Below are 141,678 nucleotides of genomic sequence, written 5' to 3'. Positions count from 1 at the left end.
GAGCCAATATCATATCGATGATCTTTGACAATATCATCCAACATCTCCGATATCTTTTTCATCTCTTGAGACCAAGTGAAAGCAGAACGAAACTGATAAGAGCAGGAAAAGTAAAGGCATACCTCATTACACACCTTGTTGTTATTACAAGGCATGAGCTTGTTGAGATGAGCAAGAGTGGTAATCTCATTGAACAAGTCATCGGCTCGGTAAAGAGCCTCCTTAAGCCTCTGGAGCTTGTTACGCTCGACATAGGTGCGACAAGCTTGGTGCAGCCGCTCTTCAACTTCAGCATCAAGGAGCACAGCCTCAATAGTTGACATGGTTTGTCTGAGTTTGTCAAGCTCAGATTCCAAACCCAACACAGCTTCAATTTGGGTCCAAATGGGAGAACCCAGTTTTTCAATGACGAATTGCACCAAACTAAGACCTCCTGAAACATCCATCTCTGTTTCTCTTGTGGGTTAATGGGTTTTTTTTTGAGGGAATGCAGGGTATTTTTTTTAACACAACCAAGAGAGAATGCAGGGTAAAATAAAAGGGAGTAAGTTTTTTTAGTTTGAAATGTGAAGATTATTCAATAAACAGCTTTATTTTAGAGCATCCCAAAATTTTTGTCTCTTAGCAACCTACCCACGATGGTGGAAAACCCCAAAAAGCGAGAGTTTCATTGGGGAGAATAAACAAAACTTCCACTATTCGTACTCCGTAGGAGTATTGAAATAAATAAATAAATGAAAACAAATTGTGAGGATCATGAGGGTATTGAGACAATCAATTATGAAATTACTTTATGACTATTCTCGTGCTCCTCAATCTTTGCGAGGAATCCTGATTGATTAATTTGATTTTGTGAGGAATCCGAGGATCATGTGCAAGTACTCTGTATTTGATTTAGAAACTTTAGGGGCATATAGTAATTGAACTGCTATTTGACGTCCGCAAATTACTCAAAATGCCCGTAAAATCACAATAAAATTACCACTCTACCCTTGAACCACTCTACCCTAAATCATTCTTTTCAACTCCCTTAAAACCAAAAAAACAAAAAACCACCACCACTTTCACCAACAGCCAACCCCCTTACCACCACCACCACAAGCACCCAAAAACACCACTGGAGAACCGCCAAGATGCCGAGGACGAAGAATGTCGGACGGTGAGGGAGGGAGACGGCGTGCCGGAGGAGTAGGTTCGGTTTTTTTTTTACGCTAGACCGAATCGCCCAACATATCCGGTTTGACCATGGTCAAACCGCCTAGAGAAAACAGTTTGACCATGGCCAAACCGGATTCCCTGGGCGGTTTGACCATGGTCAAACCGGATTCCCTGGGCGTTTTGACCATGGTCAAACCGGATATCTTGGACGGTTTGAGCACTGGAATTTAAATTTTTTTTTTATTTAAATTTATATTAATAATATATTTGTTTATTAATTGTTTAATTGTTTAGATTAATTTTAATATTTGTTTAGTAAAAAAAATATTTATTTGAAGTTCACGTTTTATATATAATTTAAAAAAATATTAATTATATATATTTGTTTAATTTAAGTTCACGTTTTATGTATAAGAAATTAAATAATATCTTCGTATATGTTTAGCTTTATTCATTATATGTTTAGGAAAAAAATGATATTGTATATGTTTGTTTTTTTTATATGTGTAGCTTTATTAAATTTATGTTTAGAAATAAAATAATGTATTTGTGTATTTTGAATTTTAAAATAATTAGGTGTATGTTTAGATAATCAACTAATATAGTTTTGTAACAGCCCAATACTTCTCCCTTTTCCAAACCACTTAATTTAAATAAAATAGTGGAGAACCATTAGCATGTTACCGCCACGTGTTAAAACGTTAAGGCTATATCAAAGTATCGCAGCGGAAAATCAAACTTAAGTCTTTAAAATAACATAGTTTAGAAAACAAACAAGTTAAAGTTTACAAACTGGAACCATAAAGGCCCTTATTTAAAACCAAACCAATAATCAAAAACCCAAACATAATTGAAATAGTAAAACATAAATAAGTTCAACACAAAGAACGAATACTCTCAATCACACCAATCCCTTGACAATGCGTATGTCAAATCCCGAACTTCACATCATCAAGCTAACCTGTGCAATACTGCTCCCCAATAATACAAGTGTAATAATTGGATCATCACAGGGTCATTGAAAGGCGAAGGCCATGACCAAAAGAAACACACACAAAAGCACGCAATCAGCAAAGCTGAGTACATACAAGCTACAACACACAAAACCTAGCATGTTCAATAAATTAAAATAAATAAACATACAACACGAATTCATTGATCAGGACTCCACACTTAAACAATTCAATTGACTCGACATACTTACTAATAAATTCCAAACACTTGACTCTTTATATTTAATTTAATTAATTTAATTTGGAGTAAGCAATAGACGAGGTTGTCCAACCCACCAAATCATTTTGGTCCCAAATGACCATTTAAAATAAAAGTTTAGCGCGATGCAAGAATGGGCGCGACTCCATTCTCACAAAGTTAGTCTAGGATCCCATCTAACTTTCATTATAAAATAAAAATGTAAATACCAAAAGAGAAGAGGACATGTTGATCAAACAAGCCTCAAAAAGCCACGGGCTACCACCGTGTACCCCAACCCATAATTGTCAATACTCTAGAAGTGCACACTTTCTAGAGTTTTATTGCTCATCCATGTTTCACTTTACGTGATTACAAATTTAATTAATAGCCGACTCATTCAAGTAGACCATACATAACAATCATACATCAATGCACTTTTAATCTTATTTAAGACAACGGTGATCACATCACAAATTGACCTTTAATTCCTTTAAACTTCCAAATTAACCAAAATTGTTGAACATAGTCAACCCACCTAGCCATTTCGGCTTAATCCACTTTTACTCAACATACTAACAAGTCATGCTTGAGTAATAAATAAAATAATAATAACCTTGTGGAATAATTAATAAATTCATTCCACTTCAACCATTCAATTCCAATCCTTCAATAATCCAAATGTGGTTATCAAACCAAACCAATAAAAGTATGCTTGTATCAACATTCCATACAAACAATTAATCCAATATAATTTAACATGCTTGCATCCATAATTCCATACAAACATAATTAATTCACCAAAACATGTCTCATAAACATAAGCACATGAATTAATTAAATGTATAACCAAACAATTTCCATCCAAGTGTTCTCTAATCATGAAACTAAGTTCTTTTCTTTTGGTACCTAAACATGATACTACTTACAACGAAGTAGACATGTACGTACCTCGTGTAAACAATCCTTTGTGCCACTTTTAATCAATTAAAAGTCTCCTAGGGAATAATCACTTCCTAGAAAACAACCAACAACAATAAATTAACACTTAACCAAATTTCCAGCAATATAAATTTGATTAAAACTCCTTAAAACTTCCTTTAAAACATGTTTATACTTAAATTATCCATAGAAACATTAAATTATCTCTTACCCTTTAAATTCAAGGATAAATTTAAAAAAAAAACTTCGTTAAAAATCAAAAACTGCCCGAAAATCATATTTAGAAGCTGAATTTGGCCACGAGAGGGTGGTGTTCACTACCTTTGGTAATGAGTCTTTCTTAAAACGCTGTTTCCACATGGAAAACACTACTTTTTTTATCAAAATCGGATGAGTTCAGAACCTGGTCGGGATTAAAACGGGATTAATATTAACGAACGGAAATCTAAAAATTAAAACACGAATTTACGTGTTCAAAGTAATCTGGAATTAAGTTAAACTAATCAGTAGTTATAATCACCAAAATTTCAAGACATCATTACTATAAAAGCCCTAAATCAATTGTTCATAAAACCCTAAAATCATGATTTTCAATAATTAAAAACCCTAGGTTATAAAATTATAAAATCTGAAAATTTATAACATAATTATAATCTGAAATTATTAATTTAAAACATCAAAAACATGATTTTGATACTAAATAAACTAATTTCAAACAATAAAATCAAACCCAAAACAATTTAATAAAACAAGATAGTAGAACAAAAATAAAAGGAGGAGGAAAGTAAGACTAACCTTTTGTGTGGGGAAAATTTTGGGGATGTATGGGGTATTTATAGGAGAGAGTGTTGTAGGGTAAGTAGGAATATTGGGCCTCATAAAATTAATGGGTCAATTAAGTAAGTAAAGTGAGTTAGACTTTATTTGTTTGGGCATGAATTATAGAATTAAGGTTCATAAAAAGTTCTTTGTAATAAAATCGTTTATCAGCCAAAATAATTTGAAACTTTTGAAATTAAATCCCGAAAAAATAAAAATAAATATTATAAATAAAATATAATTTCATTTATAATATATTTAAAAATACGGGGGATTACAAGTTTAATATTTTAAGTTGAGTTTAATTAATATATTTGGTAAATTTTAGTTTATATATTAATAGCATTATATTTAGGAAATTAGATAAAAAAAAGTAATTGCATTTATATTTCTATATATATTAAATTTATTGAATCTTATACCAACTACATTTATTAACTAAATAACAGCCACGAAACATGAGGAGGTTAAACATCGAGTTCACACATGTTGAAGGATCAGGTCCTCGACATACACGATCTCGAGGTGTTGATGCTTCTGTTAGGAGGGAGAGGGCAGCTTCTCGAGGCGGGCGGATGATGTCATGTACGATTATGATCCTGATCATGACGACATGGAGGATGCCTCGACTTCCGCTTTCGTCATGCAAGGTAGAGGAGGGAGGTTTGTGGCTTCTAGTAGTGCGAGTACGAGCACTGGCCGTACTCGTAGGTCTCGTGGTGCTCGAGACGCGGATACGACTTGGCTTGTTCAGGAGGCGATGCCGGGGGGTCCAGTTGATGGGAGTCTTATTCCCAGCTACGCGGCTCATATTGCGTCACGTATTTGGGTCGGACAGGATCGTGAGCCGTTGAGGTGCCACAATAGGATTCAGTGGTGCAGGTCGCTGCAGGAGTGGGAGACAGAGTTGAGTGCTGATTTACGTGAGCGCGTTAGTGTCACTGGACTACGACACTTGTCGTCTATCATGCATTCCCACATTGATTGGCCTCTGATCTCTGCGTTCGTTGAACGGTGGCAGCCGGATACGAACACTTTTCACCTCCCTTTTGGAGAGATGACCATCTTGCTTACACGACGTCGCTTACTGTCTGGAGTCCTCCAAATGATGACGAATTCCAATTAGCAGACCCTCTATGGCGCGGTGCACACGACTGAATATTGAATCCATCAACCCTCTGGAACTACCGAGCCATTGTTTAAGCACAGAATGTTGGCTCTCCACCCTACATGTGTTCACGTTGCCAAAGTGCAACACCTGATTCGTCCATGCTAGGATAAACTTCTCCTTGTGTATAAGCCAAGTTTTTCCCACATAATCCACAACGGTACGCCATGACCTTCCCCAAGTATCCCTCATTTGACGCAACTCAAATTCATACTCAGCCTCAGTTGTTGCATTCATGAGTTTTGACCACCTCCCATTTCTAAATTTCTCAGCTAACACCATATCTTTCTTACACAAATGGTATACCTTGGCCAACACATCTTTGTTGATATGCCATCTACATAACAAGAGAGTTGTGTCTGGGAATACCTCTTTCACCGCCTTCAACAGTCCCAACTCTCGATCAGTTAGAATCGCAGTAGGAGTCACTTCAAAACCCATATACATCTTCAATTTCTCCAACACCCACTTGTAACTCTCATAAGACTCTGTCTTCATTAAAGCATACCCGATCAAAAAGTTTTGGTTTGTCGGTATGACCCCAACAATCTCGAAGAACGCCATGTTGTACCTGTTTGTCTTGTATGTGGAATCCATCCCTATGACATGTGGATAAGTTCGTAACATATTTGCCATCTCTGGATGTGCCATAAAGGCATGGGTGACAACACGTGTGTCGGGGTCAGCAGCTACCCAACTAACGTACTTGCTCGTTGGCCAAGTGAAAGAACTGGTTTACGACATCTCTCCCTTCACTATCATCAACCCTTAAACGACTTCTGAAATTGTAGATGTGCCTCATGTTAGGGTTCTCATTGGGATACGCATCTTTCACAGCTGCCATTATGTTACTAGGTTTTGCACATGCTGAACTCATTTGACGAACCAATTGCTTCGCTGCCGGACTTAAACCACTCACTTGTCGATGACCCTCTCGATAAACCATCATAGGATGGTTGTGCATGCCATGCAAACCAGATACAGGAATTATTTGCCACCCAAGATCATCTACCACACATGTGATCTTGATCCGAAAAGGACATTTGATACCCTTTCTTTTTGTGTTTTTTCGTACAGCATTCTCCATATCCCTGTCTTCGGTTGTATTTCTATGGGCACGATCGCACTTCAGATACTTGACCGGCCGACCATCTCGTTGTGTCTTATACGAAGACTTTGCAAGGAAAAAGCCGCAACCAATAGAGATGTTTTGAGCCCATTCAAAGGCCTCTTCAAAAGTTGGGAACATCGTTGACGTTATAAAGACTGCACTGTAGTCAACTCCATCACCCCCACAATCCGTCAATGACGCCTAAACAAAGAAATAACATGAAATTTAGCATAATAACCATGATAATAATGGAAATAAAAAACATAATAATCACAACAATGATCACAACTTAATTCTACTTATCATAAAAATAACAATAATAGTAGTAGAAATAATAATAATAATAATAATAATAATAATAATAATAATAATAATAATAATAATAATAGTAGTAGTAGTAGTAGAAATAATAATAATAATAACAATAATAATAATAATAACAATAATAATAATAACAATAATAATAACAATAACAATAATAATAATAACAACAATAATAATAATAACAATAATAATAATAATAATAATAATAATAATAATAATAATAGTAGTAGAAATAATAATAATAATAATAACAATAATAATAATAATAATAATAATAATAATAATAATAATAATAACAATAATAATAATAACAATAATAATAATAATAATAATAATAGTAGTAGTAGTAGTAGAAATAATAATAATAATAATAATAATAATAATAATAATAATGATAATAATAATAAAAGCAAAGATTAAAAATAAAAAAAAGTACAAAACCGCTCAAAAAAACCGGGTTAACCATGGTCAAAACGCCCAGAAAAAGCGATTTGACCATGGTCCAAAAGCTCGGGAAAAACGGTTTGACCGTGGTCAAACCGCCTAGAAAAACCGGTTTCACCACGGTCAAACCGCTTTTTCTGGGTGTTTTGACCATGGTCACACCGCTTTTTCTGGGCGGTTTTGTACATTTCCGGCGACAAAAATTAAAAATTTACCTCACGAAGTGGGTCCGGCGGGGTGGACGCCCCTACTTTCCACCTCCAACATGTAACCGGGGTGCCGATAGTGGTGGTGGTGGTGGTGGTGGTGGTAGTGGTGTTGGGTGTTGATGGTGGTAACCGTGGCGGTGTTCGGTGGTGGTAGAGTTTACTTTAGTTCGATTTTGAGAGTTAGAGTTATGAAAGGGATGGAAGATAAGAAATAGAGTTGAAGAGGGTAAGAAATAGAGTCAAGGGTAATATCGTAATTATTTTGTTATTTTGCGGGCGTTTTGAGTAATTTGTGGGCGTTAAATAACAACCCCCTATTGTAGACGTATAAAATGAATTACTCCCTCCATCCTTTATTATAATCCCTTATTATCAATTTTACGTCATAAAATAAAAGTTTTATTTGCTTTTTCCAAGTACCATTAATATCAATTTTTTTACCAAAACTCTCTTCAATTTGCAACAATATTTGTGCAAATTTAACTTTTTCATATTAATTTTATTTTCTATGTACTTTTATTACTTTTTCTCTCTACTTTTTGCATACCTAATGTAAATTTACCTTTTAAATGTATTTTACTACTCTCTCCGTCCCTTAATACAAAACCTCATTTTCTTTTTGGGCAAACCAAAATACAATGCCTCTTTCTATTTAAAGGTTGTATTTTTGACATTATTACCCTTTTTTAATGAGTTGTCATCTTTTTTGTACTTTTAACATCAATTCCCAATACTTTCTTTCTCTATCTCTTTAATTACTCCGTATTTCCGACTACTTTTCTTTCTCTCTATCTCTCTCTAACCCCACATGCACATATGTACTTTTAATCATTAGTTTACAAAATTTACAACTTTCTTAATTCCCGTGCTAAAACCAAAAGCTTTGTATTAAGGGACGGAGGGAGTACTTTTTATTTGTGTTTATTAATTCCCGTGAAAATTGTCCATAAGGGACTATCAATAAGGGATGGAGGGAGTATAATACTAAGGGGTCGTTTGGTTCGCACGGGGTAATCGGAATGGAATGAACAAAGGGAAAGAGAAGAAATGGAATGAAAATACCTAAAAGTTGGGGTGTTGTTTGTTTTAAAAACAAAGGGAATGAGACCCACCAGTCCCACCACCACACCACCACCACATAACCACCTGTAACATTCACTCTCCAACGTTCCCACCACCAAACCACTACCGAACCAGTCGCCGCACCTCCCTCACCCTGCGCCTCCCTTCTCCGGCGGTCCCCGCCCCTCGCAAAACCTTCCTCAACCCCGAAAAAACCCTAGATCGAAATTGAACAAGGGCGGTGATGATGGTTTTCGAGGGATGGGGGAAGTGCGGTAACCCTCGACGAGGGTTGATGGAGGTGTGATTGTAGGCAACGAATTCCGACGAGGGGTTTAGGAAGTGGCGGAGGAGGGACACGGCGGCCAGGAATCATGCTTTTGCGGGGAAGGGGACAGGCGGCGAGGGTCGGGGAAGGGGCGGCGAGGGTGGTGGGAGGGCTGGCGGCGGTTTTACGGAGATAGGGAGGGCTAGGCTGGGTGGTGGGAGGGTTTTGCGGGGGCTGTGGATGTTTTTGCGGGGGAGGGGAGGGCGGCAAGGGTCGGGGGAGGGGCAGCGGTGGTCGGGGGAGGGGCGGCGGTGGTCGGGGTAGGGTCGGCGGTGGTCAGGTGTGTAGGTGGGCTGGTTTCCGGTGGTGTTGGTAGGTGTGAAGGTGGGTAGGGAATGGGAATGGAAATACCTAGGGGGTGGGGTGGGGAATGAAGTTAGAAGGATTTAGAGGAATGAAGAGGGTAAAGGGAATGAAAGAAAGTGCTTAACAAACAACAACAAAAGGAATCGGGATAGTTGATTCCCATTCCCTTTCCTGAATACCCCCAACCAAACGGCCCCTAAGTGTTTTCAAATAAGTGTTTTCACATCAAGTATCCAATTTGTTACCCTTGACAAACTAGCAGAAACAAAATATATCCCTTTCCAAAAAACTTTCAATCTTTTACAATCCCGAATTGAAAGGATTGGGGAGATGATAAGCAGCCAATCCATAATGGTAGTTCTTCCAAATTATCACAACATGAAATGTCAAGTGTTTTGGGTAATTTTACCCTAGCCACGTGGGCCAATCAATGGGCGACACGTGTCATTCCCTTATTGGTCTCAATGGGACCAATCCTCCTTTGGCACGTGTCACCTCGCAACTTAAGGGAAATGGCGGCCTTCAGGCCTAATTCCCGAGGCAGCCGCAATGCGGCGCAGCCCATTAATGATTAGGGCAATGACATAATCATTGGCACGTTTTCCAATGACCCTATAAATAGGGAGATTTACCCCACTTTGGGGGCATTCACAAAATTATCCACAAATTACTGAAAAATCACCCACTTTCTCGAAAACAGAGAAAGCACCTGATCTTCTCGGAATCCGAGGCGATCTCACCTTTATTTCCGCACCTTTTCCTTCTCATTCAAGTACTAACTTGACCGTCGGAGGCGGAGCTCCACCCACCCGGAGTCTCCGTTGTTTTGCAGGTACAGGCGCGCATCCGGATCATAGCTTGTGTTGTAACTCTCCCGAGGGACTAGAAAAACCCCAAAACATTTGGCGCCGTCTGTGGGGAGAGTACCTCAAGTATGGTTCAAGAGTCTGTACCACCTCCTAACCCTAATGACCTCCAACCGGTAATACATCCGGTGAACTCCAATGATCCTCAGACAATGGTCTACACCGACCATGAGGATGACGACCAGGTTGAGACATACGTGGCCAAAGATGGGTCACTCGTCTCACGATACGTCCGTTCTAGGGAACACCTAGAACGCCGCACAGACCAGGCGGGCCCTAGCAGGCCCCCTGAGCAGCCGGAAGGGGAAACCCGGAAGGCGAGAGGATCAGCTCCCGTCACCAGGGACGAACTCATGAAATTCATGACAAGTTTCAAAGGTGAAATCAAGGACCTGATCAACAAGAAGGCTGGCTCAAGCAAGGGTCAGTCGGCAAGAAAGACTCCTCAAGCTGAGAGGAGAAAGCCGGTTAAGGACCGACAGCCGACTCTACATCCTAAGGAGAAGGAAGCCGGTGCCATTGACTGGTCAAAGATCCTTCTCCCAGAGAAGGGCCCCAAGAGAACCATCCGGCAGAATCAGCCGGGTGGTAGTAAAAACTCAATCCCCGACGCTCGGGAAATCATCGAGCGCCGAAGGAGTCAGCAGCTGTCTGAGTCGGCATCCACATCGACCTTCCCAGACAGCTTCAGGAATACATCTGCAAGGAATGCTCAATCCTTGCATGAGAGCTATACAGGCGGTAATATCGTCCTGTCTGGACCTCAAATGATTGGGAATGCCCCGTATGTACCCCCTATGGTATATGGGCAGTATTCTCCTCATTTTATGCAACCTACCCTCTTTGGGGGACAGGCGGCATTCAACGGGGGGCAGGCGGCATATAACGTCCCTCCCCCCGACTGGCAGCTCCGTCTGCTCAAACTTGGCGAACACACTTCTGCGTTCACCAAGGAAATAACCGAAGCGGCACAGCCGTCTAAGGTTAATAATGTTTTGGTTGGTGCTTATGATGGCACCACCAACCCGGAGGATCACCTCATGGCTTACACCAACCTTATGCACATGCAGGGGTTGGAGGACGCCATGTGGTGTCGGTGCTTCCCAGCTACACTGAAGGGCATTGCCCAACAGTGGTTTGGCAACCTGCCGGCTGGGTGCATCGACAGCTTCAGGAAGCTTGCCTTCCTGTTTGCCTCCAACTTCTCTATGAACATCCCTGCCAAAAAGACAAGCTTAAACTTAAGCACCATCCGGCAGGGAGATAGAGAAGGTCTACGTTCCTACGTCAGGCGGTTCAACCTGGTTAGAATTCAAATCCAGGGGCTGTCTGACGAGGTCGCCTATACAGACTTCTTTAAGGGTCTGAAGGACGGGTCAACTTTCAAGTTTGACCTTGTCCGAAAGAGGGTCTTTACCCTTCAAGCGGCGTTGATGGAGGCGGAGAGCTTTATTCAAGCCACCGACCTCTGCTCGTCCAACCATCAGTCGGACTCTAAAAAGTCCGACAAAAAAGAGAGTCGGTCAGCTCAGCCGGCTAAAAAATCTGATGAGAGCAGTAAAAGAAAAGAAGTTTGGGCGGTTGAGGAGTCTGACCAGCCGTCCAAAAAGAAAAAGAAGGAATTCAAACCGTATATCTCACGGTATGAATTCAACAAGGACTGCAGCACCATCTTTAAAGAGGTGAAGGACCGGCTGACCTTTGAGAAGCCGAATCCCATGAAGAGTTCCGTTCAGTCCCGGAACAAAAATAAATTCTGCCACTTCCATGAAGAAGTGGGCCACGACACCAATGATTGCTATAGTCTCAAGCGGTCATTGGACCGTCTGGCTGACAAGAGCTTGCTGAAGTCCTATGTCTCGAAGTCCAAAGGGGCTTCTAAGACAAATCCTGGGCAGTCCTCCAAGATTGTCCAGCCGGCTAGTAGCTCGGATACTGATAAGGATCCGGTGTACACCATAGCCGGTGGATTTGCAAGAGGTGGCCCGACCATTCGGGGCACCAAGGATCATCTGAAAAGGATGATCAACTCAGTGGATGATGGACAGGCATCCTCAGGCGGGAAATTCCCGGATGTCCTCATCTCTGAGAAAGATCGGGGCAAAGTCCGCCGACCGCATGACGACCCAGTCGTCATCGAGAGCAAAGTGGCCAACCAGCTGGTTGGTCGCATTCTGATAGACACCGGTAGCTCTTCTGACCTCATCAGCTACAAGTGTCTATCCAAGCTCAACTACAAGTTGAGTAATCTGCAGGAGGTCTCCCACCCTCTAGTTGGATTTTGAGGGGGAGTCGTCCACCCAGTCGGTCAGATTGATCTACCCATCCGGCTGGGGCAGAAGGGCCAAGGGCGCCATCTGGTCGTCCGGTTCTTGGTGGTTAATGAGCTGACCGCCTATAATATTATTCTTGGCCGACCAACTCTAAACGAGTGCAAGGCCGTCATCATCCCAGCTCTAATGCTGTTAAAATATGAAAGGGATGATGGCTCTGTTGGCTCTCTGTACGGGGATCAGAAGACGGCCCGGGAGTGTTATCTCTCGGACGTCAGACCGACGGCTGCTGCAGCCGGTCCTCCGAAGGAGCCAATCAACCTTGACGATGTCAAGGATCCTGACTCACCCCCACCAGCAGCCGGGAAGAAAAGAAAGGCTGATCACCTGGTGGAGGTGAAGAAGGAGAAGAAATAGCAATCACTGACCGGGGAACGGTCAGATGATCTCCGTCCCCAGCCGGCTGGTGAGCACATTGATATTCCTCTGGATGAAACTCATCCGGAGCGAACTGTTAAGGTGGGGACGGCTGCTCATAAAGAGTTAGGTGCAGATAACCCTATGGAAAAAAGATCAAGAAAAGACGGCCTTCGTCACAGATCAAGGGTTATTCTGTTATACGGTGATGCCGTTTGGGTTGAAGAATGCGCCTGCTACTTTCCAACGAATGATTAATACAGTCTTCATTAATCAACTTGGGAGGAATGTAGAGGCGTACATTGATGACATGATAGTCAAATCCAAGCTCCAGGCGGATCACCTTGCTGATCTCCGAGAAACATTCACCACACTCAGGCGGCATAGGGTCATGTTAAATCCTAAGAAATGCGTCTTTGGTGTTGAGTCTGGGAAGTTTCTCGGATTCCTGATTAATCAAAGGGGGATAGAGGCTAACCCCGAGAAGATACAGGCGGTGATTGACATGAAGTCACCCCGCTCTGTCAAGGAAGCTCAGAGGCTTACCGGTTGCTTGGCTGCGCTTGGGAGATTCCTCAGCCGGTCAGGTGACAAGTGCCTTTACTTTTTCCAGGCAATCAGGAAGAAGACTAGATTTGAATGGGGGTATGATGCTGAGGCGGCCTTTCAGAAATTGAAAGATCATTTACACTCTTTGCCACAGCTGGTCAGTCCTTTGCCGAAAGAGACGCTTTACATGTACTTAGCCGTTTCAGATCATGCTCTCAGTGCCGTTCTCCTTGCAGAGAGAGACGGTATTCAGCTCCCGGTCTATTTCATTAGCCATGTTCTCAGAAATGCAGAGCTCCGGTACCCCATGGTTGAAAAATTTAGCCTTGCTCTTTTCATGGCGGTCAAGAAGTTGAAACCTTACTTCCTGGCACATCCGGTGGTAATCCTTACGGATCAGCCACTCAAGCGGCCAATGACAACTTTGGAGTCATCCGGTAGAATGCTCAAGTGGGCCATTGAAATGCAAAGCCTTGAAATCTCCTTCGAACCAAGAAAGGCAGTGAAGGGTCAGGCGTTCGCCGACTTCATTGTCGAAATGACAAGGCCGGCTGCTCCGGATAACCTTGATCAGGTTTGGAAGGTGCACGTAGACGGGAGCTCTACTATGAACGGCTGTGGTGCAGGGATTATCTGTCAGTCTCCGGAAGGAGATAAATATGAATATGCACTACGGTTCAAGTTCCAGGCCTCAAATAATGAGGCAGAATATGAAGCCCTGCTAGCCGGTATCCGTATGTGTAAGGCGGCAGGGGCAACTAAAATTGACGCCTGCTCTGATTCTCAGTTGGTCGTTAGCCAATACCATGGTGAGTATGAAGCCACCCATCCGGCTATGATTAAATATTTGCAGGCGGTCAAAACCGAGGCTGGGACACTTGAGGAATTTCATTTGAGTCAAGTGCCCAGGTCGGAGAACAATCAGGCGGATGCTCTGTCAAAGTTGGCATCCTCCGCCTCCTGTGATGCGCCTCGGTCAGTTTTTTGGGAAGTTATGGAAAAAAGGAGTATATCTGATGAAGATCCCATTGGAGTACTTGACCGAAGCTCTACCTGGATGGATCCCATCCAGGCTTATTTATCAGACGGTACGCTCCCTGATTCATCACAGGAGGCGGCTGTACTGAAGAAGCGTGCTGCAAGCTTTGAGATGAGAAATGGAGAGCTCTTCAAGGCGGGTTTTCTGAAACCTCTTTTGAAGTGTGTTACCCCTGAAAAAGGGAAAGAAATTCTCGAAGACTTGCATGCGGGATACTGCGCCTCTCACTCAGGCGGCAGATCATTGGCCGTCAGAGCCAGGCGGCATTACTTCTGGCCCACTCTTGAGTCAGATGCCATGGAGTTTGTGAAAAAATGTGACAAGTGCCAAAGGTTCGGCAAGCTAATCCATCGCCCGGCTACTGATCTGACGGCTATCCACAGCCCAGTCCCGTTTGCTAAATGGGGCATGGACATTTTGGGTCCTTACACGCCTGCACCAGGCGGAAAACGCTACATATTAGTGGCTGTGGATTATTTCACCAAGTGGGTAGAAGCTGAGGCGGTAAAAGGCATCAAGACAAAGGATGTCATCTCCTTCATCTGGAAGAACATCATCACCCGGTTTGGGGTACCTATGTCTATGGTGTTTGATAATGGGCCTCAGTTTGAGACGCCTCAGCTCAAGACTTGGTTGGGAGACCAAGGGGTCTCACATTGTTTTGCATCAGTCGGCCGACCCCAAGCAAACGGCCAAGTTGAAGCCTTCAACAAACTCATCTCAGACGGTATAAAAAAGAAAATAGAAAGAGCCGGTGGTTTATGGGCTGAGGAATTAATTCATGTCCTATGGGCCATCCGGACAACTGAAAAAGGGGCAACCGGTGAAACCCCATTTCTCATGGTATACGGTGCTGAAGCCGTCTTGCCCATTGAGCATTATGAGCCAACTTTAAGAGTCATGTTGTATGATGAAGAGGCAAACTGGGAGGCCATGCGGCTTGCATTGGACTCACTCCCGGAGCGCAGGGGCAATGCCGCCTTGCGTCATGAGATTTACCGTCTGAGGATGACTCGAGCTTACAACAGGAGAGTGCACAAACGTCCTCTAAAAGTGGGGGACTTTGTGTTACGAAAAATGGAGGCAACCGGTAGGGCCAATGAGCTTGGAAAACTAACTCCAAATTGGGAAGGCCCCTACCGGATTTATGACGAAGTCAGAAACGGCACCTACCGCCTGGAAACTCCAGACGGCAGGCAGCTGCCTAGAACTTGGAATGTAGACAATCTGAAAAAGTACTACTTCTGAGATTTTGTAAACTTGTAATTGGAAAGTCTATCAATAAAAGTGGCTTTTCATTCAAAGTTGTTATCTATACATACATGCGGTAGTCTATATTTTGCCATCTGTGTAATACACAGACGGAATAACTAAGTCAATGACTTGGTATTTTTTATTTTAATTTTCATTTGACCATCTGTGTAATACACAGACGGTATAGCTAAGTCAATGCTTGGAAATTTTCATCTGACCATCTGTGTAAAACACAGACGGAATAACTAAGTCAAATGACTTGGTATTGTTTATTTTGCCCATCTGTGTAATACACAGACGGGAAAACTACTCCCATCTGTGTAATACACAGACGGGATAACTAAGCCCATCTGTGTAATACACAGACGGGATAACCAAGTCAATGACTTGGTATTGTTTATTTGACCATCTGTGTAATACACAGGCGGGGAAACCAAGTCAATGACTTGGTAATTTTATTTTTTGTATTTGACCATCTGTGTAATACACAGACGGGTAGAAAAGCGAGGCCAATGGCCGGATCAAGATTTATAAATTCGTCTGCTCCACTATGAGTATGGCGTCCGGCGACGCCCCTCCGGGTGTTATCGTCGCAGAGAGTGTTTTTATCAAATGCTCTACCAACATATACAGACGGCAAAAATTGAACGGCCTAATTGGTCAACTCATAGCTATCTGGCCAAAATAGTCTAAGAACCGGGTGCTTCTTAAAGACAGCCGGTGGAGATCCTAAAATCAGAATTGGACTATTCAACGAAATTGCACAAAGTTATCCCAACGGGGCAACTGAACAAGTGCAATGGATTACAGGTATCACAGGCGGCCTAAAAGTTGTCTTGGAACCATTACTTAGGCGGACCTAATGTCTCCTAACTCATTAAAGGCCGGGCGGGTAATGTATCCCCGACTGTGTCACAAGATCATAATTTTAATCAAAAAACCGTCTCAACAGGCGTTTAAATGTTAGCTTCATGACGACTGTGCGTTGGTTTGGGGCAATCACCACCCAGTCGTCAGGGGCAAGATCAGGCGGTGTACTGACCGCCGCATGCTTTAAACAAGTTAGGCAATTTCAGGCACAAGCACATTCAAAAAAGTTAAATAAGCAGATTTCAAAGCAAAAGGGATGGAGGCAAACCGACCCAGTCGGCACGTTCATAAAATACCCCGGCTGAAAAAGACCGGGGGAAGAAAAATAAATGTATAACCGGATTCTCATCCGGGGAAATCAGTTGGTTACAGAAATATACTCGGCACGCAGGCCGGAAGTAATTAAAGAAAGCAAAAATGGCATACTGCCGCTGAAAATTAAGGCTGCCGAGGAGTCTGCTGAGTGCTGGCCTGCTGAGTCTGATCAGGCACAATTTTCTCAGGAGGCTGAGGCTCCGTCTGTGCATCAGCCGCCTGATCATCCTCCCCCTGCTGCTCCTTCAGCCAGGAATCATAAGGCGGCGGCATAGGCTCATTAGCATCCCTTCTGCGGAAACATTCCTCAACGTATTGGATAGCCTGATCCCAACAGCTGTAGTCCACGTCGGGGTGAACAGCCGTCCAAGCTATCTCCATTCAAAGACGGGCGTCGTCCTCTTGTTCAGCGATCACCCGGTCCTCAGCAGCCTGGATGGTTGCCAAGAGATTTTCTTGGACCTTTGCCGCCTCCTCCTTCAGGCGGGCTATCTCAGCCTTCAGCGCAGTGTTCTCCTTGGAGGCGCCTTGGAGGGTTTTGAGTTCCTCCTTGGCTTTTTCAGCTTCCTCCTTGGCCTCTTTGGCTTCCTTCTCGGCTTTGTCGCGTTGCTGATTAGCCGCCTTCAGAGCCTGAGCAGCCTCCCGGAGATTTTCCGCTTGTTCCATCAACTGCTTTTTAGTTTCAAGAATGTTAAGGTAGCATTTATGTTCAGCAACATTTAATGATTCCCTAGCAGATCTTTCGGCTCTTTTTACCTCGTCCCTCTTCTTCTGGTAGGGCCGTTTGAGCCCATCAACTCTCAGCAGCGCCTGAAGAAGGAAGTTTTATTAGACATCCCGGATAAAAAGTTGTATTAAAAATAAAAAGCAAAGTGAGTATACCTCAGACAGCAGGCAGGTAATGCGTTCCAGGTTGAACGTCTCAATGCCTGGAATGGCATCCTTCGCCCGTTTGGGGACAGCTCCCAGCATCGCCCGGGCATGCGCCTGAACATCCGGCCACCTAGGCGTTTGATCTGCACCAGATGTATAACTGGGTAAGTGACCTATATAGGCGGCACCAATTTGATGCCGGCTGTCTGACGAAGAAGTCTGCTGGGAGTGAGATTTCACCCTATAGGGCCATCCCAACTCCATAGGGGCAACAAAGGGATTATTTATACCTTCCGGGGGAGGGGCAGTACTACCTCCAGGCGTAGAAACGGCGCCTCCCGTCAGGTCAATGCCCAGGCTAGCTCCTCCCAGGCTGATGCTTTTTCCAGCAACAGTCAGGCGGGGTTCAGACTTGCCGTCTGGCCCAATTTTAGCTACGCTCGTCCGGGCAGACTTTGCGCTGGTGGGAGTGGAGGCGGAGTCATCTCTCGCCCTCTTCGCAAAATCCCTTACGAAGGATCTTGGAGGCTCTCCCCCCTGCATAAAAGAGTGAGCAAGTTAAAGATGCTACTCAAAAAGGAATTCTTGAAGGAAATTAACTCAGGCGGGATTCTACTTACCGAAGCCTTTTGCTTGGCCGCCTTGGCCTCCGCCAGATCCCTCCTGATCTGGGCAGCAGACCGTCTGGGAGTTTTCTCTTCTCCTACCATCTCCAAAGCTTTTTCTGCAAAAGGGGAAACATCAAAAATGAGTAAAATTGCAAGAAAGCAATACAGACGGTAATTAAACCGGATGTGTAGCATACGTACGCTTTGTGAACATGGTGCTCAGACCACAGGCGGACAAGAACGCCTCGTCCCTAAACCATGCGCACATTGGGATCCAGTTCCTGGGAACTTTTATTGTATCCCCGTTTGACAGGGTCTCAGTTCTAAGTTCAAAAAATTTGGTTTCCAGGATCTGGTCGTAATCATCTGACGGGATCCGGGGCAGCACGGCCTTCTTGGCCAGAAGTTCCGGCTTCTTATTATACTGTCTGAGCTCCCGATTTTCTCTCTTTGTGGGAGCCGACGGAAGATAGAAACGACTCTTCCAGCTGTCGTATTTTGACACTTTGTCCACTGTCATCTGGTATTGAGGAAGAGTCGTGAGGGTGTACCAAGCCCTCCAGCCGCCTGGGTTGCGACTGAGATAATGCATGTGCGAGAACACCTCCCAGTCGGGGTTCAAGCCCTGCATCTCGCAGGCGGCGACGTACCCTAGTATGTTGGCCCACGAGTTGGGGGTCAATTGCCAAACGCCAAGACCATACCCCCTCAGTATGGCCTTCACCGCATGATGAAGCGGGAAACGAACGCCGGCTAAGAATGCCGCTTCGTAGCAGCCGAAGTAAGAATTGGCATTTGGCTGATCGTCCTTCCAAGCTATGGTGCCTAGCTCAGGCGGCACCCGGACAGTGAACCCATCCCCTAGGGGACGTGCTTTGAAGAAGCTGTCTATATTCTGCAACATGTTCCGCCTGTCCTTGGCGGAGATGTGAATGCTGAAGGGGTCATCCTTCTCGTTCCATTTCTTTCTCTCCTCAGCCTCGCTATCTACAAGCGGGAAGAGGGGAGCATCGTCCTCAGAAGAAGACTCTCCGGATGATCCGGAGGTTGAAGCAGCAGCTCCTTGGGCTCTTCTATGGGAAACGGTCTCTTCACCGTCTCCCTCATTTAGGATGGAGTCACTGGGGGTTCTAGGGATCCCAGACGGGGAATATTCCCCCGAATCATGGCTCGCATCCCCCTCCTCAACCGGAGCAGTTTCATTAGACGGCACTTCCATTGCACCGTCTCTTCTGCGCCGCCTGTAGGCGGTCTGCTTAATCCTGGCCATCGTGTCCTGCATAGACACATAGACAGGCGATTGAGGAGGAGTACTAAATTGCTCCATGCACCCAGAGGCGGCACTCCCAGTCCTAGACTCAGCCGTACCTGGAGACCGGCTGACTTCTAACTTAGGTTGTGCCGTGTGTGTTGGTGATGAGTCCATTTATTGAAAAAATGAAAGTTTAAAGAGTTGAAAGGGGTAGAGGCGGTACCTTACAAATAGCTCTGAAAAATTGATTTGCTTGATGCGAAGATTGCTTGCTAGGGTCACAGACGGTGAATTGGCCCTCTGTGTCTAGTTCTTCGAATTGGAGGATTGCTTGCAAAGGTCACAGGCGGTGGATGACCGGCTGTGATGGGACCTTCGAGATTGGGATGGCTTGCTAAGGTGACAGGCGGTTAAAGACCGACTGTATCTGTTTCTTAAAAGCTGAGATTGCTTGCTATGGTGTCAGACGGGAAATTACCGACTGTATCAAGCGGAAGTCAGACGTTCTCTTTCTTAGAATCTGTGAGCTTTATCTCTCTAAGAAAAGTTTATGTAAGTGTCCAAATGAGATAGTTGACCCTCATATTTATAGAGGGGTAAATTCAGGGGCAAAATTGTAATTCTCCTGGAATGTGAAAAGTCATCTCAAAAAAAAAAAAAAAAAAAAAAAAAAAAGACCGGCTGTATATAGCCCGGCTGTGCATCTGGCAAGAGTGACTTATGTCACAGATGCCACGTGGCGCGCCACGTCACACCTGTGAGGGGCAAATGTTTTGGGTAATTTTACCTAGCCACGTGGGCCAATCAATGGGCGACACGTGTCATTCCCTTATTGGTCTCAATGGGACCAATCCTCCTTTGACACGTGTCACCTCGCAACTTAAGGGAAATGGCGGCCTTCAGGCCTAATTCCCGAGGCAGCCGCAATGCGGCGCAGCCCATTAATGATTAGGGCAATGACCTAATCATTAGCACGTTTTCCAATGACCCTATAAATAGGGAGATTTACCCCACTTTGGGGGCATTCACAAAATTATCCACAAATTACTGAAAAATCACCCACTTTCTCGAAAACAGAGAAAGCACCTGATCTTCTCGGAATCCGAGGCGATCTCACCTTTATTTCCGCACCTTTTCCTTCTCATTCAAGTACTAACTTGACCGTCGGATGCGGAGCTCCACCCACCCGGAGTCTCCGTTGTTTTGCAGGTACAGGCGCGCATCCGGATCATAGCTTGTGTTGTAACTCTCCCGAGGGACTAGAAAAACCCCAAAACATCAAGGGATTGAAGGGTACTCAATTGGTGCATCCCCTTAGGCAGCTACACCAACTTTGGGAGATGCCACAGTTCTAGGAAACGACACTGGAACACTTCCCCTGTTGTCAATCTTCCTATATTAAGGTCACACTCTATCACCAGATGAGAAAGGTGCTGGAAAGACTCCATGGGCAGAGAATTAAAATATCCCAATCTTCCTAGCTGTTGCCCTTGTAGCTCATGCCAATCATTTGATGAAGAATTTAAAGCATCAACACTCACACCAATAAATCAATAATCTTCCAGTTTCGGACAGTTGTCAAGTTAGAACACTCATCAGCTGCTAGTCGGTTTGAACCCCCTCACGCGGTAGGAGCTCCACCCGTAGTACTACTACACTCAACATTATCTAGCTTTCTCAATCCAATAAGTTAAAGGACTCCCAATTGTCTCAAATGACGCAATAGGCTCAATGATGGAAGATAATCGAACCTTACACAACCAACAAAGCTTATTTCAACAAGATTTGGGAGACTAATTTAGCCAGGTACCTAGCTCCAGGCAGGACTTCAATAGCTAGCACATTGCAACTTCAGCAGTAATAAAAAGAGAAGTAAACATGAAGCAGGAACAAACAACTCGTCATGTAATTGGCAAATTTTCAACCAAAAAAAACCATCAGCAGTGAATCCTGATTTCCAGCTTTAGACTCTCTTCCAGGATGCACTAAACTACATTGCAGTCCTTCTACACTCATTTGTGTCCCCGAGTCCCCGTCAGCCATACAATAATGATATTCATTAAAAAGGTCAAAGCTACAAGGCCTAATATGTTATATTTATACAACACTCTGATGGAAGAAAGATGACAGAAACTTTTCCAAGGTGACCAGCCAGAGGAACTATAATTCCATTTTTATAAAATTACAGGTTAATAACAATAAATTCACTAGCCAAATATACCTGGTAAAAAAAACACACACACACACACACACACACACAAGCCATATATAAATCAAATTCTTCCAACATTTATTTCCATACTACAAATTAGCTAGCAAAATCATTGGTACATACTTCCATATCATTTATCGGCCTTGTTTAATAATAAGAGGAAATGATCATCCCATAGAAAAAGATGGGTTTGCCAACACATTATACTTGCCAATTTGTCAAAGGTACTAATGACTTTACTTATGAGCTAGCAGTACTAATGTTTCTACTTATGAGCTAGCAATACTAATGATTCTACTTATGAGATAACAATTTGTCAAAGGTACTTACAATAACTAGCAACTTCAACTTGCCATGAATGTGTTAACAATAAGGCTTGTGTTGTCTAGATAATGCAAAGATCCTGCTGAATGCATTGCACATTTGCAGGCAATATCATCAAGCACAATGTATATATTTTCCCCCTTGCTTCATTAATAATCTGAAAAAACCACGAAGTATGCATCAAGCAACGATGGAGATCAAGACGAGTAATTATTATAAATAAACAAAGGAAGGAGGTAGCTAGGATGAAAAAGAATATGACCTGTGTGCCATGTAATCCATATTCTGGCATCTCTCAGTTAAACAGCCAACATAATCTTCAACATATCGGAAGTCACAAAGAGACTGCAAAATGAATCACTCAAATCAATCTTCAGTGAACATTTCTCTTCTTCAAAAATAATAATCCAAAGCTAGCTAAAATATTTAAGATCCTTTTCAAAAAGTTAAGAGCTCAAGGTTCACCTGGTGGTGATCTCAACTCTTCTAGCTAACATTTATAGAAATCCAAAGCTAGAATCATGAAAAAAATGGAAGATACAGCAGTATGATCATATGTACCTGTATCAAAAAAGAAAAGATTGCCGTAACTATTAGGAACCTTAGCTAAACAGTTTAGTTTATGAATTCTCCTAGAAGATTAATGAAAAAAATTATAACAAAAACCTTATAGATTCATGCAATAAACAAAGAAAGAAGCTTTTGGTGTTTGTATGACCAAAAACAAAAAATAATAATCGGAAAATATGCATCATTTGATTATTGGCTAATTTGCTATGTTTAAGCATAAGTTTGAGTTCAAAATTGGGCATTACCTTTGAGTCTTAGACTACTTGAGTTGTATATGGATCATTGACCAAAACAATTCTTTCAGTAGTGCTTTGAAGCTGAATCAAATTCAAATTAGATTGTAATAGAAATATGTTGAATTCTGAAGTAAAAGACAATAATAATTGCTAGTTTTTCTTTCCTACCAAACCTGATTTAAGTAACACTAATGCGAGGGATGGGTGTTGAATATTGGCCCAGTCAGCGCCATTCTGATTCTCACATCTTTTGTTCAATTTCGAAGAACAATTCCTTATATGAAGTTGAGTTAAGGAGGTGAGATGGCGCATCTCTTCTGGCATTGTTTCCAAATTTGGACAAACCCTGATATCAAGGGATTGGAGAGATGATAACCTGCCAATTGATGATGTTAGACTTTCCAAATTGACGCAACCCCAAATACTCAGCGATTGGAGAGATGATAAGCATCCAATCCCCTTTGGAAGCTTCACCACCATAGGAAGTTCTTCTAGTTTCAAGGAACGGAGAGTGGGAGCAAGGTATATCCATGGCATCTCTGCATCACTGTTTTGATTATTATAGGATTCTTCTGCTGTGCTTTTGATGCTGACAGCATCTTCATCCTCCAATTCCAACTTTGGAAGGTCTTGCAATGTTAGAGTCTCCAGGGCAGTGGAATGCTCCCACACTGTTCGCCCTGATATACGCTTCAGGTTATAGCAATTGTAGATGTAAAGGCAGCAAAGAGAGGACAGGCGGCCACTTTGGAATACCTCCCCCACCTGCTCTATTGAAAATCTCTTCAATTTCTGGTCAAATGCAATCTTGAGATTAGAAAGACAGTGGAAAGAGTGGATAGGCAGAGACTTCAAATATCCCACGTTATCTATCTCCGCTTCCCTCAATGTTCCCTGTCCCCATCCTTCCTCTTCTTGCTGCTGCTGTTTTTTATCTGAAATTGAGGAAGAAGACACAGCATGAGTAGTCTCCCATATGATTGGGCCCAGCATTTCATTAAATCTGTACAGCTTTAATTCTTGCAGTTCCGGACAGAAAGGAAAAGTTGTCAATTTTGGACACCCTAGTATTCCCAAACTTTCGGATCATATAGCGTAATCTACATGACTACATGCATGGTGCAGCTGCTCATTTATACTTAACGCACATTAATGAACATGTTCATTTGTACTCAACGCACGCTAATGAACTAAATCAATAGAAGAAATAAACAAAATATTACATATATTAGTAGGAATAATACACATGATCAGCTAGCAAGATCAGTAATATAAATATTATATACCTTTATATTCTGCCCAGTATTTTAGTATCCAGGCAAAATGATTTTGGAGCCCTTCAAGTCCCTTCACTTTCACACTCTGGAGTAAGATTGCACTTCATCCAAAAATCTGCATTGCTTTTTATATGTTTTTGTATAAATTGAGAAAGATATATGATGTTTTTCTAAGTAATATCATGTTATTCTTTTTTTGTTCCCTTTCAAAATGTATAACAAGTTATTGCCTCTACTCATTTGGGTCTTTAAGGGCCTGTTCTCATTGACTGAACTCAGTTGAACTGAACTGAACTGAACTAAACTGAATTGAGTTGAACTGAACTGAGCTGAGCTGAACTGAACTGAACTGAACTAAACTGAACTGAACTGAAATGAGCTGAAATGAATATTTTATTAGAGAGGGAAATTAGGAGCTGAACTGAACTGAACTGAGCTGAACTAAGCTGAGCTGAACTGAACTGAACTGAAAATAAACGTATGATAACAAGCCCTAATTTCCTTCAATCTAATATTTGTTCCTGTCATATCATCTTAAGTCTAGATATAAATTCTCTCTTTGGAATTTGAAACAGTTTGATGTCTTGAAGAGAACATATATCAAAAATAGGTTACTTTGCAAAGAATAGAATAAGAACCATTATATTACCAAATATGAATTAACAACAATAGAACTCAAGGGAGGAAGAGCCACCTACTAGGTACGGTTCTCCTCAAACACCCTTAAGCCAATCCCAGTATATCTATAAACATTAACTCTGTTGGGTTTTTCCCTAAAACATCATTGTCAACTTTTTTCGTCAACTATTTCAAGATTTTTTAGTCAACTTTTTTGAACATTATACATTTGAATTTTACTCTAATACTTCTAGACGTTCTAGTACAATAAAAGTTTTGACAGGAGATAATGTAATTTGTAGCCTTCCAAATATAGCAAGAGCAACAAAGCCTGTAGCTGCCGCAATATATATCACATGATCTGATGGAGCATCTACTCTTGTTAAACCATTTCCCAGGTGTATGTAGCATTGTAGCTATATATGATTTCTGGAACATGCCTAACTTGAAAAGATGTTGATATTCTGACATTGGAAATCTGTCTAACTTCTGATTGGTTATACAGGGAGTTTCCGATAATCAGTTCATCAAAGCAGCATTGAAGTCCTCCTCACATTAACTTTTAATGTTAAATTCACATCCCTTCTGATTGGCAACTGTAAGGAAAAACAAACAAAAAACATCCAGTCAATTTACAACTCCATATTTTGACATTACACCACAGAGAACAATTAGTCCGTAATTACATTGATTTAACCTTAAATATAGTATAATATCTGGAAGATATTTAAATTGCTGAGCACGATGAAAAAGAGAATTGGTATAGCATTCAGAAATGAGTCCTTGCTACCTGTTAATACTTGAACGAAGCTATCTTCTGGAATCTGGAGTATTATGTCGAGTCTCCTTTGATAGATATTATATTTAGGATAATATTTGTCGCAGATTAGGATATATTTAATGTATATTTTGTATGTTTATCGTATCTAGGATTCCTAATGTAATTAGGCCTAGCGTTGTAAACTCTATATATTTGATCAATGGTACACACTCCAGATTAAGGAGTTTTCCCGAAATCTAACATGGTATCACAGCTTAGGTTTTAGATCCCATTTTTTAATTTTTCCAATTAATTTGGTTTTTTTTTTGTTTTATTGGGACCTTGCTTTCACCACTATTTCCGCAATCTTGTTCTCTGTCTTTCTTTCCTCAGATTTCACCTCCTTCCTCTTTTTCCCTTTAACTTTCTGCTTACTGTTCTATTGAACAAACCATGGCCAAGGATGACGAAGTACCCAACTCGACACCATCGCCTCTAACGTCGGAATTTCATCCAGCTCTGGCAGTCAGTAACATCAAGAATGCCATACCTTTGGTTCTTGATTACGAGAAGGTTCAATACTCCAATTGGGTGGAGTTGTTTGAGAATCACGCTTGTGCGTATAATGTGTTAGATCACATTGACACCACCGTTTCCCGACCGACCGATGTTTCGGATGCCTTGTGGAAGCGTCTAGATGCTATTGTTAAACAATGGATATATGGCACAATCTCAACCGAACTTCTCAACACGATTTTGGCCCCAAAATCAACTGCTCAGAACCTTTGGGAGCGAATTAAAGAAATTTTTCAAGATAATAAAAATACTAGGGCCGTGTATCTTGAAAATCAGTTTAATTTGCTTCACATTAGCAATTTTCCTAATGTCACTGCTTATTGTCAACAGCTTAAGAGTATAGCCGATCAATTAGCAAATATTGATCAACCGGTTACGGAACAGAAGATGGTGATTCGACTTGTTTCCGGCCTCACAAAATCTGACTTTGACACAGTGGCGACGATGATACAGTAAACCAAGCCTTTACCCTCCTTCAACACTGCCAGGTCTCGTTTGCTCCTCGAGGAATCTCGTCGTGCCAACGATCAAGGGCAGGCTGCTCAGTCGTTTATGGCGCAAGATTCTGCATCTTCTGGGCAGCAGCAGGGCTCGCAGCAACCACCGACGCAGGGTTGTCTTGGTTCCGGTGGTGGACGCGGCGGCGGACGTGGCTACCGTCCTGGTGGTGCTGCTGCTGGTCGTGGTAAAGGGCGAGGTCGAGGGAAATCTAACACCAAAAGCCAGAACACATCCTCGTCCAGTCAACAACATCAACAGCAACCGAGCCCACCTCAAAATTGGCCCAATAATCAGCCCCCTCAATGGTCTGCTCCACAGTGGCCAGGATATTGGGCCATACCCCCCTGCCCATATCCCTCTACACCAGGCCCAATTGGGCAGCCCATGCAGCACCCTCCATCAAGTCAGTCCGCCCCACGTGGCCCCCCTCACCAAGCTTACTTCTCTAGGCCAGCCCAATATAGTCAACTGTACACTCCAACCAAGCTTGGATCAGCGTTCTCAACCATGAGTTTACAAAACACCGACAACGGATGGTACATGGACTCGGGTGCAACATCTCATATGACACATAACCCAGGTACTCTCATGCCCTTGTTTAATTTGAGCACTAATAATAATATTTTAGTTGGTAATGGTCATCGCATTCCAATAACGGGTTATGGTCACATCTCTCTCCCTAATAATAATAAATTGGCCCTTCGTGACGTTCTCTTAGCCCCTCAAATCATTAAAAACTTAATTTCGGTTCGTAAATTTACTTCTGACAACTCAGTTTCTATTGATTTTGACCCTTATGGCTTTTCTGTGAAGGACCTACAAACGGGGAGGATAATAACGAGATGCAATAGTTCGGGGGATCTTTACCCAGTCACAAACACTACACCATCCTCTTGTCTTGCGTCAACACTCATGGTCACCTCTCCAACCACTTGGCATAGTCGCTTGGGACACCCCGGAGCTAGTTCTTTAAGTTATCTTAGGAGCAATAATTTTATTTCTTACAATAAGGAGTTCAACTCCACCTTTTGTAATTCTTGCCAATTAGGAAAACATGTTAGACAACCTTTTTATGTATCTACTACTTATACTTATTGTGCTTTTGATATTATTCATGCGGATTTATGGACATCTTCTATTCGGAGTTCCTATGGTCACAAATATTATCTAGTTCTTATTGATGATTTTACTCATTTTGTTTGGACCATCCCCCTTGCATACAAATCTCAAGCCTTTTCCACTTTTGTTAATTTTTCTAAATATGTGCAAACTCAATTTGAAAGACCCGTTAAAGCCTTTCAAAGTGATCATGGCCGTGAATTTGATAATGACCCTTTCAAAAAGCAATGCTTAGATATTGGAATGGTTTTTAGGTTCTCTTGCCCGCACACATCCTCACAAAATGGAAAGGCGGAACGCATGATCCGCACCATTAATAATGTCAAACGCACCCTTCTTTTCCATGCATCCCTACCACCAAACTTTTGGCACTTTGCACTTGAGACCGCAACTTATTTACTAAATATTTTGCCAACCAAAGCACTCAAGAACATTACTCCTACCCATGCCTTATTTCGGAAGCAACCATCATATAACCATTTAAGGGTGTTTGGATGTCTATGTTTTCCCAACTTGTCTTCTACCGCTCCACATAAACTAGCTCCTCGTTCTTCTCCTTGTGTCTTCTTGGGTTATCCGCCAAATCACCGTGGGTATAGGTGTCTTGATATTTCCACCAATAAAATAATTTTATGTCGTCATGTAACCTTTGATGAACAAATTTTCCCATATAAAAACTTAGCAAACTTTAAATTAAGGGATTACAATTTTTTGGAGAATGACGAGAATTCACCACTCCTAACCCACTATATTTTGCGCCACAACTAGCCCAAAACACAAGCCCAACCCCACACTCCTTCACAACAAGCCCAAAACACACTCCCAATACACGCACCTCACTCCCCACAATCCCCAATTACGGGTCAGATTACACCGCAACCCAACTGCGGCTCGTCCAGCCCAGTTGCGGCCTGCCCGTAATCTCCTCTGCCACACTCCCCTCCCAGCCCAACCGTGCCCCTATACTCACCGCCACCTATGCGTGGCTTCACTCCCTTGCAGCCCACTCGTCCACCTCCCCCATCTCCTCGTGTCACCCGTAGTCAACGTGGTATTTTTAAGCCAAACCCGAAATATTGTAACCTCACCGTTCAACACTCGGGTCCCCCTCACCAAAAATCACCTCTTCCAAAATCATATAAACAGGCCTTAAATGACCAAAATTGGAATGCGGCGATGAATGATGAGTATAGTGCTTTAATTAAAACAGGGACATGGGAATTGGTGCCTAGGCCTACGGGGGTGAATATTGTTAATTGAATGTGGCTGTTTAAACATAAATACAAGTCTAATGGTGACCTTGAAAGGCACAAAGCTCGTCTTGTATGTGATGGCAGGTCGCAGGAAATTGGTGTGGATTGTGATGAGACCTTCAGTCCGGTAGTTAAACCGGCCACTATTCGCACCGTTCTCAGTTTAGCTTTGGCTAAAAAGTGGTCGATACATCAATTAGATGTCAAAAATGCCTTTTTACATGGTGATTTGCAGGAAACTGTTTATATGAATCAACCTCCGGGTTTTGTTGATCGGAGGGCTCCTACTCATGTTTGTCGGCTCCGCAGGGCTCTCTATGGTTTAAAACAAGCTCCCAGAGCTTGGTACCAACGCTTTGCAAATTTTCTCGTCAAATTGGGTTTTGTCATTTCCAAGAGTGACAACTCACTTTTTATTTTCCGACAGGGTGATGATATGGCATATCTGCTTTTATATATTGATGATATTATTTTAGCTACCTCATCTGACAGGTTGCGTACAGGAATTATTTCTCAGTTGCAAACTGAGTTCCCTATGACTGACTTGGGTCCTTTGAGTTATTTTTTGGGGATTGCGGTGATCCGCAAACCCTCTTACATGCTACTTTCACAGAAAAAGTATGCACGGGAGATTTTAGAGCGTGCAGGTATGGCCTCTTGTAAGCCTGCAGCTACTCCAGTAGACACTAAGTCCAAACTTAGTGCAGATGCAGGACCACCTTTTCGGGATCCTACTTTGTATCGCAGTTTAGCAGGTGCTCTTCAGTATCTCACATTTACCAGGCCAGATATTTCTTATGCGGTACAACAGGTGTGTCTGTTTATGCATGATCCCCGGGAACCTCATTATGAGGCATTGAAACGCATTTTGCGTTATGTTCAGGGTACCATTGATCACGGCTTACATTTATATCCTACTGTTTCTCATCGATTGATTACTTACACTGACGCTGACTGGGGAGGTTGTCCCGATACCCGGCGTTCTACTTCGGGCTATTGTTGTTTCCTTGGGGACAACCTCGTGTCTTGGTCATCTAAGCGTCAGCATACGTTGTCTAAGTCGAGTGCAGAAGCAGAATATCGAGGCGTCGCAAATGTTGTCTCTGAGGCGTGTTGGCTTCGTAATTTATTACTTGAGTTACATTGTCCTCTACGGCAGGCTACTATAGTTTATTGTGATAATGTCAGTGCTATCTACCTTTCTGGTAACCCAGTACAACACCAACGCACCAAACATGTGGAGATGGATATTCATTTTGTTCGAGAAAAGGTTGCTTTGGGGGAAGTACGGGTTCTGCATGTTCCTACTAGATATCAGTTTGCGGACATTTTCACTAAAGGCCTACCACGAGAATTATTTCTGGAATTTAGGTCCAGTCTTAGCGTACGACCTCCTCCCGCTACGACTGCGGGGGTGTGATAGATATTATATTTAGGATAATATTTGTCGCAGATTAGGATATATTTAATGTATATTTTGTATGTTTATCGTATCTAGGATTCCTAATGTAATTAGGCCTAGCGTTGTAAACTCTATATATTTAATCAATGGTACACACTCCAGATTAAGGAATTTTCCCGAAGTCTAACATCCTTCAATTCAAACACTTCAAGAGATAATCTTTCTGCATGACAAGTATATGACAAAAAAAAAATAAAAAAAATAAAAAAGATATAGTACAGGATTTAGAACCATATCATAAACAAGCACTTTGACTAGGTTGTAAAAGCAGTTGGTTTCTCTAGTCCTTTTAATAGCACAATCTGATAGAATGATAAATTGTAAATATGATGCATTTCCTCTTACTCCTAAGAACAGAACTCTCAAGTGGTCGTCATAGAAAATTTGCTTCATTAGTTATTTTCCAAATACAGTGATTTAACTCATTTAAGCTTGCCAGGGTAACGGGTGACCACAGAAAAATAAAAACTTTGCTGCAGCCATGTTTGGTCTAAGACACTATTAAACTACTAAAAATTGCAAAAGACCAAATCAATACAACAGTTACAACTTGCAACAACAGAAATTGAACTAGAGTGTAATAGATAGTCCATATTGTCAGTCTTGTAATTATGAAATTTTAAGTATTTTTGGAATTACAATTGAGTCCATCAACCTTAAGGATCCTTGATTAATGGTGGTTGAAAGGAAATTATATTACCTCATGCTGTGCCCTCTAGTGTTACAAGCAACTCTTCCCCTTTTAAAAGCCAGACTCCCCTGTTTTAAGACAGAGATTAAATCAAAACTGGGAATTATAATGTTTATAAAGGTAACTATGTAAAGAATGATCCACCTAGAAGCATCTTATAGAACAATGAGAACCTGAAGCTTAATTAAGTGGTCATTTCTTCAGGAAATCCTCATCTGCTAACCTAAATTCTCAGATTCACCTATATTAGAGCAAGCTGTATGCAATTGCATAATGCTTACACAATAGGAAGAAACAATAAACATATTACATAATTTACCAGTACATATATATTGACAACTTTTCAACTGGTTCAACATAATTTGAAATGTTTAATTTGAATACCTAGTAAATTGCAACTTCAGAACTAAAAAGGAAAGTACAAATGAAACAGGAACAAACTACTTGTCAAGAAATTATGAACTTTTCAAAATAAATGCATGTCTTCAGTTATGAATCCTGATTTCCAGCTTTAGACCCTCTTTCGGGATGCATTAACCCATTAACACTGGCCTCTAGCCTCAATTGTCTTCCTAACAATTCAATAAATGAGCTATAAAAGAATGACATTCATAGCTAAATGACAAGGCCTAAACAAGTAACTGGTCCAAGATTAGCATCAACTCACACCAAACTCGTTGCATATACCGATAACTGGATGCAGCCCTACCTGAGTCACATTGAAAACACCAAGTCAGTGAACAAGAAATTGGACCATAAAAAACGAGAGACAAAAAGGATGTGGCAAGAATCAATTATAGCAGTGTAGGTGTAGCCAATCAGCAAGTAATTCACATCTATTACTTGATGAAAGGATAATGTTTTACAGGACTAGCACTGCTAGTTCCAGATTATTCAATTTAATTTCTAGATCAGGAGTCCATCCCAACATTATATGCAATGCAAACCTCACCAAATCACAATTCAATCACACACCCAAACGTATGGAATGAAAGAGGGTAACACTAATGAATTTTTATAGAATAGTTTCCATAATAATGAGGTTTAACATTTTTGCTGTTAATACTACATATATCAGGTATATGTTACACGAACAAATATGTATAGACGTATGGTAAGATTTATGAGCGTAGATTCTCTTTTATTTCATATGTTTAGTTGAATTGCTTATACAAAGTTACAAGCAATTTATTGCAAAAGATGAGATCCCCTGATTTTACACAGTCTAGGAAAAATAAATACCAGGTCATAAGGTAATTTTGTAACAGAAGGTATTACTTCTTTTGCTAGCAAACATCAATACAAAAATCTCTACAACTACTACTCTAAAAATACAATTAGAGATGTGGCTTCAATTTTGTCAGTTGAGGCCATTTTTCAGTTCATAATATTACAGCTGATGTAGGTCAGACCATCAGAGACAGTTTATTCCAGTTTCCATACACGGTCACTAGAGACTAACTCTCAGATCTAAACCCCGTCCCACTATGTTTCAAAGATGAAGAATTGAAGATTATTCATATTTATCCAACCTTGATCAACTTTTTCACAGAGAACATCTGCCGGTCTTCTTTGAAGCAAGTTTCCTTTGACCATTAAAACGTTCATAAGCTATCACCTCAGTTGAAGGTAGTCATCCTGGTGACACTCGCATCTGCATGATAATGTTTAAGTCTGCTTAGAGAAGAATTTATCGTCCCAGTTTCTGCAGATTCCTATGCTCGCCTATGAATAATGATCAATACTTAAAATCATTTTTTCCCAACAGACCAAAATAAATAGATCACAAGCGAGAATGATAATTACCTCTTTATTTTCCTTTAGACATCAATGTGAGGTATGTGTTGGATTTTAGGCCAATCAGCACCAGTGGATTCCTGGCATCTTTCTTTTAACACTGGCGAGCATCCCCGTACTGTAGGCTCTCAAGGGTAGTGAGATGCTCCCACACTCCTTGTCCTGATAGCCTCTTCAACTTGGAGCAGTCAGAAATTACAAGGGAGTGTAGAGAGGACAAACGGCCACTTTGGAACACCTCCCCTGCCTCTTCTGTTATACTTTCAATTCCATGTTAGGTTGAATTGCTTATAAGAAGTTACAAGCAATCATTCAACTTCTAAAGATGTGATCCCCTGTTTTTAATTTCATATGCTTGCTTCGAGCTTGAGCCAAAGTCATGATCATCTTTGGTTAAATCATCAAATATTTCCCTATGTTTTTAATCGCGTTTAATGTATAGTAAGTCCGGAACCAAGCGAATACAAATGATACGAGTAGAAGAAAAGGCCTATAATATTGACATTAGCATCACCGGTCATGTTTAAGCATTAATACTTCTCTAATATTGATAACTATGAAAGAAACTTACCCAAAATGAAAATCCTCAAGAAATGCGCTTAATCTTTTACAATCCATGAAGGTAGTTCTTCCAGATTGTCAATGCCTATGAAATGATGAAATTTCCCATCATACAAAAATAAGCTTGATTAAAAGTTGATCGAAATGTAGAAATGTAACAGATAATAATCGAACAAGTATTATAACTTATTAAAGCATCATTTAAGCATTCAGCTTAGTTCAATGTGGATTAAATTAATGCAACTTGTGTTAAATTTTGAATAATAACTCAATTAAATTCGTATAAAATTTCCGAAATTTTGAATGTGGCCACAGTTATGAATCCTGATTTCCGAAATTCTCAGATTCACCAATACAAAATTCACACAATGAATAATGCAGAAACAGTAAAACATAGCTTCAACTCAATTACTTCATAGCAAGTGCAGATAGTTACCTTTTCCTTCCCTGCTCTGAAACCTTTTAGCCCATGTGAAATAGATACTAGATAATTGGATCAATGGTAGAGCTGCAGTGCTAAATCTAGCAGCATCGAATCTCACAAACTGGAGATCCCAGTGACTGGAATCCAAGAATCATCCTTCCCTTGTTATGCTCTCATCTCATTTAAGCTACTCTTTGATTGCCATTTAAGCAACAATCCTGGTTTAGTAGAAATTCGGCAAAACTCCTATTCTACAGTATATATATCCTGTCAGCTAGAAAAATCATGACAGAAGCAGCATCAGAACCTACTTTTGAGGTTGAACAAAACAACTATGTATTAAAGTTCCATGCACATTTAATTTCAATGCACACTAATGAACTAAATCAAACTAGAAAATATGGCAGATATCATCAGTAAGAATATGCATCATCTAGCAAAATAAGTAGTGATATACATATTAATCATCAACCATGTTAATTTACAATGAGATGTGCTCATCTCATTGAAAAAGATGGATTGACCATTATTAAAAACAAAACATGCCAATTTTCCAAAGGTATAGATTTACAGGAATTAAATAGCAATACTATTGATTCTACTTATGAGTTAAATCAGAGTATACTTACAGCAGCATTTAGCAACTTGTACTTTTCATTAAGGAGTTAATATTAAGGTTGTGTATTGTTAAGATAGATAAGGCCAGTATTAACAAGCATGAGGTAATATCCATCCCCCCTCTTCATTAATATTCTGTTTGCACAAAATCATACACATACATACACGAACACCTATGGTGAAATTAAACTAGGCAGCGAAATCCCATATATATAATATAACCCGTATTTTGATAACCAGCCAGCATAAGTTTCATTATATCAAAATCCATAAAAGACTGCTAAATGTCTTAAAAGTGTGTTATCCAAATGTCTGCTTCTCATAATTTTTAATTAATTTATCTGAAACTTCAAATATTTGACCATAAGAAATCTGGTCTATTATAGTCTGAATTTTAAGGTATAACTTAATCATCTACTTAGTTTTATGTAAAAGGGTATACATATATACAATTTATCAATTCTCTCAGAAGATAAATCATGAAAAAATGGTTGTATAATGGGTAGACATTATTACCTTTGACCAGTTGAGTTACATAGTAAACGAACATTGAGTAAACGAATTCTTTCGGGTGCTGATTTTAGTAGTACTCTGAATCTGAAGCAAATATGAAAAAGGTGTTAGAGAGATGATAAGCAAGTAAGCAATCCATTCTTCTTCTTATCTGTCATACCTATGTAACTATGTTGGGGATATGTTGGATATTGGACCAGTTAGCACCATTCTTGTTCTTGCATTCATTCATCAACTCTGGGCTACATTCCCATATTTGAAGTTTGGTTAAGGAGGTGAGGTGGCGCATCTCTTCTGGCATTCTTTTAAATTTTCGACAACACGTAATTTCAAGGGATTGGAGAGATGATAAGCATCCAATCCCCTTTGGCAGCTTCACCACCTTTGGGAGATTATATAATATCAAGGAACGGAGAGTGGGAGCAAGGTATCTCCGTGGCATCTCTGCGTCACTTTCTTCTTCTGTGCTTTTGTTGTTGATGACATCATCTTCATCCTCCAATTCCAACTCAGGAAGATTACCCAATGATAGACTCTCAAGGGCAGTGAAATGGTCCCACACTCCTCGTCCTGATATACTCTTTAGTTTTGAGCATTGGGAAATTACAAGGGAGCGTAGAGAGGACAGGCGACCGCTTCGGAACACCTCACCCACCTCTCCTGTTTTCAATTCCTCCATTTTCTGGTCATTGTCAATACGGAGATCCCTAAGATGGTGGAAAGATCGGATGGGTAGAGAATTAAGATATGCCAAGTTATCTATCCTAACTTCCCTCAATCCCGGACACAAAGGAAAAGTTGTCAATTCTGGACATGTTGTTATCTCAAGATGAGAAAGTTTTGGTGCTTGCGGTGTCTCACTCTCCTCTGATTCTGATTCTGATGATGGCTTCCACCATCCCTTCAACTTTGGCATATTCGTAAGCAACAGCTCTTCAAGGGAAGGAAAGAATACCAACTCATTATCATCTCCACTATTAATACTACTACTCTCCATATACTCCACTTCATTCAAATGTTCTAATTTAAGGACTTTCAAATGACGCAGTTGACTCATCAATGGAAGATGCTCCAACCTTTTGCAATCTTTAATCTTAATTTCAACAAGATTTGGGAGACAACTTTTGAGATTCATTGATGAGCCCAGAAACAATGTTGTCAAATATGGACAATCAGATACATAAAGCTCAGAAAGCAGTGGTGCTTGTGGTATCCGATCACTCTCCCCTGATTCTGATGATGATGGCTTCCACCATCCCTTCAACTTTGCCATCTTTTCAAGCGTCAGCTTTTCAAGAGATGGAAAGAATACCAATTCATCATCATCTCCACTATTAATATTACTACTACTACTCTCCATATACTCCACTTCACTCAAACCTTTCAATTTAAGGACTTTCAAATGACGCAGTCGACTCATCATTGGGAGATGCTCTAATCTTGTACAAATCTTGATTTTAATTTGAACAAGATTTGGGAGACAACAACTGGGAGTCATCATCCAGGCTGGGAGCCTCACTCCTGGATATTTCAACAACTCTAACTTTCTAAGATTATTAGAGTGGGGTTGTAAGCCTTGCAGCAATACTTCTGCATTAGTATTCTCCTCTGTTTCCCACTTGTACATAATTTCCCACAATTTTGGACTTTTTAATAGCATTCCCCCTCCTACTGCATCGTTTCTCACGTCTTTTTTAACTATAATATCCATAGTGCGAGTATAATTGGTGAAACCATCCAAATCTTCAAGCTGACCAACACCACCACTTGACCTCCAACTCCAAGCTGCATTGCTTGTCTCAGTTCCACCCACTACAAACATTGTCAGCTTCTGCAGAGAGGTCATGCTATTCATCCCTGGAGGCATATGTGTTAAACTCGAGCAACCATAAATATCAAGGTGCCTAAGATTAACTAATTTCCTCAACTCCCTTGGCAACCTTTGTAGATTCCGACACCCACGCAACTTTAATGTTTGCAAGTTATAAAGATTGGTAATGGATGAGGGCAACACACGTATAAGCCAGTTATCTGAGAGGTCAAGATACCTTAGATGCACCAATTCACCTATCCCACTCGGCACCGTTCTATAAGTACCAGTCAACCACAATACCCTCAAGTACTTCATTTTTGATACCTTCACAACAAGGCTTTCATCTCTACTATATAGAAATGTACGCATCCTATGCATATCGCTCAACTTACCAACAATATCTTCAGGGGTACTTTCATGAGTTTCATCCATGTATACATGGCGGGTTTTCTTGTTAAAATATCGTGTGCTATAGGTGCACAACAATATGTCTGTCCCTGCTACTTCTTCGGCAAGATCATGAATCAGATCATGCATCTTGCATGATACAATTTCATTAGTAGTACCATTAGCTAGTTCTACATCTTGGAAAAAGCACCTTTGCAGTAACTGCTCAAAATACTTGTCACCCGCATCTTCAAAACTCTCCCCATACAATGGCATAATGAAGCCTTGAGCCATCCAAAGACATATCAAGTCCTCCTTGATAATTTTGTAATCCTTGGGAAATACAGCACAGTAACTAAAGCAACTCTTCAAATGGAATGGAAGATAATTGTAACTGATCTTCAACACAGGTATTATGCCATTGGCCTCATCTTGTATAATGTTTGCCAAGTTATTTTTCAAATTCTGCCACTTACTTTCATCCTGACCTCGAAGAAGGCTTCCAACCACCCTAATGGCAAGTGGAACATTTGCACACTTTCGAACAATCTCTTTTCCTATATCAACCAAGTTTGCCTCTATTTGATGTTGCCCCGGTTCAAGCGTCATTCTCTGAAACAAATTCCAAGATTCTTCATCTGAGAGACCCTTCAATTCATGAGTCCAACAACTTCCCATGACAACAGCTACCTTTTTAGAGCGCGTAGTCACCAAAACTCTGCTACCCTTCCCACCTCCAACCAACAAATTTTTCATTGTCCTCCATTCATCAGAATTCTCATTCCAAACATCATCCAGAACAAGTAGATACTTGCTCCTATTAAGTCTTTCTCTAAGCTTTATCTGAAGCTGGTCCATAGTAAAGCCATCACTTTGATTAGCCTGGTTGGTTGCAGCTGAAAGGATTTGACCAGCAAGTGCTTTGACATTGAAATTATCAGAGACACAAACCCACATCTTCAACGGAAATTCTTTCTGAATCTTGTCATCATTATAGACAAGTTGAGCAAGAGTAGTTTTCCCCAAACCTCCAATCCCAACGATGCTGACAACAGAAACATTCTCCTCAACAGTAGTGTCTAGTAACGTATCTATCAAAACCCTCTTATCATCATCCCTCCCAATAATCACATCATTCTCCAGATTCACATAGGAGTGAGTTTCCCTCGGGTTATTTCTTACCCGGCTGTCCTCGAGAACAACCGAGTGTCTAAACCCATCGACAAGGTGATGATCTTTGACAACATCATCCAACTCCTCCCTGATGCTTTTGATCTCTCGAGACCAATTGAAATCAGAACGAAGCTGATTAAAGCAAGAGCAAAAATGGGATACCTCTCTACTCAATTTGTTGCCAGGCATGAGCTTCTTGCGATGAGCAAGAGTGGTAATCTCGTCTAACAAGTCATCAGCTTGGTAAAGAGCTTCCTTAAGCCTCTCAAGTCTGTCACGTTCACTGTGGTTGGAACGACTGTGGTGCAGCCGCTCTTGTTCTTCGGCATCACGGAGGATGGCGTCGATGGTGGACATAGTCCCCTTGAGTTTATGAAGCTGGGACTTCACACCCAATACAGATTGAATTTCCTTCCAAACAGCAGAGTCCAGCAATTGAAGGATGGTTTGCACAAATGAAAGCCCTCCTGCTACATCCATCTCTCTCTCTTTTTTTTTTTTGTGGGTTACAACAGAATTTTTTTGAGCAAATTCAAAAGAAGTGGAATGTGTTTAGAGTGTTTTTGTGGGTATGTTTGGCAATGTGACAGAGTTATTTTATATTAGCTGAGGAGACTTTTCAAAGTTGCTTCACTTAATTTTTTTTAGAAATTGGTTTGTTTTTTCCAACTAAATACTTGTAAGTCTCATAGACATTCTACAGTAATTTGTACGTACGGAGTTGCTCATAAGTTTTCAGTTTTTCACAATAATTGCTTTTACTCTGTATTGTGTGAGTTAAAGCAATCATAAAGATAAACTGATTGCCGGTTTAGAATTATTCAGTAGACAGCTTTATAGCAAAACAACTTTTAGGCCTTTTATTTTTGAAATAATTGAAAAAAGCTTATACCAATTGTAACCATTTCACTTTTTGAAAGAGTAAAACATGAATAATTGAGAGCACTAATGAATTTGTCTTGTTTCTTAATTTTTTTCTATGAAGTGACCCACTCTATACATCATTTTTGAGATAGACCTATGGAAGGCATTTTACTCCTTTTGTTTGGTTTTTTTTTTTCAACCCTTTATTTGTCCTTTTGAGATAAACTTATGGAGTGCATTTTTAAAAGTTTTGGTTGGAAAAAGTTATGAGAGAAAAAAAAGTTGATGGGAGCAATTGTAGTATGTGCACAAGTATAATTGCAATCCTTATTTAGTTATTTATGATATAGGCAATTTTTTGAAAAAAAAAAATAGGGCAAAGATAAGAGACTACTCCCTTAGTCCCTCTAATTTGTTTGCTCCATTGGACTTTTTATGATCTCCATTTTTATATACATTAAATAAATAAAAACTTGATATAAATAAAGTAGACGATGGGATGAATCCAACAAAAATCCCCATTAACCATATTATCACTAATAAACTAATGAGAATTTATGATCAAAAATTTTAAAGTTTGACCCTAATTTTTCCTATGAGGCAAGCAAATCGGGACGGAATAATAGCAAACAATGGGAGATGTTACTATAAATGTATGTATAATGGCATTGTCCTGTTTGAACGAGAAATACTAAGTGGTTAATTAGTCCTTTCGTGGTTAATGAAATTGTAGTTTTCACTTTACTTTTTTAAGTGGCTGACATAAAAGTAGTCGTAGTGATAAGGCAGGGCCACAGCCAAACTGCATTCGGCCACATTATCTCTGTTTACTTTGCTTGACTTGAGCATCCCACATGATAATTCACAGAGTTGTAGGGTTCTTCCAAAGGTGTGTGTGTATTTCTATCATTGTGTAGATAAAGAAAAAGAATGACAAGTGACAATACACATTACAAATCTGGAAATGTACGTTAGATAGAGTGACTAGAATCTTTCGTGAGAAATTACTATCTTTGAATTAGTCGACTACGGAGTATTTTTTGTTTCGTACAGTACTAAATTATGTTTCGTGCCATGCACTAGAGTTTTAATACATTAAATTTTTTCATAAAATATAAAATTAACATGGACAAAGTATAACTATAAGGTCTATAATACACTACTTTGTATTTATTTTCTTTTTGTTTTGCGTATATACTAAAATTAAACATGAATAAAACAAAAGGGTTAATTAAACCATGAGTATATTAAAATTACACCATGATGGTTTAAAAGTTTAATGATAAATTATAATTTTCCTTTTTATGAACCAAATAAGTATTTTAAAATGACGTAATACGTCCAGTGGGTAGGATTTATAGTCCATTTTCCTGGGTATGAACTCAAATTATAATTCTCATTAGTTAACTCTTTCAATTTGCAATGAACGTGAATGTGATATGAATAATTGCGGAATGCAGCCAAACTGTCTTATTTGTGCAAGTTGTATTTACTAGAGACGAGAACCACAAGTAACTAACCCTTATTTTCTTTCGTTTACTTGACTTGAGAGTTGAGGGTAAGCGACGCTCCAAGTAACTGGTCCAAGATTAGCATCAACTCACACCAAACTCGTTGCATATACCGATAACTGGATGCAGCCCTACCTAAGTCACATTGAAAACACCAGGTCAGTGAACAAGAAATTGGACTATAAGAAAACGAGAGACAAAAAGGATGTGGCAAGAATCAATTGTAGCCAATTAGCAAGTAATATACATCTAGGAAAATCTATTACTTGATGAAAGGATAAAGTTATACAGGACTAGCACTGCTAGTTCCAGATTATTCAATTTAATTTCTAGATCAGGATGTCTATCCCAACATTATATGCAATGCAAACCTCACCAAATCGCAACTCACAATTCAATCACACACACCCAAACGTATGGAATGAAAGAGAGCAACACTAATGAATTTATAGAATAGCTTGCATAATGAGGTTTAACATTTTTGCGGTTAGTACTACGTATATCAGGTATATGTTACACGAACAAATATGCATAGACGTATGATAAGATTTATGAGCGCTGATTCTCTTTTATTTCACATGTTTAGTTGAATTGCTTATAAGAAGTTACAAGCAATTTACTGCAAAAGATGAGATCCCCTGATTTTACACAGTCTAGGAAAATATATACCAGGTCATACGGTAATTTTGTAACAGGAGGTATTACTTCATTTGCTAGCAAACATCAATACAAAAATCTCTACAACTACTAGTCTACTACTCTAAAAATACAATAAGAGAAATGGCTTCAATTCTGTCAGTTGAGGCCATTTTGCAGTTCATAATATTACAGCTGATGTCGGAGGTCAGACCATCAGAGAGTTTATTCCAGTTTTCATACACGGTCACTAGAGACTAACTCTCAGATCTAAACCCCGTCCCACTATGTTTCAAAGATGAAGAATTGAAGATTATTCATATTTATCCAACCTTGACCAACTTTTTCAAGAGAACATCTGCCGGTCTTCTTTGAAGCAAGTTTCCTTTGACCATTAAAACATTCATAAGCTATCACCTCAGTTGAAGGTAGTCATCCTGGTGACACTCGCATCTGCATGATAATGTTTAAGTCCGCTTAGAGAAGAATTTATCATCCCAGTTTCTGCAGATTCCTATGCTCGCCTATCAATAATGATCAATACTTCAAATCATTTTGTCCCCAACAGACCAAAATAAATAAATCACAAGCGAGAATGATAATTACCTCTTTATTTTCCTTTAGACATCAATGCGAGGTATGTGTTGGATTTTAGGCCAATCAGCACCAGTGGATTCCTGGCATCTTTCTTTTAACACCAAGGAATGTAGAGTCTGATAAAGGTATTTTCAGGGAATGTCAGTATCAGTGCCATGATTATCCTCGATTGTGCATTCTCGAGTGTTGAGATCTCCATAATCATCATCCAACTCTAACTCAGAAAGCAACTTCAGATGTAGGCTTTCAAGGGAAGTGAGATGCTCCCACACTCCTTGTCCTGATAGCCTCTTCAACATGGAGCAGTCAGAAATTACAAGGGAGTGTAAAGAGGACAGACGGCCACTTCGGAACACCTCCCCTGCCTCTTCTGTTAAACTTCCCATATCATGGTCACCTCTTACCACCAGATGAGAAAGGCTCTGAAAAGACTCGTGGGGCAAGGATTTCAGATACCCTACTTTATCTATCTTAACTTCCTTCAATCCTCCTAGTATTTGCTGCTGCTGCTGCTCCTGCTGCGTCTGTCGAGTACTTGATGTTGATGGAGAATCATCACCAGGGTACAGCCTATTTGATTCTGTAGTGGAAGACCTTACATCACCAACGCATCTCCTCTCACTTCTTGGTCTAGTTATTGGGCCCAATGCTTTATTGAATCTGCTCAACTCCAATTTTTCCAGTTTTGGACAGAGAGGTATATCTGTCAGGTTCCAGCACAACCATATATGCAGATAAGATAACCAGGGGAAAGATTTTTTGCATGGTTCGGCCTCACTGTCGCCTGAGTCTGTATCGAGATGCAATGATGATCTCCACCATCCCTTCAACTCTTGAAGATTTCCTAGAACAAGCTTTTCAAGGGATGGAAAGAAGACTAAGTCTTCTGCTACTGATACTGCTTTTCTTGACACTACTGATGCAATGGGTGCCTCGTCTCCATAAATACTCTCCACGTATTCCAATTTGATTAATCCAACAAGTTCAAGGGATTTCAAATAACGCAGTTGGCTCAATAATGGCAGATGCTCCAAGCTTTTACATCCATAAAGTTCAATTTCAACAAAATTCGGGAGACAAGCTTCAAGATTATTCATCAATGAGCTCCCCCAGCTCGGAAACCTCACACCTGGATAATCCCACAATCCAAACAACTTTAGATTGGGGTGGGGTTGCAGGCCGTGAAGTAATGCTTCTGCATTAGTACCCTCACTGTCATCTTCAATAAACCTGGAGTTTTCCATTCCACAAAGCTTTTGCGTCCAGCATATGTTTATACCCCGTAAATTTTGCTTGTTTATCAGATGCCCGCCTTTCTTGGCTTCTGCTGTATCATATGTTAAACCTCTGTGGACCTTGATTTCCATACTTCCAGTGAGATTGTTGAGATACTTTAAGTCGCTAAGTCCACCAGCACCTACTGGCCTCAAACAGCAAGCACTGCTTGTACCGCCAACTAAAAACATAGTTAGCTTATTGAGACAGGTCATACTATTCATCCCTGGAAGCATATGTGTCATACTATTGCAATCAAATATATCTAGACACCTAAGATTAACTAATTTTCTGAAGCCCCTCGGCAACTCTTTTAGTGACTCACAACCACGCAATAAGAATGTCTGCAAGTTATAAAGCTCGGTAATGCACAAGGGCAACACAGATAAATTACGATTACAAGACAGGTCAAGATATCTTAAATGCAACAATTCACCTATCATGTTCGGTAGCTTTTCAAATGAAGCCCCATGTAAATCTAATACCCTTAAATATCTCACTTTTGGAAGCAGCACTTCAGGGCTTTCTAAAGGGTTGGGGTACCCTATGTTCAAAATTGTACGCATTCTTTTCATTGTGGTCAAATATCTTCTAAAATCTTTTCGACCAACAGTATTATTGACAAATAGATGACGAGTTTTCTTATCAAAATAGCTTGTATCATAGCTGAATGACAAGATTTCTGCTCCAGCTACTTCTGTAGCGAGATCATGAATCAGATCATGCATTTTGCATGTCAGAATATCACCATTGTCAGCTCGCTCTACATCTTGAAAGAAGCACCTTTGCAGTAAATTCATGAAGTACTCCTCACCAGCATCTTCAAGACTCTCTCCGCCTAATGGAACGATAAAACCTTGTGCCATCCAAAGACTGATCAAATCCTCCTTCTTGATCTTGTAATGCTTGGGGAATACAGCACAATAACTGAAGCAGCTCTTCAAATGGTACGGAAGATAATAATAGCTAATCTTCAATGCACGAACTATGTCATTCTCATCAGGTTCTATGTTTGCCAAGGCAGTGTTTTTCAAAAATCGCCACCTACTTTCTGCCTGGCCTCGAAGTAGACTTCCTACAACCCTTATGGCAAGAGGAACATTAGCACACTTTTGGACAATTTCTTTTCCAGTATTGACCAAATATGGCTCAACTTCATCCTGCCCAGTTTCTAGAGTCATTCTTTCAAATAAGTTCCAGGAGTCTCTCTCTGAGAGACCTTGTAATTCAAACATATAGCGGTTTCCCACCATGTCTGCTACCCTCTTAGAGCGTGTGGTCACAATAACTCGGCTACCTCTACCACCTCCGATCAACAAAATTTTCAACTTGTGCCACTTATTAAAATCCTCATTCCAAACATCATCCAAAACAAGCAGATACTTCTTTCCCTCAAGTTCCTGTCGCAATCTTCTCTGGAGCTGCTCCATTTCTAAGCCAACATAATCTGTTTGGTTTGTTACGGGTGTGAGTATTTTGTGAAGCAATTTGGTATGAAAATCATTAAAGACACAAACCCACATCTTCAATGGAAATTCCCTTTCAATTGTCTCATCATTATACACAAGTTGGGCAAGAGTTGTCTTCCCCAACCCTCCCATCCCAACTATAGTCACAAAAGAAACATCCTCAGCAACAGAACTGTCTAGTAACATATCTATCACTATCCTCTTGTCTTCATCTCTCCCAACAATAACATCTTCCTCGTGTACAAAAAGAGTGAGAGTCCCTTTCGTTTTTCACCTCGCATACCTCATGACCATGCTGTGGTCTCGAACCAAAGCCATGATGATCTCTAGCAACATCAGTCAATATCTCCTTGATCTTTTTAACTTCACGAGACATATTGAAAGTAGAACGGAGCTGATTAAAGCGAGAGAAGAAAAGGCGTACCTCTTTCCTCACACTGCTACCAGACATGAGCTTCTTGCGCTGGGCAAGAGTGGCAACTTCATCAAACAAGTCATCAGCTTTATAAACGGCTTCCTTGAGTCTCCCGAGCTTGTCTTGTAATGTGTGGCTGAGCTCAAGTTGCTGTCTCTCTTGCTTCTCAGTGTCAAGGAACACCGCTCTGATGGTGGACATAGTGGCCTTGAGTTTCTCAAGCTGGGATTTATACCCCATAAGGATTCAATTTCCTCTCCAATGGGAGTGTCCAGCAGTTGGATAAGAGTTTGTACCAGCGTGAGAACTACTGACACATCCATTCCTACTGCACTTTTTCCCTTCCTTATGAGTAATCAATCAGTAATTTTACAAGAAAAGGTGATGAAGGAAATGCAAACAATAATAGAAAATGGTATGTTTTGAATTAATGTGCACGTATAATACAGATTATTTAGACAGCACAATAAAGCCCTATGACTATGAGTCATAAGGAGGAATTACTAGGAAAATGCTCTGTAATCAACTTTCAGGAAAATAACTCTGCTATGAATTTTCCAAATTATTTCCTAGTCCTTACATATATTATACGTGAAACTCTGGCGGAAAAACTGTTATAATTTTTATTATTATCTTTTTGAAGAGGATTGTTAGAGGAATGCAACGAAGATGCAGACAAAGACTAAGACTTAAGAATAAAAGTGGTAAATAATTAATAAGAATTGAAAAAAGCTATTACCTGTGTGGACTGGGGAGGCTAATTCATGGTTAGCAAGCGTAGAGTAGACAAAATCAAAAATTAATAAAATGCTTAGAAATTGAACCCTTTCACATTAGATTTTCCTCCGTTTACTTGACTTGGGCTATTTGCAGGACCACCCAGTAGATATACATCATACATACATTTCCTGATCACTGTATCGGCAGAGAAATGGAGAGGAATTTGACAAAGTCTTAAGAGTGAAAACACGGGAATGGCGCTAAAAGTCCACCCGTGGAGAGGATGACATTGACCGAGAGAGCTGAAAAATGAAGCCATTTTGTAAGAAAAGAGGCTGTATAATCAGATTAATAATAGAATTTTGGTAGAACAAAGAATGGCTGCACCGTGGTGTAAACCACTGTCTTAGAAGCAAAATTCGCCCCGATTACGTGCAATCGGCTACGCGGCGTTTGCCCCCCAAGATTAACACAGCACTCTCCAATTCGTGCACTCGAGAAGGAAAGTTGGAACTAGAATGCGTTGCTCAGATCAGAAAGGGAGGATGAGAAGTGTTTGAGATTTTTCTGTGTTTTTGAACAAGAAGAAGAGAAAGCTATTTAAAGGCAAAAAGAATCCCAGGATAATAATATGTAACGGCTGGGTATTAATATTGGGCGAGAATCAAGGAGGCAGAATAATGGCAACGGTTACAAGGAATTCGAAGAGATCTTGTAACCGTCCAAAAATAAAAGGCTCGGGCCTAAAAATAAAACCACACCACACACGTGTCACGAGCTCGAGCCGGACGGCGGCGCGTGGGGATACCCAATAATACCACCCCTCTCACTAAGCCTTAAACAATACAAAGTGTGCTCTCCTATATAAACAAGAAGACACCTTGGTATTCTTTCCATGTGGGACAAAGAGCAACACCCAAAACTACCTTTTACTCCTTAGCATTCTCACTCACATTTCCAACACATTTCACCAAAAATGTTAACAAAGTTTCGGATGAAACATAAAGTAAAGATTAACCAGAGTTCTCAACTTCAAAACAATATCTGCTGCAAGCCTGCAGCAGTTTCTACTCTAGACAATTGCTTCACAGTAAATTTACTTCCTTAAAAAGACTACACTTCATTAAATCTGCCTATTTAGTTTTTATAATTTTGTGATGATCAAGTGCTATCAGGTCATTTAACCCGGATATGTGTAAGACTAAGACAGCTTTAAGAAAATATCAGGATTCAGGAATGGAAATGCTTCGCTGTATGCATTTTATCTCCTGTATAGCTTAAAATTCACCCGTAATGGATGAAGGTTACGTACATCAGAGTGTTTTTTCAGACAAAGTAGTAAATTAGCTGAGAACATAATTTGTCTACAGGAAGGAGGAGCTATTCAATGAACTGCAAAACACCTCTGACGGAACAGCCTGTGGATTTTATTTAACTGAATCCTTGGTAAACATATTTTCCCTACAGCAGATTATTTCAGTCTTAATCTGTGTTATTTGTCAGTATTTGCTTAGGAAAGTATGATAAAACAAAATTCTCATTTTTTTTTTTTGGCAGTATCAAGAAAGATATTGTTGTGGGGCACCTCCGTCTTTAATACTCCGTAGGTTAGATGATTTTAGACTATTAAGTGCTAGTATGCTACATTGCTACGTAGTATTTGAAACTTCAAATGATATCAGAATTTCATAATTGGACAACTATTGTGTGAGAAAATATAACAGTACTGTATTTACAACAGATTTCCATGACTTTCCAATTCCTCCATTTGATTTATGCTCAACCAAAGAACTAATAGGCTAATAGCTTAGTCCTCTAATATCCCATTAATTGCAGATGTGGCATTGTCCGCATATATTGATAAGAGCGATAGCATTTGAATGTTTTTTTTTTTAATTGGTTACGTCATAGACATGTTCATATGGGTACAGGTCAGGCTGGGCAAGTCTTCAAGTCATCTTACTTTAAAAGGATATAACATATACTTCGTACTCTGTATTACATTAAGTCATCTTACAATTCTCGTGTTCAAATGAGGATTGTCTGAGACGACAAGTCGAGAAAAAGTCATATGGAGCCAACCTTGTATAAATAAAGCCTATACAACCTTGTATAAATAAAGCCTATACAACCTTGTATAAATAGAGCCTATACAACGTTAGAATATTTGGTGTCATGATTGTGATCGTGCCAAATTTTGAAAATGATACTTACACATTGGCATGCTTCACCTGCTAGGTCAACCCATTTTCTTGCTGTGTCTAATCGACCTTTGTGCCAAACTGCCAACAAAGCCCATGCCCAACACTAGTTGGGTACGAAGTAGAATATATGATCCTCGCCACTTTTTAGTAGTCAGGTTTTATTTTTATTTTTTCATTTTGTAGGTAATTACGTAGTATTCGTATGTAGAAAACTTGGAAGGCATCATCATCCATATACGAAAAATTAAAGAAAAAATTAAAAAATAATTGGTGAAAAAATAAACGTTTGAAGGAGAAAAAGTTAAAGAGAATACCATGGCTGAGTTGAAACATCGAAGGCGAATAGCCGAATACAAATCATTTCAGGTGTCCAAAATGAGGCCCGTTTCCTGGGTTCAGGACACCTTAAGAAATAAGGAGCGGTTTGGAAGACATATTCAAGACTAAACAACCTCAACTATGTTATTATCAATTTGAGCAACAATTTTTATGTATAACATTATATGATCTTGCACATAAATAAATTCTAGTCTACAACACAGCTTCCAATTAATGTTACATGAGGCCTCATCACTCGCTAACCTAAGAATTTCCATACGCAAATCTGTACACGAACTACTCAACTAAGAATACAGTTAGATACGGCTTCAACTCAATCGCCCCATAAAGAGGAGAGACACTCGCTCTCTCTACTCTACTCATTGGGTGCAACAATCTGAAACCCGTTCACCGGCGTTAAAGTAATAAAAGGGGAAAAATTACCTGAAGACTAGAGCTGCAATGCCAAATCTGGCTGCACTGAATCAGCCTTCCCAGAAACTGGAGATCCTGGCGACTGAAATCCAACATTCAAGTCAGGCGGTGTGGAACCAACCTTTGGATTGGACCCCACGTTCGGTAAACCTTCAATAGGTTTTATTGTACTAGAGTTTTCCAACAACTTAGCTTCTCCAAAACCATTATTATCAATGGTCTGAGGCCGAGGACTCTGTGTCTCAGTTCTGGACACAGTAACAATTGATGGATTGGACTGAAGATTGAACATTGCAGGCCTGGCTGCCCCAATCATTTTCCCCATCTGGGCTGCAAAATTAAGCCCATAACTACCATTAACCCCGTTAATACGGGATTGCAAAGTTGAAGTTTGATTAATAGGATGTGGATTTCCGGGTTTCCTGGAACCAGTGCCATTATTTAACATGCTGACCATTGTAGTCGATGGTGAACTTGCACTAGCTTCAGGTGCAATCAAGTTGGGCTCAGCACCAGTGCTGGACACTTTGGAAGAAGTAACTGGAGTAGCATCATTACCAACAGCTGGAGGAGAAAGGGCTTTGCTCGACTCCTCGTTTAAGTTTGATTTATTACACACTTTATGCGTCTCAGACAATTGCTCTCCTTGTGGCTTTTGCGCTGATCCATCACCACTTGAATCTGCTACACCTTGAGTAGGAGTAGAAGTTGTATCTGTAGGTGCAGGCAACGAGGATGGTGGGTTTTGTTGACCAGCAGAAGCAGTTGACTGCTGCTGCATCGGCCTTTCTGCAGGAGCTTCATTTTCTCCTACCCATCCTGGGCCAAACTTGACAGCAGCAGGTAAGCATCTCTCAATCTTCTTTGAAGCGACTTTCCACGCAACAGGTCCAATTTTAGCAGCAAACCGTGCCAAACTTCTCGCATAACCATACTCTGTATGAAGCCCCACCTGGGAAACATAGAAAAACAAAGTCAGAGAGCAGAAGAAAGAAACGTCCAAACTTTCAATTTTGGGACTAACAGCAATTAAGGATATTGCATTTCTTTCATGCATATACCATTAATCGGACCACAGAGGATGAAAGACAGAAAAATCTTATATCCTAGTGCGCGTCATCTAGATATATAAGGTGAGATCAACACTCACAGGATACATGAATTTCACAAAGAAGCCTAAAAAACTCACACCCATACCAACCCAAAAAATTCACACCCATACGGCCATACCAACTCAATTACTTTCTAAAAGGATAAAAAAAAAAAAAGAAAAAAAAAAAAGGTAATTATTTGACCATGCCAATATGTAACCATCCACTTCTAAATCTTCTAGATTACGATGTTTTAGCAACAGCCGGATATCATGCTGAGCATTGCCAAGTAAAAAGTAAAACCACACTCAAGCTTTATTATAAGGACCATGCCAATAAGTTGGTATTCAATTCTAACTAAGATACGATGTTTTGGCCGACAGCCTGATATCATTCTGAAGCTTGCCGAGTAAAAACTAAAACCGCAATCAAAGCTTTATTATAATGACCATGCCAATAAGTCAGTGTCCAATTCTAAACCTTCTGGATTACGATGTTTTCGATCACACCCTGATACTGTGCTACCGTGCCAAGTAACAACTCAAACCACACTCAAGCATATTATTAAATGCAAAGAAAATGGCTTCATGTCTAACAAGACATTCAACACTCACAATCCTTATCAGTTCAAGTGATGAATACTTACAGCAATTAGCTGCTTTCTCTCTTTATCGAAGGTTGTCAATACTGATGGTTCCTGTCCGCAAGTTAGGGAGTAGGAATTGTATGTATTGCGTCTAGTTTCATCAAGCACAATATGTTTTTTTCCATGCTTCATTAAAATCCCCTTTGAAGCAGACCCTAGCAAAATTACAGGTAGAACATCAAAATTCCTGAGTAACAAGAAAAGCACAAGATATAGAAACACTGAATGGTTCAGGGGAGCCCATAAGCATGATGAATGCTTACCTAACATGTCATCAGCTCTATCATATCTCTCAGCAGACCAGCCAATGTAAGTCTCACCAACACGAGAACCATACAAGGATCGTGCAAATGTATCAGTTGATCCATACTTATCTGAATGAGATGCCTTCCTCACCTCATTATTGGATCGATTAGAATTTCCCCCAGCAGTAGCAAGAGTTGCCTCGGAGAAGTCAGAGCTAGCCCTCTCTAATGGAGGTCTACCTGGAGGTCTCTTCAAATTCTTTGTTGGCGGTCTTCCCCTTCTTACAACCTTGGGTTCTGGTTCTGGTTCATTATCATCACTATCTGCCCTTAGATTATCAAAATTTTTTACAGCCAACTCTTGTATAGACCGTGCCTGGTAAGAAAAGCAATATTAAAAAGAAAGGCATACATAGCATACAAAGTTTTTTTATAAAAGCAAGTCCTTTTACCTGTCGAAAGTAGATAGTATCCGGAGCATTATACTGCATTGCATTGGAACAAATCAAGAAAACATCTTTCTGCATAACAAGGTCAAAAGGATGTAAATTGGAGGCATGAGATACAGTAATAATTGGTTACATAAATCATTCAAACACATGGCTGTTACATTACACAGAGATCTAGACTACCAAACCAGCCAACACCACCACTCCCCCCCACCCAAAACAAAAGTAAAGAAAAACAAGTTTTCAACACCAATACAGTATCACACATTTTTTGAGGAAATCAGTGTATACAACAGACACCTATAGTAGTCATGTGAGATATTAATACCTAACCATAAAATAACATTTAAGTGCATAATGTTGAACGTGTCATAGTTCCGCAGATCTTGGATTGCATCTTTGTCCCTTAATTTTAAAAATAATATAACAATATTTACTTTTAATAACTCAACTCTATTATAGTCTTCCAGGCTTTTATGCACACACGGTAAAAAATTAAGAAGACGAGAAGAAATCACATAGGTCAGAAGACTCAGAACTTGACGTTCATGTCTCTATTAAGCATCAAGGAAAACTGGGTGAGAAATTTACAAAATACATGCAGCATAACTATAGATGAAACTATGATGGACAGCAATGGACAAATTGCGTCAGAGTCGCATGGTAAGCAAAATTCCCTGCAAAAATCTAAATATCAAACTCCTGAGTTTCAAAGAGAACCTCCAAAACAATTGAAAGTTTGAAACTAAGAATCTAAAAAGATTCTGAGGACCTCCACCGACAAAAAGCAAATCATGTAATTGACACTTAATGCAAAAGAGAGCTTAACACAGCCTCTAAACACAGAAAGGAACTACTGACAAATATGCTCCATTTCCTTCCAAGTTCCAACACTGCATTCACAAGGCAAGCAGAAAGCTGGCGATGAAAATTCTATAGCTACCAGGGGACTTCATTCTCATATATAGACTGCTATACCAAAGGCCCATGGCTCTTCATCCAGTTATAATATAACCATGATCATGGTCACAGGGTCTCAATTACTAATTACAACTCACCATAGATAATCAGTGAAAGCACCAACCAAGAAGATGAAATGGGCTTTTTAAAAAATCCCTACCATGTAGAATTGTACTAGATAGTTGGCAATATTCACACACATAAAGATCAAAAGCTGAGAAGAGTAAGCCCTACAACTACCAACCATAACTCTACCCCAATATGATGCAGTAAGAAATAAAGAAGAAAGCTGAGACAAAAACAAACCTCAAATTGTTCCAGGCTAGCATAAGCACCACTGGCAAGTTTCTTCCTTACAGTACTAAAATCCATTGGGTTCTCAATAACTTCATGGTAGTCTGGAAGCTGCACCCCACAAAAACAGAGAACAGATTTAAACAAGAATCAAACTGGCAACAACTTCCATAAAGATTTTAATATCATCACTACTTTCAATTCACCTCTTCCGGGTCCACGGGATCTGCAAAAACTCCATAAGTATCCTTCCTGATCATAGAAAAATACCCATCCTCTAAGTATATACTCAGTACACAATTCAAAAAGCCAAATCACTAAAAAGAGAGATTAAAACTCCATTTAGCTAAAAAGGTCATACTTTTGAAGTCTATCAAGAATAAAAAGCAACAGACTTTTATCAGGCAAAGGCGTCATCGGTCCATCATCGACCTTAGATTCTGCAAACATCATCGAAATCGACATTCAGCACGAGAGATCAAAACAATCACAATTCTAACAATTCACTTAAGATGATACATAAAATAGATAGAAACCTAGTTGAGTGCTCTCCTGCTTTGTTGTTACAACAGCACTGCTGTGCTTTTCACTCTGCAAAAACAAACCCCATATCAGTCAGCATTATATATTATCCACAATAATAAAGCAAAAATAATCTCAAGCAAAGCGACAGTTATAAAACTTGCATAGTAACATAGTACTCCAACCATTATTTTTATTTTTATTTTTTAAAAAAGGAAATATTTTTAAAGTAAAGACAAAATTGAACTTTTTGTTGAGATGACAGTCTTATCATTTAATGCCCACAATCAACAACAAATAATTTTTCCCTTTAATTTAGCAAAAATTAATTAATTAAAAAAAATACACAATTTACAGAAACCCAAAAAAAAAAAATCAGCAGCCAAAAAGATAACAAATTACACAATTCTTACACCAAGAAAGGAGAGAGACTGAGTCAAAGTGCGTCACCCTCACTTGAAATTAAAATGCGCGAAATTCAAGGAAGAAGTAGTAGTAACGATTTTTCAAAAATTAGCACAAATTAAACCAAAAATCAATGCTTACTTAAAAAAACCCGCGCTTTTATCAACTACAAAAATAAATGTCAGTATTTCAATTTCTCCAACAATAAACCCAAATCAATATAAAAATTTTAAAAATTAAAAAATAAATTATAAACCTTAATCTCCTCAACTCCAGATCCATGAGAAATTGAATCAATTTTGCGCTTCTTAAGATTGGAACCCGAGGAAGCACCATCATCCGGGCAAGATTCCGAACCCGAATTTTCTCTCTCCTCATCAGAGTTACCCTTACCCAGAACCTCCTCATCATCTTCTTCCTCATCATCATCTTCATTCTTCGGTAATTTCAAATTAGCAAGCTTCAATTGCTTCTTAGTAGCAGAAGGAGTATCCTCGTCGGGGTCGGAATTAGGGTTAGGGTTCCGGCGAGTGGATCGGCGAATTCCGGCGGAGGAATTGGAATTAGGGCTAGGGTTTGTGATTTTGGAATTGGGGATTTTATTAATTTTATGATTCCGAATTTTTTGTTGAGATTGTTGTTGTTGTTGTTGCTCTTGTTGTTGTTTTAAGGAACGTTTTTGAAGATCTAACAGAGAAGGTCGACCTTTCTTCTTCTTCTCCACTATCTTACCCATTTTTTTTCTTTTTCTTTTTTTGTTTTTTTTTTTAATTTTTTTGGGGAAAGAAAAGAAGAGTTGGGTTTTCTTCTGCTGCTGTGTTGGGTGTTGGGTGTTGGTTGTGTGTGTGAGACCCCCCTTTCTATTTTTCTCTCTCCTCTTATTTTCTTTTTTTTCTTTTTTTTTTTTGGGAGGAGGAGGGGAGCGGCTAGTCACGTGAAAAACACCTAACTTAGTTCGTGTGGTTCAACTGACACGTGACATACACTGTTTGTGAGTTCAGATATTTATGCGGTTTTTTTAAGAATGAAATCCAAAACATTTTGATGATTTGATCCTAATGAAGATGAGTTTATGATCTTTAGTAGAGGTTAAAAATAAAAAAAATAAAGAAACTCCATTTGTACTTTGGTTTTTATTTTATTTTTCCTAGAGAGATTGTGAAAATGAAAATTTGATTTGATTTGATTTTCATACAACATTATAAAGTTATTATAACTAAATTTTGAATATAATGAAAAAGTCAACCATCTTTCTATGAGTCTTTTTCTTTATGTAAGCAACATCAAGTTATCAATTTATACTAATATTGCATTTTTTTTTTAAGTTGTAAAAATGATTTTTTTTTTTTTTTTATGTCTCGTAAATAATACTTTTTTACCCGAGCTCGCCTAAACCCCAAAACGGAACAAATTTGAGTAACCCTAAAACTAAATTTTAGCTCAAGATCCAAGCTCCGCCAAAAAAGAAGCAGCGGTATCCAAACTCTATTTTGCAAGTTTGAGCACAAACATTTATGCTTCCAACATTTGTCCATCTCTATTTTAATTTTGCTTATATGATCTTAGAAAACCCTTTTTAGTTTATTTGGTGTGAACTACTTCCTTCATTTTTTCTTTCAAGTGTTACTCTTTGACCAATACATAATTTTTATATAAATTAACTGGCTTAAATAATAAGAGGCATGAAGGGTAATTTGTGTATTAAAAAATTATAAATAAGACAATGGAGTTGATATTTTACTCCAATGTATGGGATGTGAGATGAAAAGAAATACCCCCTCCGTCCCTTTTTTTATGTACCTGTATTCTTGTTTGTTGTCCGAAAATGTTGTTCATGTTTGTAAAAGTAGCACATAATTATTACTTATTTTTTATCTTTTTCATACAAAATACAAAAACACCAAAAAAAATCATTACTTACTTTTTAACCTTTCCATCTAGTGTTCTGTACTTTTTAATATCATACAATATTCTCTAATTTTTATCTTAAGCATACAATATCCCTCTACTTCCTGTATTCTCCTTAATTATCGTGTTCTTATTAGAAATAGCACATAAAAAAAAGGGACGAAATGAGTAATAAAAAGTGGTAATGGAATTGAGTGGGGTTTATGAGAGGATAGAATAACAATACTCGTATTAAAAAGTAATTGTTTATCAAAAATGGAAGCGTAACCATCTAAAAAAGGCATTTGTTAAGTATTTTAATGTATAGCACTTTAAAAAATGAAGTAAATTTTTTTCATGATCAAATCTAATTGTCTAATTTAACTAAACTTTGATCTTATAGGTACACTACAAAAAAAAAAAAAAAACATATGAAATTTATATAATTTGTTTTATGTGTATTTTGCAATAATGTAATTTTCATAGATAGAAAAATCACACTATAACTATTTTGATTTGATGATATAATGTTTTCTTTTCTGGTATAAAAAGTTATGAAATAAAGTGGAACTTAATATAGCCTTAACCAATATTTCTTACTAAAACAAATTTTAAATAAATAAAAAATCCCTGTCAAAATATAAAATAAAATAAAATAAAATAAAAAATCAGCCAATCTGCAAGCTCAATAGATCACCGAGATTAACTAGACAAGACATTTTCTGTTGTAGTTTAATATGGTTCCCAAATGTTTCCAAAAAAAAAAAAAAAAAAAATATGGTTCCCAAATTGCCATTTAAACGTGTCGATGCACTCACTCAATGAGTCAATTCTCATCTACTGTAATTAAAACAGCCAAAACTAAAACATCAATCCAAGAAATCCACGAAACAATCAGTCGTAACTCCCTTCACCGATTGATTTGAAGCAACAACATCGAATTACAGATTTAAATCAGGTTGATTAAAAGGCAAACAAAAGGAAGGTGATGTGCATCACAGTATTTCTATGGCAAGCTCATCCACTCTACCCTTTTCTTCTACTCCTCAATCGTGACGAATACCATTCTCGGTAAACTTCTTTCTCTTAATTGATGTGTTGATCAAAATTGTGAATTGGGTTTGTTCAAAGTTTGATTTTCTTTCTTAATTAATTGCTCTCTTGAAAATTTCCTGATTCTGATTATGATCATATAAAATTTATTTTTTTTACCCTTTATCTCTTAAATTTGATGTTTTCAGCAAAATTATGAAATGGGTTTTCTGAAAGTTTGATTTTTTGAACTTCTTTCTCCTAAATTTGATGTTCTAATCAATATTATAAGCTGGTTATGTCTAAAAGTTTGATTTTTTTCTCACTTGCTTTTCTTATATCGAAGATTTGTGCAAAATTATGAAGTGGGTATACTGAAAGTTTGATTTTTAAAAACTTCATACTCCCAATTTGATGTTTTTGAGCCAAATAATGAAGTGGGTATATCTGAATTAATTTAAATTTCTGTGGAAGGCCAACAAAACCAGCAGGATGGTGGGAAGGAGAAGACATAATTGGCGGAAAAGACGAGGTTGGAGGTGGGACATGGTTGGCTTGTTCTAGAAATGGAAGGGTAGCTTTTCTTACTAATTTTAGAGAAACCGAATCTCTTCCTTCTGCTAGGACTAGAGGTGACTTGCCTGTTCGTTTTCTTAAGGTAATCTTCTTTTTATTTGGTGGGTCACTTTTTGCTTCTGCTACTTACTTGAACAAATTACTTATCATTTGATTCCTAGATTATATATTTACATGCTTTTTGGTGGAATTTGATTCTTTGCACTTGAATTTGAGTGATGTTTGATAAAGTTTTGGAAAATGTCATCAACTAACTTGATTGGACTTGCAGAAACGTGTTACATACAAGACTAGGAAATAAGATATACACAGAAGTATTTGATTTGATGTGTATAAAGCAAGGGAATGCAAACTGATTCTAATGGAAGATTAAATCAAAAATGATCTAGGATGGTTTATTTGTATTTTGTGGCTGTCTTTTGTAAAAATTTTGGTGACATTTATAGGTTACCCCAATTGTGTGGGAATGCAAGACATGAGTTTGCGTATAAAGCTAGAAATCGAATTATGTATACTCAAAAGACCTAGAATGTCCCTTGAAGCTACATTATCTTACCTTGCTGATTTGAGGTACATTGGCCTTTCGAATTGCTTGTTGATGATGCAATTGTGGGTACCTGTGAGTGTGCATAAAACATAAATTAAGAAGTGTGTTATCGCAGAATGTAGATGATAACAGATACCTTATACCATTCCATCTTCCCTGACCATAAAATCCTTGGCTCTTTCATGCAGTTCAAATTCATATCTATGTCTAATGAAGAAGTATTGTTATGAGGTAGTGGCTTGTTTCACTGGATCCCATGTCATTCTTAGTAATTTCTCAATCTGAGATGATGGTTTTTACCAGGAATCTCGCCAGTTCACCATCTGTTAATTAGCAACATATCAGCTAGTAAGTAACTTATTTATAGAGTTGTTTGACCCTCTCAATGATTTATGATTAGATGAATTTCAGTCTCTTGCAACTGAAATGGACAAGTATTAACGATTAAGAGTCTTATATTTGGCAATTTTTTTATGAATTGTCATCAGCTTCTGTGACTAATTTTACACTTTGTTCTCAGCTTAAGTTGACACTTTTCAGTTTATTTCTTAACAGTGTAAGAAAGATCCTGCTGAATTTGCTGATGAGATAATACAAGAGTCTGACCAGTATAATGGATTTAACTTGATACTGGCAGATCTTCACTCCAAAACCATGGTGTACGTGACCAACAGGCCAAAAGAAAATAAACCATCTGCCTTGCAAGTTTCACCTGGCATTCATGTTTTAACCAACAGCAGTTTAGATTCACCTTGGCCTAAAGTAAGTATATCTGCCTCTTTTAACTTAATTACCGCTCAAAAACCTTTTTAATACTCCCTTAATTCTTCGTTTCTCTCTGTTTCCTTCCTTTTTCTGTTGTAGATCTTGCAAAACAAGTTGTTTCTTTTCTTGATTCTATCACTTTAATTCTTACTTTCTATTTTGCTGGAATGTGGTAAGGCTCTACGACTTCGCCATAACTTTAAGGAGCTCATGGACACGTACGATGAAGGCGAAGTACCTGTGCATGAAATGGTTGAAAATCTGATGATGGATACAACAAAAGCAGACAAAAGCTTACTTCCAGGAATTTACCCTCCCCATTTTGAGTATCAACTAAGTTCTATTTTCATTGACTTCAACTCTCCGAAGGTGATTCCCATTCTTCGCTCCTCTCCATTCATCAATTTCTGCTTAAATCCTTGAGAAAATGATGTAAACCATCTATATTTATTTTTAGGGAAGGTATGGCACCAGAAGCATTTCTGCTGTGCTTGTGAAGGACAGTGGAGAAGTTTGCTTCCATGAGCGATACCTTGAGGACGACTCCTGGAAGGAGCATGCAATAACATACCAAATAGAGTAAGAAGTTATCAAGTTATATTCTCTTGGATATACGAGAAAGAGTTGGTTGAATTATGATAGATGAACTGTATAATTATTAGTTATGCTTTGTAGTTCAGTTAAATCATCAGAAAAGGAATTAAGCTCTGTAGTTAGTTTATAAGTCCATGGTTCCATACCTCAGCTTGTAATTAGTCAAATGGGTATTGCAATTTACTAATTTGATCATACCAACAATCCAACATACAATTTCTTTTATATATTTCCCTGTAACAGAATGAATAACATATGACAATGTTTGTATCAGTTCTGCTTTATATAGTTTCTGCTCTATTTTATCATACTTTTATATTTATTACTTGTTCTTAATTGTACAATCTGAATAAAACCAGTCATCTAACGAAGCTTTACATATCCATATAAACAGAAGACTGCGATATAAGCTGCAGCCCAAATTAAGGATGCTAGTATTGTTTTGGGATCAAGTCATTGTATATATTCAGAATCGAAGATTTCTTAAATGATGTTATTATGCAATTTTATACAGAATTAATTGATGCTAATCATAATTCTCATGAAAATCACAGCCAGTGAAATAACCTGCCAAATTGAAGTTCTGAACTGTAACTTTTATTATTCAGATACCCAAACAAACTGTCATACACAATACAAGACTGATATAGAAGGTACAATACAAGACTCTAATAAAAGTTGACTGTTGATGAAAATAGTTTGAATAACACAAGTGTTCACTGTTCCATCCTCTCCTCAAGCAGAGCATGTTGAACAAGTGCAGCCGCTCCCACACTTGCAGGAAGCCTTGCCTGTGCTCTTTACCTCCTCTGTCTTGCTACAAGTGCACGGGTTGCACCCACAATGCTCCCCGCATGAACATATCTTGTGATCCATATCTCCTCCTGATGTTGTGCACCTATCCCACCATAAAACCAAATTTAATTTAGTTACTGCCTCGAAGACAAAGATATTATTTAAACACAACGTACTTTTATTTTATGTCAACAAAATAACCACTAAAGGATAATTAAGAAGATGGGTAAGATATAACCTGCAAGTATTATCACCAGGGCATGGTGAAGGACAACCACACTTGTCATTGCAACCAGCAGTTGATGATCCTTTTATATCTGCCATTTCTAATTATTTTTGTCTCTCTTTTCAGTCACAAAATCTATCTTCACTGCCCCCATTTTATACAAGCAGCTACTACACCGCCATAAAAGACCACGTGGCATAAAGTCACTGCTGAAGTAATACGTGGCATAATCTAAACTAGAACCGTACAAGTATCTTCTGCAATCTTCTTGAAAGATAGTAATGTCAGCTAAACTAAAATATTTGTTTTATTTGGTTGAGATCTAGACTTCTCTGGCTCTGTCTTTTGTACTGTGGTCTGTGGATGCTCGTGCGCGCCGACTAGCCCACCCCAGCCAACTGGCCTGTTTTTGCTTACATCTTTGTTAAGGTTGACAGAAACGGCCCAACTTCTTTATTTTAATGAGTTACAAAAGGAGAAATAGCCCAATGTCTTGTTCAATATCTCGACAGTTGCCTTGGTTTATTTTTATACTCTTTTCTTCGTCTATTTTAGTACTCCCTCTCTTTTTATTTGTGTCTCATCATCTCAGTTTTAACAGTATACATGTTAATGTTAATGTATAATTTTGACTAATAAAATCCTATCAATAAGTATAAATTGTAAAATTTTGATATTTAGATACAATGTATAGAAGCAATTTTAACAAGTACCAATGTGATCATGTTTGATCTAACACATAAAATTCAACATTGTCTAAAATAATGCATGTGAATAGTACTAAAGTCAAATCGGGGCACTTAAATAAAAACAACGGGTCAGCAGGGCCTTCAGGCATCCGAAATTCATCACGGTTGAAAAGAGTATTGTCTCTAACATATTGCTTCAAATTCATTTTGGCATCGATGATCCCCGCATATCATATATTCATATCTACTTTTTAATCCCACATATACAACTCTTAATAAAATGTAAATGAAAATGAGACGAACTTGATACTTTAACAAATGTGGAAACTTGGCACTTCATTTTAGACCAACAACATATTTGACATTGTTTAACTAGGCAATGTCTAGCACAAGCATTTGACATTGTTTAACACTAACGAAGTAATAAAAGAAATTGTGTTCAATACAAAAATCATGAAGCTTGCATGACAAAAAAAAATTTAAGCTACTAGATACATTTTATTCACTTGATAAATACTTTGTATATTCCATCTCATTATTTATTTCTCTTTCTTCTCCTCAAGAAAGTAGCAAAAACACATGAAATCAATATCAAAAGGAGAAATTCAATATTAGGATAAAGTATTGATTTTTTTTTTTTTTTTCTATTTAGTAGTCAGACTAAATTGAAATTTTCAAGGGTAACTCTTTGTTTTTTTTGGTTAAAGTATGTAGATAATGTGGCCTTAACCTATGAAATTAAAAGTCGTTTTCATATTAATTAAGATTTTTGTACCCTCCCCCTAAACAACCTTAGAGATCTTAATTCTCGCTATTAAAGTTGAATTAACCCATGTAAGATTTCGATCTAACAAAATAACTTCTTATTACTTATAGAAAAATGAGAAAAAAAAAATTACATATTGACTACTGTGGGTCAATTGCATAGACCGCATGGCCTTACAAGATTAGAAGATGTAAATATCTTGGGGAGGTGCTTCTGTTTCATCTCTTTTGGGTCCCATGAATGAGCTGTAGACCCTTAACAAAAAAATTTGTAAGGGAAAAAAAACAATTATATTAAGGCCACTAAATCACAAAGCATGGAATCAAAGGACAATCAATTTGTCTGCTACCAAGTTCTGTTTCCTCCGTCATTTATGTGCCCTCCCTTTTAGTCGATATGAGAGGTTAAGTCCAATCTTCATAAAGCGATTGAATAAAGTTTGGAAAACTAATCATCACATTTCAACTAATATTATCATTTGTATCCTTTTGTTTGGTAAGTGTAATTTTCACTTTGCTACTATAGTCTTCTCTTTTGCTAAATTCGAGTAGATTTGCTTTACAATAAATTGATAGAATACGATTTACTACAGAGTATACTATTACGTTAAAAGCATTGGAAGGCTAATTAAGCGACAAATTTTTTTAGTGGCAAAGGAGAGTTCTTCTAAGGTTGTAAGACCTGTAAGTTGTAACGCTTTGTTGAGTCGGTTTTATTTGTCTTTTGACAAGTTTTTAAATATTCTTTTCGACTTCAAAAATACTCTTAAGGCCTGTTCAATTCAGCTTAATTTCAGTTTAATTTAGTTCAATTCAGTTTCAATCAGTTCAGTTCAGCTCCTAATTTCCTTCTCTCATAAAATATTCATTTCAACTCTATTTAGTTCAGTTCAACTCCAATAAGTTCAGTTCAGTTCACCTCATTTTAGTAAATGTAAACAGACCCTTACTAGATTTTCTTTCCTTGTCCAAATAGGAGAAAAAAAAAAAAAAAAAAAAAAAACAAACAAAGTTAAATGCATTTAGGCTCTATAACTTGACTAAAAAGTTATACTCTGTAATAATTATGGAGGAAAAATTAGCTTATAGTCGTTATAGAATAAATAAATTGGAAAAACTAATGTGGGGTGGAAAAAATTCTTTCTTTTTTCCAAAGAAGTACTTGTATATATGAATGCTTTGATGTAATTTAAGCCAAATATCCTTGGACCTTAAGTCAATACAATCGCACATATATGCTGACGTAGGGTTGGACTTTGTCTTCAATAATTTGGCATGGACTTTGACTTCTCTGCGTTATGTTGATGGATGAATGAATGAGGATCGTAATAAAGAGCAAAATCAGTTTGCTCAAACTCTAGTCCAAAAAACAAAACGGTGTTTCCTCATCAATCTCAGAACCCAACTTAGCTTCCTTGCTTGCTTTCGATGTCTATGTCCAAATTAATCCTTTTAACAACACACCAACTTCCAGTCTTCCACGCATATAGCCGGGAAACTCATTGTGTATTTGTCTAGTAGATTGTTGATCTATCTAACGAAAAATATTTGGTCAAATTGTGTAATCACATTGTGTAGTCTTTCATTTACAAGTAATTTGGCTAGTTTCGCATCCACAAATGCATTTTAACTACTTTTATTAAATATGGAAAGTGTACTCGATAATTGACTAACTCATAACACTTTTAAGGTTCATAATACGAACTTATAGAGTACATATATTGTGAATATAGTAGCCATTGGAAATGACCTTTAATAGCATGAACATTCAAAGATGATAAGCATAGCAATAAATGCATATATTTGCTTAAATTTCCACCATCCCTTCAATCTTCTACCTGGACATTAGTTGTACAAATTTGATACCTGTGAGTGTGACATGTTTCATAACAATGTATTAGTGTGTGACTATGTGTCTTTGTTACATACCTTTTTCCCATACTTAATTTTCTAAATATAGATTCTAGTGACTCTTTTCTAAAGCATTAACAAAAACTCATAACAAATCCAACAATGTCTCCAAAAATTAAAACACATTCATTATTTACACTAAAATCTTTAAAGAATACATGCAAACACCCGATACCAAAACATTGACAATCGAACCCAATCCTCTCATCTTAAAAATCCCAAGAATTTTTAATCGAATCCAATCCTCCAATGGTCCCGTCTTAAAAGTTATCCCACGAATTAAGTTCAATCTTCGACCAATTGCTCCAATCCAAGACACCTTTCTCCAGTGATAGAATCACTTAGCCCCATAGTATGTATCATGTATAACAACTTGACAACTATGACAAGTGACAATCCTTAAAATTACATGATCTTCATTGTAAAAATACGAGTAATATTTCACCATATAACAACACTAATATACATGGTAAAAATTTAAACCAAAACACCTAACTCAAAACCCAAAAAATATTATACTACAAAACTAATCACCATAATAATATCCTAATCATAATCATAAATTCATAAGATATGAATATATGATTAATCCATGGCATTCGGACCAGCACAAGCTTTCAAAACAGGGCTCCAAATCCACTGAACCAAAAACTTCCTTCCATTCTTCCCATACATATTAAACGTCTTACCACTCCTATCTCTCATTACTTGACCCGTATACCCGCCACCTCCACCGGTACCATACAACCCTTCACAAAGATCACCGATTTCAGTCGGAGCAGTTGGATCTTCACCGGCATACCACGCATTAATCAATGGATTCGATGACAACTCCGCTAATTCATGCCCAATCACACTAATCATCCCATCAATTCCAACGTCATTGTTCGGCGGCTTGAGCGCAGCCAAGCCGCCACCACTCATATACCCGGGCAGAGCAAACGGGTACGCGCAAACCTCCGGGCACTGCTTGCCGGAATTCCCAATCCACGCGTATGGGAGCGTGTACCCGACAAGAGATGGGAATGTGAAATAGTGAAACCCACAAACTGCCCGGCAAAAATCTTGCATAGTAACATCTACTGAAGTTAATATGAGGTAGATCCCGTTCTTGTGGTCTACTGGGAACGGCGCCGTTTTGACGCCGTTCGCTATTACCTGCTGGACGGATAGTCTGGTTAGATGGGTTCCATGAGAATACTTGTGGTCGGAGTATTCTCCGGCGATTAGGAGGTTTCTGGAGACGTTAGCTCCGGTTTGATCGGTGTAAAGCGACACCGTTTTCCACCAATCCGACACCGTTTGCGTCTTGGCGGAGGAAGGAGGAGAAGAAGAGGAGGAAATAGAGTGAAGAAAGTCTTTGATGAGGGATTGTTGAGAAGGGGCCCACTTACCATACCAGATAATGTAGACGTTAATGGGGGAATTGGAGAGGACTGGACCCATGTGGTATTTGAGGTCGACGAGATTGGAAGAACCCTCGAATTTTTTGTTGGAGGAGAGTGATTTTGGGGGTGAAATTCTAGGGTTTATGATTTCTGGGTTTAAGTTTAGGGTTTGAAATGTTTGTTCAGCTGAGGAAGCTGAAATGAAGAGGAGTAGAGTGAGGAGAGAGAAGATTGACATTTTGAATTTTGAGGAGAGAGAAAGAGAAAGGGGGGAAAAGGAAAAGGGTGTGAGAGGAGTGAAGTGAGGGAGGTGGGTTTATAGAAGAAGGTGGAGAGGAGAGAGAGAGATGGGCTGGAGACAGCTGCAGTTGGTGGGCACTTGGCTTCTTTGAATGTTTTGTTGTTTGGGAGATTTGGACATGGAGGAAAATTTTTAAAGGGGTGGTTCTAATTTTGTAGAGTTTGATAATTGCTTTGTTGTTTTATACGAGTAATGTAGCGGGGCGTTCGAGTATACATTTCGTATATTGTAGATGAGCAATTCAGCAGCAGTACGGGTCATTATTAGAGGCACATTCAACCTCGACACTATTAAGGTTTTAATTGCATAAGCTATAGCTCTTCGCCTCTTCATTAAAGTATTTTTCACTAGACTTCGCTTGGTATTTACAAATTTGCTACGAGTATGTATTATTTGATACGTGTTTCTATTGATTAGGAGCTCGTAACTAATGTTATCTTATCACAATTTTTTCTTACATGATTATCGTTTAACTTTGAGTAGCCACTTTCATCATACATTCAAATACAACATACATTCAGTGGTTATATTTTGTTCATCATACATACACTCTAGTGTATATGGATTACTATTTACCTTGTGAATAGACAGTTACATAATATTACAACGACAACAACAACAAAGTCTTAGTCTCAAAATGATTTGGATCAGTTAACATGAATTGTCATAAGGAATCATACAATGTACAGAAATGGACATAACAAAACCATCATTTAAAAGAGTTTGAAAAAGGGTAAATAAAGCGAGTAAACGAATTAAAGGAAAATCAAGAATAAAATTCAAGAAAGTTTAAAACATAACGTTTGAGAAAACTTTAACAAAGGAAAACGATACAATTAATTACATAGTATTATGAAGAAAAAAAATGTCTAGTTTGATAATAGGTTATTTAAGGTGTAATGTACTCAATCAGTGATACATGATAAAATGTAGGATTGTTGATTAACAATAAACTAACACTCTCACTATTAGGTATGAATCGTATGACTATTAATATCAAGGTTTTCCCAAATCTTATAATAGGTGGATCTATATTGACTGTGCTATATTAATACACTCATTTATTCCCTACTATAATGTCACGGTGTACGGGATAGTACCGGTAGTAATACCTAATTAGCCGGTAATATGCAATAATAACACAGAAACAACTGATTAATAAGAAAGCTCAAATGTCCATAACGGCCTTTCTAAACGGCCACGTGGAGAGCTGCTTGAGACCACGTAGGCACCTGCTGTCTATGAGGTCGGTTTGCCACCTATCGTTATAGGTGGCACCAGCTTGGTTATTTCTCTATATATACCCAAGCAAATGTTCACCCAAAGGTACAATCTTTTTCTCTCTCTCTCTCTCTACACATCAAAAACACTTTCTCTCTCTTCATTCTTTCTTCTTATCGGATTGCTGACTTTAGCATCGGAGAGGTTATTCCCGGATAACCCCCGGGTTAGCTTATCTGTGTTGACTGTGCAGGTGCGTAATTGGACGGTAAACCTTTACCAACCCACGAAGATTATCTGTGCCGGAATTACCCGGTACACACGGTACTAAGTCTACTAACATTAGCTATATTGATTACAATTGGTAAGTGTTTTGAACCATTTATCCTGAAGATTATTAATGAATCTCTAGCTAAATGGAGTAAAAAGCTAATGAACGAGTACACTGAGTTTTAATAAAATAGCTGGTAAAACATTTTAATTCGTTTGTGCAGGTGTGCTATCGCAAGTCATTAACAATTCAATAGTATATTGTCTATTACTATATCTGTTTTTTAAAATTCTTCTACTAAATACAGTATGGAATACATATTTTGTTATATAGTCAAAGCCATTTTGTATACACTTTGATTAATTCAAATTATTTATCATGTACAAGTAATACGTTTAATTAGATTCGTTTCAATGCAAAATTAATCGTTAAAACGACTAAAATCATCGGTAATCAAACCCGTGCCTTGAATTACATGTAAAATGGAAATTGAAAATAAAAAATTGCGTGAGGAATCTAGAAGTACTAGAGTATTTTGCAATAGGAAAAAGGAAGGATATTATCCCATTAGGCCATTATATATTCCTCAACTTTATTTTATTGTTTGTAATAATTGAGAATTAAAATGAGTGGAGTGGATTTTATTTTTCTGTTTCTCAACAGAATTTAGGTGCCTTTTATTCTAGGGAAACAGAATGTTATACTCGTATTCTAGTAGGAAATCTTAAGGCCAACAGCTAAGCAGGGCAACTTGAGAGAGTATATGTCGTACCGTCTATTTATTCCCATGCTTCCGTTCCTACTCAATGCATGCCACTGGCACTCACTCACTCACTCACTTAAGTCACTATACCAGTCATTTCATGTTGAAAATTGTCAACAAATCAATAATTTAATTAATTAATTGATTGATTAGTTTTGTATTATTGCACCACATTAGGCACATTTCCTACGAATGCGAAAGCTTGACAAGCTTCTTATTAACACGCGAGGGATGGAAGTAATTAAGGTCAATTGCCATGAAATTATGTAATTTCAAGGACATAATTATTCATACTTCGTATTATTTTTTGTGTGAAATGCTAGGGTTAGTGTGCAAGGACAAATTATTGACAGTTGATTCTTGATTTTTATTAGAGTGGAGCTAATGACTAATAATCGGTTTAGAGTGGAGCTAATGACTAATAATTGGTTGGATAGATTTTGGTATGTTTCTATTCGTTGTTCCTGTCTTCTTTTTCGAAACTATGACAGTTTTAAAACAATACAGATTGATTTTGCTTTGATAATAATAATAATAAAAATAATAATAATAATAAAGCATCTAAAACTACTATAAAATTTTGGCTTAACCTTGATCTTTTCTTCTGTTTTCCTTTTTTACAAATAAAGTTGACATTCTTTTGTTGTTAAGTTGTTCACATTGCGTATTTATGAACTTTGTATTAAAAGTTTTCTTCATAAATCACCAGATGGGTCTCCGGTCTTCTCATTATACATACTACGTTAATGTGGCATATTATTTCTCATTTAATGTATTTATTTTTAGTAATTATTATTTCAACTAATTAATTGTACTCTGTATCAATCATTGGTATAATTTAATCGAAAAATAAATAAAATCATCGGTAACATATTGAGAGGAAAATGGGAAAATTTATACATAAACACATAAATGAGAGAAATAAAGTTTTTAGCATGTGGATAGCACTATTCTAAAATTTTCTATTCACAAATATCTCCAATCGATCTATTTCATGTCCTTTTTTTTCCCTTTTTCCTAATAAAATGTTATTTATTTGTATCTTGCAATTGAATGTCTCAACAAATAGTTAGTTGATCATTTAGTACGATGCAATTGTTTTTGAATTTTTGTCTTTTTATTTTAAGTCTTTTTGCATGTGAGCAAACTTAAAACCTGAAATTAATACACAACATTTACCATACTTTTTGTAATAAAAGATAAAAAAACCATACATTAAAGAGGAAAGTGAAAGTTAATTAAGGCTAAAGGGGTAATTAATTAATTACGCAGATAATGACTTCTTTTTGGTCTTTTCTAAATGATTTTAATTTTCTTTGAGTGAAAATGATAAAGAAAAATTAAAGAGGAGTAATAATTGTTTGAAGTGTGGGATTTTGGAGCCATCCCAATCTCATTCGGTTGATCACATGGTCACTGTTTATTTTTAATTGATAAAGCATTCAAAAAGGCATATCTTTTGGGTTGACACAATTGCAATTTTATAGCAGTATTTCACCTACCAATTAATATTATTATGGCCTTCTATTCATTTTGTTTCAAATTTCAACTGCTGGTGGACTAACATAAAGTGTGAGTGATAATATTATAATATAATGAAATTGTACGTATTCAACAAATCTAGTTTTAAGGTTTAATTGTACTTTGCCATACTTTAGTTTATAACTAGTATTTTAGCCCGTTCGATGCACGGGCTGGTTATTTTTGTTGAAATGTGTTGCATATATATTTGTGTTATATGTGTCGATGTTGTTTTGGATTTTAGTTAGGTATATATATACATAGATATTGCGTGGTATGAAATGACTTATTGATTTAAGTTATATTTTAAGTTTAGGAGATGAAAATTTTATTTTATTGTCTATGTAATTAGTTTAACTTTAGTTTATCATGGTAGAAATGAAACTCTTCATTTTCTTATTACTTAAATTTGCAAGTCTTGGAATGCATAAAGACTTAAAACATTATTTATTTTACTCTATTGAAAGATTAAGGGAGGTGGCATGTGGCATATGAGTGATTGGTGACATGTGGCTTAGTATGAATTTGTGGTTAGAGTTTTTAAATACTAGGTATAGATTAGTCCATAGTGGATTATGAGCTTGTAACGGTATTGTTATTATTGTAAGATGGGGTAATTACTCTCCCTTAATCATAATACAAGGGCGATTAATTTTCTTCTTTTATTCTTGTCGAGAGAAATAGATTTTACATTGTTTATTGTATATATGTATTAATGTGTTTTGAGTATAGCCACAAGAACAATTTTTGGAAATAAAAGTAAAATAAACTAATTATATGTGTTTATAGAAGCAATATGAACTTTGATCGACCTCTTGAGAAAGAATAAGTTAAACACTAGATGATTTGAAACAAATTTTAAGAAGAGTATGCACTTACGATACAAAACTTATACATTTACTTTCTCATTCTTAACAAAAAGAGCGATTTCTTATAATAAAAAATAAAATAAAATAAAAGGTGAAGTTAACGAGCAATCTAACCTTACAATATATATATATATAGAGTATAATAAACTCCGTTCTCATGGTTGGCTAGATTTCACATGTAATTGCCTTGTTAGGATAAACCCCCTCTCCCCAAAGTAATTTAGGTTTTCTCATTTTTCTTGGCTCGTTGCTTGGATATTTTTTACTTTCTCTTTATCTCTCTCAACAATAACAATTTCAATTCTTAATGACTCTCCTAATAAAGTTGGCATAAAATTCAATTATTTCAGAATGATGTATGCCAAGCATTTGCGCAAATGTTTTGGGAAGGGAGCTAATTAATTAAGTAATTATACAATGGCACTAATTAATGGGCCAATTAAAATGTAAATTGCTATCAACTCCCAGGAGAAAGCTCAGCCACTGCTGCTAGTCCACCTAGTAAGCAATGTGTACCACAAAATAAAGATGTTTATTATTTTAATTTAAAGTTAATTTAATTTAATGAAAATGAATGATACCAGCTATATATGGCTCCTATTATTAATTACTTCGTATTTAATTAATAAGATGCTAAAGTGATGTTTTAACAACTTATTTTCATGGCGTATAATTAACGTGTTAAGAAGCTAAGCATGCATACTAGGTTATCATGCTCCGTGATTCAAACATTCATGTTTGTATGAATGATACTATAGTTGACTGTATGTCTGTATTATCCATTTGATACTACTATAAAGTATAATAGTAATTCAAATAATTATTCTATTTAAGGTGACAATGCGACATGTATTGATCAATTGTCAAGATTCAAGATACACTAGTATTACTTTCTTTACTGCACATATGGATAAAGTATATCAAGTAGGATTTTATTCTTAATGTGTAGTATTAACAAAGATTATTATTCTTATAAACATGCAGAAGTGGTAAACACAATAAATATTAAATATGAGCTCAGCTCGTCCAAATATTATAAGTAAGTTCATCGCATTAACAAAAGAACAATTTAGATCCTATTTGTTCACTCTATTTTCACTTTTTTTTAATAAGAAATAAGTTTGTGTCAAAAAAAAAAAAAAAAAAAGTTTAAGACATATAAGTTCATATTAAAATTCGATTACAAGAATTACCTAACTTCAATTTACAACTAAAATTTGTTTAAATAAGATCTAATCAGTTTGATTGAGTTCAAATAAGATCAATAAGACTATATAAATTTTAATAAGTAAATATCATACAGTTAGAAAGAACTTTTGATAAGTCATTTTATAAATCATTTTCTCCAACTTTGCTTTAGTCATCAATTACTACCTCCGTTAAGTATTAATTGCAAGTTTGGGGTAATATTTGTGAGATATTAAATATTTTTAAGTTGCAAGTAATATTTAAAGAAGGTAGTATAATATTCAAGAAAAAAATATTTAAAGAAATATTTTGTGATAAGGAATTGCCGAATTGGAGTGCATTAGTGCAATAGTGTATACTCAATATCCAAGCTTTGTGTTGTAATATAACCCATTCCTTGTAGCTTTGTAGTATCCCTAAGAATTGGGCCCTTATCCAGGTTACTTAATCAAAAGTTTAAAGTGAAAGTCTTCGAACTAGGCCCATATTCAAGTGGAGGCCCATATAATTGTGAATTTGTTATGATTGGGCAAAAGTGCAAAACTATAAAAATTATTCAACTAATCCAAGTACATTATCTTAATAAAATTACTACATCTGGTTCTTATTATTCACAACAAAAGAATATTTTATATCTCACAAATAATACCCCTTTATTGCGAGTAATAAGAACCGGAGGTATTATAAAATTGCTAAATTGCAACACTTGTCCCAGAAAGAGGAAAAAAAGAAAAAAGAACCCTTATTTTAGGCAGGAGAAAAAAAAGGCTATGGGTGGATTGCTAACTCATGTGATTATAAAAAAAAGTAAGACTAAGACTATTATAGATTATCTTAAGAAAGTTTAGAGTTTATAGAGAATACGAGGGAAAGTGATTAATATTAATAAGGTAATTTCCAAAAAAAAGTATAAATAAGGAAATCGGTTTAAGTTGTTAAAAGTTACCTAAATAAAGTGTTGTAATTTTTTAAATAAAGTGTTGTAATTTTTTTAAAAACATGTCAAAGTAACAAATCTTTATTTATTTTTTTAAACATCCCAAAATAGCACTTCTATATTTAATTACTTTATGACTAATGTTATTAGTAACGTAATTATGTAGGAACTTGTGAAATTGGTTTGCTGGTGTCCTTCGTGTGTATATGCATCATACCAACTATCAAGATATGTGTTTGACTTAATTCAAATTTCTTTTGAATGCATCGGGCTACATAGTAGTGGACCTGATCACATTATCAACAAGTGTAAATTTTACACATTTTCTATGCAAAGAGAGTCGTAAAGGGCAAATGATAAGACCATCTCCAAAGGTGAGACTCAAGTTTGAGTATTGAAATACAAAATGAGTTGTTTTTTACCTTCAATGGTGATACCATACCCACTTCTCAATTTAGCAACTCATGTAAAACCTAATTTTTCAATTGTGAGACTCTCTAAAATGTACAAATGTCACTTTCAATCTATGGTTCACCAAATCCATTTATTTTTAAATATGAAATATTGTAAGATTGAAAAAAAGGTAAAACTTAAATAAATTACAAAATATATTAGAATATTGACAAGGACCCACACTTTTTGTCAAATGAGACTCAAAGTTGAGTATCTAAACTTAGCAACTTTCTTTTGGAATTGCTAAGTTTAGATACCAACTTATTGGTATACATTGCAAAAAAATACTCTCTCTCCTAAAAATACTCATTTGAGTCTCACCATTGGAGATGGTCTAATAACGTTGTTTGATCCTATGTCTTAGATACAAAGTATAAAGTCTAAGATGTGATTCCCAAAATTGATATCAACCAAACAATGCAAGTGGTATCCACATTAGCAAGTATAATAGCTCATTTGTTAGTAGTCAACATAAGAAATACTCGTAGCATAGTAACACCTCAATCAGTATTAAATGTATCTGAAATATCAGTGAAAATGCGAAAATAAAAGAGAAATCAATTTCATAGACAAAAAAAAAATGGAGGAATTAAGGAGAAGAAAAGCAAAGACATTATCTTTTACAGAGTTTCTCTCCACCCGTTTCTTTTGCATAGTTTTTCTCTCATGGATTAACTTATGAGAATTATGTAATCTACCTATAATAACACACTATTATTGTGGTGGTACATAAGATCAATCAAAATTACTAAGCATGTAAAAAAAAATTAATCTATACCAAGTACACTAATCCCCACATCTTGAAGTTAGCAATTAGTTGTGTACTTTGGATAAATGAAGGAAGGTGCACAAAACAATTGGACCACGTTTCAAAAGTTCCCAAAATTGTTAAGTTAATCTCATATCACCCCGTTTTAAAAAACATTAAAATAGAAAAAAAAAAAATTAAATAAAATAAAAAAATAAAAAAAAATTGAATGAAAAGAAAAGAAAAACACCAAAAAGAAAGGCACTTACAGTCTGCTAAAATCAAAATCCTTCCCTGTCTTAAATCGGTGACAGGCAGTCGTCGCCGACGCCTATTTTTGGCTCGCCAGAATAATCAAACACTTTCTTTTTCTCTCTCCTCTCTTAACCAAAAAAAAAAAAAAAAAAATCCCCAATTTCAAAACCCTAATTTCACCTGCAAATCTCCTCACTCCTTTGTCATAATCTCTCTCTACTTTGATTACAATCTAATCGCAATTGAAATTGTCTACCTACTCCTTTAATACATTCGTCTTTTCGATCCAGATTTCGTAGTATTATACTTAATTTTAGTGATTGTTGAATTTATGATTGGTTTTTAGTTGTTCTGATTCTCTCGAATCGATGATTTGATCGGCGAATTTTCGAGAATTTGGGGTTTTGGTTTTGTGTAAGGTGATCGAAATGGCGGCACAAAACCCAGGGGATCTGTTTGATACGTATTTTAGGAGAGCTGATTTGGATCGAGATGGTAGAATTAGTGGCGCTGAAGCCGTCGCTTTCTTCCAGGGTTCGAATTTGCCGAAGCAAGTTCTCGCGCAGGTTTTTTTCCTCTTTCTATTGAATTTTCTCTCTCTTGGTTATTTGGTGGTCTGTTTAGCGACTTTGAATTTGATGTTATGGTGAATTCAGATGCAATTGATCCAAATTTATGATTGTCGAAAAGTTGTTTGGCATTTTGTTGGTTAATCATGGCCATTTCTAGGTTGATTTTGTTATTTGATTTGTAAGGGTTGTCGTTGGATCATTAGAACTGTTAGAGTAGTGAGATGGGATTATTGGCTAGAATGGTTTGATGGTGTTTTAGAAAACTCACTCAATTGACATGGTTGTGATTGATTTTAATAGTGGGAGTTTAGTAATTATCTTGATATTGGGGGGGGGGGGGGGAATGTAGCTTTATTTACAAGAATTACAACTAGTACGATTGGATTAGTCAACAGGACGCCTAAGCTGCAGTATCTCTGCACTTTCCATGGATACCTATTATAGCGTATTAGCGTTTAATGGTCCTTCTCATCAATTTGTTGATTCGTCCCAATTGGGACGGATAACCAATTGCTGCCTCAGTTGTGGCATTGAAGTTTAGTTGGCTCTTCTCATCGTTTTGTTGACTCTTGACATTCATCCTAACTGAGGCAGATAACTCATCACTACCTTGGTTCTGCTACTGACGTTTATAAGAATAGGCCAACTAATTTGCTCTTTTTCCCCATTTTCTCAGTGCTTGTTTGTTATAACTGTGGGGTAACTATGAAGTGGAAGGATGTGTAGTTATCTGGTTGGCAAAAATGTGGGAAGTAGCTCACCATGGCCACCCTAGGTAATCGGAATTTCTCATGGGAAGTTTTGCTTTTTATGACTATTACCCGCTTATTAAACTACATGAATAAATCAATACCTGATTATACATTAATAACATTACTAATCATGTTCAACAAAACAATTACTTAAAAGGCTTACATTCCTTGGCAGCAAATTGCATGGTTGGGATTTTTTATTCTTCACTGGGTATTTCAGACTTTCATTCATTGAGCTTGCAAAGTTGCAACTGCTGCCCATTTGATGCTTATCATAGTTATCGAGACTTGATAGTGATGAAAGAATCAGCAGAGGAAAGTAATCCTGTATAGGCAGGGATGTTTCATTCAAATAGTGATACAGTTAGGAAAAAAATAGCCGTGTAGCCTATTAGAATTAGAATGGATCTTTGGGTCATCTGGCATGGTTGATTAAAACGGGGGATGGATGCAAACGAACTTAGTTTTTATATGTTCAAGGTAACTAGTAGCTCAATTCAAAATTACCTTTTTTATTTAATTTAATTTTTTTTTTATTTCTTTTAATTATGTTTTTATTTTTTTATCTACTTCCTATGTTTCTATAGTTGCAACATTTCTTTTTGGCACTATAATTTAGGAGTAAAAGTAGGGGGATGTGAAGGGTATTGTGAGAAAAGAAGATTACATGAATCAAGGCTAGTGGGAATTGGTACCTATATGAAGTACGTTTAGTGAAATGGTGCAATAGAAATAGAGTATCAGTTAAAATATTGGCCTATTTGGTCAAAGTTAGAAAAGTTTAACCATAAATTATCACTATTATATTTATCAAAACATTGGTTACATTCCTCTCAATGTGTATATATATTTTTATAATGAATATCAACTCTTATTCTCCATGATTTTTACTAATACATAACACAAAGTGTATTTTTAAAAACAACGGAGAGAATATGTTGTTCTAAGATGGGAGATGTTACTCTGGTCATTGGACAAGTGCTGACTTAGAACATGCACATTTTGGAAAGTCTTCTTGTTTAACTGTATTATGCTGATTGTATTTCCTTTTCTTTTTTTTTTTTTTTTTTAATTATTATAGATATGGACGTTTGCTGACCATAACCGAACAGGGTTCCTTGGTAGAGCCGAATTCTATAATGCTCTTAAGCTTGTGACTGTTGCACAAAGTAAGCGTGAATTAACTCCTGAGCTTGTCAAGGCAGCTTTATATGGTCCAGCTTCAGCTAAAATACCAGCACCACAGATAAGTTTGCCTCCTACACCTGGTCCCCAGTCAAGTACTGCTGGATCAACCCCTTCTGCACCTCAGACAAGCAATGTTGCTCCTATCTCTTACCATAACCCTGGACCTAGAGGAGTACCAGTATCACCTAATGTTAACATGAATCAGCAATATAACCAACTAGCAGTAAGTGGGACTGTGAGACCTCAAAATACAGTTTCTGGTGTGGCTACACAACCTGTACAAGGGGTTGGGTTTCAAGGATTTCTTGGAGGAGCTCCTCAACCTGGATCAAATCTGCCTAATTCTAGACCTTCAAATGACGTAGGGGTTGTTAACACAGGAAGGTCACCAACAACTGTATACTCAGAGAGAAGTAGCAGTCTTTTGACGAACCAGTCTGGGGTGACATCAACTGCAGGACCAGCAGCTTCTTTACCACCTAAGCCATCTGTAGCAGCAGGAAACTCTGTCACGCAACCTAAACCATCGCAAAATGGGTTCACTCAAGGCTCTTTCTTCGGAGGTGAAGCATTGTCTTCCACTCCGTCTCTTCCGAAAAGAGAGGGTTCTGTTCTTACCTCATCTGCTGGAAGTGTACAAGTTCCTTCACCTTCGGTTCCAGTTGCAGCTGGCAACCAGTCTTTCTCCAAGCAGGGTTCTGTTGCTTCTGTACCGAATTCACTCGCTGCACACTCTTTTGGTGGACAACATCAAAAGCTGCAATCACACGTGAAACAGAATCAACAAATTCCAGTCCAAAATTTTGCTCCACGTGGCCCTCCTGCATCCCCACCTAATAATTCTGCAGGACATCAGCCCCAGCTGAACTGGCCAAGACCAACTCAGACTGATCTACAGAAATACACCAAAGTGTTTACGGAGGTTGATACTGATAAAGATGGGAAAATTACTGGCGAACAAGCACGCAATCTATTTTTGAGTTGGAAGTTACCACGAGGTAGGTGGTTAGATTTTGTCATCTACTTTAATACTTTTTAATTTTCAGTATCTTATGTAGAAGTATGCTTGATTTCTTATTGCTGTATATGGTTTCATCTAACAATTTTATTTTTTTATCACTTTAATTGTTTTTCTCCTCTGTTTTTGTTTCATATCTTTAAATTTGAAGCAAGTCATGTGGCTCTTGTGCATATTTTTTTTTGGCTGTGCTCCGAGTTCCTTTCCCCCCTCAAACTGTAGTTTTTGTTTGAGTTTTCATTTTTTTTTTCCTGTTTTTCTTTTTAATTTTAAATTGTAGTTCTTGTTTGAGTGTTTAACCCCTCCCCCCCTCCCTCTTAAAATCCTGGCACTTTGGAGTATTGATTACGTGAAAGAAAAGTGGTGTGGGTGGATATCTGAAGACTCTGCAAAATTAGGGTGGGTAGATTGCTGAAGTCTCTCTGCAGATTCTGTTCCATTATAAATTTTAGTCAGATTAGAGTGCAATGTGATTGAAATTTAGAAGTAACCAACTTATAATAATTGTATTGTGTGAACTATGTTTTTGTTTGACGAGCACAAATTTCAGTTATTTCCCCTATAATTCTGTACAGTGTAATATTTATTTGTAGTACCCTTTAAAATATTTGGTGCTTGTGTGGTTGACATTGAAATTCATGGAATGTAAATTTTTTATGAAGTGGGAAAGGTGGAGTTGTTTGGTTGAAAAAATGGGAAGCCAGTTTTCCTAGGAATTTTTGCTTCCCACAAAGTGGAGGGAGCTACTTACCTAGGGCCCCTATGTAACTGAAACCTCTCATGGGAAGTAAACTTCATATGCTCAGCCAAACAACAATTAGTCATTCCTAGGAATAAAATTGCATGGGAAAATCATCTTTCTTGGCCTTACTATTTTCCATGTTCAACCAAACAAGCACTTTTCCATGGAGCTGAGAGTTATTTTAGTTCGGTCATGGGTTCTCAATTTTTTATGCCACTTTGCTGTTCTGGCTGGATCAACTATCTCTTTCTGGAATGTTTGGTTCTGTAAACTTTTTACATTTTTGTATTGTAAGGGGATTGCATTCATAAGCATGCTCTTCTATTATGCATCAAAACAATTCTTTAGTGATCTTCAATGAGAATTTTATTTTATACTGTAGAGAATGTAGCAATGGAGGAATTGGTCTCTTGTATGGTGTATACCACCGGATAGTGTATTTCTTTAGGGTGTTGGGGGCACTACATTTTTTGGGTTCTTTGGCCTCCTCTTTGTATAGGGTTTACAGGCCCCTGACTTTTTAAATGTATTCTTTTTTAATGAAATCGAAAAAATATGCAAGAGATTTGGTCTCTTCAAATATTTGGATTGTTTTATGTATGACATGTCAGATTTCTATTTTTGTTTTGATAGGAGCAGGTTTCCTTATTTGATGTGCCACTTATTCAGTATTGTTACATGTTCCAGAGGTCTTAAAGCAGGTGTGGGACTTGTCTGATCAGGATAATGATAGCAATCTTTCTCTCAGGGAATTCTGCATTGCACTTTATCTGATGGAAAGATACAGGGAAGGACGTCCTCTTCCAGCAGTTCTTCCAAGTAGTGTTGTGCTTGATTTCCCTGCAACTACTCAACCACCTGCTGGATATGGTAATGCAGGATGGGGATATTCTGCTGGTAAGCTCAGATGTTGAATTTTTCTGCTCCTTAACTTCGTTTTGAATTCTATCTTGATGAACTTTGGACTGACTGAATACTTAACAGCAAATATTGTTTAATGGGATACTTCCTTACGGAGCTGCCTTTTTTTTTATTTTATTTTTTTTTTTTATTTTTTTTTTTGAACTTTGCATACTTTCTTTGTCTTTTAGGTTTCCAGCAACCACAGGCACCTGGAACTGCTCCAAGACCAAATGCACGTCCGACAGGAAAGCCACCATTGCCTGTTACAGCTCATATGTCATCTGATGATAGAATGCCACCTAAGCCACCAAAAGCCAAAGTGCCAACGTTAGAGAAACACCTAGTAGAACAGCTAAGCGAAGAGGAGCAGAAATCACTCAATTTGAAATTCTTGGAGGCATCAGAGGCGAATAAAAAGGTATGTGCTGTGTACTTGCTCTTATATAAATCCAGTTCAGGTGCTTGGGTGCTTCTATGTTGCAATAGTGCTGTGAAGTTTTGAGTGTCAGCACACACACCGATTCCATATTTTAAACATTAGTTATGGACATGTTGACTGGACTTGACCTCTTGGTAAAGTTGAGACCATTGAAAGGGGATGAAAGGAGCAACTTTTAATGGGCTATTGTGGCAAGTGCTGTACTAGAAACTCATAATTATGAGGAATGTCTCTTCTTTGAACTATCTTTATATGCTTCTTTTTTCTTTATCCAGGGTACTGTGGGTTGTGTGAGAATTGCTAGGGTGGGAAAGGTTCCTTAATTTTAGACTTCTAAATGTCTGTTAATACCAAATTAGCTTTTATCTGTTCTTCTTTCATTGAGGAACAAGATTATTATGTTTGGTTTGTTAGTGAATGGGAATTGATTTTCTTAATGATCTTAATTCTCTCTTCTATTTTTCTTTCAGTAGCTCTGGTATCAAGGAACCCTTAAAAGGAATTGATATTTGAATTTTGATGGAGATGAAATCCTGTTGAAAATTTTTTCTTTTGGTTTGAACTGTCTTTCGATTTTTTCCACCTGAGCTAACAGTATTTGTGATTATTTCCTCTCGAGCTAATTTGTATTATGATTGTTCTCCCTTGATATATCATATCAGTCTCCTCCTCGATTGCTAGCATCTCCTTGATGAGAGAATTGTTTCTTCTATTTTTTCTTCATTATATAGTGCAGGCTTTGTGGTGTTTGAGAAATAGAAATTGTCTTTGCTTTTGTGTTGTCTTTTGTTTTACTAAGAATGTTGTATGGTTGATGCCAGGTTGAAGAATTGGAGAAGGAAATAAAAGAAGCAAGAGAGAAAACAGAGTTCTACCGAGTTAAAATGCAGGAGCTTGTGAGTATTTTTAAGCTTTCTTAATTTAGTAACGTTGTGTAACAATTGTTTCATTATGGCACAATTATGAGAATTTCTGTAGAGTAACATAGTTTTCCATCTATGTGTTATTTTGTATATATGCATTTTGCAAGGTTGTATAGTTGCTATAATGAGGCTCTCGAATGATTTATAATGGCAACAAATTTGCATGTATAGTAGATAACAAGTACTACCCAATCATTTGTTAAGAACCATTGTCTTTTATCTATTACATCCTTTTTTGACAGCTGTTAATATTTACGGAGTACTATTTGCACACAAATTTATGCATTTGAAGAGAGAGTGTTGTGTAGTGTGAGTGGGTGGATAGAGTAAGAGAGAGTAAGTGGAAAGGTAATAATATTGTAGGGTATGAGGGATTTGAAAAAAGAATCTGCCAAAAATGGAATAAAGTGAGTGTTGGGAACTTTCTGGAATGGATGAAAACTGATAATGTTCAGAACTTTCTGAGGTAGTATATAAATAACAGTGAATAGCTCAAAGAAAATATTTAGTTGAGGAAGTTCACTTGTCATACTTCCATTTTATTGCAGTATGTTGTGTGTGTGTGTGCTTATGATGAGAGAAAAAAAAAAACGATGATACATTGATGAATTAAAAATTTAGTTTTGTTAATTTTCTTATCATGTCATTTCCTACTGGTCCTCCCCTGGTTTCAAGAACGATCATTCCTTTTCTTTAACAGATTTTTTTGGCGGTGTTTAGCTTGCTTTGTTTGTGGATGTGATTATTTATAGTTCCTCACTACTTCAATGATACCTTGGAACATTGATCACAGTTTTTTTTTTTTTTTTAAAGGTTCTGTACAAGAGTAGATGTGACAGTCGCTTTAATGAAGTTTCTGAGAGGGCTGCTGCAGATAAGCGTGAGGTGTGGGCTTATTTTATTTTATTTTTTCCTGAGATTTACCTTATCAGATCACAGTGGTCACATTTTCACGAGTGTGACTTTTCAGGTTGAGTCTCTGGCTAAGAAGTATGAGGAGAAGTACAGACAAAATGGCGATGTGGCATCTAGATTGACAATTGAAGAAGCAACATTCCGTGACATACAGGTTTTTGTTGTGATTTATATTAGCTCATCAGGTTGTAGCTGGTAAGAAGCATTTCCTTTAGCTGCTATAGCGTAAAAAAATTATGATTATTTGCAGGAGAAGAAAATGGAGATGTATCAGGCAATTGTGAAGATGGAGCAAGATGGCACTGATGAGAACCTTCAGGTATTAAATACTAGCTATGAAAGAAAACAGAGGATGATCATGAACATCTACCTTGGTTTTGCTTTTCTGATCTCTGGAGTATCTTGTCAGGTTCGTGCTGATCACATCCAGTCTAGTTTGGAGGAATTAATAAGATCTCTCTGTGAACGTTGCAAGAAATATGGATTGCGTGCAAAACCTACCACGCTAGTTGAGCTTCCCTTTGGTAATCTCTTACACTTTTTTTTGATCGCATTTCTTTTGAGTTCAAATCACTGATGAGGCAGGGGAAGGCTTCCCCACCTACATTGTATAATAGTACTTTGACATCTTTGGCCATCTCTTCTTGTTTATTTATTTTTGGTCTAGGAATTGCACCATAGTGTACTTGTTTTTATTCCAAAAAATTTATCCTGTTTCTAAGGGCTAGATATTTTATTTTTTATAAAACAAGGCCTAGCTTTAATAAACTGTTATATATATAGTTAAAGCTGAGCCTCATTAGGTACTGATATGTAAACCCGGACAACCTTTCAAATTGCAATGAGTACCAAGGCTTACAAGATTGTTAACTCTGGCTAAGTCTTCATATCGTCTGAAATGTCAGCTCAATTTGAATTGATTTTGTTCTGAAGCAGTTTTTTTGTTTTAATTTCTTTCTCAGGGTGGCAACCTGGCATTCAGGAGAGTGCTGCTGATTGGGATGAAGACTGGGATAAATTTGAAGATGAAGGTAAGTTGAATCTTTATTGATGGAGGATCAAACTATTTTATTATGTTATGTCAGTGCCCCTTTTTTTTTTTTTTTTTTTTTTTTTTTTTTTTTTTTTTATATATTGTTTTTAAGTCTTATTCTTCATGGTTTGCAGTTCTGTGGATTTTATCCACCTTTGTTTTCCTTTGTCTGAATCAATTAGAATTCTAGCCCATATCAGCTGCCTTTTGACCATATTAGCATTTCTCCTGAATTTGTAATTATTGTGAAATAAACTTGGAAGGCCTGTCTGAACTTATTACCTAAAACTTGTTTTTGGGGTAATCATATGCTCAGTAGTTGTGTGGATTTTTATTTAATTTTTTATTTACTTTTTTTTTTTTTTTTTTTTTTTTTTTTTTTTTTGGCAATGGGCAGTTCTGACCTTAATGATCTAATGTCAACCATGTGATTTGCTGTTAGGATTTAGGAACCTTATTCAGCCATTTAATCATTTTAATGTTTTTTTTCCCCTTCACATTCTTTTTAAGTATTATTTTTTTTAGTTTTAAATTTTCCAACAGTTTCAACAGCTGAAAGTGAATAGGATTGTGCAAGCCTTGATATTTTGTTCATTAAATTTTTAGTCAAGTGTTGTACTGTTATCTTTGTGTCTTGTTTGCATTAGAGAATGCGGGTATGTTTGGTTTTCTCATGTTTGTTTGTGCATTTGGTTTTCTGCTTCAGGTTACACTTTTGTGAAGGATCTGACTCTTGACGTAAATAACATCATTGCACCTCCGAAATCAAAAATTAAAGTTGCAAAGAAAGAAAAGAATATGATTTTTGAAGGTGATGCAGCTGTTCATACGTCAGACTCTGAAACCAAGCCTGTCAAGTCTGCTGCAGAGGATGAACAGGTGGCAGAAAATGGTGTCGTAGGTACCCCTAAGGCAGTTGAAACAGTAAAGAATACAGTTTCTAGTCCTGCTAGAAGTTCGCATGGAAGTCCACGTGATGGATCTAAGGACAATCATTTCCAAAAGCTTGGAAGTTCTGTTGCCTCACCTCGTGCCAAGGAATCTCAGAGGTATGTATTGATGTTATGGATAGTATCTATTTTTTTTTGCTAACTTTTCTTGTAGCTGAAAGTACCATAAACAGGCACTGCAATGCTAATAACCCCCACCAGCTTTGGCCCAATAAAATGTGGCCCTCTTTGACCTTACCCGTATTAACCCACACCAATACTGACGACTTGCCCAATAACCAGGTCTGCTTTCCAATTCTTCATAGTAGCAGAAAACAGGACATGAAATTCTTTGTCAGATTCTACATTGTTTCTATCGATAATTTTTTTAATTATATCTCCTAACATTGCTCTTTTCACTGTTCCTATAGCCCTAGTCAGCCATTTTTTTTAATTTTTTTTTTTTATATGCTGGTAATATGTTTGAAATGGTTGCTGATTATCAGGATAGATCATTCCAATATGACTCATCAACCGCACTTCATTGTGGGATGACAAATATCATTTTCTTGTTAACTACATACAGTATTGTTGTTATTCCTGGGCCTATGCTGATGATTGTTGCTGTTTATCTGATTCAGTGACGTTGGGATTGCTGATTCTTCATTTTCCGGGGAGAAGAGTTTTGATGAGCCGTCTCAGGGCACCTTTGATACTAATGATGATGCCGACTCAATTTGGGGTTTCTCAAAGGTAAACTAAACTATTCTCTTGTAGCACCTGTAACAACTTAAATATTATACTTAGAAAACCATGTACAACTAGGTTTTCTAGGCAAAGTTTTGTCAAACTGACATCAATGAAGTTTAATACTCCCTCCGTATTTTTTACTTGCTCCACTTTCCTTTTGCGGCCGTATTTTATTACTTGCTCCATTTCAATTTTTAGAAACTTTTAACAATATTTTACTATTTTTCTTCCCACTGTTGATCCCCCCTCATATCATATTTTATTATTTTTCATACTCTCCTCCCCACTTTTTCTCACTTTTGCTCTTTTAGATTTTTTTATTTTTCAACTAACCCCACTTCATATTCTATTACTTTCTACTATTCCTCCCAAAAACTCCATGCATGGAGAAATGTAGCAAGTAATAAAATACGGAGGGAGTAGTTTATTGAATTCTAAGGTCTAAAATAGAGAACTCGTTGGATTGTTGCATCATCAGGTTTGTGCTACTGTATTTTAGTTAAAGGTAATTGAGTAGCAGTTTTTCAGTCTCTGCTTGCGGTAGTAAAAAATTCAGGGGAAACACCTCCCCCTCTCCTGGGTTGATGCTAAAAGAAACACTGTGCTCCATGAGCCTATCTATTCCTATTATATTTGAACCAACTTAACCTTAATTTGTTGCTGACTTGTTTTTTAGGAGATGAAACTCGACAAGCATAATGATGACTTGTTTGGGCACGGGCAATGGACTCTGCCTCCTATCAGGACTAGTTCATCACAGGCTGATGACTTTTTGCCCAAAAAAGGCATATTTGCAGACTCTGTACCAGGCACACCAGCAGATGTCTTTGTGCCGAAAAAGAGCATTTTTGCAGATTCTGTTCCTGGTACACCAGCAGATGGCTTTTTGCCCAAACAGAGCATTTTTGCCGATTCTGTTCCAAGCACACCACTTTATGAATCAAGCTATTCTCCACAGAAATTTGGTGAAGGACTAGAGCGCGGTTTAAACTTTTCAAGATTTGATTCCTTCAGGTCATCAGATAGTGGCTTTCAGCCTCAAGAAAAGCTGTCTCGATTTGATTCCATGCGCAGTACTGGAGATTTTGACTCACACGATGATAGGTCATTCCAGCAAAGGGATACTTTTTCACGGTTTGATTCTATGCGAAGTAATAATGATTTTGATTATGGGGATCGATCTTCATCATTTGATGATTCAGACGCTTTTGGCTCTGGGCCTTTTAAGTCTTCATTTGGAAGTGAGACTCCTAGGGGTGACTCTGATGCTTTTGGATCTAGTGCATTTAGGTCTTCTCTGGGAAATGAAACTCCAAGGTCAGAGATAGATGCATTTGGTTCTGTTGGGCCTTTCAGGTCGTCTATGGCCAATGAAACTCCTAGGGCTGATTCAGACCCTTTTGGTGCACCTTTCCGGTCATCACTGGGTGTTGAAACACCGAGAGCAGATGGTGATCCATTTGGTTCTGTTGGGCCTTTCAAGTCATCTTGGGGCAGTGAAACTCCAAGAGCAGATGCTGACCCTTTTGGTGGTCCTTTTAAGTCATCATTTGGCAGTGAAACACCCAGGGGAGAATCGGACTATTTTGGATACTCTGGTTCTTTTAAATCTCCCTTTGGCAGTGAGACGCCTAGGGGTGAGTTTGATTCTTATGAGTTTGGTGGGCCTTTTGGTTCATCACTTGGCAGTGAAACACCTCGGGGTGACATGGACGCATTTGGTTCTTCTGGGCCATTTAAGTCGACTGTGGGTAGTGAAACCCCAAAAGATCGAACAGATAGTTGGAGTGCGTTTTAGAGTATTGTGAGATTTTATTCTAGATCCCTTGTCCAATGCTTTGATGCTAGAGCAATTTTGCCTACAAATGTTAGAGCCTGGGAATGCTTCATCCTGGTGTTTTTACAGGCTCCCTAGCGTGCTGCAGGTTTGCCACCTGCTACCAACCTGCCGAAAATCCCTGTTACGATCTTTGAAGCGGCTAACTCCTGGCTTATCAGCTTCATTTTTTTAAACCTTTGTAAACATTCCTCTATTATATATTTTCTTGGGGCTTTGTTGGGTTTGCGAAATTTTTGCTATTGCCATTTCCTGCTGCGGAGAACCTTTGGGATTCTTGTTTTTGTTTTTCCTCTTTAGCCAATATTGTGGCTTGTAATGAAAAGTATAGTTGGCTGGCTTTGTAGTATCAGCACGAGTGTATGTTATTCTTTACAATTATCTGGTTACACGACTGTTGTGTTACTGTAGTGTAGCTGTGATTTTTTGCATTTTATCTTAAATGTCATTGAATATTGTATCTCAACGAAATTGAATGTTTTTGCAAGTAGCGTGCAGAGGTGAATCCTAATTTTTGTATTGGAGTTCAATTTTCTACAGGAGGGGCTATTTAGATTGATCTGAATAAATTTATTTATGTAATTTTTGCAGTTTGCTTAATACTCACAGGCTGTAATAAAATGCTGATCTACTGTGACTCTAGATAACACAGGTCACTGGCCCCAACGAATAAGAGTATACTCTGTATTTTCTCAATTTTATGTATGATTCAAAATAAAAGTATGTAAGTGAACTTATTGACATGATAAAAAGAACATTAACCGTGAGCATAATGTAAATTTATTAGTCCGAGAGTTGCCAACAAAGGCTTCAAGTAAGGAGAAGATTTTTTGGTTCAGTATTTACGAGTTAGACACTTTGAGAATGAGGGGGGGATTGAACCCCCAACCCCAAGATTGTAATTTACAATCCTTACCACCAGACAAAACTTAGCTTGGTAATTTTAACATTCATAATGTAATTTTGTTTGCGTGCCTATTGACTAATCCGTATTGTATTCCGTAGTCCGTACTTTTGTCCAAATATGTGTATATGAGGGAAAATGTTCTATTAACCCATGGGGTTACCAACCCTATGAGGTGGATGCTGACTTGTATGATGAGGTGGCTATACCTTTTGATTGCTTAAATTATCATTAAATGCATTATTCCATTCATCTTTTCCAATGCTATTGTGGGTTACTAACCCAATGACATGGAGTCTGAGTTGGACCAGGGTGGAAGCTGAGGTGGACAATATGCTAGTTTAAAAAAGAACTGATTCCTAGGTAATTAATTATTTTACTAGATTAATGTAAAAAAGAAGTGATTCTTAGTGGAAATGGGGACATTCTACTCTTGAAATCTACGCAATTAACGTACTACTAGTAATTAATTGATTCTTAGTTTATCTAAAAAAAACTAGACTGATTTAAATTCTGATTACGTTACAAATCTAAAAAAAAAAAAAAAAAAAGCATTCTTCTATTCTCATAATTTGTATGGTTGCATCAATCAAAAGAAGAAAAAACAAATATACAATCGTATCTTACTTTTAAATTGTCAATCGTTATTGTTTGAGATTAATGTGGATGAACCGGTGATTATCACAAGTATGTACTATATACATGTCAATGCATCAAGATTTTATTTTTTATATTTTTTTTGAGGGAAAGATTTTACTCATTATTTTATATAGACAATCCATCAGTTTATATATATGTGGGTGTCTTTTAATAGTATTCCTCCGCTAAACCCCTCGGATGATGTTTCTATCTTTTTTTTTTAAGACGAATGATGATTCTATCTTATATATGCACCTTGTTTTTTTTTTTTTCATTTATTGTTTTTGAAAGAATGAATACTGTTATATTTATAATTTTGTTATTGTTGATTTAGGAGTACCATTCGTAGAATATGACATTGGTTAATTAATATTCACTAATTAATAAAATAAAAGTATCTTACCTTGCTTAATGAGTTCTGGTAAACACTTATATGGGCATGGTATTTTTTTTTTTTTTTTATGTTATTTATTGTATAGAACATGATTTATTAAAACTAATATTTACTAAATAAAACTAATATATATGTATTGTATATAATGTAGATGGACCCTCCACAAGGCTTGATTTAAATATTGAATACTCTATTCCACAAGATAAGAATGAGGTTGTGGTTGATGTGGGAGAAGATTGTGATGAATCTAATGACGAATTTGATCTAAACTTAGACAATTTTGACGACGGAGATAGTGCACATTCTGATTTTGAAGGTGGTCAAATTGGTAATGATGTGGACAATGTGGAACATGAAGGTTTGTGTGATGATGGTGTACAAAATGTCATTACTCCATATGTTGGGATGGTTTTTGGATCGGCCGAAGAGGTGATTAACCATTGTCATGAATATGGGCATTATGTTGGGTTTCAAATCAGAATTAGAAGCTCCGAGAGAATAGAGAAACCGAGTACTATGGCAACGGATGTAGGCATTGAACGAAATCGGCATATAGAAGATTATAGTGATTGTAAGAGATTAAAATTTGTTTGTTCAAAATAGGGTAAGTTTAAATCGAAACCAAATAATCCTCAACAAGCAACTAAATGAAGTGTCATGGGATGTCAATTCAAAATAAATGCATCACTTAGATCTGATGGTTTATGGAAGCTTAATAAAGTTCAATTAGAGCATAACCACCCTTGTGATCCGAAAAATTCTAAATTCATTCGAAATTATAAATTCATTAGTGAATAAAATAAGAGAACAATCTTGGAAAATGACATGGCTGGTGTTCCCATTGCAAAGAATTATAATTCATTTGTAGTCAAGTATGGAGGCCATAATAATGTTCCTTTTGATGAGAGGGATTGTAGTAATTTGATAAGCAAGACTAGAAGACTAAGTTTACAACATGGTGACTTTGTTGCGATGAGGAGGCATTTCTCCGAAATGATATCAAGCAATTCAAATTTCTTTTACATGTATGACACCGAAGAGAGTGGTGCACTAAAGAATGTGTTTTGGGCGGATGGTAGGAGTAGAGCAGCATGCAAAGATTTTGGGGATGTCATTTCATTTGATACGACATATGTCTCAAATAGATATCATTAGATAATACGAAATAGTACTAGTATTTGGGTTATATTGTGTTATTCTCTTGAGCTATAAATCGTGCAAATCAAGTTGTACTTGTGTTGGCATGTATGTTGGATTTGTAATGATTGTTGGATAATAAGGCTTGGATTGGATGGAAGTTGGTCTAGTAATTAAGTTAAAAAAATAATAACTTTGTGGAATACAAATCATACAAAAACGACATAGAATTTTATCATCAGTTTAGTGACTTTTTTAATTTTTTATTCAATATTTATGCCATTATTATTCACATCTCTCATTACAATATTTTTTTTTTTTTGACAATTTAATAAATTTATATGAACTGTTAATTTGTAGGTAATGCAGTGGCTCGGGTATTTCCCAATGCTCGACATAGATGGTGCTTATGGCATATTGTAAGGAATGCAAAGAAATATCTCAATAAGCATCCGAAATGGGATGACGTTCGTAATGGATTAAAAAATGCTCTCCATGATTCACTTACTATTGTGGAGTTTGAAGAAGCGTGACAAGATTGGATCAAAATCTTTAAGCTTGAGAAGTATAATTGGTGTAGGGACATGTATAATGTTAGACATCCATGGGTGTCTATATACTCTAAAGCTACATTTTGGGCCAGCATGTCTAGCACTCAAAGGAGCGAAGGTATCAAAGGATTTCTCAATATCAACACTACTCTTAAGCAATTTGTGGAGCAATTTGGTTTTGCACTAGCTAAAAGAGTAAAAGAAGAGGATAAAGAGACTTTTAATTCGAATGATTCACCATTACATTGTGCAATCGATCATGTGTTTGAACATGTGTTTCAAAAGTTATACACCTCTAAATTTTTTTTTGAATTTCAACAACAAGTGAAAGACATGACGTACAACAATGCTACTAAAATTTATGATGATGAAAAACAATGTGTATATGATGTCATAGTAAGGAGAAAGTGGTATGGCCGAACAAAACGCACTAGTTTTCAAGTAAGTATGGATAAAGGAACCCTAGAAATACGATGTGACTGCAAGAATTTTGAATTTAAAGGGATCATGTGTAGCCACTCATTGCGTGTTTTACATGAAGAGGAATGTGATTATGTACCCGAACGGTATATTTTGGATCGATGGAGAAAGGACTTGCCTAGAAAGCATCTTAAGATCCCACTTCCTTATTATTCTTTACTCAAGAAAAAACCGGAAGAGATGAAGAGGTATGAGAAATTGCAAAATACATTTGGACCTATTTCAACATTGGCAATGATGAATGACAAGTTTTATGATGAGGTATTAAGTTCTCTTTCCGAATTAAGTGTGAAATCACAATCCATCATGGAGGATAAGCATGGACTCATGTCTCAATGTTTGACCAATATTGGCAAAGTATATGGTAGACGAATCCCTAAGCGTGTTGTTGTAACTCAAGGCCAAGATCTTGAAATTGTTCACACCACCAACGATATGGATCCCATGACTGACCCAATAGATAAAAGAGGAAAGGGGAGAGGGCCAACAAAGCGTAAAGGGTACGCCAATGATAAAAGAGCAAAGCAATCCACAAATGCTACCGACGTTCCTCATGGATTTCAAATATATCCCCCAGTATGTAAATTAAATTAGGGAGAATATTCTAAAGTTCTCCTATATATAAGGACAACCATAGTCATATGAGATTAAGTTTTATTCGTCTCGATGAGTACATTATTAATATCTAATTTTTATAATATTTTCTAAGGAAAGATTAAAGATATTTGCGATCAAAGATTTCCATCATATATGTAAAAAAAAAAGAAGATAATTATTAGTTTTATAAATAAGTTAAATTCTAATTATTCACTATTCGTTGTTTTTACCTATGTGGCAAAATTCGTAAATCTCATTCGTAACTTTTGATTTGGTGGCGAGTGAATTTTTTATATCTAAACTAAATTATTAATCTAATTTTTCATTGGTCAAAATAATACCTTTTCTTATGTGGCGCTCCGAATGCTCTCCAAAAATTCCTACTTTAATATATATATATATATATATATATATATATATATATATATATATATATATATATATATATATATATATATATATATATATATATATTGACCCAAACCCAAAACTTTGGATAAGGGTTAAACATTTCTTGACTCGTAACCTGAAGTGATCCAATCCGAGATGACTCATGACCCGACCCTAATTGACAGGTTTACATAGTAATAAAATTCTATTAGATTGTGAAGTATATTATTTTAACCAATTAGTATATATTATAAATGTATATTTTACGCATTGAACTACTTTATTCGCTCCAAAAAAATATTATGATATAAAAAATAAATTTATATGATAATTTTGAAAATAATTATCTAATAATTTTTTGAATAAAAATATAATTCAATTTGTACATCTAAAATATTGGTATTTTATCGAAAATAAAACTCTAAACTAACAATTTTATCCTAAAATTTTATCCAAATAGAATTCTAAACTAACTTTTTTATTCTATTTAAATCTATCCAACGTGGCACGACATTTGGCGAAAAGTTAATTCCGAGAACATGCAATAAAAGATATCAAATAGCAGGAAGATAACCTGTTGTTTCTTTTTCTAATTATCGAATACGAAACATTAATTTATTTCACAGTCTGATAGGGTTTATAGTTTATTTGATTGTTAGTATATTCAATTTAGGGTCCTTCGAAACTCCATTATTCAACTGTTGATTATAATTAGTTAAGTTACGGAAAAGAAAATTACCATCTTAATTTGATAATTGAATCATATTTGGCCTTATGTGACATTGTGACCTATACCAATATACAATTATACACGCACACAACTATCGAATGCTATAATTAATGTGGGATCCTCAACCATGATCACATGACATGTTTAGTACTCAAGTGATAAAACACAAGATGAATAATTGTTTCTATAGGTATAAGGACTTGTTTGGTTGACAAACAAATTTATGAGAAATTTTATTTTCTACCAAATGAATTTATGCATATTTGTTTGGTTGCCAATTATGTAGGAATTGAAACTTTCTAGGAAATTCAAGTTCCCACAAAATGGAGAAATTCACTTACCTAATCCCCTCTAGGTAAGTGGAATTTTCCATGCAAAGTAGAAATTCCTGCATCCAACACGAGTATGTCCTGAAAACATTAAAAAAAAAAAAAAAAAAAAAAAAAAGTATGTCCTCATAACAAATTATTTAAAGAAGAAGGAGGAAAAAAAAAAAAAAAAAAAAAAACTAGTTTAGCGAACCCAACCACAAAAGTGTTGAAGTCTTCCTACTTAAAAATTCAAGTCTACCAAGCTCCCCAGCAGTAGATCACAGTATTCATCTTCCTCCAAAGCATGATGAAGAAGCTTTGATCATTTCATCATAACTCCCATCTACAATCTTCCTTAACAATTCTTTAAAATGCCCAGATTTTCTTGTGATTTCAGATGGCTTCTTCTTGTTGCTGCTGTCGCATTTATCTACATCCAGGTAAATATAAGCAATTTCAGTATTATTTGATTATTAATTTCCTTTAATCTTCACTTCTTGAAAACCCTAATTTCATCTTTTAAGTAATTGATTTATTACATTTTCATCGATTTTAGTGTTCGGTAGTCGTTTGATTAGTGATATTCAGTTTCTTATGAAATTTTATTTTGTGGGATCCCTTTAATTTGCCTATTGTGTTGAGTAGTTAGGATGAATTTAGTTTGACTGTATGTACTGATATGGGATGGAAATAATTAAGGAGAATTAGTTTAGTATGGTGGAGTTTGTTGCTTCAATCTAAGAAGTAGAGTTTCAGGGATTTAATGGTCAGAATTATTGGTTTATGTTTCGATTTTCAGAGAAATTGCATATTAAAATTTGAAAATGCTGATAATTATGGCTCTATGATTAAAGTGTAGTTGGATAAATGCCAGAGTAAGGTGAGGTATACCAGTATAGCCGGCAATGATAAGGGTTTAAGGTTTAAATTTATAGACGCAACTATTGTAAAATTTGTAACACTTTAAATGTGTATGGGATTTACTGCTTTTGTGATGATGATCCCAAATTAGAGATACTTAGTCATTGTCGTCAAGTTCTGGTGTGAAAGTAGGTTTATGTTTGAGTCTGCTGGATGATTTATGTTTCTTCTGCATTCTATGTATTAAACTTAGTAAGAGCATATTGTCACATTCTAAATGTTCTTGCTGTTTATAAGCTACTTTGTATAATAATTGTGGAGTGTTGACATTTTGCTTCTTTGGTGTTATTTCTTTTATATTAGATGCGGCTGTTTGCTACACAATCAAAGTACGCTGATCGCCTGGCTGCTGCGGTATGTGGGCATTGTTTATATTTCATGATGCTCTTGTGTTAGTGATGGAATGCTTATGATATATATAATAATTATCTTGACATGTTGACTTCGTGATACTTGTACCATTTTTTTTTAAGTGTTCCTTCAATTAGTTCTCTCTCTACTTCCTCTTTTATCTTTTGGTGGAAATTTAGCTTCTGTTTGACTAATCAATAACCTCAAGCTTTTAAAGCAATGCTCAGTAGAAAATGAGTATAATGTTGTGTCGGTATTAGTGATCAAAGGCTTTGTTTTTATTCTAGAGGCATAAGGAAATTTAAGTGGTATTACCATTGCTAAATTGTTGGCATCGAGGCTAGAGATATAAGGGCTTCCATTAAGAATAGGGCTTGGGAATTCTGGTTTATGTGTTGATCACATTGTCCATCTCTGAAATAGCATAGCTGATATCTTAGGGTATTAGATTACTGATTAAAAATAGGTTACAAGTCTTACAACTTCATATTAATTATGGCAGTTAGAGCAGTTGACATAGAGATCTTTTAGAAGCTAGAATATTAAAGGAATCCACTTTCAGAAGTTCTCAGTTTTAATTTTTGTCTATAATTGTACATTTTAGCATGTATGGAAATGCATCATGTCACTGCATGAAGACTCTTTAGTTTTTACGGTATGCCGGTGTTGAACTTCTTTATTCTCTGTACATTAATGTTCTTCTTGATTTATATTTTAAATGCAGAATGAACCTACTAGGAAAGATACATTTGGATCACATCAGTGTTATTTGCACGTTTTTACCCTATTTTCCCCTTTGTTTTCAGGTGGAGGCTGAAAATTATTGTACAAGACAGACACGGTTATATATTGATCAAATAAGCATGCAACAAGGACAGATTGTGGCATTAAAAGGCGTGTTATTTTTATAGTGTAGTCTTCTTTAAGTTTCAGTCACCTCCTTTTGACTGCATATTGTCTATGGTATCCTGTATCCTCACCATTCTTAAGTGCTACTAGCCAGGAGTCAATTGATTTTTTGTTCAATGCCATCCTTTTGTCATAAATTTAGATTCTTGTAGGGGAATAAAAAAGTAAGACTAGATCTGTTTCAATTTTTAATAGCCTTAAAGCAGTGATATCAAACTGGATAACAATTTAATTGTTGCTAAGCATATAGAACAGTATGTTTGGAAATCCAAGGACTGCATTGGCAAAGTAAAAACTGTAAAGAAAGAGTTCGATACCGAATTGTTTTCGTAAATTCCATATCCTTTGTAACACTGTCATCCTAGCCTAATTTTTGATTTGTCATCCTTGCCCATTTTCTTCAATGTATGTTAGAGCTGCATGACAGTGCTTAGTTTCTTCCAAGTCCAGAGGTTGTTTAACTATATGGGCAATAAAAGGTCATGTTTTGGAATAGGGGAAGGTAAACATGTTGAGAGTAGGCTATTGGCCCCCATTACGTAGGTTCTCTATAATCTTACCGGTTCAATTTTTATGTTGTAGAAGGGACTGATTGCCAAATGATGTCCACGAGCTGTCCATTTGAACTTGATATTTAGTGTATGTATGTTTTTTGATCTGTGCTCGTGTGTGTGTGTGTGTGTTATTGCGGCTATTAAGTATGAGGGAGAGTCAGGTATGATGGTTAGGGCATGTGAAATGTTACCTGGAGGCTGCATTGATTAGGAATTTGGAGGGTTGGTAGTCTTGGGACAATGTGGATTATAAAAGAAGTCAAGGGTGTTGTAAGTGTACTTGGATAATGGGATTTAAAAAGGATGTGAAGAAATTGGGCTTGCAAGAGGATGTGTGCAAAATAGAAGCAATGGAGGATGGGTAAATGGATATATATTCTTGGTTCATACTTCAAAAAAGGCTTTTATTTTGTTTGGTGTTGTTTACGCTTTTTTATTTTATTAAAGCTATATGTTCTGCTAGGCTACTTGTAATGAAAAACTTATCTGATGTACATATTTCATTTTTTAAAATTAGCTACACGGAAGAGTCAATATTGCAGGGATATACATAGAGCAGCATATACTCTACCATAGCCTTTATTGGGGCTCTTGGGAAGCATAAGATGTGCATTTGTGAATCAATTACTTGTGTGATGATATGAACAAGTACTTTCTTTGTTGGTTGCTTCTTGCCAAAGCTAATTTTTTCTGTTTTATTTAATTAATTATTTATTTATATAATATCAGATGAGAAAAGGCGCAGAGATGAAGAAACAGCCCAGCTGAGAGCTCTTGTCCGAGATCTTGAGAGTACGTACTTATTACTGATATTGCCATTTCCTGCTATCATGTGCTCTGTAGTTATTTCCTTTTCTGCATCGGGAATTTCCTTGCCTGCTTAATCTGAATTTTTTAGTGCATATATAATGAATAGTGTCTAGGTTCCAGCAATTGGTTTTAGCTCTTGTGTTATGTTGTGAATAAGCTTGATAGTGTTTGAGTCCTTAAGATTAAAGTTCATATTGCTCCCTCCTCCTATTTCGTTCTTGTAACTTTTGAAGCATGGAACATAAAAACTAAAAGATAGAATTTGATACCCTTATTTTCAATCAATATGTTTTCTGGATGATTTATAATTTCTGATGCCTCATGTCCGAGAAAATGTGTAATGACTTTGCAGGAAAAGGTCTTCAACGATTGAATGGGAAACTAGAGGTTGAAATCAAATGGAGCAATCACTTATATTCTATTTTCAGATGTATTCATTGAGTACTTGATCAAGTTTCTCTTCTTGTCTGCTGAATCCATTAGGTGCCAGTGGCAGCGGTTGTGGTGATGGCCTGCAATCGCGCTGATTACTTGGAAAGAACTGTCAATTCTATTTTGAAGTATGTCTATTGTAAAATTTAGGTGTAATGTTCAAGTTTTCTTTTTGAAATCAGCTGTCTTGATTCTGATATTCCATTTTTGAATGTGCTTAAGTGTTTATATATGCTGACTAGAGCACTATCTTTTCAGATATCATGGTTCTGTTGCATCAAAGTACCCACTTTTCATATCCCAGGTAAACATCCGGGTTATCTGTTGGGGCACTGATTTGTGTAGTATATTAAATTCTGATTCTAAGAAAACCTAAAATGTAATATTGATATTGGTATCAGGATGGACCAGACTCAAAAGTCAAAAGTAAGGCATTGACTTTCAATCAAATAACGTATATGCAGGTATTGTATTCTTGTTATGGATGCATCACCTTAATTGTGAATTTATTGATCTTATTACATATTGGTTTTGATTGTCAGTTAGATGTTTCATATGAAGTTTCTCACCTGCTCCTTGTGAGTTAGATTTATTCTATTCATCTTCCATTCTTTCCTATACATATTTAAGACATGTATACAACCACGGATTTGGAAGGACTAGTTTTATCCTCACTCTCAACTTCCTCCCCTTTCAAATTAGTTGCAATATTTTGATTTTCAAGTTTGCCATGCGTAACTTTGATCATTATATTCTATAATTAACTACTATAAAAAATATATTAAATGATAATTTATCCAAAATGTACGTTGTGACAAACCAATAACCTTGTACATAATATATGTTTTCATATATTAGTAGAAAAATATGGTCTAAGTAAGACAAATGAATTGTGTCAAAAGTAAAAATGGTGCAACTATTTTGAAAGAAGTGATAATATTTTGTGCTTTACCATGATTCCAGTACCCAAAAATATTTCTCACTTATCAAAGGATCGGGGAATTGTCCAAAGGTTTTCTGTTAAAGGTTTTAGATTCTGTATTAGTGAAATAGTGACCAATTGACTGTGTGAAAGTGGATTAAACTTTTTCTGGAATGGCTGAATTCATTTGGTTTAAATTGCGAAGATTGTTAGATTTGATTATATAAATGACAAACCGAGATTTGAAGATGCTTCTCCCTCACTCCTGGGGTACTGTATAGCTTACTCTCTTAATAAGTGCATGTGTATTTCCATGAATAAAGAAAGCGGCTTTTAATCCTAAAGTTATACTTCATCAATGCTTTTTTTTTTTAAACTTTTTTTTTTTATATCCATTGCAGCATTTGGATTATGAAGCCATTCGTACAGAGAGACCTGGAGAATTGATTGCATACTATAAAATTGCACGTAAGGACCGGTTAATATATTGGGTTTTTATTTATTTATTTATTTTTATTGCATACTATAAAATTGCACGTAAGGACCATGAGAGACATACCTATCTCATCATCTTGAACAAGTTGCTTCTTCTAGGTCATTACAAGTGGGCACTGGACAAGTTGTTCTACAAGCACAATTTCAGTAAAGTGATCATTCTTGAAGGTACATAATACTTGATCTTGCTGTCACATGATTGCATCCATATTCCTGTGTCTTTCCATTAATATATCTTAATAGAGTATTGGCTTTAAATTTGTGCTTAAGATCACCTTTATGGTCAAATGCAGATGACATGGAGATTGCCCCTGATTTTTTTGAGTATTTTGAGGCTGCAGCAGGTTTACTTGACAGAGATAGGTATGTCTCTCATGTTCATCGTATTTAATATTTATAACTTGCAAAAAGCTAACTTCTGTATTGAAGGAGTAGTCTGATAATAGAAGTTTAGTTACTTAGGATCCTTTTGCTGCAGACCTTCTTAAACTGCTGACGTTATGTATTGTGCTGCTTGTTTGTGAAACTGTTCAATCATAGGTCAATCATGGCTGTTTCCTCCTGGAATGATAATGGACAAAAGCAGTTTGTGCACGACCCTTGTAAGTTTTTTATTCCTTATTTCTGAAATGACGTACTCATGAAACTTATTTTGTTCTGTCAAACCAGCTGAGTCTGGATGTGCTTATAGCCTCATACCTAAAGCAGACCGATTCTACAATACCTATGGATCCATACCTTTTCATTAATATGTAAAACTTATGTGGCTTTTCTCTAAGCTTATAAATTGACCTATTTAATTGAAGCAAAAGGTCTAGGTAAGTCAGAATTTATGCAGCTTTACTCATATCAAAGGTTATCAGGTCAAAGGTCTTTCCTTTATTTGGTTATAATAAGATGAATGAAAGCACTTTTCACATCATACCTTATCCGCATTATTATTTCATGCAATCTTTATTCCAGTTTGAATGTGAGTTAAGTAACTCATCTCAAGGATTTTGTTCGTTGTATACATGGTAATCTAACATCTGTATCCAACCATTATGATATGTTGTTTGTTAATATTTTGTCACTTAATTCTTGTTGTAATTATTGTTGTTGCATGTTTAATGTATTTTATTTATTTTCCCTCACCTATGCACAGACCTGTATCATCAATCTCTTCTGTGTTGTTATGCAGACGTACTTTATCGATCTGATTTCTTTCCTGGGCTTGGATGGATGTTATCGAAAGATACATGGGATGAATTATCTCCAAAGTGGCCCAAGGCATATCCTTCACATTTTTTTTTTCCATCTTGTATATGTTCTGGTGTTGATTGATCCATGTACAAGTTTTTCCTTGACAAAAGCTTTACTTACTGGGATGATTGGTTGAGACTGAAAGAGAACCACAAGGGTCGACAATTTATAAGACCAGAAGTTTGCAGAACGTATAATTTTGGCGAGCATGTATGATCTAGCCCTACCATTTTTATGCTTTAAATTTGATATGCATTTGAAAATTTAACTTTCAGCAAAGCTAAACTTTCATGATACACATTATTGTAGCATCTATAAGTACGTTCAGAAACTGGGTATTTTGAAGTTACATATGTGGTCATGTTATTCGTCCGTGGGCTCTCCTGCATAGATTATATTTGTCATTTAGAAAGTTTGCTGTTTAATGCTTTATTCTCTGAATGGATTCCACACTGCTTAGCAGAAAGCTTTTAATGATTTCTGTGCAGGGGTCCAGCCTAGGGCAGTTTTTCAGCCAATACCTTGAGCCAATTAAGCTCAATGATGTGGATGTGAGTGCCAATTATCTTCAGTGCTAAAATGATTGTTTCCCCCCCTTAGATTTATGAACTTTCTCTAACTTTCAATTGTCCTCCTTATCCCTGTGGTCTTTACTTCTGCTAGGTTAAGTGGAAGTCAATGGATTTAAGCTACCTGATGGAGGTTAGTAATATTGGAACCTTTCTACAGGCATACATGTCAAATTGTGAAGGCATTATTGTTATTTAGATTTACAGCATATTTAGTTGTCCAAATTATATGCTTGATAATTTATTGGTGCTGTATATAGACATATAGTTCATTAATCTCAGAGTTAAACGTAACAATCTAAACAAATTAACCGCACACAATATCTGTTGACTTATGTGCTTCTAGAGTCAAATCAAATAGGGCTTGAATACTGAATATCGTGCATTTGAGTTCTTGGCTCAGAGTAGATTTTGCAACTTTTGATTAAGCCCACTGTTGGTTCAGTTATCCTAATAATGTCATTTATTGATGTTCAGGACAATTACATAGAATACTTTTCCAGCCTTGTGAAAAAGGCTAAACCAATATATGGCGCTGATGCTGTAGTGAAGGCCAATGGTGTAGATGGTGATGTACGCATTAAGTATGAGGATCAGCCAGCGTTTGAAAGCATTGCCAGACAGTTTGGTATTTTTGAAGAATGGAAGGTATATTTTACATCCGTAGATTGTTATGACCCCTTGTCTAATCTCTTCAAGCCTTTAATTGGCTTAATATTGAAATTCAATTCAGGGTCATGCCTTGGTTTCGTATTCACATTAAAGATGACTCTTTATCACATGAACTATTATATGCTAAAATGGTTGTTCTTTATCTCTATTTAAAAAAATAAATAAATAAATTTGTTTGCTTTCAAGAATTCATTTGTTTTTTTGGTTTAAATAATGGGCCAAGGGCTCATTAAATTGCATGTTCCTTAATATTCTTGGATAGAGTCAATATTTGAAAAAAAAAAAAAAAAAAAAAACCACAGCAAGAGCAAGGCTGCAGACAGAATTCAGGCCCCAATGGAAGTTTGTGATATTGTTGATAATCTTGTTTGCATCAAGTCACTACTGTAGGCCCCGGTTATTTGGTGGAAAAATACATTTTGCTCCCACTTCACTTTTTTGAGTCTTATTTGCTTCAATGCCCTTTTGTTTTGCACCGAAACCCTGGCATTGTACACTTATAGAGTAGTAGCTTTGAATTTTGGACCTATGATCAGTAGTAGCTTTGCATTTTGGACCTGTAATCAATAGCATCGTATAAAATTAGGATGCTTGTACATGACCTAATCTTTTTGTTGATCAGGATGGTGTCCCCAGGGCAGCATACAAGGGGGTAGTAGTTTTCAGATACCACAGTTCAAAGCGTGTCTTCCTTGTTGGCCCAGATTCCCTAAAGCAACTTGGAATAGAGACATCCTGAATTTATACAGGTTAAAACCTTTAAATCAGTTTACGATTCTTCAGCTCTTCTTCCCCCCTCTCCTTCCTCCTATTTTGTAGATCTCAAAGGAGAAGAACTCGAATGGATTTTGCTGGCAGCAAAATTTGGAAATGTCTGAATGATGGGGCCATTGGGGTGAATCATGTTGTAATTTGGTACATCTTTCAATTATACGTAGTATGTGAAATTATTTTTTCTGTGATGGCATAGGTGAATTTCTTGTCACACTAATCAGACTAAGGGGTTTGGCAGAATTCCACTTATAGAACGTGACTGAAGGGTCTGTGAATATCTACAGTGCTGTTTGAAGGTCTGCCAATGCTCAAGCTTCATTGTTCAGACTCTGTGCTACTGTTGAACAGACGCAACCTAAGTAAGACCCAACCAACTCATAAGATTTTGTAGGTGTTTCGAATGGCTGTATATTGGGTTGTAAACTTGTAATCATCATAGTTGGAGCCCTTGGAGATAGTGAAATAGTGTAGGTCACAATTTGTAGAGCCTTCTTGTAATGCTGCTACCCTAAAATTTGGACTTGCTTAATCATACTATGAGAGACAATTATGGATGTGACAAGAATGTTAGAATTAGTTTCATTCTCAAGTGAAAATATGGTATACCTTTGTTCCTAGTATTCTAAAAGTATGTACACAATTGAGATACAGAGTAAATGAAACTAAGACCTATTTCGTATTTATTATTACATTGGTAATCTGATAGTCGTAATTGAGCAATTAACATAGTAATAGTTCAATTTTACATTTTTCTACCAGTGAGTAACTAGTTTGTATAGACATTAAGACGTATAGTTGCTGTTTTGGTGGTACCCAAAAAAAAAAAATGCATAGATTTGATAAAATCATAATGCACTTTATAATTCATGATGCTTTTTTTTTTTTTTGTCTACTTCAATAAGTTCAATAATCAATGATCAAGTAGTCCAACGTTAAGTTAATTCATAATAATGTCAACTTAGAGTACAAGGAAATGATTAGGTTAAAATCACGGTTTGGAATGTAGTCTTCTAGTAGGTTATGATATTAAAGGATCAAAGAAATTACCTAAGTTTCTCGTCAAAAAAAAAAAAAAAAAAAAAAACCTAAGTACTCCAAGACTCCAAATACATAAATATTCCTTATAAACCACGTTACAATTGGGGTAAAAATGAAAAAGAGAAAAACAATTGACAAAATCCCTATGCAAATTGTGATGCTCACTAGTGGCAAATGGCAATATACTTCAAAGCTTGGTAGAGTTGGTGGAAAACTCACCTTATGACTTTGAAAGTTTAAGATCATAAGTTCAAGCTCCACTAACTACAAAATGTTTGGGAGTAAGGGGAATTCCCCTAACTCCCCCCTCTACTCTCAAACGATAACTTACTAAGTAATATAGTGAAAAATCTCCAGGGAAATTACGATTTTACCCCTTGATAAACATAAGCCGTTCAATAAAGAAAGTAATTGAGGGTTGAGGCCATTCACTTGCTACATCAGCTAGAAATGACATGGTAATGCAAAAAAAAAAAAAAAAAAAAAAAAATTCTAAGTTATGCCGCCAAACTTCTTTGGTTTCTAAGTTGTGTCCATGCTTTTTCAAATGTTTAAGCTCTGCCTCAACCTCACTAATTTTTATTAACAATAACCTTTGATGTTAATAATGATTTTTTTTTATTATTATTTTATTTTCTGATTTTTAAATTTTTTTAAAGTGTTAAACCAATTAGAACGGGACACGTATCAATTTAATAACGCCATGACACTAGATAAAATAACTTAACTTTCGTTAATGGATATGACTGTGAAAGAGTATTGTTGATAAAATATCGTGAGCTGGAGTTATAACTTTGAAAAGCAGATAAATAGCTTAAAAAAACCAAAAATAATAAATAAAAAATAAAAAACCTAAGCTAAACCCCAACCCTCTTTCTCTCTCCTCAGAACCTTAAACCCTCCCTCTTCTCCTTCAACATTCCCCTAAAAATGGCGCCCAAAAAAACCAAAATCACCGCCGCCATCACCACAACCACAACCACCACCGGAATCCAGAAGAAGCGCGAGAAACGCAGTCTATCAAATCCAAAAATCAAAAAAGCCAAAACCACCGGCGCCGCCACCACCACCACCACCGGAAGCCAGAACAAGCCCGACGAAAGCAGTCAACTAGAGCACGTTCAACATCTAGCTCAACAACTCTTCTCTTCAAAAGCTCACTCCAACAATCTCCATCTTCTTCTCACTTACATCTCCCCTTCTTCTCCTCCTTCTGTCGTCGTCGATTCTCTTCTCTCTCTTCAATCCTTCTTCCACGTTAACATCCTCGATCTTACTGCTTCCTCCAATGCCGCCGCCGCCGCAAACTCCGACACTTCCGACCCCGATTTCATTTATAAAACTTGGCTTCGCTCTAAATTCGACGACCTCGTCAAGTCGTTGCTTCTTATCGCGGTTTCTCCTCTATCTGATCAACTTGCTCGTATTGAATCGGGGTTCATTCCAGTTGGTGTGAGTAATTTGTATTAAATTGCTGCCTTTTCATTTCAAACCTTGATTTTTCTTATTTTGGATTGTTTATGAAATTGCGTGTTTTTTTGGTTGTTTTCCTAATTCAGCTACTCAAATTTTACTTAGTTTATCTACATGCCTGTAAATTCTATGACTATAAATGTCTTTAATTCTAATTTTTGTGTTTCATTATAATTGGTATTAAGTTGCTGCGTTTTCAATTTAAAGCTTATTTTTTCTTAAAAATTTTGGATTTTACATAAAATTGCGTAAGATTTTTATTCAATTTAATGAGTATCCCGAAATTTTTGATATTGATAAGAATTTACTTAAATTTTTACTTTTTTCAGCAATTTCTGTGTTTTTAAGCTTGAGTTCTACTTATTCTGTAATGTCCTCCAAGATAATTGATTTTGCTGTTTCTATTTTTCAGGAAATCGTATTGGATACGTTAATGGAGTTTGTGCAGCTTGGAAATGGCGAAAAGTTTTATTCTGCTTTATACCATAAGCTTATTCAGGCAATTGTGAGTTACTTACCTGTGTGGCTGTGTCACGGAATTTTGGTTTTTCATCTTGCTGCTTGTTTATATACGTAGCAATTTTGGAGCTTACTGTTGATTTTTAGGAATTGCTTTTAATGATGTAATCTGCATTCTCTCTAATTGGCAGATTTATTCATCGTCGGAAGCTGAATTCTTACTCGAAACCTTAGCTTTAAAATATTTCAAGTATGTCGATGTACGGTATGGGTCCTTTTCTGAATCACTTGCCTCTCCATTTGCGTGATATATTGTAAATGTAAGCAGAGATTGTCGATTGTGTTTTCGGAAGACGTCATTTAATTCTATGCATTGGACTCTGGATACATTCTATTTCAAAGTGTGCAGAGAATACTAAGAAAAGTATAGATTATGCATTCCATTTAGGTGGTGTTTCTTCCTTATTAACTGGCATCATGACTTTATAGGATGCAATTTAAATTTATATGATAGTTTTCATTCTGTTATTTATGTTTTGAACAATTTGGTGCAGTTATTTTACCTTTATTACAGTTGAAAAACTCTGTAAAACATTGGAGTCCAACAATTGTTCAGGTACCTGATTTTCTTTCTCTGAGTATGCTCTTTTTAAATGCTGCTCTTATCTTCTATCTCTGTAAAATTTTAATATAGTTTTCAAGCACTTAACCTAATTTATTCCAGGTGGCAAAGCTGGGATTAAAGACAAAGATGATTCAAAGGCAAGGTTAGTTGATTGTTTACTTCAGCACAAGTTTTTCCTTCTATCTTGTACTTTGTGTAGCAAGAGGATATATATGCAGCATTATTGCCCCGTGACTTTTGGGTAGGTGATTGTAACTTTGAGCACCTAGTGCAATTACAACTCGAATCTCCCGATTAAGAAATCAGCAGCTTTGTGATTTGTTGATTCTCAGTATCTACTTAATACTTATTGGTTTAGCTTTTGCCATTAGGTGTGCTATGTTTGAAAGTCATACTAGTTGTCTATTTTGGATCTGAACTTATCTGTCAATTAATTTTTCTTCTTCCACATGGTTGGAAAGATATTCTATCATTAATAGAAGAGCTGCATCAAGTAGGTAAAAAAAAAGTTTTAAAATTTTTTTTATTAATTTTTTTTTCTGATGCCTTTTAATAGATTTTAGGTCACTCCTCTGATTGGACAAAGATTTTGGTTCAATTAGTTTTATTAATCGGTCATTCGTTCGTCACCTATGGTTTTTATGCACATCTTGAAGATGGTTAATTTTATCAAATACGTATTCTGTTTATTTTTATTGACTTGTTTTAATACAAAATAATTCAGGTGGAATGTAGTAACCTTCTTAAAGTGAAGCATTCTTTTATTGGATGGGTCTCCCCTTCCCCCTAAATAATGAGACTTGAGTGGTATTTTTTACCTAGCCTAGCGCCTTGAGGGGGAATGGGGAAATTTTTTTGTTGAGGATCTTTTCCCCTTGCTCCCTTAAAAAGTTGCTGAGATACTGTGGCAAATCCAAGGATTATAATAGGCGGAATAACTAAACAGGAGTTTGTATTGACTTTGACGGTTTGAAGCTTGTAATGCAAACCTAATTCAGTTGGTTCAAGCTTGCTCTGTAAGCGTTCAAGGTTGCTCTGTGAGCCTGTGCTGAGAATCTGCAACTGCTGACATTATACTCAATTTATAATGTAAAATATGGTTGCTTTCTTATTATATTTATTTATTTATCTTACTCTTTTTTTTTTTCCTGCAACAGCCTAGAGTGCTCAATAAAGAAGATCCATTTCATCCTATCTCACATTCCTCCTTTGGGAAACGTGGATGAATGTAATGCTATTAAGATGTGGAGTGCAGGTGCATACCCTATTTTCTTTGATTTAATGTGTTGGCATCTTTTCCCCATCATTTTCCTTGTTTTTTTTCTTCCTTCCATAAATCAGATAATGTGTTTTGTGCACTACCCGGAGACCAGATGGGGAGTTGTGGAGGGGGATATCTGTGCTTGTTTTCAAACACTACCCTAGCCTGGTGTACTAGTTGTCTTTGGTCTTTGTTATGTTGACTTTCTCTCTTTGTCAGGAGCAACTTGGGCAAGTCTCCTGGCTGTTTTAGATTGCTTTCTGTTCTACTTATCGTCTTGCCTAAAGTCTCTTAAGTGCAATGTTTCTAGTAAAGCTAGTTTTGTTTCTTGTCATTGCCAGAGTGAGTTAAATTCCCAATCTATATGGAATGTAAACCTCCTGTAAGCCTTGCTTGCAACTTCTATCATCCATCAGTAGCCTGTGACACTGACTGCCATGCCTCTGACTGGAATGTGTTGAATTAGTTTTTGAAATATTTCTTTAATCCTTTCTTCTTTTCTTCTTTTACTCATTTGCATTTTCTAGCTACCATTAGTAGCCTGTGATAGTCTTGCAATTTTTGTTGGTTAACTGAAATATAATATATATATATATATATATTTTTGTTTCAACGGATTAGGTTTCTTATCTAAAGAAGGTGGTCAGCAGGAGGATACTAAGGATATCGAAGGGAGAGATAAACAGAAACAAAGAAAAAAAATTACCAAAAATGTTAGTGTTTTTAATTTGACTTGAAATTATTCCTTCTTGTTCGTTATTCAGCAAACTAACTTTCCTTTGATGCGTCGTCTGCTTCTTGTTATTGTTCTGAATGTTTGTTTTCATACTAGCCAAAAAGTGTACTTATGATATGCAATTTTTTGGATAAGTGTAACCTATCACAGGGTAATGCAGGGAAGATAAATAGTGTAAAAGCCCTTATGTAGCTATGTGGTAATTCCGTGATGGAGGATCACATGAATTTATACTATGTAGGGCCTACCCTAGATTAACTTTCCTCTTCATGGATTTCTAATATGGAAGGAGGGGCTATTGTTGAATAATTGGCTGTACCATGTTATGTATTTCCTTTGGAATTGAATTCAGTAGTTTTTAACTTAGGTTCTACTATGTAAAAAAATGTCATGACAGGTAATGATTCACTACCTTAGTACGGGGTGTTGATATGATGATTGTCCTATAATATCATAGATACTATCATGGTTAGCCTCCCCCATCACCCTTTCCAAGTTCCATTTGCAGTCTTTCATTATGTTATGTTTTGGTTCATCTTCATGCAAGTCTTTTTCACACCATCTATACAATAATTTATTTGCACCCGTTTGCTGAATACCTTGCATTTTAAAAATCCTTAACTATTGTTTTATCATGACTAGGGATGAAACTATGAAAGCCTAGAACCCAAAGGCTGTACACATTATGCATATTGCATACTATTTCTGTGCACAAATGATCATGTGCTAGTTGTATGTTAAATTTATTTACAATTTGTGCTTTGGTACTTTTTTAGATGCACAAATGATCTTGTGTCACTAATATGTTATTGATTTTTGGATTTTTTCATAGTATGTTTTGCCTCTTACTATCACACTTTGTTTTCCAGGATGTTCCTTTTAGCAGTATCTCAAAAAAGTTGAAACTTAAGTTTACAAAGGCATGGATGTCATTTCTTAGGTTACCACTTCCTCTTGATGTCTACAAGGAGGTAAGGCCAGCTGCATATTAGGCTTTTATTTTGTAGTGCTGATAAATTTAGTAGCTATGTGTATGCTGAAGAATGTTGCTTAAACTTGACTTTCTCAGAAGGTTATTTGGGCATGATAATTATTATAGCCTGAAATTCTTAGATATATGTCGAGCTTTTACAGTAGGGTTAATAAAACAGGGTGGGGTTCTTTTTCTTTTCCACATTCAATATTTCAAAGGCTGATGGATGGAGATGGCTACAGGCTGAACTACTTTAGAATATTCAGGCTGTTTCGACTGTGGCGAGGCCGCATTGGGTCAGGACTGGTTTAAATCCCTGAGTAAAAGTGTGGTGGACCCTAATCCTTTCATTTAGTTCAGTCTGTCAGCGGGACTGATTTGAGCTGTTCATTAATCCCTGTTGAATTGAATTGTTGTTGGCCTAGTTTGAACTTGGCATTTTGACGTGATATAATTTATAAGGTGACTTAAACTGTCTTGATATTAGAATGAATACTTAACCTTCCATGATATTCAGGTGCTTGTTATTCTGCATCAGGAAGTCATTCCTTATTTGTCCAATCCTGTCATGTTATGGTGAGTACATTTTCATCTTCACATTTTGTTCTTCCCTTATGTTCAAAATTTATGTGCTTAAAATACATGGGTTTTTGCAGTGACTTTTTGACAAGGTCCTACGACATTGGTGGAGTAGTTAGTGTTATGGCTCTAAGTGGTCTTTTCATTCTTATGACAAAGTATGGCTTGGAGTATCCCAACTTTTATGAGAAGCTTTATGCTCTTCTGATACCCTCTATATTTATGGCAAAACACCGTGCAAAATTCTTTGAGGTGAGATAGGGTACTCTGAACTTAATTTTGTAGTCGGGCCCTAGGATACAAAATTTCATTTGACTTATGTTTAATGGCTTTTTATCTGTAGCTGCTCGATTCCTGCTTAAAATCACCACTTCTTCCTGCATATCTGGCAGCTGCTTTCACAAAGAAGTTGAGCAGACTCTCTCTTTCGGTCCCTCCTTCTGGGTCACTGGTTATTATTGCGCTGGTCCACAATCTTCTGCGGAGACATCCATCAATCAACTGTTTGGTTCATCGGGTATAGTATCTTTGCCGCAAACATGTAACTTGTGTATATATTTGTTTAGGCTTATATACAGCTAGTTTATCATTAGCAACATTAGTCTCCTTGTGTTTTTCCTTCCTGGTTGTATGTGTAATTTTTTTCTGTTATTTTCTGCTGTTAAAATCTCTTTTGATTCTCCGGGATTTTTGAATACTTGTATGCGATTAAATTATCTAGATTAAAGCCTGGGCTAGTTTTTTTTTTTTTTTTTTTTTTTTTTTTTTTTTTTTTTTTTTGCATTATACTTTGATTAATTGTTCGGTTCTTATTTTTAAATTTAAGTGTAGAAAATGATCAACTGGTCCTTGATTGGAGCATAATATACAATTCTATTGATTTTTTCATTGGGTGGGTTTTTTGAATCCTCCTTTGCCTCCGTTGTAATTTCTGCTTATAGGAAGTGGGTGATGAAACAAATAAGGATGACAAAACATCTGAGCAAGAGCGTGTCAATTCTGATGGAAATGCTAGTGTTGCCTCTGATGTGGCCAGAGAAAAACAAGGTGTTGATCTGTTCAATAATGAAGAAAGTGATCCTCTAAGGTCAAAGGCCATGAGTAAGCATCTTCAATCCATGTGTTGTGTTTGAGAGTCTTGAGATGCAGTCTGTCATTTTGATTAGTGTTTCATATTTCTTGAGTGTTCCTGTATAATACTTGGCTATGGTGATTATCTATGCACATAATTGTGCATGCAATAATAAAGGTACTTGTAACAGGGAGCTCTCTTTGGGAGATTGATACACTGCGCCACCATTATTGTCCACCTGTTTCAAGGTACACGCTGCTATGACCTTGTTTATAATTTGATAGATGCATTTTAATCTTATCTTGATGTACCTATTATAACTTATTTAACTTTCTGCTTTTGTGTAGATTTGTTTTGTCACTTGAGAATGATTTGACTGTGAGAGCGAAAACTGCAGAAGTAATGATTGGTGACTTCAGTTCTGCTTCATATGCTACAATATTCAGGGAGGAGGTAATCTGCTGATACAATAAGATTAAATTGATATAGTTAAAGCAAGACCTTGTATGCTTCTGAGTTTATTATCATCTGCTGGATTAATTCTGCCAAATAATGAGTCAAGACTAGTGTTGTTTTTTTAAAATAGAAGACTAGTGTTGTTTAAGAGGAGGATTATTTGAAAAAAAAATTATATACAATTATATGTGTTCTTTTTCATTACACGATTGTGTAGTTATACATCTTCAATGCAAATGGTTTGACTGCTGTTCCTATTTTAGACTCACTAATTTGGTCCACTAACTAAAGCACCCTCATTCTATGTGTTGAGTGAGGGTACTGGGTGAGTTTGTGTCTTTGTGATACTTCTTAAATTGTCTGTTCCTTTTTGTTTTTTGTTTAAAGCTTTCTTGAAGAGACTATCAGGATTTGTTTCTTCTTACATGTTGGACTCTTCAGTTTGTGGAAGACATATGCCCAGCTAAAAATAAAAGAGATGTTTTCCTTGTTATTAGTGATTAAATTTCTTCACAATTCCATGGTTTCCTGACACTTTCCAAATTGGTGATATTCTTGATTGCAGATGCGAAGAAGGGTAAAGCGAGTTCCTTGTGCAGTTCCTACAACAACACCAACCTCTTTGTTTAAAGAATCCGAATTTCCCGGCTGGTCCTTCAAATATGATGGAAGCAATGAGGAGGTGAAGACTTAGTAGAATCTAACACAGTTTTAGGAAATGTATTTTTGTTTTCAATATTATTTTGAGACCATAAACATTCAATTTTGATGCAAGTCATGTAACCTATTTGCTTCCAAATTCGTGTACTAAAATTAGTAAATTCCAATATAGGCTTTTTCCTATCATTTGTTTTCTTTGGCCGAAGAAAAAATGTTTTGCCCTGATGAATAACTATAGTTAGTGCAGTTTTTTTTTTTTTTTTAAAAAAAACATGTTGCTGTTTTTTGTGACTAGTTTTAGTTCTATGTTTTATCGGCAATATTGAAAGGGGGTGTTAAATACTGCCAATAAAAATTATCGAAATCGCCAACATTTCAAGCGAAATGTCATTATTGCCCTTACTAAAATACTAAACCCAAACCCATCTTTCTCCACTTTCTTTTTTCTCTCATCAACCACCCCCCAAGATCCCCAAACACAACCACCACCACCGCAACAGAGGCAACCGGCGTACCAAGCGGCGACGACGTTCAGGAGGTGGCGGCGTGAACACACATCGTTGACGGCGACGGCATGGTTGGAAATCCGGGGAAGGAGGTAAGTTAACCGATTAGCTTTTTGTTTTGAATTAAAGTTTTTTTTAAATCTCGGTGGCTGGTAACCAGCCAGCGCTCAAAACTGGTTGACCGCCACCGATAACCGGCGGTCAAAACTGGTTGACCGCAGTGGTCTATCGATTTTGACCTCTGGTTATCGATGGTGGTCAATCGGTTTTGAGCGCCGATTATGGTCCATCAGCATTTTTTTTAAAAAAAAACACTTATTCTAATCAATTGTTATTATTATTACATAAAAATTATAATTAATTTTATTATTATTAGATAATTATTATGATTAACTGTAATTATTATTGGCAGTTTAGTGTAAATGGTGGTGGTTGTTGGTTGTAGTGGTCGACATGGTGGCATGGGTGGTACCAGTGGTGGTTGATGTGGTTGCTTTAGAATTGGTGGATGGAAATCATGGTATAAAGTTAGAGAAAGAAAATGGGGAAGATTTTAGAAAGGGTAATGTTGTCCCTTTACTTGAACTGTTGGTGGTTTGATAAATTTGTTGGCGGTATTTAGCAATCTACTATTGAACCAGGGATGCAGATTCTATAGATCATCTGTCCAAAACGTCAGGAGTCCTTTATCTTCCTATTTCAAATCAAGTTCTGCTGTAGATCCTTCTCTTTTTTCCATTGGATATTCTTTGCTTTCATATACTAGTTGTTGCATTTCTTTGAATTTGGCTTATTTGACTCTAAAATCATGATTCACCACTAAAGAAAGTACATGGAATATGCCATTAACCTCGTGATTTACCTACTAATACCGCGGTACGAAATATAAATTAATCCGCACAAGTAACACAACTAATAATCTAGCTGTACCTATTTCAAGTCAACTACCTATACAAGCAAATAATGTTATTAAATAATACGTTAGTAAAAACAATGAATATACGTAATCTTCTTAGTGTTATAAAATATCAAATCGATCTATGACATGTGAAGCAATCTCCTTATTGTTTTTTTTACTGTCAAAGATATCTGTTACATGTGAACTATTCTTCTTCTATTAAGAAGCATTTAACAAAAATGTGCTACAAATGTTAAAATGATAGAATAATGTATATCTTGCCTGGGTCTTTGGCAGAGATGCGTTGTAATCTCACATCTGTCCATCATCTACCCAGACTGTTAACAATTATCAAGTGAATTGGTGCAGGACGTTGGTCATTATATATAGTCTGGAGGATAGTAATTTAGTCACCACATTACTACTAACTTTCTCCTTACATTCCTTGCTCTCACATTAATTCTTTCACCTGCTGTGAAATTTGAAAACCCCAATGGCTGAGCTCGGAATCTCCATTGCTCAAAAGCTCATTGAAGTTACCGGGTCTGCGGTCTTCAAAGAGATTTGTGGCATTTGGGGCTACAAATCTCAACTTGAAGAGCTCAACAAAACTGTCTCCACTGTCAAGAATGTGCTCCTTTGTGCAGAGTCTAAGCGAGAGCTTTTGGACCATGAGCGGGACTATGTTGAAGACCTCAAGGCTGCTGTTTATGACGCTGATGATCTATTTGACGAGTTCCTCACTCTAGCTGAGCTCAAGCAGCTTAGACCACTAAGCAAGGGTGGCAAGCTTTTTGCAAAGGTATGTTGCTTCTTTTCTTCTAAGAACCAAGTGGGTCAAGCTTATAGGATGTCTCGCCAGGTTAAGGACATTAAGAAGCAATTAGAGGCTATTGTCACCAACCATCAAAATTTTGGGTTTAGTATTGACTATAAACCTATAGTTAGGAGAAGGGAGGAAACTTGTTCCTACTTAGATGCTAAGGCTATTAATCATATTATTGGGAGGGAGGACGATAAAAAGGCTATCATAGATATGTTGCTAAGTCCGAATAATGTTCATGAAGATGATTGTTTCGTGACTATTGTGGGAGTAGGAGGGCTGGGGAAAACAACTCTTGCCCAACTAGTGTTTAATGATATAGAGGTTGTTAAAGAGTTTCCAGATCCGAAGTTAAGGTTGTGGGTTTGTGTTGCTGATCAAGATGGAGAGACGTTTGATGTCAAGTTAATACTTTGCAAGATTCTAGAGTTAGTTTCCAATATCAAGCCTAGTAGCACCTCTACACTGGAATCAGTGCAAAGGCAATTTAAAGAACAATTAATGGGAAAGAAGTTCCTACTTGTTCTTGATGATGTGTGGACCGAAGATCAGAAAAAGTGGCATAATCTGAGAAATTTCTTGATGTTTGGTCAAGGGGGGAGTAGAATTGTAGTAACCACTCGTTCACATATGACAGCCGATATTATTGGGGGTAAGAATATTTTTAAGTTAGAAGGTTTGTCTCGAGAGAATTCGTGGCGTTTGTTTGAGATGACAGCCTTTGGCAAAGAACCTAAACACATAAACCATCTTCAATTAGCTGAGATTGGAGAGAAGATTGTTGAAAAATGTTATGACATTCCTCTTGCTATAAAGGTTGTAGGGAGTCTTTTATATGGTCAGGGCATAAGTAAGTGGAGGTCATTGAAAGAGAGGAGTTTGACAGGAATTGGTAATGGTGATAATGAAATAATGTCTATTTTAAAGCTTAGTTACAACAATCTAGGATTCTCGTTGAAGAGTTGCTTTAGATATTGTGCATTATTTCCCAAGGATACTAAGATAGAGAGGGAGATGTTGATTAGCCTTTGGATAGCCCAAGGCTACATTGTGCCATTTGATAGAAGTCAAAGCATAGAAGATGCTGCGGAGGAACATTTTTTGATTTTGTTACGAAGATGTTTTTTCCAAGATGTAGTGAGGGATGAATTTGGTGATGTTGTGTCAATTAAAATCCATGACTTGATGCATGATGTTGCTCAGGAAGTGGGGCTGGAGGAAATCTCTGTAGTGAGTTCTATTACAAATAATCTGGGTGATAGGACTCGCCATTTACATTATGTTGGTGATACTGATACATGTTCAGAAACCTTTTTCTTCAAGGATAATATTCGTTCGTTTATTTGTAGTCAAGGAATAAAGGAACTGCCAAAGGATACACAAATAGACAATTGGATGTGCCTAAGGGTATTGGACTTGAAATATTCAAGTTTTGAAAGTTTGCCTGATTCGATAGATAAGCTACTACGTGTACGGTATCTTAACTTATCTTTGAATCTTAATCTTAAGACACTCCCTGATTCTGTTACTGAACTTCATAATCTGCAGACGTTAATATTATGTTGTTGCTTTGAAATAAGAGAGTTGCCCAAGAACTTTAGCAAACTAATTAAACTTAGACACTTAGATTTAGGTGGATGTTTTAAGTTGACTAGTATGCCTTCAGGCATGGATAAGTTAACTAGTTTGAGAGTGCTACCATTCTTTGTGGTCGGTAAGGGTACCGAGAAACAGTGTGTTGGATGGCTAGAAGATCTAAGAACCCTCACCAACATCAGAGGCAGAATCAGGATTGAAATTGGTAAAAATTATAGAAGTGTCAGAGACATGATTGATTGTTTGAGGAATACACAACATCTCACAGAGGTTAGTATCGAATATAATGATAACTGTGTTGATCAGCAAGTTCATATGGAGAAGTTGTTGCCACATTCAAATGTCAAGGGGTTCATGTTGTGGAAATACATGGGTACGACGATTCCAAGGTGGGGTAGAGCAGAAGATAATTGGGCAGTCATCCGCCCACATCTTGTCATCATTGAGCTTAAATTTTGTAGCAACTTGGAGCAGATACCATTGTTGAGTAAACTGCCTTATCTGAAATCACTGGTTCTTATGAATTTGAACAAGCTGGAGTATATGGAGAATGGAAACAGCAACACTTACAGGAATGAAGAAGAATTAACGACATTCTTCCCCTCGCTTGAATCTCTTGAGATAACCAGTCTCGAAAGTTTGAAAGGATGGTGGAGTGGGGCGCAGCTGGTTGAGAATGATGATCATCATATCTTGAAGAGGAGATTGAAATTTTCACGTCTCTCAAAATTGAAAATCAATGATTGCCATAGTTTGATGTCATTTCCTCCCTGTCCAAGCCTAGAAGATTTGGAGTTATGTTCCAGCAATGAATCGTTATTTTTTAAAATTAACAGAAGGGATGAAGACAATGAAGCTGTTGAAAATTTACAGGATGATGTCTGAACATTAAGGAGGCTGGTTATCGATAAGCTGGGTTATCTCAAATCTATCATTGGCATAACTGAAGACGACGACATGCCTTGGAAATATCTTAACCAGAGCCTCCGTTCCCTGGAAATTATGTTCCTAAAAGATCGTTTTATGCCAACTTCCACAAATGGCTTGCAGTACTTGGCCTCTCTCCAAACACTCCAGCTTTCATACTGCTATAGCCTGATAGCTCTCCCAGATTGGATAAGCTGCTTATCGTCTCTTCAGTGTCTGTCCATCACAGATTGTCCTTCTCTCAGATCACTTCCTGAATCAATGCAGAGGCTCAGCTCCCTTCAGAGTCTTGAGATCACTCGTTGTCCGTGCCTTGAACAAAGATGTGCAGGACCTAATGAGGAGGATCAGCCCAAGATTAAACACATCCCACATGTGAAAATCGGGTGAGTGTTCAAAGAAAATTGCACTTGTTTATCCCATTTTGATTCTGGTTTATGCTTTTTTCGAACACTTCCACACTTCTTATTAACTAATTTAATTCTTTGAAGATGCACCCAGATGCTACATGCACCTTTTTAGTTAACAGACTCAACATTCTTTGGGTGATACAAGAGTAATTTAAAAAAATAAAAATATAGAATGCTTCAAATACTAGCTAGGCAATGTTTCTACATCAGTATGCTCGTGCAATTTTTTTAAAAAAAATCTGCCCCTAATCTCAATTATGCCAAACATTGGAGCTTAACCATTTAACTTTTAATTGATATACTGTCGTTTTTGTTACATTGTTTCAACAATTTGTACACGCAGTTTTGTTTTATTATTATCTCATATTGTGATCCCTCTATCTCTTGGATTTGGATTGACATTTTCTCTTGCATCAGTGAATCGTGAAGACTAAGGTCTGATTATCTGCGGCAATGGTAATTCAATCAGTTGCGTTAATACACATTTGATGGGTTGTGGACATTCAAATTCTGCATAAAGCTAGACTTTGAACAGGACACCCGGTTTTGAGGTTAGTGTCCTGTTACTTGCCTTTCTGTTCAGTTTTCTAGTACTGTTTTGTTTTCTTTGTGTCCACTTACTAGTATATGCTTATGTTCATGCAGTGAAATTCTTTCTGGAGTGAATTTGTATTCTGGTTTTCTAATATGAGGTGGATGGTATCTGAGTTGGACTTTCGGGGTAATGAATTAAGGTGAATTTGATATACTGCTACTAGTGCAAGAAGCTGTGTTGGTTTTGGATTTTAATGCAGCGCGGTTGACATACTAAAGCTACTACTGGGCTACTGGTACAAGAAAGTAACAAGCTTTTCAAATATATGATATCAGAGTTTTAAATTGCTGCTGCGCCGGCACATGATGCACGGGTTGATTTGGAGACCCTTCCTAGAAGGTGTGCTGCTGCACCGGCACATGATGCACGGGTTGATTTGGAGACCCTTCCTAGAAGGTGAGCTTTTTCAACCCTCTGGTGCTTAATTATGACCAGGTTCATCCACTAGGTGTGAATTATGTTCATTACTCCGTAGTTATATGCCAACAAAACCATGCGCTTAACAGCTCGTTTCGACGACCAGTTCCTCCATTCCTTGAAGTGATCAGAAAACAGAAGACTGATCATTGTTGTAAGTTAAGAATACATTGCACACCCAAAGTGCTGCTGCGATTAGCAAAGTAAGATGCCTGATCGGAGTAACGTACCCAGGAACTCAAATGAATTATTCTTTTCTTAGTTATTGTAGGGTATTGTAATAATAAGGAGCATCTGAATTAGCAAAGATTTTCTTATAACAACAATGTTTACTTTCAAATTCAATTGCCCATTACTCATCTTAATGATTATAGGGCTGAACTTGTATGCTAACAATGACGTATTTAATTAGGAGATTTAAGTCCTATCTCTTTTGCTGAATGGAGTTAATCATCTTGCTTCCAATATAAATAGTCATATTCTCTAAAAATAAAAAGAGAAATTGGTCTAGTGGAGCATGGTGCTGTAACCATCAGGCAGAGTGCAGAGATAGGGCGCAATAATGAGCAGCAGTTTCCATGTCAAAAAGATGCATTATAGTGGGCATTGACGATTCAATTTTAGCAAATAGATAGTTTTGCAAAAAAAAAAAAAAAAAAAAAATAATAATAATAAAAATAAGGTTAACATCTCTAGAGGTGGGCAACGTGTCGTGCTGAGCCGCCGTAGGCCGTGTCTGGTGGTGGTTCGTGTCGTGCCGTGTCGGGCCACCATTTAGCACATCCCAACCCACGGCACGACACAGCCTACATGCTGAGCACCAGGCCGCCCATAATATTTTAAATTTTTTTTGTACAACTTTTAGAATAAATATACTATTTAAATAATTTTATTAATTTATGTTTTTGTTTTTTTATTATTATATTATTATTGTTCCTTTTATTAAATAGTTCTTTTATTATTATTATTATTATTATTATTATTATTATTATTATTATTATTATTTATGTTATTTTATGGTCGTGTCTGCCGTGCTAGCAGGCCAATCTACCGTGCCGTCCGCGGATTCGTGTCGTTCTCGTGCCGCGACGTGCCGCTAACGGGCTCTTACCGTGCCGGGCCAACCTCGTGCTGGGCCCGTGCTGGGCCGGCACGCCCACCTGGCTCACATGAACTAATGAATAGTTATGATAATTTTGGCATGTGCAACAAAATATTGACACTTTGAATAGGATTATAGGAATGTTTGAGTCGGTGTGTTATGATAGTATCATTGAGATGTGATTATTTTCTTCTTGTTTTGATTTTCCTTTCAATATGTTATGATACATAATTATCATTTGAGAATCTATCACATGAAGAGCCCTTTAGGGCTTTAGGCTTCTTACTTAGATAGTTAATACAGAAAGTTGTATTAGACGGATGTGTTGAATATAAACAACTCACAAATGTTGCGATTCAAGGTATTCATGGTGCCATGTTAGTACTACGGAGTATTAACTCTCTCGTGGTGACATGATACAGTGTCATAAGTCAAATTAAAAACTTAAAAGACTATTTGTTTCATGTCTTTTAAATTCATCACACTTCTCTTGATGTTTTTGTTTTTTGTTTTTTTTAAGGGGAAATTTATCACACTTCACAATATATACATATTATATACTATCTTCGGATCGTACTATATACAACTTTGGGGTATTATTTGTGAGAATTAAAAAATTTCAAAGTTGCATATAATACGATCCGGAGATAGTATACTTACTCCATACTCCCTCCGTTTTTTTTTATTTGAATCACTTGTAAATGCGCGGAGTTTTAGGAGAATGAAATAATAATGTGAGTGGATGAATAATTTATTATGATAAAAATAATATGGAGATTATGAAAGTGAAAATATGTAATAGAGTAGTGGGGAGCATGAGAGAGGGAAATAATAAATTAATTTGAATGAGGTTTAAGTAAGAGAGAGAAACAATAATATAGTGTAAAATTACTACTTATATACTTGTATATATATAAAAGTGATGCAAATAACTAAAAACACTCATAAAAAAAAATAATGTAAATAAAAAAAAAAACGGAGGGAGCATTTTCTTACTACCTCCCTCATTCCATACTCGTACTTTTAAGTTTCACAAAAAATACCCTTGTAGGCTTGTAGCTAAAAGTAACATCTGGAGTCAAGACAAATTATTAACCACATTGTCGACATACCAACCAATGAGCCACACACTTGTAATACATTAATGCCTTAGGAAGAATGTTCTTATTGGGTCCGTTAAAGGCCCCACACAAGGCCCACCACCACATTAGTTAGTTGGGCCAGAAGCCTAGAAAGACCCGAGTGCTACGTAGTACATACTCCACAACTATTTGTTTCACATCTTTCAAATTCTTCACTTGTGAAGCTTTAAAGGTGTGATGGTGAGAACTGAGAAGAGAAGCGAAGCTTTTACCCCCTTTTGAGGGTTGGATTTATAACCCTTTTTGTATATTGAAACTTTGAAACCTTACTTTGTTCTCGTAATTTTCACTTATTTGACATTAATTAGTTATACCGTTTAAATTTTTTATGTTTAATTAATAATATACAGATAAGGTTTGATATGGTATTTAAGTTTTAAGTTTCTTTAATATACTCCTTTAAACATACTCAATAAAAATTCTACTCCTTCCGTCCTCAAAAGTTCGGTCCTTTTGGCCTAATTTTAGTCCTAAAATGATCGACTCATTTGCATTAAAATACCCACCAATTTATATCAATATTTGTGTAAAATTAGCTTCCCTATATAAAATTTTATTTTTTTTCATGTATTTTTAATACTTTCTTTCTCTACTTTTTTACAAACCTCCATGTAAATTTATCTTTTCAATATACTTTTACTTCTTTTTATTTAACTTTCTTAATACCCGCGAAATCAACCCAAAAGGGTCGTTCTTTCGATGACGGAGGGAGTAATTTTTAACACTATTTAAGAAAATTATACTCCTTGAAGGGCATGTTCTCTTCAGCTTATTTTCAGTTCAATTCAGTTCAGCTCCAATCAATTCACTTCAGTTCAATTCATAATTTCATTCTCTCATAAAATATTCAGTTTAGTTCAGTTCAACTCTAATCAGTTCGGTTCAGTTCAGTAAGTCAGAATAGGCCCTTAGTTTTGTCAAAAATATAGGCTTAATTTTATTTCAAATCCTTTTTACCGGTCAATTAAGGGCTATCTTCATACAAAATGCTAGTATTGCTATAAGTTCATAATTACACCCTATTTTCACAAAGTTTCCAACCACTATAAATATTACTTGTAAATGTTTTAGTTTTACTCATTCCAACCAAAATCACTAATTGTAAAAAAACTTACAAGAAATAATTTTACTCTAACTTATTTTCGAAGTATAAATAATTTGAACAGAACAGAGTCTAATCGAACACCCCCATTATAGTATTTTTGTCTAATTGCCTAGTTGGGGGGTTATTTGGAATTTTGGAGTGATACAGATATGCACTTTCAGTCTTTCACTAACGCTCCACTATCCCCACCCCACCCTTCATTTTCATTTCCCACGTTCATAATATGAACAATAGTTTACAACAACATTACTTGAGACTCGAGAGTGATACATGTTGTTCTTATGCTATTTGTGCTGTTGCAATTATTATTTTATTTTTTTTGTGTTTTTCTCTCTCCTAAATCTTTCTCAGATTTCACCCTTATCTTTAATCCTCTACCTATTTTAGCCTTCAATTGCATTCCTATTTCTAATTTGAGAAGAAAAGTCAACTCAACTTGGGTGGAATTTTTCCTTTTTTTTTTCTTTTCTGGAAAATATAATGCTTACTTCTGAATTTAATGGCAGATTCTTACTTCACCAGTGAAGCTTTCAGCTTTTCTTTTCTCTCGTGAGTATTTATCTTTATCTTCTTACTTAATTATTCTTCTTCAATTTCAATTTATTTTTACTACTAGTATAGTTGTAATTTCCCTGATTTTTTTTTAAAAAAAATTTATGTGGTTGTTGCGTTCCTATTTACCCAACTGCTGCTTCCTCAATTAGAAAGGGGCAATTTTTTGTGAAATTAAAAATTAAAAAATAATGAAGGGGGCAAATTTTCACTTTTATATAATGTGGGTATTTTTAAACTTTAAATAATTTGTGGGCGGTTGCTTCATTTTGCGCCTTCTAATTAATGATTTGCAAATGATAATAATAAATCAATCAATCAATCAATCAAAGCCTTAATCCCAAAAGTGGGGTCGGCTAACATGAACCAAATATGATTATTCCGTGTAGTCATCAACATAAATCTTTCTCCTCCATCCCTTACGATCCAAAACTTCATCCTCACGTAAATCCATGCACTTCATATCCTTCCTCACTCCTTCCAACCAAGTCATTTTTGGTCTCCCTCTTCCTCGTTTAATCCCTCCATGATCCCACTCTTCCACTCTTCGCACCGGTGCACCCACGGGTCTCCGTCTTACATGTCCAAACCAACGCAGACGATTTTCCCTTAATTTATCTGCAATGTCTGCCACACCTACTTTCTTGCGAATAACCTCATTTCTGATTCTATCTCTTAAAGTGTTTCCACACATCCACCTTAACATGCGCATTTCCGTAACCTCCATCTTTTTAATATGCTCTTTCTTAGAAGCCCAACATTCTGTACCATAGAGCAACACTGGTCTTATGGCAGTCCTGTAGAATTTTCCCTTCAACTGTAGGGGAATGCTGCGGTCGCATAACACTCCCGTGGCCGCTCTCCATTTAAGCCACCCTGACTTAATTCTGTGGGTTACGTCTTGATCAATGTCACCATTCTTCTGGATGATCGACCCAAGATACTTAAAACATTCACTCATGGTCAAATCCTTTCCATCCAAACTCACCACTTCATTGCTTGTCCCCCTCTGAGTGCCAAAACGACATACCAAATATTCAGTCTTACTCCGACTTAGCTTAAACCCTCTAGATTCCAACCTTTGCCTCCATTGCTCCAACTTAACATTAACCCCGTCCTTAGTCTCATCCACCAAAACGATATCATCCGCGAACAACATACACCATGGAACCTCATCTTGAAATGGTCTAGTTAATTCATCTAGAACCGTTGCAAAAAGAAAAGGGCTTAATGCAGACCCTTGATGCAATCCGATTGTAATAGGGAAATCTTTTGTCAACCCTCCGCATGTCCTCACATTTGTTGACACATCCCGATACATATCCTTAACTAGGTCTACATACCTTCGTGGCAAATGATAATAATAATTAAAAAAAAAAAAAAAGATTGTTTAAAAATTATATTTTGCAAAAAAAAAAGTGGGTAATTAGCTTTATTTAGCATATTATAATCTCGGAATAAACTTCCACTTATTAATTAAGTGGGTAGTTAGCTTCATTTTGCGCCTTTATGTCTGGTGATATTGCTACTTTTTTCAATGAATGGAGCTTATATTCAACATCAGTTTTCCTGCAATCTTCATGTCCTTGATTTTCTGTGTTAAGTAAGCTTCCATGTCATTTATAATATAAACCAATTATTTTGATGTATACTGTTCATAGCTTGAAAAAGTTCATTTCTTACTTATTTTATGGGTTTAGCATACTATTCCCTTCGTCCTTTATTGTTTGCACCATTTGCTTTTATGTGATCTCCAAAAAAAAAAACATATTTGATCGTTAATATCTGAAATTGAGTATTTAAAAGATGGTATTTTGAAAATTTATGTTCAAGCAAATTTAACATCCTACAAATATCAATTGAAGTTCATGGTCAAACTTGATGTATTTTGACTCAAAAACGGAAATGGTGCAAACAATTAGGGACGGACGAATGGAGTAGATTACAATGAGAATTTTAGTAAAACTACAAAATTCATCTTTGTTAAAGGATTCTGTAGGGTTTCAAATGGGGTTTTCTTGTATCATAGAACAGTTTTGAGCATAAAATCACCTGATAAAATTTGCTTTCTACTTTTTGAGTGTGTTGTTTGCCCTGTCCATATGTTGTTTTCCAGCTTTTGGTGACCCTAACTTTAGAGTTACCTTAGATTCTAGTTCCTTTGGGCATTTGGTTCTTTTGCCTGAATTGGCATTTTTATTTTAGATGCTTTATTAACCATTTTCTAATTTTATATGTTCATGTTTTACACACCCATTTTACTTTTCTTATTTTAATTGGGTTTGTAGTGGCTGAAGGAAGAAGGAAGCTGATTCCTAAGCATGATAATATTGTTATTGTATAATTGAGGCTAATTGAGAGAACTTGCACTTCTGTGAAGGCCTGTTTCATGTCTAATTTCAAGATGAAAGTGCTGCATATTGTGCCATGGTTGGTAGTTCTTTGCAGTATGTTCTTTAAAGGCTCTTGTGGGTCAGAGAAAGTGAATATCGGTGCTATATTTACTCTGGGCACGCTCACTGGTAAGGTTTCAAAGATCGCGATGAACGCTGCTGTGGATGATATAAATTCTGATCCTATGGTACTTGGTGGTCGTACCCTGTCTCTCCAAATTCATGATTCTAATTATAACGGATTTCTCAGCATCATGGGAGGTAAATTCTTACAAACACTTTTATCTTGCATTTGGAACTTTTGGATTCCTTATATAATAGTATAGTAAAGTCTATATTTGCTTCCTATGTTTCTTGCTTTATGCATTTAGGCTTCTTCCTTTGTTATGTTTAACCAAAAATATTTAGAAAAAATGGATGAAACCTGAGAGAGGCATCTTGACTGGGAGGAAATATAGAGGCTCCTTTGGGTCTGAAAATTAGAAAACTTAGAAGCGTATGTTGCAGATTGGCTTTCCCCTTCTCCACTGGTCCCTTCCCTTTAATTATGTCAAACAAGCATTAAAATGTATGAGAATTTCAACATCTGTTAATTAGTAATATATTCATTGATCGCAGCATTGCAGTTCATGGAGACGGATACTGTTGCTATTATTGGCCCTCAGACATCCCTTATGGCACATGTGCTTTCTCATCTAGCAAATGAACTGCACATCCCACTATTGTCATTCTCTGCTCTTGATCCTACATTATCACCTATCCAATATCCCTACTTTTTCCAAACGGCCCCCAGTGATCTGTTTCAGATGGCTGCCGTTGCTGAAATAGTAAACTACTTTCGTTGGACACAGGTAACAGCTATCTTCACTGATGATGAGCAGAGTCGGAATGGCATCACTGCATTGGGCGACAAGCTTGCAGAGAAGCGTGGCAAGATCTCTTATAAGGCAGTTCTTCCCCCTGATATCAGAGGAAATTTGAGTGCAGTTAAACAGGAACTAGAAAAGGTGAAGAATAAGGAATCAAGGGTGCTTGTTGTGCATACTTTGAATACTTTTGGTCCAATAATTCTCGAGGCAGCTGAGCAGCTTGGCATGATAGGAGAAGGGTATGTTTGGATAGCTACTTCATGGTTACCTGCCAACTTAGATAGTACTCCAAATCCAAAGCTCTACAAAAACAGTCAGGGGGTAATCACACTTCGCCCTCATACTCCTGACTCGCAAAGGAAAAAGGCATTTATCTCTAGGTGGAACAACTTGAGCAAAGGCTCAACTGGGTTAAACGTATATGGGCTGTATGCCTATGACACTGTTTGGTTAATTGCCCGTGCTATTGATGCATTTCTGCGCCAAGGCAACAATATTTCCTTTTCAAATGATCCGGCATTAACTGCTGTCGGAGGAGGAGATATGAATTTAAGTGCTTTGAGTATCTTTGATGGAGGAAAAGATTTGCTTAAGTTTATACTGGGAACCAATATGACAGGCCTCACAGGCCCAATTTGGTACAATCCTGACAGAGCTTTGGCTAACCCTTCTTATGATGTCATTAACATAGTTGGTAGGCAAATTAGGCAGATTGGATACTGGGCAAACTATTCTGGGTTATCTGTTATAGCACCAGAAACTCTTCGTGAAAGACCGCAGAATCGTTCAGGTGCCAGTCAGAAGCTACACAGTGTTGTGTGGCCTGGAGGAACTAAGAACCAGCCTCGTGGTTGGGTTTTCCCTCGGGATGGGAGAAAATTACGAGTTGGGGTTCCTCTTAGAGTCAGCTTTCCTGACTTTGTTTATGTAGACAATCAAACTCATGCTCCTCGTGGATACTGCATCGATGTTTTTGAAGCTGCCATAAAATTGCTGCCATATGCAGTTCCTCATGAGTTCATATTCTTTGGAGATGGGCATCGAAATCCCAGCTATAGTGATCTCGTATCAAGGATCACAACGGGTGTAAGTATAACATTTCATCTTGTCTACCTGTGCTTTCTTGGGTTCTATATTGATAGGTTTTTGTAAAGCACTAATCCCAGGCTTTCTTATGTTCTACTGATTTAAAATACCAGGTAAAGGGTGTTGATAACTGATATTTAGATGTGATATTATAGGAATTTGATGCTGCTGTGGGAGACATTGCAATTGTGACCAACCGCACAAGAATTGCAGACTTCACTCAGCCATATGCAGATTCAGGGTTGGTTGTAGTAGCCCCAGTTAAAAAGTTGAGCTCTAGTGACTGGGCATTCTTAAGGCCATTTACACCACTCATGTGGGTGGTGACGGCTGTATTTTTCCTTGTAGTGGGGGCAGTTATATGGATCCTAGAACATAGATTGAATGATGAATTTCGTGGGCCTCCCAGTAAACAGATTATGACAATTTTATGGTAAGTCATAATTCACGATTGTGCATTAAGAAGATAGATACTTTAAGTGGTTGTTTGGTTTGTATGAACTATGAAGTATCATTTCCCATGATGTAGCTCCTTTGTCAAAGATTATTTGATAAAACATAGGAAGTAGACTCCACTTATCTTGGGGATTAGTTAAGCAACTTGTTCCATTGAATTTACTTCTAAGAAGTTAAATGTCTAGAGTTTTTGTCAACCAAGCAATACTAAAAATTTCAACTTCTTATGCAAGTCTATGCAGAGTATTAGCCAAACAACCACTTACAGTTCTGAATTGTACGTTTCTGTATATGATGGCTCACTCATAATTTTTTTCTCAAATTGTCAGGTTTAGTTTCTCAACCCTGTTTTTTGCCCACAGTAAGTCTATTCTGAGTAATCTTTCTGAATATCAGTTCTGGATATGTTCTTGGCTTATTTTTCTGATTTTTGATGAAAATTTCTGAACTTTTAGGAGAAAACACTGTGAGCACACTTGGTCGAGTGGTTCTTGTCATATGGTTGTTTGTGGTTTTGATCATTCAGTCAAGCTATACAGCTAGTTTGACTTCTTTCCTGACCGTCCAACAGCTAACATCTTCAATAAAAGGAATCGACTCGTTGATTACTAGTAGTGCACCTATAGGATTCCAAGTAGGTTCTTATGCCGAGAACTATCTCCGGGAAGAACTTAATATCCCCAGATCAAGGCTTAAGCCTCTAAACTCCCCACAAGAGTATGCAGATGCTCTCAAAGCAGGAAGAGTTGCTGCTGTGGTTGATGAACAGCCATATGTCGATCTTTTTCTTTCAAACTACTGCCAATTTGCAGTTGCAGGCCAGGAATTCACCAAGAGTGGTTGGGGATTTGTGAGTATCACTAACTATGAGCTATAAGTAATTAGTTGTGTTTCTTACATTATTAATTACACCAGAATCTTTTTTGCTAACAAGTAACAATTCTAGGAATCGTCAGGCTTCACCTGCTGCAATATCATTTTGCGTCTACTTTTAAAAAAATAAAATAAAATAAATGAATAAAAAGGAAGAAGATGAATTTCAAAAGCAAACCTATACTTTTTCATGTATACTAAAGTGTTCCGAAGTAAACCCATACACTTAGTGGCTTAACCATTGAATTATGTCGTATTATGTATATGTCTTTTATTGCAAACTAACCATAAAAATGACTACATAATAAACCAAAATTAATCAGATTCTTTTAATTGAAGCTGGTGTGTTCTGTTGTTGCCTTACAGTTCTTTGCTTTGATTACTTAGTTTGACAGACACTGATTCTACCTGTTTTCTCAGGCTTTTAAGAGAGACTCTCCATTAGCTCTCGACATGTCAACAGCCATCCTCCAGCTATCAGAGAATGGCAGCCTGCAAAATATTACTGAGCGTAATCTCAAGCAAAAGCATGCTTGTCCATCAAATGTTGTAAATGATTCTGAACAGCTTAGGCTGGAGAACTTCGTCGGCTTATTCCTTATATGTGGTGTTGCTTGTATCCTCGCTCTTATCATATACTTCTCCATAATGCTCTACCAGTTCCATCAGCATCATTTGCCTCAACACACGGAACCTTCAAGCCAGAGCAGCTCTCGGTCTGCACGAATAAAGACATTCTTGTCATTTGCTGACAAGAAGGAAGACCTGTCACAGAGAAAGTTGAAAAGGAAACGGATATCTGCATCAATGCCAACTCATGGTAGTGAGCCGGTGGAGATTGAATCCGGGGGAAAATCATCTAAAAGTGAAGATTTTAGAAGTTATCAAGACGACAATAGTAACAGCAATATTTGGAATTGATGAGAGGATCAAAGCTGATCCCAATTTCTTGTAATTATGTCCAAATATATATATTAACTTTGCCTTAAACCTTTTGAAAATATATCATGTAGAAATCATTGAATGTATACAGGTTAGCTTGGTTAGTAGTAATACCATGGCAATGGGCTATTAGTGTTATAGAGAAAGACTGGAAGAACAGTTTTATCTTTAGTTCAAAATCTCCCCTTTGTATGTTCATATAATTTGGAGTAATGAACTATGAACATAATTGTGTTTACTATAGTGACATAAATGAATAGAAATTTTCAATTCAGCCAATACAATTGCTTAATTATCTTATTCAACCATTCATTTGACATTTTTTCCAAGGACATTCTAAGTTTAGCTACGGGTTCACATGTATGAATCTTGAATCATCAAAATTTCTATATTTAAAATTAAAAATGTCTCGTAATCCGTTTAGGTAACATATCACGACAAGAATGGGCAATGAAAGGGTGTGTTATTGATGAAATTTCTTGAAGAACATGTGGTAAAAAAAGAAGTGAAGGTAAAGGTCTGTTCTGATTTATATCTAAATTGAACTGAATTGAAATTAAGTTGAAAAAAACAGACTCTAGTATTACGGAGTACCAGTATTAAAAAGGGTTTATTAAATGGATGAGTACATGAAGTCATGAAATTGATTTATTTCTTCCGGTAAAAAAAAAAAAAAACAAAAAAAAACAAAAAATTGATTTATTTCAATCTGTTTGTTTTCTCCACCTTTTTCTCCATTTCTTGACCACCACCTTCACCTTCATCTCCATTCACTATCTCTGCAACAATGGCAATCTGTGCTCAATCTCCATTGAAACCCATCAATCTCTCTCCTCATCTCAACCACCCCACCATCCACAAATCCCCATTCACCTGCAACTTTTCTCTCTCCTCCAAACCCACCCCAACTCTCTCCACTGAACCCACCCCAACCCTCACCTCCGTCACCACCTTCGCCCCTGCCACCGTCGCTAACCTCGGCCCTGGTTTCGACTTCCTCGGTTGCGCCGTCGATGGCCTCGGTGACTTCGTTTCTCTCTCCGTTGACCCGTCTGTTCACCCCGGTCAACTCTCCATCTCCTCCATTTCCGGCAACGCTTCTTCCAAACTCTCCAAAGATCCCCTTCTCAACTGCGCTGGTATCTCCGCTCTTGCCGCCATGAAACTCCTCAACATTCGCTCAGTCGGCCTTTCTCTCTCTCTCCTAAAAGGGCTTCCTCTCGGCTCAGGACTTGGCTCATCGGCGGCTTCCGCAGCCGCCGCCGCCGTCGCCGTCAACTCCCTCTTCGGCTCCCCTCTTACCCATCTCGAGCTTGTCCACGCTGGGCTTGAATCGGAATCTAAGGTTTCCGGGTATCACGCCGATAACATTGCGCCGGCGATCATGGGGGGTTTCATCTTAATCCGGAGTTACGAGCCGTTAGATTTGGTGAAACTGGAGTTTCCTGAGGTTAATGATTTGTACTTTGTATTGGTTAGTCCGGAGTTTGAAGCTCCCACGAAGAAGATGAGAGCGGCATTGCCGAAAGAGATTGGGATGCCGCATCATGTGTGGAATTCAAGTCAGGCTGCTGCATTGGTGGCTGCTGTGTTGAAGGGTGACGTGGCGGGGTTAGGGAAGGCAATGTCGTCGGATAAGGTGGTGGAGCCGACACGGGCACCGTTGATTCCTGGGATGGTGGCGGTGAAGAAGGCGGCGATTGAAGGGGGAGCGTTCGGGTGTACGATTAGCGGGGCCGGGCCTACAGCCGTGGCGATAACGGATAATGAGGAGAAGGGGAGAGAGATTGGGGAAAGAATGGTGGAAGCATTTTGGAAGGAAGGAGGATTGAAAGCTGCTGCTGTTGTTCAGAAGCTTGATAAAGTGGGTGCTAGAGTTGTTAGCAGTGTTCCCAGATGAATTTTGTTGTTTGGGGTATGTTTTTTCAAAGCTTTTGTATTTTTTGATCAGTTTTGAATGATTAGTACTTCGTTTGAGATTATTTAGGGAAGAGAAATAAATTGTATTTGCTGAGTTGAATTAGAATCTAATGAGCTTTGAGCTCTTCCTCATATCATTGCTGCTGATTTTTTGTATTTTCTCTAATGATAATGATGATTTTGAATTTTATTAAAGTTTTTATGGTTGAATATGTTACCTTGAAACAAATTGTAATGGGAGTTGATCTTCATCGTTGATTATGATCTTGTTCATGGAACTTCTGTGTTTGGTCTTTGTGATGTGAACTCTGAACATCATAATAGGTGGGAGGGGAAGGGTTGAACCGTTGAAAGACTTCAGAACTAATATAGGCCTTGTACGAGGATTTGGTTGCTGCTACTGGTTGTCTCACTATGAGGATAGAAAAATTCGTAGTCAAACCTTACTGTTTACCACCCATACTTTATTCCTTTGGGTGGACTGGTTGGAAGAGAGGGTGCAATAGCATGTAGCTAGGAACTTATTGGTGGTAATTCTATGAACTTTATCCCAAGCAGGCAAGCACCATTTAATTCAGATTTAATGAATTCTTGCTTTAAATGTGCTGGTTGAGTTGTGTTGTCTTAGGATCTTTTGAGGGCTGATGGGAAGTAGAGGACCTATCCTGAAACGTGTACAATCCTAACAAAACCTCTAGAAGCTGTGGGTTCTTTAGAATTTGTCTTCCTTTCTTTTCTCGATTCTTGTCAAAGTGTCAAATAATAAAATATTGTGGTCAGCTATGACTTAGAGCCTTCCATCTTCAATAATGAGTGAATGGTTGTAGGAATAGTTCCCGCAGAGCATATTCCCTTCTTGTTGGCTGAATTAGTTTGAAATGACTTCACTAAGCTGAAGGAATAAGAAAATGAACGATAAAATTGCATGGTTCTTATTAGTTACCCGTCTTACCACTGCAGTTAGTATACTGCGGAAGTGCGGATACACCTTAATTATAATTTGATAATCTTGCTTTTACCAGCACAGATGCTTAATTAATTACACCCATTTAGACAATCTAATACTCGTGTGATGAAGCAGACACTGTATGGAGCTGGGAGAAGATGTTTTGTGAGAATATGCTTCTGCTGCTCTATTATTGCTGCTATCTGTTTGTTGTCTATTACTAATTGGTTATCTTTATCTTATTTTACTTTTTGGCAAATAACTGGAGAGAACCTTGGGGGCACCTGCCATCAAAATGACTCTTGGCTCATACATTTGCTGTTTCACTTGTTACTTAAAAGATAATATATTAAAGCAGATCTTTAATTCACTGCTATAATGCTTCCTTGTCTTACTTGCTTAGATTTGCTATATTCTTCTATGGCTTTAAACTTAAAAGTGTCCTTTAAAAATTATTTCACTTACACAAATTATTAATAAAAAACATTTACTTGAAACCGTCACCACTGTAGTCAGTGTTACCTGTTATCATGGACCAGTTGAGCTTCATTAAGAAGTCCTTTTCAGATTATTGATTGAGAATCATTCAGTGTACTTCTGGATGGAATTTAGGTTAATGTTGGAAAAATGGATGGTGGGCGATGGGGAACAAAAGCACAGGCGTTAAAGAATGAACCAGATTCTTTTATTAATCACCTTTTCTGCTCATTGTGGAGAGTTCCTTTTCATGTAGTCTATCCCACTACCAAAAGTTCCTTTATATTTCTGTCATGTTTATGCTATAAAATATCCATTTAAAAAAAATAAAAAATAAATTAATTATTGAATAAAGTTGCTAGTTGTAGAAATGGAACTGTGCTTATAACTTGGTTATAGGAGCAGCAGTCATGCTGTTGTGTGCTTGTGCTTATTATCATGTTCAAGTATTTGTTTAAATCTGAGATACTTGCCACTGACCAAGTAATCTATTTGCTCTTTAGTTCTTGTTAGTGCCAGATACAAAGCTGTTTTATAAGAAGATATATAATGATAGTGGAAAGAACACATGTTCCACATCCTGTTAATCAGTGTCCTTGTTAGGATTTGTTATGGTCTATACTTTTGCATTGCACTTGTTCATGTCCATTGGCCATAACTATTCAAACACTGTCAGTTGTTTATGGAGCTTTATCTCAAGAAGTTTAATCTCCTAGCAGGCTGGCACAGTGCAGAAATGACACACTCAATATATTACTAATCAAAAGAGGAAGAGGTCAATAATTATTAAATACCAATTTTTGTATGCTAGTATGTTCAGTGAAATGAAGGTTTTATAATCTTCATAGTGTCTTTTCATGTATGTTTGATTTCTTCTTAAAAGAACTAGATGCTTACTAGTTACAACTTCATTGCATGCAATTTGTTTAGTGTTGGTGCTTTACTTTGAATGCAGTTTACTTATTGCCTGTAGTTTTGTGCTCTGATTTCTAGTTTACGTTATCTGTCCTAACATGTGTGTGAAACTGTATACCATTTTGAGAAAGGAGGTTAAAATTCTACTTAGACAATTGTTTCATTTTTCTAATGATATGCATATTATGAAGTCTTGGGAAGATTGACATGAGTACATTGCCAAGTCTATTGTTACTTGCTGGGATGTAGTTATTTAGTGTATTTACAATAGAAATAATTTTAAATGGTGGGCCTTTAGATATTTAGTTGAGCTGCAAAATGCTCTATAAGCTCATGCTTACCTAGTCTCTAAAGAATCAAGAGAGGAAAAAGGTTTTTTTTAAAAAATATTTTTTGAGGGGGCAGGATGGAAAGTTAATATTTCTGTCCTGTTATTGGTTGACAGCAACTTGCTACGTATCGCTATTACTATAAAAGCTTTGCAGACCTATAGGCTCAGACTTAACCTCTGAGAAATAAAACCCTTTATATGCACACCCTTGTACACTTTACGAACACAACCCAAACCCCTCTCTTGAAAAGATTACAGAGAACAGGAAAAGAAGGAAAAGTCATGGTTGTTAGTCTAAGACTTCTTTCTGCAGTTAACACGTCAGTGTCTGCCAATAATGCAGGACTAACTTCTACCCAATCAGACTATGTTGTCATCTTGGCTGCTCTCTTTTGTGCTCTTATCTGTGCAGTCGGCCTTGCAATGGCAGCACGCTGTGTGTGTCTCCACCGCCCTTTTAATCTTTTCACAACAGCTCCAGTCTTTCATACTTCAGCACCTCCTCCGTCAGGTCTCAGTAAGAAGACCCTTCAGTTACTGCCTACAACGAAGTATCTTTGTGAAGCAGATGATAGTAATAAACAGGCTGACTGTGCCATCTGCTTGACAGAGTTTTCTGATGGAGAAATGATGAGGGTTCTTCCACGATGTGGTCATGTATTTCATTTAACCTGCATTGATAAATGGCTTGGGTCTCACTCATCATGTCCATCTTGTAGACAATTAGTTCTAGTAGCTGGTAAATGTCATCACTGTGGAGGATTTTCTGCCCATCAGGGCTTCCATGGCACTGCCAATGAGGTGCATACGAGAGAGACTGATGTGATGGGCAGGCAAGAGCCTCAAGACTATATGCTTACATATTTACCTTAAAAACAGCAGGAAGTGATGTGTATTTTCTTATTGTTTCGTTATAATTACCTACCTTCATTTGATTGGAGCGGGCGTGCCATATATGTCAAAGTGCATTTGATTATGACATTCTTCTAGCATTGTCAGTTATGGTATTATGTGAAGTTTGGGATTTTGCATCTTGCTACATACATATGTGCCATGAGTTTGGGGATCATATCAAGCTGCAAGGTCGTTTTTGCTTTGGTCTAGTGAGACAAATTTACTATGTAGTGTTTGGCAGAGAAATACTTCATACATCAGCAATTCAGCATCACTGAATCTTTGGTGCTCTTATACTGTTGTACACTTGTACTTGTCCAAGACCCTGATTCTCGGCCAAGATGCCCCCCTCCCCCAGGGAAGTTAGTCACAAAAATGCTTAAGAAGCACTGTTATGATGTAACAAATATGAAAGACCAGAACTGTCGTGAAAACCCAATGGTGGATGACTTGCTTGTGTTTCCTGTATACAATACTGGTAGTAACATAAGTCCAATTGTTCTTGACAGAGGAGCCAAGTTTCAGGTACTTGGGCATAATTCACAATTTCACATTGTCTATTCTTGGCATTTTAGAGCTCTTTGCTGTCTAAGAGATACCCCATTAGCATTAGTGAAAGCAGCTGTTTATGTACAACTTCTACTATGTTGCTGCAGAACACTTGTATACACTATACTGTGGTTTTTAATATTAATCGAACTTATGTGTACCACTAAATTTGTTATGATTTTAAGATATTTTAAGTTCATGAAATCATGAGATTAATGCTGTTATTTAAAATTCAAGATGCTTGCAAGTAATATGGTGCCTTAATAATTTTCTTGTTCTGATAAGCATTCTTAGCCCCCTTTTTTTTTTTTGGTTTACTTGCATAAAGATTAGAGTATACGGTATATACCTATTATAGTGGAAGCTCCATAATCGTAAAAGCTCTTGTTTCAAATCATAATTAATTATTTGGTTCTGAATTCTGATTCTAATCTCCCTTGCTTACTCTAGCAGATGCCTTAGAGAAACTCATAGTTTTAACTTCTCTTTCATTTTACTTGAGTGTATGTGGTAGTCAACGAACACTTCCACTAGAAAGTTGACACGGGGAGGGAGAGTCAAGGAGGAAAAACTTTCGCTTAAATGACGCCATTATTAGGTAACTCGAGAATTTAGAATTTTTTGCTACTCGTATATTAATAGCGCATAAGGTTTGACTCCACTTATTTAAGTTTTCAACTAATATAAATCAGACAACTGAAAATGTATGCTGGGACCACATATATTGACTGTATACGCTGTTGTTACTATACATGATAGAATTTCAAAAGTCTCACTTGTAGGAGTTATTTGCACAAGTTAGTGTCTTGGGTCTTGAGATAACTATTTGTGAGCTACTAAAAGTCTCAATGTTTGGTTTAATTAAAACCTTAATGAAACTTAGTAACTCAAATAAATGTAACTCCAATGCAAAATGAGGAAAGAAAAGTATTTATTTTTTATTCAATGTTCAGAGTGAAACTCATAATTTTGAATGTTAATATATTTTTGCTTCTTTTCTTTGATGTCAGTGAGTGTAAAGTCTAAAGAGATTTTTTTATATATATATAAACTGGGGCAAGTGTACAAAAGAGAGATTAAGCCCTCTCTATATAGCCTTTTTGTTGAGTTTGCTTGATACATCCTGCCTCATACCAGGAACGGAAATAGAGTCTAAGTTTATGTCAATATAATTACGTAGACAAATTTGTATTAATGATTCTAGTTATGTCATAGTTCATGTCAAATATTGTGAGAGACTAGATTAAAAGCGTCCGACAAGGCAACAGAGGATCAAGAAGGGAAAAAAAACATTTTCCCTCTCTAGTGTTTATAGTGTGTCATAAACTGTAATGATTTTGAGATGAACAAACGGAACTAATAAGTGGAAAAACAACTAAAGCTCGTGAATGTGACCACCAATACTGGAAATAATTTACTGTCTGAAATTTGGTAATTAAACAGCCAAGTTCTAAGAAAAACTGTAATCAAAAGAGCTGCAACAAAACTATTTACTTGGACTGACCAATAATATCCAGATTTGGGAATACTACCCGTTCCCTTAGCACTTAGCAAACCTATGAAAACTGCAAATCAATCCTTGTCTTCGGAAGAGTGTCTTGCCCCAAGAGCAAAGAACTCGGTGATTACCTCCAGGGGCATGCCCTTTGTTTCAGGAACCTTTACAAAGATGAAAACCCATGCAATAAAACTAACAACAGCATAGAAGCCAAAGACGCCAGCTAGTCCAAAAGCATTAAGCATGATAGGAAGGGTGTCGGTAACTATGATGTCACCAATCCAAAAGGTAAGCGCACAAATAGCAATGCAGAGACCGCGAATTTTGGTAGGGAAAATTTCTGCACACAAGATATTTGGGATTGGGCCAAAACCCATGACAAAGAAGCAGAAGTAGAGAACTACGGAGATTGTAGATATCACAGCATGCACAGTAGTGCCCATCTTTATGAGATTTCCGAGTATCAGGACGACTAGCGATAGGAACAATACAGGAATTGTGGTCAGCAGCAAAGTCCTGCCAATAAACATAAATTAACATGTCACAAAAGGAAAGAAAAGGCTTACATAAATTTTGAGGCATAACTCTGACTTAAGCTGAGTTGCAGCCTTTTTGATGCATCATGATTACAGAAATGACTGAAATATACTTGAAACACAATCATTAAAAAAAAAAAAAATCCAAATATGACATGGCAATATGCTAACAAATTTTTTTTTTTTTTAAAATGATGAAAAGAAGAATCGAGGTTAAACTAAATGGACTCTAATTCCTTAGGCTTTGCTTTCTGTGGCTCGAGGCCTGGCTCAGGCTCAGTCTCAGGATAAGGCTCAAATAAAGCCTCATCATAAACAAAAATGGACAAGCAATCACAAAATAACTTGCTTTAATTAAACAAAAGGCCATTGGGTGGTGAAAGTAATTTACCTCCTTCCAGAAATATCCATAAGCCTCATTGCAACAGCTATAGCAGGAAGCATAAGAAGAGTGGTGAGTGCACTGATGAGCAATGAGGCAGAGGATGAACCGATACCCATGTGTGAAAGAAGATCACCAACCCCAGCCTGCTCTAATATTTGAGGAGTGTAATACAGGACCCCATTTATCCCAGAGAACTACACCAAGAAAAATATAAATTCAAGTGAGAATCACAAGGCCAGATTACAATTCACAAGAAAAATAGAAAATGCTCATACGAATTTTAGACAATACTGAACATTAATTGATATTGGCAGCAGCCTACTCATGAAAAGCTTTAATTTCTAAAAACTAGGAATTGAGAATGGACAAATGTGTGTCCGTAAATTTGCATGGAAATGAATCCATTTGTAGTAAATTTAGAATATAGCACCCAGTTATCATCTGATCCAAGGGAGTGGAATGTTTAAAACAGCGAAGGTGTTGATTTGAAACAGTAACTAATGCTCTTGAGTCAAATATCTATACACAAAAAGGCCTCAAAGGGAAACTAAAATTCTTTACACAGTGTTCTGCACATAAATTCAGACATTATATCATTATATGGTTCAATAGGAAACCACTTTTGGTTTGCTGGCAATTTGTAACTTGATCAGACAATCACAGTCCATCATGTCCAAATGTCACTAATGTCAAACAAATCAATTGATGTCATGTATCAGCAACAGCTATAAGAGAAAGGAATTATAAGAGGCTAAGAGGATGAACGTAGGCAAGAGTCGAAAAGGTAAAACAAAATTTGAAAAACAAGCCCTGCTCTAGCACCACATGCTTTCTAGAAGGAATAGCTTCTATTACCTGCTGAAGAAGTTGAAGTCCAACACCTACAACTAATGCACGCCTGACACCAGGTTCTAACAGGTCTCTCCAACTAGGTCCTTTTCCAGCAGTCTGAGAAGGGTGAACCATAGCTGGTCCATTTGCACGGTGCTCTATGAACTCCCTCGAATAAAGGGCTGGTTGACTCACTAGTGCAGCCGCCTTAACATAGTCGGTATCACCAGTAACATCACCTCCAGGAAGAGATAACAAAGATCCTCGTTTAGACCCTGCATCACCCTCCTGGTGTAAATAAAGTCTTTTGAATCCTCCTTCCTTCTTCCCATCTGGACCTTCTCTCTCACTCCATTTCCAAGCCAGCTGCCAACCACCACCAATACCACTAGCTTCACTTCCTTGTATTAAACTACTAGGCTTCATGCTGAACATGCTGCCCGAAGCAGGAGCAACCATGGCTTTATCTGTACCTGAAGTCTGATGAGATATAAGTGGACTTCGTAGGTCTTCATCCTCTTCAGCATAATCTTCATCATCGTGAGCATAATCATCATCATCCCCAGGAATATTTTCTTCATCCCACTCTTCATTTCTAGGATCTTTCCCTCCTATACTAAACATACTACCAAAATTTGGGAAGATGATACTTCGCATGCTTCCTTGTTCTGGAAGCTTCTCATGTACGCTACCGAAAAGTGTGACAAGAGGGTCTACAAAGGAACTGCCAGGATTCTGAATGCTCCCCTGGCGAGATGCAAGGCCCAGCATACTCTGGCCAGTGACGGGTCTGGCAACCCAGGATCGGCCTACTTCAGACCCATATAATTTAATCTGATCTTTGACAACCATAGGATCTTGGTCCTCAGTGTTTTCAGCATCTGGCTCAATTAAGTATTCTTCTATTGATGTGTCACCTCCAACTCCAAGTCCCTCAACAAGTAAAGCCATTTCAGCTGTTCATCCAAAAAAAAATGTAAATGATATAACATTGCTTTACCTTCCCATCTCCAATCAACAACTATACTCCCTTACAATTATAATCCCTTTAGTTAGACCATTATCTACTTTGGTCTGTCTAACATTGATTATCATACATATTCATTGTCACTCTGCAAACAATGCTCAACTTCACTGAACTCTCAATTGTTGGTCTATTTGATCTCGTGCTAGCATGCTTTTCTATTTTATTTTAACCAGGAAGTCTTCATTATTATTAAAAATTAAAAAAACAGTAAGTGTCATTTCCAGTAAAAATGTAGATAATTTTGACAACTGGCTTAAGTTGTACAAGCAAAGTTCAAATGTAACTATGGAAGTAGCAGAAGACTAACCAGAGACATCTTCCCTGCCCCGCAATCGTTGAAGAACCTTTTTGGCCTCAATCATTTTTCCTTTACTAACAAGCCATCGAGGAGACTCGGGTAAAAAGAAAACAGTTAATACAAAATAAATCAGGGATGGAACGAAAAGAATCCCAAGCATCAATCTCCAGCTAGGTTTTTCCATTAATGACATCCCAAAAACCATACAGTACGCAACAAACATTCCACCAGAACCAGTAAACTGAGGAAGTGTATTCAATGTACCCCTTATTTCAGTTGGAGCTGTTTCTGATATATAAAGAGGAACAAGAGTAACAGCCAAACCACTTCCGAAACCATCCAATAGCCGACCCAAGAGTAGAACATAAACATTGGGAGACCACAACATTATTAAGGCACTAACAAAGAAGCACACAGAGGAAATAATCATCATAGGGCGACGCCCAATACGATCTGAAATCGGCCCAGAGCATGTTGTGATAATAGTGGCACCAATTAATGACATAGCCACAATTAAGCCTTCCAAAGTTGGTGCACTCTCCAATTCGAATTCTTTCTTAATATATAACACAGCCCCTGGAATAAAACAAAGATAAAAACCCCACCTAAATTCTTAGTAAGTCTGAATACTAAAAGTCTAAAACCCAGAGATCATGATCCTAAAATTACTAACAAATCAATGTAAACGAATTTCTCAAAAACATAATGCATATATGAATAGTACTCCCTCCATTCTTTGAAGTTCTTCCTACTTCCGTTTTCATTCATTAAAGTAACCATCACAAAGATCATCAATGAAAAAAGACAATAATTTATTTTTATTTTTTTTCATCATTCTTTCTCCAATTATCCCCATTTCATCTCTTTGCAAGGGTTTTTCCATGTTTTTACCAATAATGTAAAATTGGCCAAAAATCCAACTTTATAGTTTACACATAATCTTTATTCGGCAAATTTGAGGAGCATAAAAATTAACAATTAAACTACTGAAAAATCAAAAATGGAAAGAATTAAGAATTGATGAGCATATTACCAGCAATAGTAGCATTGTCCCATCCTTGCAACAAATTCCCAACTGTTGCAGCGATTGCAACTAATACTGCCCCACTCATTTTTACCTCAAATTAATCTACTTCTTCAATAATCTGTCAGAAAACCCACAATTAAAAAAAACTCAATTAACATCAGTTAATTCTTAAATTACATACAGAAATTTAAATTAAAAAAATATTGACACATGCAAATTACAGCAAACCCCATTAATTAAAAATGGGAAAAATTCAAAGAAAAACAAAAAACCCATGCAAGAAACAGAAAAATAGACTGACCCAAATGAGAAAATAGCCAATTTTCATGAAATTTTTGTTACTTACCTTTAAAAGAAATGATACTTCAAGTTAGAAACAGAACGGTTCAGAATTTCAGATAATTCTAATTGCTGCTAATCATATGAAAGAGATAAAATCTGAAATAAAATAAAAATACAACTTTCAAGAAAATTTTGCTACTTACCTTCCAGAAAAATCGAAACTTTTTCAGTGAGGATAAAATTAAATCAAAAAATATATATATCCTAGAGAATTCTAACCATTGATGAACTGCAATTTGGCCAACAAAGTATTGGCTAGTAAAAAAGAAAAGTACTGTATTAACAAAAGCTCAAGAATAAAATTGAAAAAACACAAAATAACAAAAACCCAAGATAATTAAAACAAAAAAAAAATGGTAAAATAAAAATGTTGCAAAAACTGAGGTCATCACCATGCCCTTTGGCAACCGACTGATTGTGGAGTGAATTGACAGGTGCCTTGCTGTTGTTGTTGGTTTGACACACCTAAGCTTAGTTCTTGTGTTTTTCTCTGTAGTGTGACTCTCTCTGGAAGCAGAGTGATTGACGCAGTTTTTGTTGAGGTTTTTGTCAAGCTAAGCTAAAATATACTCAACCCATCATAGTTTTCTGTTTTGATGATATTATTATAGGAATATTGGAATATGATATGATGATGTTGTGCTTACTCTTGGCGCTATTCATTCTTTTGTTGACATCATCCCCTGTTTAATCTGTAGTAATAGGCTAATAGCTAGTTATTGGATCGGACGATGATTTATACTGTTATACACTTACATCGTTATATATATATATATATATATATATATATATTATTGTGCACTACTATGATCATAATCAATTTGGGTTTACAAGATGTTTATTTGTTAAAGGAGAAAAATATTGTTTTTATTAGCACAGTAGCAATTCACTAACATCATCGTATGACTAGATTATATTTAATACTATTAATAAAGTGAATTTATTTACTCCCTCCGTCTCCAAAACTTCGACTCTATTGGTTGATTTCGCGATTATTAAGAAACTTAAATAATAAGAAATAAAAACATATTGAAAAGATAAATTTACATGGGGTTGTAAAAAAGTAGAGAGGTAAAGTATTAAAAATACATGAAAAAACAAAATTTTATATGGAGAAGCTAATTTTACACAAATATTGTTGTAAATTGGTGGGTATTTTAATGTAAATGGATCGATCATTTTGAAACTAAAATTAGGCCAAAAGGGTCGAAATTTTGGAGACGGAGGGAGTACAAGTTTACATGTGTATAGATTTTATTTGAGAAATAGAAATTTATAAGATCGTTTTGGACAATAAATGTGTCTTTATTATCCATTTTCTAGGCTAAATGTTTACAAAAATTGCTGAGTAATGCCTAATGTATAAATGAAATATCTTATCTCAAGGGCATTATTGTAACTTTAAAAGGTGATATTGGTAATACTCTTAAACTTATCGTGACAAATAGGGGTGTCTATTTGGTTTTCGGTTTGGATTTAGGACAAATCCAATCCGATCCGAAATAAAATTCGATTTTTGATTTTTAAATCCAATCCAATCCAATCCGAATTTCGCATGAATCCAATCCGAATTAAAATTTAATTATTTTGATCCAATCCGAAAATCCGAATTAAAATACATTGCAAATTTTTAGGGGCCTAAAGTAATTATAAAAATAAAAATGCAATTATAAAAAGTTTAGTCTTAAAATACATAGTTGTACAAGATTAATAAAAACATTATTTATATTAATGTAATTATCAAAATAATTTTACGTGATTTATATAAAGTATCCTTATTTGTAAAAGCATGTTTCATATTTCAGTTAATTCGGTTATTTTTGAACCAAATAAAGTCAATCCGATCCGATCTGATCCGAAAATCCGAATTTTCAAAAAAAAAATCAATCTGATCCGACCTGATTTAAAGTTTGGATCCAATCCGAATTAATAATTTGATTTGGATTGGATTGGATTGGATTGGATTTCGACAGGAGTTAGAGATCACGATTATGCTCATAGTTGAATAACTGTAATGTACTGCAAATGAACACACTGATGGTTAGTTGACCGCTACCTAGCTAATACACTGATAGTTAAAATTTTGGGTTAGTGCAGTCCAAATATGAATTGAATTACTCTCTATCACCAATTAGTGTAAATTAATCTTTGAGCAACCCTATTTATGCTGAAATACAGAATTGAATAAAACAAAAATTTACGCAAATTTTTAAATAATCACACGATTAATTTATATATTATTCTCACATTAGTCACTTTCAACTATATGCATGTCCATTCAATTTTTTAATCATGCCATTCGATTTAAAATTCTTGTATTCACTGTAAAGCAGGCAACTTTGTAAATTAAAGTTTGGTTCTATAATATGCACTCAACCTACGATCTATTTCAGACTTTACAGTAAAATATAAGATTAATTATTAGATAAAGTTTTAATCATGCGATTATACAATTAATTGTTGGTGCGGATGTGACTAGTAGCTAGTGATCATGCATCTTTAAAAGCAAGGTTTGATAAAGATATATTCGTTTGATTGAAACTTTTTTTTTTTTTGGAAAAAAAATATGATACTATTCTTTTGATTAAACTTGGAGGTTGATTGTTTCATGGATTTGAATTAAATTCTACTCATGTTTATATTACTGTACAAAAAATGACTTATGATTTCTTAATTAGTTGCTACTCATATAATTTTATTTTGGGTTGTTCTAATTTAATTGTGTTCGTGTTGCTTTCATAATCTATCTTATTTAGATTATTTTGGTTACTTAAAATTTCTTGGGATGCACATGATAATAACAATATAGTACAGTAGTATTTATTATCCTATAAGAGTTGTTACATTTTGTACTTCATACAGTTCATTTTATCCAAATCAAGGCAAAGAGATATAGACTTTCTAATATTATACACGGAGTACATTGATCACATGTGTTATACTCGGATGAACTTACAAATGTTATAATATAAGAGAAAAACACTACACAACAAAATAAAGAGTTTATTTGAAGATGATGATTGAGAACTCTTGTTTCTACTAGATACTATTTTTTTTTTTTTGGTGCACAAAAAATAAGACACATGATTTTGATTTATCAAAACAATGTACAACTTATTATAGATTTTTCTATCAGTTGTTGCTATATATTTTTTCCGTTTTGAAAGAACTTTTCATTTCTCCATTGAGTTTCTATCAGTGGTATATATAATGTTTAGCTTTGTACTCTAAGGGTCTGTTCACATTTACTTAATTTCAGTTCAGTTCAGCTCCAATCAGTTCAGTTCAGTTCCAATCAATTCAGTTCAGTTTAGCTCTTAATTTCCCTCTCTCATAAAATATTCATTTCAGCTCAATTCAGTTCAGTTCAGTTCAGTTCAGCTCCAATCAGTTCAGTTCAGTTCAGCTCAGTTCAGTAAATGTGAACAGGCCCTAAGTTTATATTTTTTGTTTTTTTGTTTTTGTTTTTTTGAAGGGAGTTAGTGCATTTATTAATTAAGAAGAAATATTGTCCAAGAGATATATAGGGGGAAACCTCATCCGGAGCATTGACGTTTCCAAAGTTATTCAACATCAAACGACACTAACTTTGTGAGAGATGATGGGCAACAAAGTTACCATCTCTCTTAACATGAGACCAACTTATAAAATTAAACCAACTACTTAAGTCGATTCGCAATAAATTGTACAAAAATAAATGTTCACATTTATTTATAACATAATAAAGAATTAAAGAGTAATAATTTTGGATTATGTGATAAATAGAAAATATGGATGAGGTGGTAGAATTTGATTTCTTGAGACACAAATTATCTCTAATACTACCAATTGTATCATTTGAGAGACAAAAAGAAGTTTGTAGTGCGCGGTAA

General features: G+C 36.8%; 13 protein-coding genes and 3 pseudogenes across 29 annotated transcripts in view; 9 read left to right on the top strand and 7 right to left on the bottom strand.

Moving 5' to 3' along the window:
• LOC145589195 (disease resistance protein RGA2-like) overlaps positions 1–446 on the bottom strand; it is a 4,834-nt gene extending 4,388 nt beyond the window's left edge. Inside the window, exon 1 of the mRNA XM_081645742.1 lies at positions 1–446. This exon is cut by the window's left edge and continues 3,416 nt beyond it. Coding sequence (XP_081501868.1) covers positions 1–446 — 446 coding nt within the window.
• Positions 447–5,194: 4,748 nt separating this feature from the next.
• On the bottom strand, positions 5,195–5,914 carry LOC145589193 (protein FAR-RED IMPAIRED RESPONSE 1-like). Its single transcript, XM_081645741.1, has one exon. The coding sequence runs from the start codon at positions 5,912–5,914 to the stop codon at positions 5,195–5,197; it is 720 nt and encodes a 239-aa protein (XP_081501867.1).
• Positions 5,915–30,951: 25,037 nt separating this feature from the next.
• Positions 30,952–39,001, bottom strand: LOC145589984 (putative disease resistance protein RGA1). Of its 7 annotated transcripts, none has more exons than XM_081646710.1 (6): positions 35,051–39,001; positions 34,894–34,974; positions 33,772–34,033; positions 32,784–33,420; positions 32,510–32,702; positions 31,258–31,686 (listed from the first exon to the last, which is right to left on the bottom strand). In XM_081646710.1, exon 1 carries the CDS (start codon positions 38,741–38,743, stop codon positions 35,051–35,053), a length of 3,693 nt encoding a protein of 1,230 aa, XP_081502836.1. In that variant the 5' UTR covers positions 38,744–39,001; the 3' UTR covers positions 31,258–31,686; positions 32,510–32,702; positions 32,784–33,420; positions 33,772–34,033; positions 34,894–34,974. The 7 variants fall into 7 exon arrangements, with proteins under 7 accessions (XP_081502839.1, XP_081502838.1, XP_081502836.1 ...); XM_081646707.1 differs by lacking the exon at positions 31,258–31,686 and having other exon boundaries at positions 32,009–32,702; positions 32,784–33,187; positions 33,346–33,420; XM_081646708.1 differs by lacking the exon at positions 31,258–31,686 and having other exon boundaries at positions 32,009–32,702; positions 32,784–33,026; positions 33,346–33,420.
• A 2,281-nt stretch (positions 39,002–41,282) lies between these two features.
• LOC145589981 (putative disease resistance protein RGA3) lies at positions 41,283–45,353 on the bottom strand (annotated as a pseudogene). The gene is made up of 2 exons (XR_014101849.1): positions 41,881–45,353; positions 41,283–41,798 (listed from the first exon to the last, which is right to left on the bottom strand). The product of XR_014101849.1 is annotated as a putative disease resistance protein RGA3 (transcript).
• A 2,915-nt stretch (positions 45,354–48,268) lies between these two features.
• On the bottom strand, positions 48,269–54,182 carry LOC145589982 (uncharacterized). Of its 2 annotated transcripts, XM_081646705.1 has the most exons (10): positions 53,576–54,182; positions 52,929–52,983; positions 52,754–52,832; positions 52,599–52,644; positions 52,405–52,503; positions 51,142–51,210; positions 50,708–51,065; positions 50,445–50,599; positions 48,717–49,659; positions 48,269–48,343 (listed from the first exon to the last, which is right to left on the bottom strand). In XM_081646705.1, the coding sequence occupies exons 1-9, from the start codon at positions 54,053–54,055 to the stop codon at positions 48,724–48,726; spliced, it is 2,277 nt and encodes a 758-aa protein (XP_081502831.1). In that variant the 5' UTR covers positions 54,056–54,182; the 3' UTR covers positions 48,269–48,343; positions 48,717–48,723. The 2 variants fall into 2 exon arrangements, with proteins under 2 accessions (XP_081502831.1, XP_081502830.1); XM_081646704.1 differs by lacking the exon at positions 48,269–48,343 and having other exon boundaries at positions 48,391–49,659.
• Positions 54,183–55,963: 1,781 nt separating this feature from the next.
• On the top strand, positions 55,964–58,993 carry LOC145588283 (uncharacterized). The gene is made up of 5 exons (XM_081644924.1): positions 55,964–56,277; positions 56,713–56,896; positions 57,917–58,123; positions 58,304–58,495; positions 58,584–58,993. Exons 1-5 carry the CDS (start codon positions 56,195–56,197, stop codon positions 58,707–58,709), a joined length of 792 nt encoding a protein of 263 aa, XP_081501050.1. The 5' UTR covers positions 55,964–56,194; the 3' UTR covers positions 58,710–58,993.
• Positions 58,994–63,275: 4,282 nt separating this feature from the next.
• On the bottom strand, positions 63,276–64,841 carry LOC145589980 (protein EXORDIUM-like 5). Its single transcript, XM_081646703.1, has one exon. It carries the CDS (start codon positions 64,730–64,732, stop codon positions 63,692–63,694), a length of 1,041 nt encoding a protein of 346 aa, XP_081502829.1. The 5' UTR covers positions 64,733–64,841; the 3' UTR covers positions 63,276–63,691.
• Positions 64,842–72,974: 8,133 nt separating this feature from the next.
• On the top strand, positions 72,975–85,527 carry LOC145589979 (uncharacterized). The gene is made up of 13 exons (XM_081646702.1): positions 72,975–73,587; positions 75,427–76,531; positions 77,981–78,190; positions 78,385–78,614; positions 79,457–79,531; positions 80,372–80,443; positions 80,529–80,627; positions 80,724–80,792; positions 80,883–80,997; positions 81,436–81,504; positions 82,213–82,555; positions 83,077–83,188; positions 83,862–85,527. The coding sequence occupies exons 1-13, from the start codon at positions 73,450–73,452 to the stop codon at positions 84,981–84,983; spliced, it is 3,759 nt and encodes a 1,252-aa protein (XP_081502828.1). The 5' UTR covers positions 72,975–73,449; the 3' UTR covers positions 84,984–85,527.
• A 2,257-nt stretch (positions 85,528–87,784) lies between these two features.
• Positions 87,785–88,629, top strand: LOC145589192 (protein FAR1-RELATED SEQUENCE 5-like). Its single transcript, XM_081645740.1, has 2 exons — positions 87,785–88,034; positions 88,457–88,629. The coding sequence occupies exons 1-2, from the start codon at positions 87,785–87,787 to the stop codon at positions 88,627–88,629; spliced, it is 423 nt and encodes a 140-aa protein (XP_081501866.1).
• A 2,722-nt stretch (positions 88,630–91,351) lies between these two features.
• LOC145589978 (alpha-1,3-mannosyl-glycoprotein 2-beta-N-acetylglucosaminyltransferase-like) lies at positions 91,352–100,485 on the top strand. 4 transcript variants are annotated; one of them, XR_014101848.1, is made up of 19 exons: positions 91,352–91,595; positions 92,380–92,430; positions 93,234–93,321; positions 94,620–94,682; positions 95,053–95,087; positions 95,184–95,260; positions 95,391–95,436; positions 95,534–95,596; positions 96,456–96,522; positions 96,649–96,717; positions 96,843–96,912; positions 97,090–97,151; positions 97,730–97,820; positions 97,908–98,001; positions 98,280–98,342; positions 98,455–98,493; positions 98,838–99,008; positions 99,655–99,947; positions 100,045–100,485. XR_014101848.1 is itself a non-coding variant. In XM_081646701.1 (19 exons), the coding sequence occupies exons 1-18, from the start codon at positions 91,527–91,529 to the stop codon at positions 99,769–99,771; spliced, it is 1,335 nt and encodes a 444-aa protein (XP_081502827.1). In that variant the 5' UTR covers positions 91,352–91,526; the 3' UTR covers positions 99,772–99,781; positions 100,045–100,485. The 4 variants fall into 4 exon arrangements, 3 of the variants coding, with proteins under 3 accessions (XP_081502827.1, XP_081502826.1, XP_081502825.1); XM_081646701.1 differs by having other exon boundaries at positions 99,655–99,781; XM_081646700.1 differs by having other exon boundaries at positions 99,655–99,781; positions 100,003–100,485.
• Positions 100,486–101,696: 1,211 nt separating this feature from the next.
• On the top strand, positions 101,697–109,324 carry LOC145588281 (protein NUCLEOLAR COMPLEX ASSOCIATED 4-like). Of its 2 annotated transcripts, XM_081644922.1 has the most exons (15): positions 101,697–102,296; positions 102,730–102,822; positions 102,968–103,041; positions 103,331–103,392; positions 103,501–103,543; positions 104,559–104,656; positions 105,284–105,375; positions 106,268–106,369; positions 106,889–106,947; positions 107,028–107,202; positions 107,294–107,467; positions 107,892–108,051; positions 108,213–108,270; positions 108,370–108,475; positions 109,044–109,324. In XM_081644922.1, exons 1-15 carry the CDS (start codon positions 101,775–101,777, stop codon positions 109,170–109,172), a joined length of 1,947 nt encoding a protein of 648 aa, XP_081501048.1. In that variant the 5' UTR covers positions 101,697–101,774; the 3' UTR covers positions 109,173–109,324. The 2 variants fall into 2 exon arrangements, with proteins under 2 accessions (XP_081501048.1, XP_081501049.1); XM_081644923.1 differs by lacking the exon at positions 106,268–106,369.
• Positions 109,325–111,035: 1,711 nt separating this feature from the next.
• Positions 111,036–115,725, top strand: LOC145589191 (putative disease resistance protein RGA1). The gene is made up of 4 exons (XM_081645739.1): positions 111,036–113,819; positions 113,850–114,274; positions 114,716–114,849; positions 114,944–115,725. The coding sequence occupies exons 1-3, from the start codon at positions 111,036–111,038 to the stop codon at positions 114,723–114,725; spliced, it is 3,219 nt and encodes a 1,072-aa protein (XP_081501865.1). The 3' UTR covers positions 114,726–114,849; positions 114,944–115,725.
• Positions 115,726–118,900: 3,175 nt separating this feature from the next.
• On the top strand, positions 118,901–126,100 carry LOC145589960 (glutamate receptor 3.2-like). Of its 4 annotated transcripts, none has more exons than XM_081646679.1 (7): positions 118,901–119,208; positions 121,592–121,865; positions 122,223–123,559; positions 123,715–123,992; positions 124,345–124,376; positions 124,471–124,865; positions 125,309–126,100. In XM_081646679.1, exons 2-7 carry the CDS (start codon positions 121,601–121,603, stop codon positions 125,807–125,809), a joined length of 2,808 nt encoding a protein of 935 aa, XP_081502805.1. In that variant the 5' UTR covers positions 118,901–119,208; positions 121,592–121,600; the 3' UTR covers positions 125,810–126,100. The 4 variants fall into 4 exon arrangements, with proteins under 4 accessions (XP_081502805.1, XP_081502803.1, XP_081502804.1 ...); XM_081646677.1 differs by having other exon boundaries at positions 118,902–119,208; positions 121,500–121,865; XM_081646678.1 differs by lacking the exon at positions 118,901–119,208 and adding an exon at positions 120,613–120,814 and having other exon boundaries at positions 121,500–121,865.
• Positions 126,101–126,588: 488 nt separating this feature from the next.
• On the top strand, positions 126,589–128,931 carry LOC145589968 (homoserine kinase pseudogene; annotated as a pseudogene).
• A 169-nt stretch (positions 128,932–129,100) lies between these two features.
• LOC145589973 (RING-H2 finger protein ATL80 pseudogene) lies at positions 129,101–131,957 on the top strand (annotated as a pseudogene).
• Positions 131,958–133,251: 1,294 nt separating this feature from the next.
• On the bottom strand, positions 133,252–138,516 carry LOC145589961 (monosaccharide-sensing protein 2-like). Of its 2 annotated transcripts, none has more exons than XM_081646681.1 (6): positions 138,199–138,516; positions 137,471–137,582; positions 136,447–137,013; positions 135,137–136,068; positions 134,288–134,475; positions 133,252–133,876 (listed from the first exon to the last, which is right to left on the bottom strand). In XM_081646681.1, exons 2-6 carry the CDS (start codon positions 137,547–137,549, stop codon positions 133,435–133,437), a joined length of 2,208 nt encoding a protein of 735 aa, XP_081502807.1. In that variant the 5' UTR covers positions 137,550–137,582; positions 138,199–138,516; the 3' UTR covers positions 133,252–133,434. The 2 variants fall into 2 exon arrangements, with proteins under 2 accessions (XP_081502807.1, XP_081502809.1); XM_081646683.1 differs by lacking the exon at positions 138,199–138,516 and adding an exon at positions 137,950–138,178.
• Positions 138,517–141,678: the final 3,162 nt, after the last annotated feature.

This window comes from Chenopodium album, chromosome 17 (genome assembly GCF_948465745.1).
Source record: "Chenopodium album chromosome 17, dcCheAlbu1.1, whole genome shotgun sequence".
In the NCBI taxonomy this organism is placed as follows: domain Eukaryota; kingdom Viridiplantae; phylum Streptophyta; class Magnoliopsida; order Caryophyllales; family Amaranthaceae; genus Chenopodium; species Chenopodium album.
This window is presented reverse-complemented; position numbering and strand designations above follow the sequence as displayed.

Coding starts and splice junctions, on each gene's coding strand:
- LOC145589193 (XM_081645741.1), bottom strand. CDS start 5,914: ATGGCAAATATGTTACGAACTTATCCACATGTCATAGGGATGGATTCC.
- LOC145589984 (XM_081646713.1), bottom strand. CDS start 38,743: ATGGATGTAGCAGGAGGGCTTTCATTTGTGCAAACCATCCTTCAATTG.
- LOC145589982 (XM_081646705.1), bottom strand. CDS start 54,055: ATGGGTAAGATAGTGGAGAAGAAGAAGAAAGGTCGACCTTCTCTGTTA. Junction 52,833..52,928: donor GCAGGAGAGCACTCAACTAG/GTTTCTATCTAT, acceptor TGATGTTTGCAG/AATCTAAGGTCGATGATGGA. Junction 51,066..51,141: donor ATACTATCTACTTTCGACAG/GTAAAAGGACTT, acceptor TTTTCTTACCAG/GCACGGTCTATACAAGAGTT.
- LOC145588283 (XM_081644924.1), top strand. CDS start 56,195: ATGTGCATCACAGTATTTCTATGGCAAGCTCATCCACTCTACCCTTTT. Junction 56,278..56,712: donor CGTGACGAATACCATTCTCG/GTAAACTTCTTT, acceptor TTTCTGTGGAAG/GCCAACAAAACCAGCAGGAT. Junction 58,124..58,303: donor TAGATTCACCTTGGCCTAAA/GTAAGTATATCT, acceptor GAATGTGGTAAG/GCTCTACGACTTCGCCATAA.
- LOC145589980 (XM_081646703.1), bottom strand. CDS start 64,732: ATGTCAATCTTCTCTCTCCTCACTCTACTCCTCTTCATTTCAGCTTCC.
- LOC145589979 (XM_081646702.1), top strand. CDS start 73,450: ATGGCGGCACAAAACCCAGGGGATCTGTTTGATACGTATTTTAGGAGA. Junction 80,444..80,528: donor CTGCTGCAGATAAGCGTGAG/GTGTGGGCTTAT, acceptor GTGACTTTTCAG/GTTGAGTCTCTGGCTAAGAA. Junction 81,505..82,212: donor GGATAAATTTGAAGATGAAG/GTAAGTTGAATC, acceptor TTTCTGCTTCAG/GTTACACTTTTGTGAAGGAT.
- LOC145589192 (XM_081645740.1), top strand. CDS start 87,785: ATGGCTGGTGTTCCCATTGCAAAGAATTATAATTCATTTGTAGTCAAG. Junction 88,035..88,456: donor GAATGTGTTTTGGGCGGATG/GTAGGAGTAGAG, acceptor GTTAATTTGTAG/GTAATGCAGTGGCTCGGGTA.
- LOC145589978 (XM_081646701.1), top strand. CDS start 91,527: ATGCCCAGATTTTCTTGTGATTTCAGATGGCTTCTTCTTGTTGCTGCT. Junction 94,683..95,052: donor TCTTGTCCGAGATCTTGAGA/GTACGTACTTAT, acceptor ATGACTTTGCAG/GAAAAGGTCTTCAACGATTG. Junction 95,437..95,533: donor ACCCACTTTTCATATCCCAG/GTAAACATCCGG, acceptor TATTGGTATCAG/GATGGACCAGACTCAAAAGT.
- LOC145588281 (XM_081644922.1), top strand. CDS start 101,775: ATGGCGCCCAAAAAAACCAAAATCACCGCCGCCATCACCACAACCACA. Junction 105,376..106,267: donor GAAAAAAAATTACCAAAAAT/GTTAGTGTTTTT, acceptor TTTGTTTTCCAG/GATGTTCCTTTTAGCAGTAT. Junction 106,370..106,888: donor CTCTTGATGTCTACAAGGAG/GTAAGGCCAGCT, acceptor CATGATATTCAG/GTGCTTGTTATTCTGCATCA.
- LOC145589191 (XM_081645739.1), top strand. CDS start 111,036: ATGGCTGAGCTCGGAATCTCCATTGCTCAAAAGCTCATTGAAGTTACC. Junction 113,820..113,849: donor GGGATGAAGACAATGAAGCT/GTTGAAAATTTA, acceptor GATGTCTGAACA/TTAAGGAGGCTGGTTATCGA.
- LOC145589960 (XM_081646679.1), top strand. CDS start 121,601: ATGTCTAATTTCAAGATGAAAGTGCTGCATATTGTGCCATGGTTGGTA. Junction 123,993..124,344: donor CAGATTATGACAATTTTATG/GTAAGTCATAAT, acceptor TCAAATTGTCAG/GTTTAGTTTCTCAACCCTGT. Junction 124,377..124,470: donor AACCCTGTTTTTTGCCCACA/GTAAGTCTATTC, acceptor CTGAACTTTTAG/GAGAAAACACTGTGAGCACA.
- LOC145589961 (XM_081646681.1), bottom strand. CDS start 137,549: ATGAGTGGGGCAGTATTAGTTGCAATCGCTGCAACAGTTGGGAATTTG. Junction 137,014..137,470: donor GGACAATGCTACTATTGCTG/GTAATATGCTCA, acceptor GTTTTATTCCAG/GGGCTGTGTTATATATTAAG. Junction 133,877..134,287: donor ATGGATATTTCTGGAAGGAG/GTAAATTACTTT, acceptor GTTTATTGGCAG/GACTTTGCTGCTGACCACAA.